Below are 144179 nucleotides of genomic sequence, written 5' to 3' on the forward strand. Positions count from 1 at the left end.
CGAACCACTCTAAAACTTAGTTTGCATTTACTTTTAGCAACTTTCTTTTATAGCAAACTACCTCTCCTCCTTACTGTGCTTTAATTACGTCTACATATGCTTTGATGTAAACATCTTCCGAGATCGACTTTAATCGTACAAAGACTTTACGAAACCGATGTTGTTCATTTGTGCAACTTACATTGCTGCAAATCACCTTAGTCTTCTTTTGCATTTTCACTTAAGGTTTCAAGTTTAAATTTCTTCCGAAACAGATTGAGTTGAAATCATTCTTGTTGAATCGGCTTTAATCGAAATAAGGTTTTTGAATTAGCGAAAGTTTTCTGCTACACTAATTCACCCCCTCTCTTAGTACGCTCTTGATCCTAACAATGATAAGCCTTTAGAAGATCTATATTGAGCATATAATAAAGAATCTTTAAATAGGAAAGAGAGAATGTTTTTTCAATCACTTGGAGAGTTATTTTTGTTAGGATCAAGAGCACTAAGAGGGGGGGGGTGAATTAGTGCAGTGGAAAACTTTCGATGATTAAAACTGCGCTCGTACGATAAGAGTGATTTCGGTAAAAAAAATCGATTCGTAAATCACTTTAACTTGTGATCAAGCAAGATGCAATTAAAGCAAGTCTATGAAGGTCGTTTGCAGTTGTGATGGAAATCAAAATGTAAGCGCAAACTGAAATATGATGTTCGTACGATAAAACTGATTTACGTCTAAACACCGATTCAGAAAATACTGAACTTTAAAACACAATCGTAAATGCGCAGAAGGCAGTAAGCTATTGAGGAGGTTTGCAGTAAAGATAATATGCTCAAAGTAAATGCAAACCAGAGAGCACCGCAATTTTAGAGTGGTTCGGTCAATCTTGACCTACATCCACTTCTGGCTTCCTCTATCGACGAGGTCACCGACGTCCACTAGAGGCCTTCCTTCAATAGGCGAAGGCCAACCACCCCTTTTTACAGTTTCACTCCTTTTGATGGGCTTAGGAGACAACCTTTACAGAATTTTCTTTCCTCTCTTGACAGATCAAAACTTGGAAGAAAAGAGGAAGGAGAACTTTTAACTCATACAACACTTTTGAGCTCTAAAAATCATAGAGTAAGATCAGGATTTCGGTGGTTTTGTTGTTACACTATCATTGCTAAAAGGGTGGGGTATTTATAGGCCCCAACCCAGTTTGAATTCCGAGCTCAAAACTATCGATTTCCGGAATTTCGGGGTCTGGCGGTTGCACCGCTTGACTGGGGCGGTTGCACCGCCTGGCAGAGCTCGAAGACTGAGCCTTTAGGCGGTGCCACCTCCTATCAGGGGCGGTTGCACCTCATGCCAGAGCTCGGAGATCGAGCTCAAGCGGTGCCACCGCCTGACTAGGGCGGTTGCACCGCCTAGCCAGAGCTCGGAGACCAAGCTCAGGCGGTTGCACCTTTGTCAGAGGCGGTTGCACTGCCTAACCAGAGCTCGGAGACTGAGCCCTGGGCGGTGCCACCTCTGGCCAAGTAATCTGGGTCCGAATGGGCTGATCCATTCGGCCCAATTTGGGTCTGTCAAGGGCCCAATTGCCCCAAGATTAAGTTAATGGGATCACCTCCCATTTCTAACTTAATCATCGTGCTAACTACAAATTTCTTGAGGCATTTACTGTAACTTGCTCCGGTGCGTCAATCGCTTCTTCCTGCGAGCTTCCGACGAACTTCCGGCGAACATCCGACGAACCTTCGGCGATGCTCCGGCGAACTTCCGGCAAGCTCCTGGACTTGCGATGATTCACTTGGCGAGTTCCGACGAGCTTCTTTGGCAAGCTCCTGGACTTCTCGGATTTGTTCTCTTAGAACCTCCGACGACCGTCCGGACCTCCGTCGAACTCTCGAACCCCCAACGTGATCATAGTCTTGACTCTAGCGCAACTCCTACTATATGTCTTACTTTCATCATAGTTAATCCTGTACATTTATCTCAACATATAGAATAGATAACAAATGACAATTGACGTCATCATCAAAATCTGAGATTCAATAATATCCCCCTTTTTTATGATGACAATCAATTGATAACGAAGTTAACCTTAACTCCCCCTTTCTATGTGCCATAATTGAGATAAGTCATTCTTGAATTCAAAGCCTTTGAATTCAAGAGACATATTGATAAGTTAAAATCATTTAACCTTATCAATACTCCCATCATGATTCCCATCATGATGTATCTCTCTGAAAATGATGTATGATGTCAAGACTCGACATTCATTTTTAAATTTCAAATGTGAATGATGGTAATGATAGTAATTCATCATATGGTAAGATATCAACATGTAAAATTTCGAAGTAAGATTTTGAGATCTTAACATGATGCACATATTTCAAGTATTTTAGCAATCATAGCATTTAATCACATGGTAAGATATCAATACGTAGGACTACGATGCAAGTTCTTGATATCTTAACATGATACAAACATTGCATATTGCTAATATGGCAATCATATTTATCATTAATTCATATATTTTCGATGATGCAAGCATGGAATAATCATAGCATCAATTTATATATCTATTTTTTTCAACATAATATGGCATTTATAGCATCAATTCATATATTTCTCCCCCTTTGTCATCAACAAAAAGGAGAATGATATAAACAACTTTTAAATATACGTGTGATTCCATAAGTAGGTTCATGTCATTTATCTACATAGAGTGATAGGATACAAACATCTCAAGAAAAACATGAAGTGAAAACTTCTTCCTTTTTATTTGTTATTATCCTTTTGCATGGAGGAAAGCCAATTGTGTAGTTCAAATCGATAGGATATTAAGGCATGCTTTACAAGGATTAGGATATTTATGTGAATCAAATCCTTGCACATAAAAATATCTTCCTTTTATAAGAAGGAATCATCAAATCTATTTATCAAGGAGAATATTTTTCACATGATAAGTTTAAAAGATATGCATTTGCTAGATGATTCTATTTGTCAAAAATCAATGATGTGAATCAAACTATAAGTGACATATATTTATTAAGTCCGAAAGAAAATAATGTATTCATGAAATACGATTGGAACTAAAAATTTAATTTAACACTTTCATGCAATCGGACAAGACTATACAATCATGAAGACATGCTCATTGTTATGAAATTTTTTGTATTAATTTCCAGCATGTTATTTTAGGCATGTAATGACAATTAAGTGATTTGATCATTCAATCAATAAAGTCCGAATAAAAAATTTAACAAGTTTATGCATTCGGACACATCAATATTCCTAATTCTCTTCTTATGAAATCAAATTGTTCTTCACTTAGAGGTTTTGTAAAAATATCAGCTAGTTGATGCTTAGTATCTATGAACTCTATGATTACATCATGATTAGTAACATGATCTCGTATAAAGTGATGTCTAGTATCAATATGTTTTGTTCTTGAGTGTTGAATGGGATTCTTTGTTAAACATATTGCACTCGTGTTATCACATTTAATGGGAATGTTTTTAAGATAGACTTTATAATCTTCTAAGGTGTTTTTCATCCATACAACTTGTGCACAGCATGCACTAGCTGCAATATACTCAGCTTCAGTTGTTGATAGTGTAACCGAGTTTTATTTCTTAGATGACCAGGAAATGAGAGAATGTCCCAAAAATTGACATGTTCATGATGTGCTTTTTCTATCTAATTTATACCCAGCAAAATCTGCATAAGCATATGCAATTAACTCAAAATTCTCGAATTTTGGATACCATAATCCTAGATTTATGGTACCTTTAAGATATCTAAGTATTCTTTTAACCGCTTTAAAATGAGATATCTTAGGGTTCGATTGAAACCTAGCACAAAGTCCTACACTGAACATGATATCTGGTCTAGTTGCAGTGAGGTAAAGTAAACTTCCTATCATACCCCTATAAGTTTTTTTATTGAAGCTTTCTCCACTCTCATCAACTTCTAACTTAGTGGAGGTGCTCATAGGGATGTTAATAGCTTTTGAGCTATCTATATTAAATCTTTTCAGTATCTAAAGCATATTTAGTTTGACTAATAAAGATGTCATTGCTTAGTTGCTTAATTTGTAAGCCTAAAAAAAAGGTTAATTCTCTCATCAAACTCATTTCAAATTTGAGACTCATGGTTCTAGTAAAAGATTCACAAAGAGATTCATTCGTAGAACCGAAGATAATATCATCAACATAAATCTGAACAATGAGAAAATTATTTTCAAAATTCTTGATAAACAATATAGTATCGACCTTGCCTTTTGTGAAATTATTTTTAATAAGAAAAGTACTTAGTCTATCATACCAAGCCCTTGGGGCTTGTTTTAAACCATAGAGAGCTTTGGTTAATTTAAATACATGATTATGAAGGCTATTATTTTCAAATCTGGGAGGTTGTTCAACATAAACTTCCTCAGAAATAAAGCCATTAAGAAAAGTGCTTTTCACATCCATTTGAAACAACTTAAAATTATTATTACTAGTATAGGCAATGAGCATCCTTATGGCTTCTAATTTAGCCATAGGAGCGAAGGTTTCTTCATAATTGATACCTTCTTCTTGGTTGAAACCTTTGGCCACTAATCTAGTCTTGTTTATAACCATGATACCATATTCATCTTGCTTGTTTCTAAAGACTCATTTAGTACCAATAACTAAATGGTCATTTGGCCTAGGAACAAGCTTCCACACCTCATTTCTCTCATAATGATTTAACTCGTCTTACATTGCAATAATCCATGAATCATCTTTCATGGCTTCGTTAATATATTTAGGTTCAATTTGGGAGAGAAAAGCGGCGTTGGCACAAAAATTTTTAAGAGATGAACGTGTTTGAACCCCCTTAGATGTGTCTCCTAGGATTAGCTCCTTAGGATAAGCATCTACATACTTCCAATCCTTGGGTAAGGATGTTTCGAAAGTGGGTGCATTCAAGTTGCTAGTTGGAGAAGGGGTTTCATTTAAATTCAAAGAATCAAAATTAACATCATCATCAAAGTCATTTTTCTTGATTTCGAAAATCTCATTGAAAATAACATGAATGGATTCTTCTATAATTAAAGTACTTTTATTGAAGATATGAAAAGCTTTAGAAACCAAAGAATAACCAAGAAAAATTCCTTCATCGGATTTAGCATCAAATTTTTCTAAGGCATCTTTTTCATTCAAGATAAAACACTTACACCCAAAAACTTTAAAATATGAAACATTGGGTTTTTTCTTGTTCCACAACTCATAGGGAGTTTTGGTGAGTAAGGGTCTTACTAAAACTCTATTCAAAATATAGCATGTAGTGTTTATGGCTTCGGCCCAAAAATATTTGGGTAGGCTATGTTCATTCAACATGGTTCTTGCCATTTCTTGTAAATTTCTATTCTTTCTTTCTACTACTCCATTTTGTTGAGGATTTCTTGGAGTAGAGAAGTTGTGGTTGTATCCATTAGATTCACAAAATTCTTGGAAATCACGGTTTTGAAATTCACCACCGTGATCACTTCGAATTGAAGAAATCATAAAACCCTTTTCATTTTGAACAAGTTTACAAAACTTGATGAAATTTCTAAAGCATTCATTTTTGTGTTTCAAGAAATAAGTCCATGTGTATCTACTATAGTCATCTACAATGACGAAGGCGTATTTGCTACCTCCTAGGCTTGATGTAGAGATTGGTCCGAACAAGTCCATATGGATCAATTGTAAGGGCCTAGATGTGCTTATTTGATTCTTAGATTTGAAACTACTCACAATTTGTTTTCCTAATTGACATGCATCACACACATTGTCTTTGATGAACTTGATGTGAGGAATTTCTCGTTCAAGTTCTTTGAATGATATTTGAGTGATTAGTTTCATGCTAGCATGACCTAATCTCCTATGCCAAAGCCAAGCATTCTCATTCAAAACTGAGAAACATACTTCATTGCAAAGATCATTGATGTTAATAGTGTATATGTTATTTTGTTTTAATGCAATCATAGATGTGTTTTTGTGTGGTTTTTCAATATTGCAAGCATTAGATTCGAATTTGACGATATATCCTTTATCACATAATTGACTAATACTCAAGAGGTTATGTTTTAAACCATCAACTAATAAAACATCTTCAAAAAAGAAGTTGGATTTGTTACCTATGGTTCCTTTGCCAATGATTTTACCCTTGTTGTTGTCTCTAAAGGTGACATAGTCTTCGTCTATGCTAGTGAGCTTAGAGAATTGAGATGGATCTTCGGTCATATGCCTTGAGCATCCACTATCAAGGTATCATCTCTTGCTCCTAGCTTGTGATGGTACATGTCTCTATAAGAAAGGATAATTTTTAGGTACCCATTTACTTTTGGGTGCCTCAAAAACTGATCTACACCGTTTATCATGCTGCATAGAGTTTATCATGGTTCTCTTAGAAACCCAAATTAATTTGATAGGACTAATTTTCTTGAATGGACAATATTGCGTTTTGTGTCCATGTTTGCAACAAAAGTTGCATTTGCTTTGGTGTCGAACATGTAGGATGGGGCCTTTTATGAAGGTGGTTGGATTTTGGTGAGGATTTCTCACAAATCTGATTTCACTTCTTTTGGAAACGTGACCCTTGTTTGTAAGGATCATGTTCAAAGACTTGCTACCAACCTCGAATTTCTTCAAGGTGTCCTTAAGTAGCAAGTTTTCCTTTTAGATAGTTTCTAGATCATGACATTTTATACAAGAACCTAAACTATCATGATATTCAGTTTTTAACTTATCAAAATTACAAGTAAGACTATCATGCTCCTTTTTTAGTAATTAGTATTTTCTACTAATAATCTTGCATTCATCAAATAAGTCATGGAAGGCATTTAATAACTCATCAAATGATAAATCTATATCAATTAAATTTGTTACCTCCTCTCCGATAGCTATTAAGGCATAATGAGCAACTTGCTCGGTGTTGGACTCCTCTTCTTCGGACGCGCTCGAGTCATCCCATGTTGCTTTGAGCACCTTCTTCTTTGATGTTCTCTTCTTGGCTTGGGGACAATCACTTTTGTAGTGTCCCGGCTTTTTGCACTCGTAGCAAATAACTTGGTCCTTTTGGGGTTCAAGTTTATTTTTTATGTCATTTTTAAACTTGTTTCTCTTAATGAATTTTTTGAATTTCCTTGTTAGAAGTGCTAAGTCATCGTCACAGTCCTCATCACTTGAGTTTTCTCTCAAGTGATCATCTAAAGTTCTAAGTGTCATATCCTTCCTGTTCTTTGGAAGGATGTCTTCTTGCTCTTCATGAGCCTTGCATGTCATTTCATAGGTCATTAATGACCCGATTAGTTCTTCAAGAGGGAAGTTGTTTAAATCTTTAGCCTATTGAATAGCAGTGACTTTAGGGTTCCAACTCTTAGGAAGGGATCTTAGAATCTTATTTACTAGCTCAAAATCCGAAAAACTTTTGCTGAGTCCTTTTAGACCATTGACGATATCCGTGAAATGGGTGTACATGTCGCCAATAGTCTCGCTCGGTTTCATTCGGAAAAGTTTGAAAGAGTGTATCAAAAGGTTGTTTTTTGACTCTTTCACTCTACTTGTGCCTTCGTGAGTCACTTCGAGTATATGCCAAATATCAAACGCGGTTTCATAAACCGAAACACGATTAAACTCATTTTTATCAAGTGCACAAAATAAGGCATTCATAGCCTTTGCATTAAGAGCGAAAGTCTTCTTCTCCAATTCATTCCAATCGATCATTGGAAGAGAAGACTTCGAAAATCCATTTTCGACAAGATTCTAAAGTTCAAAATCCATTAAAATAAGGAAGATTCTCATTCGGGTCTTCCAATAGGTGTAGTCCGTCCCATTGAACATAGGTGGACGTGTAATATAATGACCCCCTTAGTTTCCAGCGTATGCCATCTCTCTTGGGTTTTAATCCGTTTGAGAGTTAACCCCGCTCTTATACCAATTGTTAGGATCAAGAGCACTAAGAGGGGGGGGTGAATTAGTGCAGTAGAAAACTTTCGATGATTAAAACTGCGTTCGTACGATAAGAGCAATTTCGGTAAAAAAAAATCGATTAGTAAATCACTTTAACTTATGATCAAGAAAGATGCAGTTAAAGCAAGTCTATGAAGGTCGTTTGCAGTTGTAATGGAAATCAAAATGTAAGCGCAAACTGAAATAAGATGTTCGTACGATAAAACTGATTTACGTCTAAACACCGATTCGGAAAATATTGAACTTTGAAATACAATCGTAAATGTGCAGAAGGCAGTAAGCTATTGAGGAGGTTTATAGTAAAGATAATATGCTCAAAGTAAATGCAAACCAGAGAGCACCACAATTTTAGAGTGGTTCGGTCAATCTTGACCTACATCCACTTCTGGCTTCCTCCACCGATGAGGTCACCGATGTCGACTAGAGGCCTTCCTTTAATAGGCGAAGGCCAATCACCCTTTTTACAATTTCACTCCTTTTGACGGGCTTAGGAGACAACCCTTACAGAATTTTCTTTCCTCTCTTGACAGATCAAAACTTGGAAGAAAAGAGGAAGGAGAACTTTTAACTCATACAATACTTTTGAGCTCTAAAAATCACAGAGTAAGATCAAGATTTCGGTGGTTTTTTTGTTACACTATCATTGCTAAAAGGGTGGGGTATTTATAGGCCCCAACCTAGTTTGAATTCCAAGCTCAAAACTATCAATTCCGGAAATTTCGGGGTCTGGCGGTTGCACCGCCTGGCAGAGCCCGAAGACTGAGCCTCTAGGCGGTGCCACCTCCTGTCAGGGGCGGTTGCATCTCTTGCCAGAGCTCGGAGACCGAGCTCAAGCGATGCCACTGCCTGACTAGGGCGGTTGCACCGCCCAGCCAGAGCTCGGAGATCGAGCTCAAGTGGTGCCACCGTCGACCCAGGCGGTGCCACCTCTAGCCAAGTAATCTGGGTCCGAATGGGCTGATCCATTCGGCCCAATTTGGGTCTGTCAAGGGCCCAATTGCACCAAGATTAAGTTAATGGGATCACCTCCCATTTCTAACTTAATCATCGTGCTAACTACGAATTTCTTAAAGCATTTACTGCAACTTGCTCCGGTGCGTCAATCGCTTCTTCCTGCGAGCTTCCGATGAACTTCCGGCGAACATCCGATGAACCTTCGGTGATGCTCCGGCGGACTTCCGGCAAGCTCCTAGACTTGCGATGATCCACTTGGCGAGTTCCGACGAGCTTCTTTGGCAAGCTCTTGGACTTCTCGGATTTGTTCTCACAGAACCTCCGACGACCGTCCGGACTTCCGTTAAACTCTCGAACCCCCAACGTGATCATAGTCTTGACTCCGGCGCAACTCCTGCTGTATGTCTTACTTTCATCGTAGTTAATCCTGTACACTTATCTCAACATATGGATTAGATAACAAATGACAATTGACGTCATCATCAAAATCCGAGATTCAAAAATTTTTGAAGTAAAAAAAGAAGAAGAATCAAAAAGAGAAAAAGTTGATTATAATTTACTCTCAAATACCTATTTATTGATTTTTTATAAAAGACAGCCTTTGTAAATAACTATCAAAATAACTACAAAAGAAACTACCTTTTCAAATATCTAATAACTACAAAAGAAACTTTCCTTTTTCTTAATATTTAAATAATTTATAATAAATTTTCGAGTGATGTGGTGTATGATTATAAACTATTTAGATTTTATGAATGTGAATGATGCTTGAATATTTTTCAATATCCTCAAATAATTTTTTGGATCTTGGGTTTGGATTGTGGATGAATTATAATATTCTTGAGTTAAGATAAGGTCACATCTCTTGAATATACCAATTTGAGGGGTGTGATAAAGGTGGTATCAAAGGTGGTATTAGAGCATAAGTCAATTCCAAAGGGAGGTTAATTGATAAAGGGGCACCTCAAAAATCATAAAAATAATCGATGTATGAAGACTATCTCAAAAAGTACAAAAGTGAACAATATGCGAATATCATCTCGAAAAGTGCAAAAGTGATTTAGGTGCAAAGACTATCTTGGAAAATACAAAAGTGATCGATTTACAAAAAACTTGACCTATGTTAAAAGAAACCTACCACAACGGAAAGTATAAGGTAAAATATGCTCGAGACGCACGAGTTGAAAAACCTGACCCATGTCAGAAAAAACTTACTACAGTGGGAGGTGTAAGATAAAATATGCTTGAGGTGTACGAGTCGAAAAAACTTGACTTGTGTCAAAAGAAACACACTACGATGTAAGACATAAGACAAAATATATTTGAGACACGAGTCGAAAAAACTTGACCCGTGTCAAAAGAAATTCGTCATAGCGGGAGGCACAAGACAAAATATATTTGATGTGCATGAGTTAAAAAAACTCGATCTATGCTAAAAGAATCTCATCATGGTGGAAGGTATAAGACAAAATATATTTGAGGTGTGGAGGTCAGGAAATCTAACCCACACCTCCACTGAGGCACAAAGACCAAGAAGCCCAACCTCAATATTCGCCCAAGCGCAAAGGTCGGGAAGCCTGATCCCCACCTTTGCTCAAGACGCGAGGGTTGGGAAGTCCAACCCCATCTCCTTTCAAGGTGTGGGGGTTGGTAAGCCCAACCCTTACCTTCACTCAAGGCATGAGGGTTGGGAAGTCCCACCCTCACCTCCACTCGAGGCATGGAGGTTAAGAAGCCCGACCCCCATCTCTGCTCAAGACGTAGAGGTCGAAAAACTCGACCCCATCATGCCAATATACATCACTTAATGATACAAGGATCAGGTTGGCAATGGATCTCCACCAGTAATGCTGGAGGAGGGGATCTTAGGCAAATATGTTGAAAAAACTCGTTCCGAATGATGCGAGGTGCACAATGGACTAAATGTGTCAAATAAACTAAATATGTTACCAGGTTGATAATGGATCAAAGAGGTATGAGCTCAACATGCTGGATGAATCAGACATTGTACTTCAAATCCCTTTAATAAGAGCCATGAAGCACTTAAGGGGGGGGGGGGGGACAAATGATAGAGAGTATATTGTTAGCTAATCGTCATTCGATACGCAACTACCACATGGTGTCCAAGATGGAAAGGGAAGACAAGATCACCCTCCACCCGTTTGGCTATGTGGGTAGGGGGTCATGGCAAGGGTCCATAGCAAACAATCTATGAGAAGAGGCCAATGAGAGATTGTTGGAGGTGGTAAATGCTACCTCACTATAGAATATTTCATGAAATATTCTACCTCTTTGTGATCAGATATAAAAGCTCATCTCCAATATAATAAAATAGAGGGCTTACCATTTTTAGTAATCGTGTCGATACTTATAGACTTCGGATTACTTACTTGGGCATCAGAGGGATTGAGTCGGAAAATCTTTCTCGACCTTGGTATTTGTGTAGATAACACATCGAAAGCTCGGTATTTTCATTTCGGAGATATTTCAAATAATTCTATGCATATGGGTTTGAACTATAATCAAGATAATAATAATTTATTCTCTCATCATTATTTAATAATAAAAAATATATATGGATAGTGCTCAATATACGGTCAAAGTAAGTGAGAGCGCTTTAGGTCCAATAGTTAAGTGGTATGACTGGTCAGGGTGTTGGCGAATAAATGGGGAAGTAGGTGGTTCGGTGCGAACGTGATAAGCAAGGCCGTTATGGATGGGAGAGCGCGGACGACGATACGGTGTGATGGTGTATTATTCCACCGATCAGGGAACCAACGGTGGAAGGAATTCGCGGCCATGGGTGTTTGGAGAATTGGAAAACGAGAAAGCAGCACGACTTCTCGCGGTCAGCCCTGACCGCAACGGCCAACCACTCCATAGTAGGAATGCGCACCTTTTGAATGGACGATCTACTCGCTATTGACTTTTGACTACGACTTTGACCACGACTCGCCATTTCACACATAATTTTAAATCGAACCCAAAAACATAACTTACTCGTTGTGCGTCTACCATCCTAGTGGGTACCCACTCATTTTGTCGGCCGATAAGGTAGGAGGGAAGTTCTCATCGTGTCGATGTACTCCCACGAACCAACCGAACTTAAATCGCCAGTGTAATTAATGGAGGATGGAGCGAAAGAAGGTAGGCAATAAAGAGTACCCCACTCCCCCATAACCAAGTGACGAAAATATGATCGAGAAAGAGGTTTGATTAACGTTTAACGGTCAGTCAAGCCACCTACTACTTTTCTGTGTTGAGAGTCCATCTTTCCCATGTGAGGCACGATTGAGGATACATAGATAGTAACGCTTTATATGCGATCCAGTTTGACTAACTTGAGAGATCGATTGCTGTTGCAGTCTAGGAGCAGTGCCATCCACAGAAAGGAGAACCACAACGACGTTGACGACGACTCCGGCTTATGATATTTAGGTAAGCGGTCATTTTTTTCAAAAAAATTAATAATAAAGATGATATTTAAACTCAGGTCCTTGTAATAAACTGTCAAAAGCTTTCTAGTTAAGATAACTGAATGATCACCTCATTATTGTTTAAAATGTGCGGAGGTGTTGACGCAATATTCATTGTTTCATAAGACACAATCTAACACGTCCCTCTTAAACACCCACCCCTAATTATATTTCTAGGTTAAATTTTCTCTTTCAATTTGCTGGCAACGTTTTTCAAACGCCACCGTTTATGAAAAAAGAAAACATGGGGGGATTGAACCTAATTTTTATGAGAGATCTATCATCATCATAAACTACTTCTTAACTTTGTAGATGAATTTTATTTTTCTAATGAATCGGACTGTATTTTTGGACCTTATTTATTCAGTATTTTGAAACTTTTGTCCCCCATATGTTTAGAGAGTATCGTAGTGTATAAAAAGGGTTACTTTGGAACCTAAAACGGCGGCAATTGCTCCACTCTATCGTCCTGCCATTTTTTTTTTTTTTAATCATCCTAGCATGTTGCTTAAGGAAATTTTACGAGTAATATTGCGCTATCCTCCTCTTTGCATGCGCCTTGACGTTTGGAAGTGATTCTGGAGGTTACTACCGTGATCGAAACCCCAAGGAATCAACGAGAAACATAATGGAAGCATCACTGCTAGATAGCGTGTCTGTTCTGTGCATTGCCCGATATGACGACGATCAGCTTCCTTTGGCGTATGCATTTTCCTGATCAGTCAGTAAGTATTATTATTATGTATATCATTAATGAAACATGTAAAACAAAAGAGGAGACTAACCTAAACTCCTTGTTATTCTCTTAATGTTTAATCTCTCCCACCATTTTGCCTTGAATAACAATCTATTACGTATCTGTCTTAATACATTTTGGAATGTTTTGTTAGAATATGTGGCCCTTTTATAATTGAATAAGATATATAATGGTTCCGTTGCGATATTTTAGCCAATATAGACTAAGTCCACTACGGAACGGAGATATTATGGGAGGAAATCTTCTGAGATCTCATCGTAGACTCTCTGCTCTCGCCTATAAAAGGACAGGATCTCTAGGGGTTGACGGTGTATAGACGCATCTCTCCGTTGAGAAATTCAGTTATTCTCCTCGACTCTCTCCCCAAAACCCTCTCCCCAAATCCATCAATCTGTGTGATCCTGTGAAAGGATAGGAAGAGAGGAGAAAGGGTCTACTCTTCGCACTCCCTGCAGATTCCGCAGCGCGATCGGATTAAAGACGGAGCCTACAGCAATCTTGGATCACGGTGCTGAGCAGATCAAACAAGATCTCTGAACGGATGGCATCAAAAGGTACGCATCGTATAATTAGATCTATGTATTGATTTCAATCCTGGCATATAGGTTAATTCCGCATTATTGACTTAGCATAATTACATATTTTTATGCTTACATGTTTATCTCTATTTTCAACACAAACATCTACTTAGGACCTCACTAGAAGAGAAAAAAAATTGGGAAAAATTCTATCTACTACTCAGACTCTCCACATAAAACCAACTCAACTTCAATTCAAAAGACTATTCTAACAGGATTAAGATGTTACCTCTTGTGTTTTAAAAGATAAGTGTTAGAAATTTTTGATACCAAAATGTGTTTCTAAATTATTATAATAGAAATATAAGAAAACTAATACGGAAACGAAATAGTGTACCTCCAACCATTGTTGTCAATAATTTCATTAATGATTTATTCTTGAACTTTGGCACTTCTCGGCTCAGAACTCTTGCTTTAAATGATGTAGGAAATCCTTTAGACTTCAAAGAGATGTTGAGCCCACAAATCAAAATCCTCATTTATATAGATGTTCTCCTATCAAGAACATTTATTATTACTAACTAATAACGTTCAAGAATTAATTCAAATTTATAATGTTTGGACCATAATAAAAATTTTTAATGATATTAAATAAAATATTTAATAATAATGACTTCATTTATAATGAATAAAAAATAAAAATATTTAAACCATAATAAATGAAGTTATTCATGATAATGAATTATGAATCTTAATGAAAACGGTTATATTCTTCCACTTGGTCCATATGTTTAGCTTAATAATTTGAATTAACCTTTATTGAATAATTTTTTTAAGAAACAAATACATGAATCATAGCGATAAGTCCTCTAAGAGCAAGTATTATCATCCATGTATCACGATGTATTTAATTTCTTAATCTTAATGAATAAATCTTATGTTTATTCTTGGTCCAATAATAATATATTTTCTCAAAATAATATGCACATTAATGAGAAAATATCATAATATAAATAAGAGTTTCAATATCATTATAAAGTGGAACCAAGTCTCATTTTCTCTACATGATCTTTGAATTTCAAATGTGGCATGACTTTAGTCAAAGTATCAATAATTATGAATTTAGTGCTAATATGCTTAATGACCACTTTCTTTTCTTTTACATGTTCTTTTATGGCTAAATACTTAATATCGATATGTTTATTTTGACTTCCATTTTTATTGTTTTTAGCCATAAAGATGACATCTCACTGAAATTTCTTAATAGCCTAGAAATAGAATCCATGATTCTAAGCCCAAAAATGAAACTCTTAAGCCATACACCATATGAAGTAGCATCAAAACAGGAGACAAACTCAGTTTCTATGGTAGAAGTAGCAGTCAAGGTCTGCTTAGAGCTTCTCCAAGAAATAGCTCCACCAACCATCATAAAAATATATCCTGATGTTGATTTATAAGAATCAACACAACCGACGAAGTCTGAATCTGAGTAACCAATCACATCTAGATTGTATGTATGTTTATACATAAGCATTTAATCTTTGGTTCCTTGTAGATACCTTATCACTTTCTTTGTAGCTCTCCAATGGTCTATACTTGGATTACTCTAATATCGACTTAGCATCCCCACAATAAATGCAATATCAGGTCTAGTACAAACCTGAACATACATAATGCTTCTTACGACAGAAGCATATGGGATGTTTTTCATTAATTCCCTCTCAAGGTTGTTCTTTGGGCATTGGTTCAAATTGAACCTATCACCTTTCACAATGGGAGCAACACTTGGTGAACAATCCTTCATCCGAAATCTTTCTAAAATTTTATCGATATAAGTTTCGTGTGATAGACATAAAATGTCTCGAGGTCTATCTCTATGGATCTTAATACCAATGACATAAGATGCTTCACCCATATCGTTCATGTCAAAATTTTTAGAAAGAAATTATTTCATCTCATGCAGCAAACCCTTATCATTAGTTGCAAGCAAAATATCATCTATATATAAAATAAGAAAACATATTTTACTCCGACTGACCGCCTAGTATATGCATTAATCCATGGGATTTTCAACAAATCTGAATAAAGAAATCACTTTATAGAATTTAAAATACCATTGGCGGGAGGCTTGTTTTAAACCGTATATAGACTTCTTAAGCTTATAAACCAAGTGTTCACCAATACTAGAGGAGAAACCTTTAGGTTGTTTCAAATAAACTTTTTCCTCTAGATCTCCATTAAGAAATGTCATTTTTCACATCCATTTGTTGTAACTCAAGATCAAAATTAGCAACCAATACCAAAATAATACGAAGATAATCTTTTTTAGATATAGGAGAAAACGTCTCCGTATAATCGATTCTCTTTTTGAGTAAATCTCTTTGTAACAAGTCTTGCCTTGTATCTCTCAATGTTGCCTAAAGAATCTTTCCTAGTTTTAAAGACCATTTGCAGTCAATAGCCTTTGCTTTATTAAGCAACTCTACAAGATACCAAATTCTGTTGCTCTTCATAGAATTCATCTCTTCTTTCATGACATCGTGTCATAAATTTGATTTTTTGTAACTCATGGCTTTGAAAAAGTTTTAGGATCATTTTTTGCTCTAATATTATAGTTAGATTCTTATAGATATACAACATAATCATAAGAATTGCTGATCTTTTATTTCTAGTAGATCTTCTTAATATTGTACTAATGTTTCCCTAATGAACTTGTGATTCAACTAGTTGTTCAAGAGCTTGTTGTAATTCCTAAACTGCTTAATCTATTAGAATACTGTCAACAACTTATGAAATTTTAATAATTGGTTGTTCAGCACCCGTTTGTATTTAATGAGTGCTATGAAGTATAACCAATCTACCATTTGATATAGAAGATTGAGATTATATATGATCATGTGCAGAAACTATATTCCTGAACTGATCGATCCCATTGATAATGTTATCCTCAAGAAATTTAGCATTTCTTGATTCTATAATCCTAGTTGCGTGAGATGGACAATAAAACCTATAACCCTTGGACTTTTCGGCATATGCAATGAAATACCTGTTAGGATCGAGAGCACTAAGAGGGGGGGGGGGGTGAATTAGTGCAGCGGAAATCTTACAATAATTTAAAAACCAAAAGCTGCGTTCGTTCAAAAACTATTATGATGCAAAACTAAAATTCTCAGTTTGTATCTAAGTGCAGTTTGCGTCTAAGCGCAGATTGCGTTTAAGCGCAGTTTTGCGTCTAAGCGTAGTTTTGCGTCTAAGCGCAGTTTTGCGTCTAAACTCAGATTTACGTCTAAATGCAGATTTACGTCTAAACGCAGATTTACGTCTAAACGCAGATTTACGTCTAAACGCAGATTTACGTCTAAACGCAGTTTTACGTCTAAACGCAGATTTACGTCTAAACGCAGTTTTACGTCTAAACGCAGTTTTACGTCTAAACGCAGATTTACGTCTAAACGCAGTTTTACGTCTAGACGCAGATTTACGTCTAAACTTTGAAACTCGTTTGTATACTCGCAGAAGGCAGTATGCAGTTGAAATCAAGACGTAAACGTGAACTGAAATCTGATGATTGAGCGAGGAAAGCCAATTTACGTCTGAATGCAGTTTTACGTCTAAATGTTGAAACTCGTTCGTAAAATCGTAGAGGACAGATTGCAGTTATTAATAGGATTAAAATGTAAGCGTAAACTGCAAAGAAACTCGTTCGTAAAAGCACGGAAAACAGTTCTGCAGAATCAAACGTAAACGTAAACTGTAATGTATGAAAATACGAATTTACGTCTGAATGCAGATTTGGAAGAACAGCACTTAGAACTTGTTCGTGAAAGCGCAGAGAGCAGTAGTGATGAGGGAGGTTTGCAGTAATGATAAAGTGCTCGAAAATAAACGCAAACCAGAGATTTAGAGTGGTTCGGTCAGCCTTGACCTACTCCACTTTTGGCTTCCTCCACCGATGAGGTTGCCGACGTCAACTAGGTGCCTTCCTTCAATGGGCGAAGGCCAAACTTCCCTCTTACAGTTTCTCTCCTTTTGACAGGCTTAGGAGACAACCTTTACAGACCTTTCTCTCCTCACTTTACAATTGAAAACTTGAAGAACAGAAGGAGGAGACTTAAAGGCTTTACAACACTTTTGAGCTCTTAGAATCACAGAAAAGATCAAGATTTCGGTGTAGGTCTGTATCTTTTCAGTGCTGAATGGGTGGGGTATTTATAGGCCCCAACCCAATTCAAAATTCGAGCTCAAAACGATCAAATCGATCAAATCCCAGAATTCTGGGATCAGGCGGTTGCACCTCTCGACTGGAGAGGTGGCACCGCCTGGCAGAGCTCGAAGACTGAGCTCTGCCGATTGCTTCTCTCTGCCAGAGCTCGAAGACTGAGCTCGATGGTTGCATCACCTGGCAGAGCTCGAAGACTGAGCTTGGTGATTGCATCACCTGGCAGAGCTCGAAACTGAGCTCGGTGGTTGCATCACCTGGCAGAGCTCCAAACTGAGCTCAGGCTGATGCACCTCTCTGCCAGAGCTCGAAGACTGAGCTCGGTGATTGCATCACCTGGCAGAGCTCGAGACTGAGCTCAGGCTGATGCACCTCTCTGCCAGAGCTCGAAGACTGAGCTCGGTGATTGCATCACCTGGCAGAGCTCGAGACTGAGCTCAGGCTGATGCACCTCTCTGCCAGAGCTCGAAGACTGAGCTCGGTGGTTGCATCGCCTGGCAGAGCTCGAAACTTGAGCTCTGGCGGTGCTACCTCTTGGCAGAGGAGGTTGCACCGCCCAGTCTAGCTCGAAGACTGAGCTCTGGGCGGTTGCACCTCTCGGCTGGGGCGGTTGCACCTCCCAGCCTCGCAGCCCTAGCGGTTGCACCTCTTGGCTAGGGCGGTTGCACCTCCCAACCCCACAGCCCAGGCGGTTGCACCTCCTGGCTGGGGCGGTTGCACCTCCTGGTGCAATCAGGGTCCGAATGGTTCACTCCATTCGGCCCACTTTGAATCTTTTCAGGGGCCCAATTGCCCCAAGATTAAGCTAATGGGATCACCTCCCATTTTCATGCTTAATCATCATGCTAACTACGATTAACTCTAAGACAACTTCTGCAGCTTTGCTCCGATGCATCAATCGCTTCTTCCGGCGAGTTTCCTGCCAACTTCCGTCGATCAACCGATAACCCTCGGTGATCCTTCTGCGGACATCCGGCATACTCCTGGACTTTGCGACGATCCACTTGGCGAGTTCCGACGAGCTTCGCTTGGCAAGCTTCTGGACTTCTCGGATCTGTTCTCGCTGAACCTCCGACGACCGTCCGAACTTCCGTCGAACTCTCGAACTCCCAACGTGATCATGATCTTGACTCCGGCGCAACACCTGCTGCTTGTCTTACTCTCATCGTAGTTAATCCTGCACACTTATCTCAACACATAGATTAGATAACAAATGACAATTGACTTCATCATCAAAATCCGAGATTCAACAATACCCACTAATAGTCCTCGGGTCTATTTTCTTCTCTTGTGGATTATATATCCTGACCTCATATAGACATCCCCAAATGCACATATGTCGCAAACTTGGTTTCCAACTTTTCCAAAATTCAAATGGTGTCTTTTGGATAGTCTTGGTTGGAACTCAGTTTAATATATACACAGCCGTCTTTAGTGCTTCAGTCCACAAGAACTTAGGAAAATTGGAGTTGCTAAGCATACTCTGCATCATGTCTAATAATGTTTGATTTCTTCTTTCTGTAACACCATTCTGGTTTGGAGAACCAGGCATGGTGTATTGGGCAACAATCCCATAATCTTGAAGAAACTTAGCAAAAGGATCATGTGCTTGTCCATTTTTAGTATATTTACCATAATATTCTCCACCTCTATCTGATCTCATAATTTTAATTTGCTTACTACATTGGTTCTTAACTTCAGTCTTAAAGAATTTGAAGACATCCAATGCTTCACTTTTGTTATGAAACAAATAGATATACATATATCGTGAGTAATCATCTATAAATGAGATGAAATATTTCTGACCATGTGTGTCCATATTTGGACAACATATATCAGTATGAATGATCTCTAATATATCTGAACTCCTATTAGCACCCTTTTTGGACTTATTGGTTTGCTTTCCCTTAATACAGTCCATACAAGTCTTAAAATTAGTAAAATCAAGAATACTAAGTACCCCATCATTAACTAATCTATTTATTCTCTCTATGGAGATATACCCTAATCTCCGATGCTATAACATAGAGGAGTCCTCATTAATATTACATATTTTAGTGCCAGCGTAAATATGCATTGAACTTTGAGAGTCATCATTTTGTAAGAAAATACGATAAAGGCATCAAACAAAATACCTTTCCCAACACAATCAGATTTATATAATAAATGAAATAATATGTCTTAAAAATTAAAGGAATATCCAACTAGTATGAGTTTGGAAACAGAAATTAAGTTTCATAGGAAACTTGGTACATTAAAGGTCCTTTCAAATTTGAAAATAAAACCACTACTTAAAGTTAAAATGCATGTTCCAATTGCCTCCATACGTGAGCCCATCTTATTTCTTGATAAGATACTTTGCTCACTTCCTACTAGCTTCATTAGGTTTTGCATACCCTGCAAAGAGTTTGCAATATGGATTGTTGATCCAGAGTCAATCCACTATGTGTTAATATTAACATTAACTATATTAGATTCATAACTCACAAACGAGGTTGGTTTACCTTTTTTTTCAAGCCATTATTGGAATTTCGTGCATTCCTTCTTTATGCATCCCTTCTTTTTACAAAAAAAACACTTTGTTTCTTCTCTTGATATCAGCTTGGGGTGATATTTTATCTTTTCCTTACTGATGAGTATTCTGATTGGCTTGATTTTTATCAGTTTTGTTCTTCTTGTGAGTGGTTACTACCAATGCACTCTCACTTAGTTCCATCACTAGCCTCTCTTTTTCTTGAACACACATGGTCATTAATTCATTGATTGACCATTTATCCTTATGTGTATTGTATGAAATCTTAAAATGCCCTTATTGATGTGGAAGGGTGTTCAGACTATAGTGCACTAAGAAAGATTCTGACTTATTAACCTCGAGTTTCTTAAGTTGAGCTACAATATCTCGCATTTGCATTATATGCTCACGCATACCCTTTATGTTGATGAGTCTAAGGGATGAAAATTTCATTATTATGGTACTTGCTAGTGCCTTTTCTGAAGTGACGAATTGCTCATCGATAGCTTGTAGTAAGTCTCGGACTTTTTTATGCTGGTTAACAGAACCACCTATGCCAATAGTTATCTTAGTTTTGATAAACATCATGTAGAGCCGATTGGATCGCTCTCATCGCTCATATAATGCGATCTCAGTTGGAGTGTTGGTATTAGTGATTATAGGTGGTTCGTTTTTCCTAATAGCATAATCAATATCCATCCACCCTAAATGGAGGAGAACTCTCTCCTTCTATATTTTATAGTTATCACCCCTAAGTTCGAGAATGTCATATTGAATATCAGAGAAATTAGCAGTTTGAGAAACTACATAAAATCAAATATGTTTATGTCAAAATTTGAAGCTTAATAATTTAAATTGTATGTTTTACCAATATGAAACATGCTAAAAATATGAATCTCAGGACATAAAAATTACTTGTGGGCTAAATTTTTAATTCAAATAGATTCAAATGATCTTTATGATAAAACTATCAAATTATATTATAATTCATAATCCCTGTGGGTAAATTATGAAAATATTTGATATTTTATCCTGATTAATTATATTAAATATAATAAAAGATCCTATAGGATAATAATTATTATATTAAATATAATCAGTCACAATATGATATCTATATATGATCTTTCTTTTAACTTTATATATAATTTTAATTAATTAAGAATGATGTGACTAATCCCTAATTAATTAATATTATTAAATCATTAGACATTTTGAACATATAAAATTGACTAATAAGCATGAATTAATATAACTAAATATCATACATGAGTATTTTACTAACTAAAAATATTGAAAATGTTATATCCTCATAATTTTCAATATGACATATATCAAGAAGTTTCAAAAAGAAACTAAAATAAAGCTATATTCATGGTATAAAAATAAAAACTTATTCATATAAAGGCAGAGGTTATAGAGCTCTGATACCAAATGTTAGAAATTTTTTATACCAAAATATATTTCTAAATCATTATAATAGAAACACAAGAAAACTAATGCAGAAATGAAAGCAATGATTTCTTCTTGAATTTTAATACTTTTCGACTTAGAACTTTCGCTTTAGATGGTGTAGGAAATCCTTTATACTTCAAAGAGAAGTTGAGCCCAAAGACCAAAATTTTCGTTTATATAGTTGTTCTCCCATTAAGAATTAATTCAAATTTGTAACGTTTGGAATAATAAAGAATTTTGATGATATTAAATAAAATATTTAATAATAATGATTTTATTTATAATGAATAAAAAATTAAAATATTTAAACCATAATAAATAAAAAATTTATGATAATGAATTATGAATGACCGGTTACAATGAAACCTTGGAATATCCACGGCATACGTTTCTTAGATTCGCATATCACACAACTAACTTGTGGTGTTCCTTTATCAATCATATTATCAGCGACCGAATCTTTTAACGAAGACTGATTAAATGTGGTTGGTTATCATGAATATTGAGAATGCGCACCCGCACCTCAATTTCACTACGCATAAGTCACGCTTGTGCCAAATCAAGCTGGTCATTCTTTATCGAGATGTAACATCACCGGTATCAAGAGATAACAGTTTCTTATTGAACTTACCAATATTATGGCGGTCACCTGTAGACTCACAAGTCTTATTTTAGAGTCTCGTAATTTCGTCGATGCCTCTCCATGCTCCTAAACGATTGTAACCAGCTGACCTTGATCTTTCCATTCATCAACGCTTGGTCGCGCTGGGTTCCAAGTCAACCGCGTTCTCCGTCGGTTAACAAGTTTCCCGGGAAATCCCCAGTTCTGCAGACAAAAACGACTGTGACCCGAAGAAGATGAAGTTACTGTGCAGGTGCAGCGCTTTTTCTCCCTTAATAAAAGGAGTTGTTGGGTGTCACATTAACAAAATTTCGTCATACATATATACGATACGTAATGTAAAGATCCGTGTGCCATCGATCATGACATCATATACATATATATATATATATATATATATATATATATTGTTGGTCATCACCCAGAAACTATCATCTTGTCTTATCGCGAGCATACAGTTTTTGGTTCTTACATAAATCAATCAGAAGTCGGGAATTACAGGAGACGGTTTCTCCTTCCAAGTCAAGCGATGTGCATCGCAACAACAATGCTCGGACGAAGAACAAAGCCAGTAAGTCGAGAAGGATATTGACCGGAATGCATTTTTAACTTAGGAGCCGAGAAATCTGACACACCTTCTAAGTAGCTCACGGGAACTTTCCGACAAATAGACACTCTCACAGGGATGTTTAAATTCACAACCACCGGCCGGTATGAATACGCTACCACCAACTGTGGCCCACGCATTTACAATGATTGACTCAACCGCCTAAGTCTCCCTCCGCATCCCGTCCATAAATACCGCTCCCGCTTCCCTTGGAAGGCATCATAATAATACCTTCAGCTCTGTGGCAGGCGCACACCACACACACACACACACTTCTTCGGTGACAGAGAAGCGCCTGCACGTCTCGTCCTCCTTCGATTCATCCATTTCCTCTGCGTCATGGCACCGTCCCTCACCTTCACCGTCCGCAGGCAGAAGCCTGTGCTGGTGACCCCCGCGGGGTCCACGCCCCACGAGTTCAAGCGCCTCTCCGACATCGACGACCAAGACGGGCTGCGCTTCCACATCCCCGTGATCCAATTCTACCGGAACGACCCCTCGATGGGAGGACGAGACCAGGCTAAGGTCATCCGCGAGGCCCTGGCGAGGGCCCTCGTATTCTACTACCCCTTCGCGGGTCGGCTCAGGGAAGCTGCCGGAAGAAAGCTGGTGGTGGAGTGCACCGGCGAGGGGATCTTGTTCATCGAGGCCGACGCAGATGTCCGTCTCGAGCAATTTGGCGATGAGCTGCAGCCACCCTTCCCCTGTTTGGAGGAGCTCGTCTACAACGTCCCAGGATCCGATGGCGTTCTCGACTGCCCCTTGCTGCTGATTCAGGTAATGATTTGCTTGGATAGTTTTGGAACATGTCAGTTTCCATTTTTAGAGAGAGCGAGAGATGACATGGCCTTTTGTCTTATTTATATAATAATCGAAAATATTACGGCGAGTAAGTAAGAAGCACACCAAATATATATGCACACTTACTGATGTCCATGATCGCGGCGAACTCTGGTCCAGGTGACCCGACTGCTATGCGGTGGCTTCATCTTCGCCATCCGCCTCAATCATACGATGTCCGACGCACCCGGGCTGGTCCAGTTCATGAACGCCGTCGCCGAACTCGCACGCGGGGCGGCTGCCCCTTCCGTGCCCCCTCTGTGGGCCCGCGAGATCCTAGAGTCGCGCAGCCCTCCACGTGCCACCTGTAAGCACCGGGAGTACGACGACGTGCCCGACACCAGGGGCACCATCGTCCCGCTCGACGACATGGTTCATCGCTCCTTCTTCTTCGGCAAAAGGGAGGTTGCGGCGCTCAGGAGGCGCGTGCCCCCTCACCTCCGCAACAGCTCCACCTTCGAAATCCTGACCGCATGCCTCTGGAAGTGCCGCACCATCGCCATCTCCCCCGACGCTGACGAGGAGGTCCGCATGATATGCATCGTGAACGCGCGCGGTAAGAGCGACCTGGGACTGCCGGTCGGCTACTACGGGAACGCGTTCGTGTTCCCGGTGGCAGTCTCGAAAGCCGGCAAATTGTGCGCGAACCCATTGGGCTACGCACTTGATTTGGTAAGGAAGGCCAAATCGGACGTGACGGACGAGTACGTACGGTCGGTGGCAGATCTGATGGTGCTGAGGGGGCGTCCGCATTTCACGGTGGTCCGGTCTTACCTCGTGTCCGACGTGACGAAAGCTGGGTTTGGGGACGTGGACTTCGGGTGGGGGAAGGCGGCCTATGGTGGTCCGGCGAAGGGTGGCGTAGGGGCCATCCCTGGAGTGGCAAGCTTCTACATTCCTTTCAGGAACGGCAAGGGGGAGGACGGGATCGTGGTCCCTGTTTGCTTGCCCGGCCCGGCCATGGAGAAGTTCACAATGGAAATGGAGAGCCTGATCGAGGAGCCGGTGGCAGCAGAGCAGCACCACAGCTTGACCCTCATCATGAGCAGAGTCTGAAACGTCTTCCATGAAGTCGATAAATCTCGGTTGGGCTTCGGAGTCATGTGTCGGTCATCTGTCGAGTCGATGATTTATTTACCCAATCCCTACACTCTATCCCTGCCGCTTCTGGTTGCATACACCCACCCCGTCATGGTCTTCCAGTGCTTGGTCCACGACAATGTTATTATCAGATTGTGTAGCTAGCCGTTTAGCAAGTAAAAAAAAGTTGCTGAGTCTACGTTTCACTTGGACTAGTGTTTATTTGTGTGGCCTTATATACCTCGTTGCGGCCATTGCATATAATACAAAACCGTGTGATTGTCATTCAGTAGTCATCATCCGAGGTGCGCCGTGGATCCAATTCCAGGATATAGCCATCATCATCACCATCTTCTTCTTCTTCTTCTTCTTCTTCGTCGGGCGTGTTACTCGAGTTTAGATCATCCGTTCCATTCATCTCTGCCAGGGGTAAAGTGGCCATCTTTCTCGAATCCAAACGAAAGGAACACTCTCTTTTTTTTTTTTTACGAACCAAATCAAAATCCTTGGAAACAAACAAGCACCACAAACGGGGAATCCAGAAAAGGACAAGGATGGGATGGGTACGATCAATAAAGGAAGGAAAAGAAAAAAAAAAAAAAAAACGAAAGCATGTGGTTTCCCGCTCGATCCACTCGATCGATACAAGTGGTACCTTCGGCCAGGGTGGATCGACAAATTCCCTACCTACACCAAGCGACTTAAAAGGCCATCGCGAGTCACCGTGGTTTCCTTCACACACACACACAAAAATCCACATCAAAGAGATAGGGCATATCCAATAATTCTTTTATGAACAGTGCGAAATGCTCCTTTACCTCAATATCACTTGCAACTCTTACTAATATTATCAACAAATAGCATAACTAGTAAGTTAGTCCATCACCGTATAAACATGCGAGGGCTTAAGGTTGACCTTCAATAAATACAATCCTACGGTAACATAAAACTAAGAAAAAAGAAAGTTGACCCTATCACCTAAAAGTATGCCATGGAAACCTACTCCACAATAAATACTCTTATTAGTACGAGATGCCAAATTGAGCCTATTAGCATGAAAAGTCATATCACCTTGCCAACGACACCAAGCCTATCAAACATCACCGATTAGCTGACTAGCATCGCCAAGATCGTTGTGGCAAACACAATTGGTGGCCATTACCCACACGATAGATGAGATCCATTTGTTATTCCACACACGTTTAGTAAGTTCATGCATTATTTCCACTCAGATCTCCCATATTTCTGATCTTATTTCCATGGACTCCCTTCATAAATACTGTAATCGGACAACTCTGTCAAATGTTTCCTTCCCATATACAAACTACCGGCCAACTAGAACCTATGCTTTCATAACCTAAGTTTAGAAGATATTTTGTTGGTTACCCAAATTTTACTCTATCCAGAAAATTGTCTACGAGAGTTCAGGGAGAAAACACGGCCTTCTCCCACTTAGTTACATGGGTCAAATCTTCGAGGATTCAAATCTAAAATCTCTTCAAGACGATAAATGGAACCGATTCTCCCATTCATCCCACTCAGATCCCCTTGTCATTATGCCCCCCATCGTCCTACCAGCACTTCTTTGCTTTGGCGCGTCTATGCCCCTTCATCTTATATCTTCACTTCTTTCACTACCTTTCTCCACTTGTTTCCACGCCTCGTGTCTCTTACTGTTTCCCCTACCACACCCCATCGTCCCTCTTACAACTTTTTGGTGGCTTTGCCAAGTTCCTGATTGAAACCAACCACAGGGATAGTGTGAAGTGAAGTCCACCCTTGCCACCTTCAATTTTGTCCACAAGTGCCACCCTAGTGATGTCTCACCGATGATAATGAAAACAGTCTTCATAATTCGTTCCTTGCAAGTCGCAAGAATTTAGTGAAAGTGGAAACAGATAATGGGAAACTAGATATGTTCCAGTGCAAATATTGTAGCCAAGAAGTCAATACATGTCACCATGCCGCTTTGCATGATGGTGTTTTCCTGTTAGTTAAAAGTGTTTCCTGTGGCCATAATTTTATAACTTTTTTATTTATTATATGCCAAAATTCATAAATTTTTGTATACTGATAGTGTGCTGGTCAAAGCACGCACGACCACTATCATACCAACAATCCGTACGATACATATGTATATACATATGTATATGTATATATGTATGTATTGTCTAAAAGAAGTTAGGAAAATGCAGCTTATATAAAAGTTCTTGGATCATATGAGATTTCTCTAACCGTTCGAAGAAATCTCTCTACTCTGTTGAGGGAAATTCTCTAACCTATTGAGGAAAATTCTTCCTTCTAACCTGTATAAAAAGAAGGGGATATGCCAATAACAATCAACTTCTTCTATAACTTGTTTATCTATTTATTTTCTAACATGGTATCAGAGCAGTTCCTCCTTGGCGACAGCAGTATCGTCGTGTGTTAGCCAAGCGGCCATAGTAACACACTGCCTCAAGCGGAGTCATTAAAGAAGCACCAAGACACGGATTCAGAGCCAGTGCTAACGAGCACCGTCTTGGCTCTGCTCATCCACTCCTTCTCCTTCATCACCGGTCTTGCTTTTCTTCGCCGGCCTTGCTCCCTCTCCTATTTGCTGCCTACAGCAGACACTCTCCGTCGCTGCCACGCAAGGAGGAAAACATTCTCTCACTGCCTCCTCAATAGCGGCGAACGGCGAACAGCGGTGTCTTCCTCGCTTCCCGGCTAGTAGTAGTCGCAACTACTACATCTTCCTTCCTCTACCGCAGTAGCTTTCGCTGCCGCTTCCCTCTACACAACGGCGCCTCCTCAACGGCGGTGTCTTCCTCCTCAATAGCGATGAACGGCAAACGACGGTGTCTTCCTCGCTCAGTCTTCCTTGCTTAACGACGGTTGCCGTGTCTTCCTCCTTCGCTGTCGCAACCGCTTCCCGGCCAGCAGTAGCCACAACCGCTGCATCTTCCTTCCTCTACCGCAGCAGCTATCGCTGCCACTTTCATCTATACACCTAATCGCTGCAGATTTCTCTCACTACAGTTTCCTTGAGTACCGTTGCAGATTTTCGCGGCCATTTCCCGATGAATCGCAATCTTGAGTATCGCTGCAGTTTTCGCGGCCATCTTCCGGCGAACTGTAGCCTCTACAATCTACTGCAGCAAGCAGCAATCCACAACAGCTGCCGACAGCTTTGGTCACTGTTGTAGATTGCCCAATCTGCTGCAGCAAGCAACAATCTATAGTAGCGGCCCCTGCATTGCTTCTAAAAAAAGAAAAAAAAATGTCTTCGTTCACTTCTTCTGATGTTTCAGTTCTTGTAGGGACTCTCACTTCTTGTTCTTCTACAGGACTTATCTCCATCAATCCTGCCATGCTGATCCCCTTTAAGTTATCAAAGGGTGGCAACTATGCGTCTTGGTGAGCTCAATTTTCTAATCTTTTATTTGGATACGACTTGTTAGGTTACATTGATGGCTCCTCCAATTGTCCTTCGGCCATGCTCAACATCCCCGGAGATCCCAATCCAGTACCCAATCCAGCTCACAAACTGTGGCTACATCAAGATTGTCTCATCCTCCAAGCTATTCAAGCGTTAGTTGCTGGATCCGTTGCTCTCTTGATATCTTCATGTGTGATAGCTGCCGATGCATGGTCTAAACTGCAAACCACCCTAGCAAATCATTCGCGTACTCGCAAGCTCAGTCTTCTATCCAAGCTTATGGTGACAAAACAAGAGGGAAGCTTATGGGATCTCCGGGGATGTTGAGCATGGCCGAAGGACAACTAAAGGAGCCATTAATGTAACCTAACAAGTCGTATCCAAATAAAAGATTAGAAAATTGAGCTCGCTAGGATGCATAGTTACCACCCTTTGATAACTTAAAGGGGATCAGCGTGGCAGCATTGATGGAGATAAGCCCTGTAGAAGAACAAGAAGTGGGAGTCCCTACAGGAACTGAAACATCAGAAGAAGTGAACGAAGATATATATATATATATTTTTAGAAGAAGTAATGCAGCGAACTTTATGTGATACTCAGGTCACACAAGGTGGAGAATGAGGGAGGGAGGGGTCGTTGCTATAGATTGCTGCTTGCTGCAGTAGATTGGGCAATCTACAACAGTGCCCAAAGCTGCCGGCAGCTGCTGTAGATTGCTGCTTACTGCAATAGATTGTAGAGGCTGCAGTTCACCGGAAGATGGCCGCGAAAACTGTAATGATACTCAAGACTGCGGTTCGCCAGGAAATAGCCGTGAAAATCTACAACGATACTCAAGGAAACTGCAATGAGAGAAATCTGTAACAATTAGGTGTATAGAGGAAAGCGGCAGCAAAAGCTGTTGCGGTAGAGGAAGGAAGATGCAGCTGCTGGCCGGGAAGCGAGGAAGACACCGCCGTTCGCCGTTCGCCGTTCGTCGCTATTGAGGAGGAAGACACCGCCGTTGAGGAGGCACCGTTGTGTAGAGGGAAGCGGCAGCGAAAGCCATCATCCGTCTTGGCATCCTGCCCTACCGAGCTATCAAAGACGGGTCGTTTGCCAACTGTGTGACAAAGTCGGCCACTCCGCTAAAGTTTACCGGTCTTGTCCCCGCCTCCCCGCTCCGTCACACTGGCCTCAGGCAAATCTCCGCTAACAATATGATCATACATGCTCTAATGTATAGCTTGTTTTCTTTCGGTCTATGCTAAACAAGAACTTCATCAAGACTCTTAAGTTGTCTATTATTTGGAAAACTTCAAGGTTTTGACCCATCCACGCTAGGTTATAACATCTATGAAGTTTCTTTACCTAGTTCTTGTTCAAGGACATATTAATGTTTAGCATAAACATGGATATATATCTATTTTTATAATGACAGCACAGAGAATGCATATCTAGGACACCTTAAAGGATGATGTTCTAACTGGAACAATATGTTAGTAAGGAGGCTGTAGAAATTGATGCATATATATGAACCGTAAATAGATGTTTATTTTTGGGGATTTCGACTCAGAAGTGCTTGTGTCATAAAGGTTTCTGCATAAAGGCTCGACCAGAAAGTTCCCAGCAGCCTGTTGCAGGCATATGTCCTTGAAAATATCTCGAGTTCAATTTTAGCTCAAAATAGAAGACTTTCCTAATCGATGTCAGCTAGGAAGGGTTCTTCTGCATATATCATTACAAGATACCGTGAAGATGAAAATTATGCAAAACCATTCCAGCAGGCATGAACCAACAACCTTAGCAACTTCCCGTAGGAGACCAAGTACAAAAAGTGCACTCTGATTTGTGAAGCTTCTTTTTCTAGCTAACCAAAGTACAACGAATGAGCAAGTTTCAATTAAATTTTGTGTTGTTCAGAGTCTTCATGGGAGGGTAATTGCAGATCACAGCATCTCATTCTTCGGGGACGACAGAACAATTTTTGCAAATATTAACACCACACCATCAAGAAAAGTAAAAGCAATGATGTTAATAGGTGCTAGGACAGTAGCTAATAGGTGCAGTAGCCTAAGTAACTAACGCACGGCCCGAGCTATTAGTCATAGGTGCCCTGTAAACCAATCACGTAAGTGATGACACATGTATCATGATACGTAGTCTTTTTACTTATTATTATTATGATATTTTCTCACTTTATGTTACTTGATTCATAAATATATTGTGATGTTCATGAATTCGAGAGTCGGATTGTGATGAGATCACGATAATAAGATCGATTCACCTTTAAACATAGACCCTAAATAATCCTGGTCATAGGTTACTCGAGAGGGATATCGAGATAACCGGACAGACTTGTGTGCTGTATATTCGTCTATATGATGGAGGCAGCTAGTCTCATAGCTGCTCGTGTGGGGACACTAGGGCTACAATGCAGGTGCTTATTGGAGAATGAGTTTACTGATTTATCCGCTCACAGAATGCTGGATGGTTGATGATACATCATTGTCAGACAACGATTCCGTCATCTCAGTGGTGTACCTGGTCCTTAGACTTGAGACACCAAAGATGTCTTGTATAAGTACCCTACTCTTTGATATTGGACTTATAGGTTTAGAAGTTTAAGATTTAGTACAGCCGATCATCGGGAGTGGCAATCAATCTTACGATGGCTATTGAGTGTCGATAAAAGATTATCCGCTCTCGGTATCATGAGAGGAATATCTCATGTGTTCTTGCTCAAACAAATCTTTGGCCAAGATCATTTGGATTAAGAGAGAAAGAGTTCTCTGCGAGAATCCAATTAGAGTGAGACTTGAAGAGAAAACGTATGGGCCTGACAGCACCATACCCAATATACGGTCTATAGGATATTAGATGGATGAGAGACTATAGATACATGGTAACTAAGGACAGATATATCCAAATGATTGGATTCCCCTGTATCGTTTGAGAACTATGGTGTAATGGCCTAGTACGTCTGTAGTCGATGAGTCGAGTGAATTATTATGAAGATAATAATTCATTGAGCTAAAAGGAGTTTTGATAGGTATGACTCATGACTAGCTCGATATTGAGCCTAGAGGGTCACACACATATGGTAGTGCTAGTCATAGGTGCCCTGTAAACTAATTATGTGAGTGATAGCACGTGTGGCTTAACACGTAGCCTTTTTTCTTATTATATTATTTGGCATTTTATCATTTTATATTGCATGTTGTATGAATATATTGTGATGTCTATTGATTTGTGCAATGGGAATCAGATCGTGATGAAATCACGATAATAAGGCCGATTCGCCTTTAAACATAGATCCTAAATAATCCCGATCATAGGTTACTCGAGAGGGACATCGAGATAACCGGACAGACTGAAGTATTGTATACCCATACATATGATGGAGACAACTGGTCTCATAGCTACTTGTGTGGGGACACTAGGGATACAGTGCAGGTGCTCATTGGAGAATGAGTTCATTGATTGATCCACTCACGGAACGCTGGATGGTTAATGATACCAAATTGTTAAACAACGATTCCGTTGTCCTAGTGGTGTACTTGGTCCTTAGACTTGAGACACCAAGGATATCCTCTATGAGTATTCTATTCTTTGATACCAAACTTAAAGACTTGGAAGTTTCAAATCTAGCACAATCAATCATCGGGAGTGACAGTCAACCATACGAGGACTATTAAGTGTCGATAGAGGATCATTCACTCTCGGTGTCATTAGAGGAATGTCCCATGTATTCTTGCTCAGACAAATCCCTAGCCAGGGTCATTCGGATTGAGAGAGAAAGAGTTCTCCGAAAGAATTCGATTAGAGCGAAACTCGAGTAGAAACTGTTTGGGTTTGACAGCACCATGCCCAGTATATGGTCTATAGGATATTAGATGAATGAGAGACTACAGGTACATGGTAATTTAGGATAGACAAGTCCAATGGATTGGATTCCCTTGTATCATCTAAGGACTGCGACGTAGTGGCCTAGTACGTCCGTAGTCGATGAGTCGAGGGAATTATTATATAGATAATAATTCATTGAGCCAGAAGGAGTTCTAATAGGTAGATATGTATATATATATTTGCATACGATGTAGATATATATTAAATATGTATATGTGTGACATGTCATATTAGGAGACCAAATCAAAGAAACCCCTCTCTCGATAATATTAAGTCGGTAAACGTGAGGCAATTATATTGACCCACATGGCCTTCCATCGTTATGGGTAGGGATTGATTTTCGGTGTAGGTTGAGTTGGTCGAGTCCCTCGAGGCTCACCTATATCGCAAATTCGCTATCTTGCCTACGACATAGAGATGTCATCGGTAACTTGAGGACATTGTATGCTTGGTCGAGTCCCTCAAGGGTATATCATCGAATCAGACTCATCTTGTAACGATGGTGTTGACTTAATCGAACATCATGGTTGGTCGAGTCCCTCGAGACCATGGTGATTCGGAGGCCGAACAGGACGGGAATCACAAGGAGTTGTGATCAGCAAGAGTTGCCTACCTTTCGGGCTTAGTGTGATTGGTTAAGTCCCTCGAGGTTACAATAAGACGCTGATTGGATCCCGATCCTCACTAGAAGTCTGCCGAAGACTTCCGTTTCACGTGCTGAGGGTGTCGCGTGACTTGCCAGTAAAATAGTGGGAGCATATTAAGATAGAAGTCCATATCTTGATAGTTTATTTTTACAAAATCTGCATGTTATTTATTTCTGCTGCATCTTTATTTTCAGAAAATGTCACTTTCAAATCCCTTATGTGGCATACTTGATGTCAACCATCTCACTGGTCCAAATTATACGAATTAGTTCCGCAACTTGAGAATTGTTCTCACGACGGAGAAAATCGCATATGTCCTTGATACAATGATGCCTACGCCCGAGGAAGGGACAAGCGAGGATGAGATCACTCGCTACGTGAAGTATATTGATGACTCCACTCTTGCTTAGTGTTACATGTTGGGCTCCATGACTCCTAAGTTATAGAGATAACATGAAAAGATGGATGCTAGATCCATTCTCCTACATGTCCGCAAACTATTTGAAGAACAAGGAAGGACTCAACGATATGAGATATCCAATAGCCTCTTCCGCGCTAGGATGACTAAGGGGACACGAGTTTAGAACCATGTCCTAAAGATAATTGAGTGGATAGAGAAACTCACAGGTCTAGGAATTGTTCTAGAGGATAACCTGTGTGTGGATCTTGTACTTCAGTCCCTACCATATTCTTTTTCATAGTTCATAATGAATTTTAATATGAACAAGCTTGAGGTGACTTTTCGGAGCTCATCAATATGTTGAGGGAGGCAAAGAGCACTATCAAGAAAGAGAAGACAGTTCTCTACACTGGTGAGACAAGAAAGAAAAGGAAAGCAGAAAAGTCCCTTAAGAAGGGCAAGGGCAAGGGCATACCAGGTAAAGCAAATGTTACTAAGAAAGATACGGTAAAGGACAAAGGTCAGTGCTTCCACTACGGAAAAGATGGGCACTAGAAGAGGAACTACAAAGGTCAGTAGCTTGGAGAAACTTCAGGTATATTCATGATCAGTCTCCATTTGTCACTCTTATGGGTATTGGATATTGGTAGTGCTTATCATATTTACAATTCGTTGCAAGTTTTAGCAAGACCTAGGAGATTAGCGAGAGGCGAGATGGACCTCAAGATGGGTAATGAAACAAAAGTTGTCATAGTAGCTATTAGCAAAGTCGCCCTACATCTGCTTGGTGGAGCTATTATTGCATTGGATGCATGTTATTTTGTTCCTTCTATTATCAAAAATATTATTTCCATTTCATGTTTGATAATTAGTGGATATAGATTAGTTTTTTAGAATAATGGTTGTTCAATACTATTAGATTATGAGATCATCACGAGAGGAACATTGCATAATGGTTTGTTTATGCTAGACACTACTCCATATATCATGAATATGTGCATTTAAGAGGAAACGAGATGAGGTGAATAGTACATACCTATGACATTGTAGGTTAGGTCAATCCATGAGGGAATGATTCAAAAGTTGCTAAATGATAGATATCTAGATCCATTCGACTATGAGTCATATGCAACCTGTGAGCCTTGCCTTCGTGGAAAACTAACCAACTCTCTATTTAATGGAATTAGAGAAAGAGCCACTAAACTACTGTAACTCATACATAGTGATGTAGATGGACCCATGTCAACTCATGTCATTGGTGGTTACTCCTACTTCATTACCTTTATTGATGATTTCTCAAGGTATGAACATTTGTACTTAATGAAGTACAAGTCCGAGGCCTTTGAGAAATTTAGAGAGTATAAGAATGAAGTGGAGAACCAGACTGTAAAGAGTATCAAGACTCTTCGATCAGATCGAAGAGGCGAGTACTTAAGTACCAAGTTTACCCAATTCCTCAAGGACCATGGGATTCTATTCCAATGGACACTCCTTATACACCTCAACTCAATGGTGTATCTAAAAGGAGGAATCGTACGCTGTTAGACATGATACGGTCTATTATGAGTTTCGCTAACCTACCCATTTCATTATGGAGATATGCCCTAGAGACCGCAGCTTACCTTATGAATAGAGTTCCAACTAAGTCGGTAGTGTCTACACCATATGAGATATGGAAAAGGAAGAAACCCCATCTTAAGGTTATTAAGATTTAGGGCTACCCTGCCTACGTTAAAAGACACAACCTCGATAAGTTGGAATCAAGGATGGAGCGGTGCAAGTTTGTGGGATACCCCAAGGAAACTTGTGGGTATTATTTCTAATATCTCGAGGAGTAAAAGGTCTTTGTAGACAAGAGAGCGGTATTCCTTGAGAAGGAACATATTCTTGGCGGAGATAGTGGGAGCATAATAAAGTTGAGCAAGGTTGGAGAACCTAGCTTAAGCACCACTCTACAGCCTGAGTCTGTTCATGTACCTAACACACAAGTTCCGACTTTACGTAGGTCCAACAAAGTATCTCATCCTCTTAAGAGATATGTGGGACATATTGGAAGAGAGGATGTTGAGGATATTGATCCTCAAACCTACGATGAGGCTATTATGAGTATAGACTCTGGGAAATGGCAAGAAGCCATGAATTCTGAGATGGATTCCATATACTTCAACAAGTTTTGAAACCTAGTTGATGCGCCCGAGGGTATTGTACCCATCGGTTGCAAGTGAATCTTTAAGAAAAAAATCGGTGTAGATGAAAATGTAGAGACCTATAAAGCAAGGCTAGTGGCTAAGGGGTATCGTCAAATGCAAGGTATTGACTATGATGAAACCTTCTCATCCATAGCCATGCTAAAATCCATCCGAATTCTATTGGCAATTGCAGCATACTATAATTATGAAATCTAGCAATGGACATGAAAACTCTATTCCTCAATGACAACCTCGAGGAGGAGGTGTATATGATATAGCCCGAGGGATTCGTGTCTAATGACTAACCAAATAAGGTGTGCAGGTTGCTTGGATCTATTTATGGACTGAAGCAAGCTTCCTAGAGTTGAAACATAAGATTTGATGAGGCAATCAGATCTTATGACTTCATAAAGAATGAAGATGAGTCTAGTGTGTGCAGGAAGGTAAGTGGGAGCGCTATCACCTTCTTGGTGTTATATGTGGATGACATCCTGATCATTGGGAATGATGTAGGAATGCTATTCATAGTAAAGGCTTGGTTATCTATACACTTCTCTATGAAGGACTTAGGGGAAGCATCTTATATCTTGGGGATTCAGATCTATAGAGATAGATCCAAGAGGATGCTTGGCTTGTCCTAGTCCAGGTACATAGACACCATTGTCAAAAGGTTTGGCATGAAAAATTCCAAGAGACGTCTCATACCGATGAGACATGGGATATTACTTTCTAGGAGTATGTCCCCAAAGACTCTTGAAGAAAGGGCGAACATAGATAGGATACCTTATGCATTAGCAATAGGGTCTATGATGTATATCATGCTATGTACCAGGCTTGATATAGCGTATGGTTTGAGTGCCACGAGCAAGTATCAGGCGGATTAATGCTTGGAGCACCGGAAAGTAGTAAAGTATATCCTTAAGTACTTGAGAATGACTAAGGATCTTTTACTAATATATGAAGGTAGTAGCCTTAGGGTTGAAGGCTATACAGAGTCAAGTTTTCAGTCTGATGTCGATGATAACAAGTCTAATTCAGGGTATGTGTTCACCTTGAATGGAGGAGCAATGTGTTGGAAGACTACCAAGCAAGACACTACTGTTGACTCGACCATAGAGAAGGAATACATTGCTGCAGTAGAGGCAACAAAAGAGGGAGTTTGGATGAAGAAGTTCATTACAAATCTAGGAGTCATGCTAGGTAGTGAGGAGTCGATTCCCTTATATTACGACAACGACGGGGCGATTGCTCAAGCGAAGGAACCCAGGTCTCATCAGAAATCTAAGCATGTTCTGAGGAGATTCACCTGATCAGAGAGATCGTGACTCGAGGAGATGTAGCAGTGGAAAGAGTTTCATCCAAAGATAGCATTGTAGATCCACTAACAAAGTCATTATCTCATATTGTCTTTGAGCGTCATAGGGGTCTGATAGGAATTAGACACATATGTGATTAGCTTTAAGTCAAGTGGGAGATTGCTAGTCATATGTGCCCTACAAGCCAATCACGTGAGTGATGACACGGGTAACTTGACACAAAGTCATTTCGCTTATTATATTTTGGCATTTATCACTTTATATTGCTTGTTGCATATATATATATATATATATATATATATATATATATATATATATATATATATATATATATATATATATATATATATATATATATATATATATATATATATATATATATATATATATATATATATATATGTATGTATATGTATGTATATATATGTATATATATGTATGTATATATATGTATATATATGTATATATATGTATATGTATATATATATATATATATATGTATATATATATATATATATATGTATATATATATATATGTATATATATGTATGTATGTATATATATATATATATGTATATATATGTATATATATGTATGTATGTATATGTACATGAATGTATGTATATGAACATATATGTACATATATACATATATATATATATATATATATGTATATATGTACATATATACATATATATATATATGTATATATGTACATATATATATAGATATATGTATGTACATATATATATGTACATATATATATAGATATATATATGTACATATATATGTACATATATATATATATGTACATATATATATATATATATGTACATATATATATATATGTACATATATATATATATATATATATGTACATATCTATATATATATGTACATATATATGTACATATATATGTACATATATATGTATCTATATATATATGTACATATATATATATATATATATATGTACATGTACATATATATGTACATGTACATTTATATGTACATATATATGTACATATATATATGTACATATATGTATGTACATGTATGTACATATATGTACATACATGTATGTACATACATGTACATACATGTATGTACATGTATGTACATACATGTACATACATGTATGTACATGTATGTACATACATGTATGTACATGTATGTACATACATGTATGTACATATATATATACATATATATATATATATACATATATATATATATATATATATATACCGATTCGCCTTTAAACACAAGTCCTAAATAATCTCGGTCATAGGTAACTCAGAGTGACATCGAGATAACCGGACAAATTGGTGTGTTATATACCCGTCCATATGATGGATACATTATACCGAAGCCCTATCCAGCCCTATGCCACCCGGGGGGGTTCCAGGGTGCTGAGATGGCTGACATTTCGCGTGTTGTAGCGGGCTACAGAAAACAGCCTGCGTCATGCGAAAACGGAGCCATTTTGAGGCTTTTTGGCCCGGCGCGGTGAGCGATCGCACTGTGCATTGCAACCTATTCGAACATGTATTTTTACAAGCAAAAACACACAAAACCAAGGCAAAACAAACTACCATATCTATGTTCAAGCATGCAAAAGCGACGAATGGTTTATTAAACGAAGTCGTTGCAAGTACGCGACGACCATTCATGACATTCTCCCCCACTTAAACTGTCGACGCCCTCGTCGACGCTTGTTGGTAGTTGTTGATGATTTCTTATTTATGTCATAGTGTCATGGACTTAGCTGGTTTTGCCTAAGTCGTGCAACACCCTTACGTGTCCGTCCACAAAGGTCAGCCTCCCTAAACCCTCCCATGGTCCCTTAGGACCCATAAAAGAGAAAACGGGTTAGAGAAAATGCCTCACTCGAGATCCACAAGCAAACATTCCAGGAAACACTTCATAGACAATGAAAATTACAAATAGACTTTACAAGCTCTAAACAGTTGCACAACAAAGGGTCAAAATGGTCCATTACAGACCGAAAATCTCTCACAAGTGTCCACATGACACAACCTTTATTTACAAGCCTAAAATGACCACCAAACCCAACTAAAATAGGACTATTAAGCCTTCGGTTGTCCCTCTACATGCTAGGCAAAGTATGAACATACCAAAAGACATGGACATGCATAAGCATTACATCAAACATCCTATTTAAAAGTTTGTCCATGACATTCTCCCCCACTTATTCCTTCGACGTCCTCGTCGAAGCCTTTGTCGACACTGCAACTCCTCGCCTTTGTTGAGTCTTCAATCTTCTGTTCTAGCTGCAATGCGCCTCTTGGCTCCCAACTGCTCTCCGCTACTATTTTTGAGTAGTCGAACCTTTGATTCGCCATGCTGCTTCAACTCGCCAATGACTTTGACTCTAGTGTGGGGTTGGCTAAGTTGTTTTGATCCCTGTTGGTTCCTGTGGATCCTCCAGATGAAGGAAAAGACCATCCTTACTATGCGCTAGTCTCTTAAATGCTCATGCTACTTGAACTGGGTGGATGCTTGTTAGAGTTTTAACGAGCATCATCTCGTAAACTTCTGAAGTTTTGGGTCCTTCCTCCACAAAATTTGCCCATTGACTCTTCTTTCACTTAGTTGTCACTTCCGAGTAGGTTCGCATCACTTCCGCTTTCGATTGACATTTCGTTGGAAAATGAAACGGACAATCTACTCTCAGTAGCACTAATCATCGTTGGTGAGGATTTGACAACTATTGTCTTCCATTATCTTCGAAGGGTCTTTGAACATGTGTAGAGCTCCTCTATTGGATAGATAAGAGAATTGGGGTACTCGGTTTCGCCCATTCTCTTAAGAGTTGAGAAGGCAAAGGTTACTTGACTTCGCTCGCCTCCTCGAGGTTGTACTCCATGCATCGAACTAGTTACTAGCCTTCGCCTGCTCTTTGCTCACACTTCAGAAGCACTTGAAGTGTTTGCACTCCTTGCGTTGAGTTAGTTACTATGATTCACCTTCTCAATGCCATCGAACTTCTAGAATGCAGGAAGTTTTCACCCCAACTTGGAGTAATTCTCTCATAGATTTGGTCGCCTCTGGGATTGTATCCTCTTCTCCATCAACCCTGTCACCTACTCCACTACGTAGCAAAGGTACAACACCGCATACTGCCTGCTTCGTTCCTTGGTCGTGCACTCTTGCATGACCCGAAGTCCTTCACTTTCGGCTATCTTGATGAGAAGCTTGTTGATACCGATCTTATGAAGTTCCTTGGCCTCTGCCCTTCAGCCTTGTCTTGGTACTTGGAGTTTGCCTCTACATGCTCCACCTCCTCGGTCCCTTTCACGACCAAGCGCTCTCCCTCCATGAGAACAAGGGATCAATGACTTTCACGGAAGTCCCGCCTCTACGGTACCATGGCGCTGCCATGCCCATGGCCCTACTATCCGTTGCCTCGCATCTGCATCCCTTTTCTTTACGATCAGTAGATATGTCTCTGTGGCACTCCTCCGAGTCCACCTCCATTCTAACTGATGCTTGATTTTATGTAGCTAAGTCCCTCTAGACTCATCGTTGCTTCCTTGCCCCTTTCGACCCTCTGCTTCAACACCTCTATATTCTCCAAGAAGCTCCCTTTTGGTCGATGGAAAGATATATTGCAACTCTCATGCATGGCCTCTACCATCACGTTGTAGGGTTTGCATCGATTTTGTTCTCCTTGGATTCCTTGGTAGCAACGTTCGCTTACTCGACCTTGTCCTCTGACTTGTCGGGCTCCCTTAAGCGAATATGAGCTCTGGAGCAGTCCAACTCTCCAGCTGCTTCGATCATATCTCTATATGATCAAGTCCCTCCCATGGGACTTACTGGTACTTGTATTTGAACTTTTCCCTTAGTAGAACACAGCCCCCATATGCTGATGACCAAGGCTTTCATCCGATGTAAAATTCGATGCACGCACGGAAGACCTGCCTCTGCGGTACCATGGCCTTCACTCCTTAAATCCATAGCCCTTCTTGTCGTCGTGTTGTTCACCGAAGTGGAGCTTCCAGTAGCTCCCGATCATACCTCCATATGATCTAGTCCCTTACGGGACTATGTCGTGTGTATCGCATTGCAACGAACTGTTCCACCACGATCCGATGCACCATGTCGCCTCCTAGTGACATCTCTATTGCATTCTGATCCTTGTGGGATGAACTCGAATTGTGATCCCTTCATGTGTGGCCTTTGCCAATACATCGTAAGGTCTCTTCCACCTTCAATTTTGTTCGCTCCTTTGGCAATCGACCTTCATCCACCCACTCTTAGGTCACACCTAGATGAAGCACCGCTCTAGGACAGTCCGTCGCCTAGTAGCTCCCGAAGTCCCCCGACTTCGTAGCAATTAGTACACCATTGTCTGGATCTTGGGCCTCTGCCCCTACCAGCACAATTTCCGCTGCGCACCGCTTCCTTCATGGCAACTTGAATGGCAACACTATGGCATAATATTCAAGAGTACCTGCCTCCACATCCTCTTGCCCTGTGCTAAGGCCTTCTAAACCCAACTTCGCCTCCGCAACTTGAGTTGCCTTAGTTCCTCCATCAAATGCTTTTTCGAGATAAGGTGCATGTGCCTAGAAGCTCCCTTCGTCTTTGGCACCATGCAAGATGAGTCTACTCCGACAGAATAAAGGACCCATGGAACAACATGATCCTGCTCTTGCCTCTGCAAGAGTTTATGTCCTTGACCTCTGTCCAAGGAAAGCACTATGCCTCCGCTCCATGTTCCATCTTCTATGCTGGCTCCCTTCATGCGGCTTGGGTACTTCGCCAAGTTACACCCAAGTTGCTCCGCTCCTCATTTGCATTGAGTTGATGGTGGCCTTCGCGCCCACCATTCCACGGGTCAGCCCTCCCTTGAGTCTGATCTTCATATCGACTCCAAGTTTGCCTTCATTTGTGTTGCTTTGGGTCGCTTCCCCACTTGATCTCGCAATGCATCCACCAATGCATTCTCTCGAGCGAGATCATGCGATGACTCCTCGCCGCTTGCTCAGTCTATTGAGTTTCGTGGAGTTGTTGTTTGTTGAGGTACTCCTCCTCAACATGTGAGGTCCGTCCACCTGATTCTCCCTCTAGAGAGCCGAGACTTATCCCTCCTGGATAACTATTTCGTTGGAGCAACATCTCTCTTTGTTTCGGAGACCACCATCCCCTTGGACTACTCTGATTTGCTGAACAAACTGTGCATTGTTTTGCCTCCTGCAAACGCATTTGCTAGATTACGATTCCACGTCAATACAGCCCTCGCTGCACCACTCAAGGCCTAGTAATATGCTGAACTCGTTGCACACTTCAGCTTCCTATGGACGTATCCTTCACATGCCGAAAAGAAAGTTTTAATGCTCGATGGCGTCGAGTTTCGATCGCCTTGGGATGGCCGCGAACATTCCATTGTCCGCATACAAGCCCATGCATGAGTACCGAATTCTTTCAGTTAGCAATTTCCCTCAACTCTGTGAGCTTTGCACAACTCATTCCACCTTGCATGGTATCATCCTTTACTAAGCGCCTCGCTTGCCTTGAGCAACATCAAGTATAGTTATCAACGTTGAGCCGTATCTCAAACTCAGTCATCCCAATCTTTAAGCGCTCTGTATTCTTCCAAGCTTACCTGTTCTCGTGGTGCCTCTTACGTGAAGGGTTGGTCATTCCTCTGAATGTCAATCTCAGATGCCCGCTCCTCCGAGCGACTCTTTTTCCCTACATCTCCATGCCCGTTTTCCCCCAAACGGTCGCGCGTGTCACGCCCCTCAAATAATATCGATGATTTTAAAAATTTTATCAAAAACCAATCCAGGATCCAAACTAACATTTGAGGACACTGAAAAATATTCTATCAAATTCATATCTATAAAACCTGTGCAGTTTATAATCGTATATCACATCACTCGATAATTCATATTTATGGCAATCCAAGCCAACTTAGCAAACATGAACAACATTTATAAATCCATAAGCTATATAATTTATACAATCATAACTCCAACCATTTACCACAAGTTCATATTATCATAAACTAGACTTAACATTCCGAAATTCCAAATAAGAGAGATCTTCTAACACTTTTACAAGGTATATCCATTTCGGTTCATCGACAACATTTCATTACATACAAAATATACTTATACAACAATAACATAATAACCAACAAGACTTGCCCATAATTCTGAATAGCTCTCCATTGCCTCAGCCCAATTCAAACATCTCAAAGAGTGACAAGCTGACCTGAAAGATTTTATATAACAACGGAGTGAGCTAAAAATAATTCAGCAAGTGAAGCATATTCAGAACAAAAAGAATGATTTCAAACAAATAAGGTATCATAATGCAAGGCAGAATACAAGAATTTTCAAGATAGCATATCATTAGATACAAAATCATATGTGTCATGTCATTCAAAACCTATTTGGTTCATAACAAATGGAGCATAGAGTAATTGGAGCATATCAATAGCGTATGAAATGTCCCGGAGCGTATCAACGACATATGGAACATTTAAGAGCATAAAAATAGCAAATAAAATATTTCAGAGTATATCAAAGGCGTATGAAATGTTTCGGAGCATATCAATGATAAATGAAATATTTCGGAACTTATTAATGGCGTATGGACCATTTCGGGGCATTTCAAAGAACGAATACGAAACAGAAGCTCAAATGTCGAATTTGACGTTGCATTCATATCATTCTTATCCAAAGCATGTAAATAAACACATAACCAAAGCTCTAGATACCATATCAAACATACAGAAGGTGAAGTGAGACCATAACATAATATGGTACATCCATTTCTGAATGACCACCAAACATAAGTCTCCCACGTCTGGGAGCTCCATCCACCCACGTCTGAGTGAAGTCATAAGGGTCGGCAGAGCATCACAAGCTCTATGCATAACTCCCTTCACCATTTCTGGCAAAGGTTCACAATATCCCACAAACACCAGAGTACAAAGGGACAGTATGAACAATAAATAGCACATATCGGAAGCACGCGCGGAACAACAAAACGTACATGTGCCTTTACGAGTCAATACGAAGTAAACAATAATCTTTCACAATTGTATTCATATTTGAAAGGAAATGAAAGCAAGAGCATTCAAGGATTCCAAGCAATCACATATAACTCAATTCAAATAAGAATGTTAGATGAATTCAATGTCGAAAGAAATGAAATTGGAATATGTACATATCGAAAGCAAATGCGGAATAATGGGATATACATATGCCTATATGAGTCAATACGATATAGCATAAACGTCACACAATAGTTTTCAAGAATTCAAATAATTTTAAGGACAAGAGCATACAAGAATTCAAAGTAGTAATATAAAGCTCAATTGAATAAGAAAGCTAAAGGATATCAATTTCCAAAGAAATGAAACCAGAATATGCGAAATCGACCAAAGCTCGATTTCTAGCAGAATTCAAGAGACACATTGAACAAATGATTCAAACTATTAATCGTGCTCCAATTTACTCAGAAATATATCATTGGAAAGATATTTCAGTCTACTTTCAGATAAAATAAGCTTTATATGAATTGAAATGTCCAACAGAGAGTTACAAATAATTTGATAGACAAGGGTCGGAGAACAAAATCTCTGTTTGGCAGAATTCATAAGGTCAGATTCAACAGATAACTGGGCAGGTGTTGGGACTCCAAATCTTTCAATCCATATATTAAAAGAAAGATCTACGATTCTAGTTTCCAATGAAATCAATTTTGAACAAATCGGAGTTTCCAACAAAGACTTATAGGCAGCTCGGTATCAAAAGGTCAGAATCTCAGAAGTTGCACAGATTCGAATCGTTACGTCTAAACAGGAGATATATCAAATGCAAGGCTAGAACAATTCAAAGTTCCTCATATTCAAAGCAAATATAGAGATAAAATTACAGTAAGGAAAGATCAGGACACTTGAAATAGGAAAGATTAGAAAGCTTGCAATAGGAAGGATCAGAACACTTGCAATAGAAAAGATTAGAAAGCTTGCAATAGAAAGGACCGAAACACTTGCAATAGAAAAGATTAGAAAGCTTGCAATAGAAAGGACCGGAACACTTGCAATAGAAAAGATTATAAAGCTTGCAATAGAAAGGACCGGAACACTTGCCTTTCAAAGATTTTGATCCGAAGATCCAAAGAAGGTGTCAGCCCAAATCCTTCTACTTTTCCTCCGTGTCCTCTCCTTGTTCCGTGTTCTATATATGTCTTCTCTTTTTCCTCCACAACTGCAGCTCATGCATAACATAGAGACATAGTCACCTGCTCTCTCTTACTCTCATTCCTTCGTTTTCTTTTTCAAACGCAGCTATCGCAGCCATCGCTGCTGCCACTACCACAGTCGTAGCCACGACCGCAGCTGCTGTCACAACCGCAGCCCCTTCCACTGTACTACTTCCTTTCTCCCTTCTCTCGTTCCTACTTTTTTTTCTTTCCCAAACACTGCTGCCACAGACGCAGCCGCTACCACCGTAGCTACAACCTCTTCTTCTTTCCCTGCTTTGTTTCCTCTCCTTCTCTTCCAACTGCAGCTGCCTTCCCTTCTCCTCTTCCTCTCTTCTTCCCTTTTCCTTTCTCTTCTTCTTCCTTTCCTTCTCTTCTTTCCTAACTGCACTGCTGCAGTCGCAGCCTCAGCCACTGTCATAGCCTCTTCTTCCTTCCCTGCTCATCTTCCTCTCTTTCTTCTCTTCCAACTGCAGCTGTCATCGCCGCAGCCCCTTCTTCCCCTTCTCTTCTTCCTCTCGTTCCCTTCTTCCTTCCTCTCCCTCTTTCCGTGCCACAGCTGCAGCTGCCACAACCGCAACCGCTGCTACTTCTTTCCCTTCTCCTCTTCCTTCTCCTTCCTTTCTTCTTCTTCTTCTTCTCTTCTTCTCCTTCCTCCCCTTCTTCTCCCCGACGCACAGCACCTCCTCTCCTCTGTTTCCTCCTGCAGAAAACAGAGGTGCCGCCACTTCACCCGCTTCTACTTCTTCTCTTCCTCTTCTTCTTCTTCTCCTTCTTCTCCTTCTCCTCTTCTTCCCTTCTCCTACCCGACACCCCACACCTTCTCACTGCAGCCCATGCCACAGCCATCCTTCTTTTTTTTTTTCTTTTTCTCTTCTTCTTTTTCCTCCTCTTCTTCTTTTCTTCTTCTCCTCTTCTTCCTTTCTCCTCCCCAACGCCCCACAGCTCCTCGCTGCAGCCCTTGCCGCAGGCACCTCCTCTTTTCTTCTTCTTCTACTTCTCTTCTTCTCCTCTTCTTCCCTTCTCCTCCCCGATGCCCCACACATGAACTCCTCTGTTTCCTCCTACACGAAACAGAGGTGCTGCAGCCCTAGCTGTTGTAGCTATCTCTCTTTCCTCTCCCTATTCCCTCTCTTCTTCTTCTTCTTTTCTTCTCTTCTCCCTCTTCTTCCTCTCTTCTTTTCCCTCTTCTTCTTCTTTTCTTCTCTTCTCACTCTACTTCTCTTCTTCTTCTCCCCATGCCCCACCGCTCCTCTCTCTGTTTCTCGAGAAATAGAGAGCGTGGGAGGCGGTGGGATAAAACCGAAATTTTCGGTTTTCTCCTTTTTTTTTTTGTAACTTAACAATTTAGTCCTTGAAATTTCTATATTTACATATAGATCCTCCGATTTATAAATAAATCTTTATTAATAATTTTCAAAAGTGGGTGATATTACAGCACGTGTGCTAACTGCTCTCAACGCAGCCCCGCTAGGTCCCCCACGTTTGCATGCTAAGTGTTTCAATGATTGCTTGTCCCGCTCTGATACCATCTATCATGGACTTAGCTAGTTTTGCATAAGACGTGCATCACCCTTGCGTGTCCGTCCGCAAAGGTTAGCCTCCCCGAAGCCTCTCATGATCCCTTAGGACTCATAAAAGAGAAAACGGGTTAGAGAAAATGCCTCACTCGAGATCCACAAGCAAACATTCCAGGAAACACTTCATAGACAACGCAAATTACAAACAGACTTTACAAGCTCTGAACAGTTGCACAACAAAGGGTCAAAATGGTCCATTACAGATCGAAAATCTCTCACAAGTGTCCACATGACACAACATTTATTTACAAGCCTAAAACAGCCACCAAACCCAACTAAAATAGGACTATTAAGCCTTTGGCTGTCCCTCTACATGCTAGGCAAAGTATGAACGTACCAAAAGACATGGACATGCATAAGCATTACATAAAACATCCTATTTAGAAGTTTGTCCGTGACAATAGGGCGTCTTCGGGTTCCCAACTGGCTTCAGTTCGGGGAAGCTTTCGCCACTTCACCAAGTACTCGGTCTGCTCAGCTCCATTGGGTAACTTTATCTTGCGATCGGCAAGAATGATTTCAACTCGCTTCTCATAGGAGGCTCTAGTGGGGGGTAGTCGAGTTGGAACACTTCGGGAAGCATCTTGCGGATTTGAGTGGTAGGTTTTCAAGTTGCTAGCGTGAAAAACATTGTGAATTTTGAGCCACGCCAACAACTGCAACCTATAGGAGATGTTGTCCACCCTATTGATAATTGGGAATGCCCCTTTATACTTGCGCACCAATCCTCAGTGTACTTTGTTCCTAAAGAATTAGAGTGATGTTGGTTGGAGCTTCACCAACACTAAATCGCCGACTTTAAACTCTTATGGTCGCCTTCCCAAGTCGGCACACTTCTTCATCTTTTTGGCCACCTTCTCTAAGTAAGCCCGCGCAATATCTACATTTTGGTGCCATTATTTGGCAAAGTGATATGCTGATGGACTACTCCCAGTGTATCCGATAGCCAAGGTGTGAGGAGTCAACGGTTGTTGTCCTATAATGATCTCGAAGGGGCTCTTGTTGGACTTAGAGCTCCGCTGCAAGTTGTAGGAGAATTGGGCTATGTCCAACAACTTCACCCAATCTCATTGGTTGGCACTCACGTAGTGCCAAAGATATTGCTCCAAGAGCGAGTTTATCCTTTCGGTTTGGCCATCTATTTAGGGGTGGAGGCTTGTGGAGAAGTATAACTTAGACCCCAATAATTTGAATAGCTCGGTTTAGAATCGTCCTAGGAATCGAGCGTCTCGATCACTGATAATATTGTGCGGGGCTTCCTAATACTTCACCACATTCTTCATCATCAGCTTGATCACCTTCTCTACTAAACAGTGTAGGGGCGTAGTAGTAAAAGTTGTAAACTTTGAAAATCGATCTACCACTATGAGTATCGATCCCAATCCCCCTACTGTCGGCAAGCTTGATATGAAATCCAAGGAAATGCTCTCCCATAGCCTTTTTGGTACGGGCAACGACTCCAAAAGCCCCACCGGCTTTCGCTGTTCCATCTTGTCTTGTTGGCAGGTAAGGCACGTTCGAACATATTCCTCCACATCAATCCTCATCTTCGGCCAGTATAATGCCCTCTCCACGAGAGCCAAGGTTCTATGAATGCCCGGATGTCCCCAGCCCAAAGGGAATCATGATGCTCTCTTAAGAGTTCATGCCTCAAATTGTCTACTTGAGGAATATAAACTATATTCCCTTTTGTGTAAACGACTCCCTCCTGGACCCAAAATCGAAGTGTCTTACCTTTTTTGATGAGCTGCATCAGGGTTACTGCTTGAGGATCACTATACAGTCCATCCCTGATCTTGGAAAGGAAGTTGGAGTACAACTGACTTGCTTGGCCTCTACCCTCCAACTATATGGTGTTCACTCGCTCCACCTTCCGGCTCAATGCATCGGCCACGACATTTGCTTTTTCGGGCTTGTACTCCATTGTCATATCAAACTCAGCTAGGAAGTCTTGCCATCGTGCTTGCTTTGAGGAGAGTTTCTTCTGAGTTTAGAAATAGCTCAAAGCGATGTAGTCTATCCTCAACACAAATCGCGATCCAAGAAGGTAGTGCCGCCAAACTCGTAGATAGTGGACCACCACTATCATCTCCTTCTCGTGCACCGGATACCGTCGCTCTGTCACAGACAAAGTTCTAAACAGGATGTTTGATGTAATACTTATGTATGTCTATATCTTTCTGTTTGTTCATGCTTTACACAACATGTAGAGGAACGGTCGAAGGCTTAACAACCCCATTTTAGTTGGGTTTAGTGGCCTTCTTAGGCTTGTAAATAAATGTTGTCATGTGGACACTTGTGAGAGATATTCGATCTATAGTGGACCATTTTGACCCTTTGTTGTGCAACCGTTCAGAGCTTGTAAAGTTTGTTTGTAATTTGCATTGTCTATGAAGTGTTTCCTGAAATGTTTTCTTGTGGATCTCGAGTGAGGCGCTTTCTCTAATCCTTTTTCTCTTTTGTAGGTCCTAAGGGACCATGGGAGGTTTTGGGGAGGCTGACCTTTGCGGACGGATACACAAGGGTGCCACACGAGTTAGGTAAAACCAGTTAAGTTCGTGACAGATGGTATCAGAGCGGGACAATCACTAATAGAAACACTTGACGTGCAAACGTGGAGGACCTAGCGGGACTGCGTTGTGGGCAATCAGCACGCGTGACCGTTTGGGGAAAAACGGGGATGGAGATGTAGGGAAAAGGAGTCGCTCAGAGGAGCAGGCATCTGAGAGTGGCATTCAGAGGAATGGCCAACCCTTTGTGCAAGAGGCACCATGAGGACAAGCAAGCTGGGAAGAATACGGAGCGCACAAAGGTTAGGATGGCTGAGTTTGAGCTACAGCTCAACGTTGACTACTATACTTGATGGTGCTCAAGGGAAGCGAGGCGCTTGGTAAAGGATGAGACCATGCAAGGTGGAATGGGTTGTTCAACGATTAGAAGAGTTGTGCAAAACTCATGGAGGTGAGGGGAATTAGTAACTCAAAGAATTCGGTACTCATGCAATGGCTCGTATACGGATGATGGAATGTTCGTGGTCATCCCAAGACGACTGAAACTCAGCGTCATGGAGCATTGAAACTTTCTCTTCAGCATGAGAAGGATACGTCCGTAGGAGGCTGAAGTATGCAGCGAGTTCAGCATGTTGCTAGGCCTTGATGGGTGCAGCGAGGGCTGTATTGATGTGGAGTCGCAATCTAGCAAGTGCGTTTGCAGAAGGCAGAATAATGCATAATTTGTTCAGCAAGGCAAAGTAGTCCAAGGGGACGGTGGTCTCCGAAACTTTTAAAGAGAAGAAAGTGGAGAGAGAAGTTGCTCCAACAGGACATATATCCAAGAGGGATAAGTCCCGGCTCTCTAGAGGGAGAATCATGCACAACAGATTGCGCATGTTGAGGAGTAGTACCTAAAAAATAATAACTCCACGAAGCTCAATGGACCGAGCGAGTGGCGAGTAGTCATAGCATGATCTCGCTTGAGAGAATGCATTGGTGGATGCATTGCGAGATCAAGTGGGGGAGCGAGCCAAAGCAACACAAATGAAGGCACATATGGAGTCAATATGGAGATCAGACTCAAGGGAGGGCTGACCCGTGGAATGGTGGGCGCGAGAGCCACCATCAACTCAATGCAAAACGAAGAGCGGAGCAACTTGGGTGTAACTTGGCGAAGTACCCAAGCCATATAAAGTGAGCCGGCATAGAAGATGGAACATGGAGCGGAGGCATAGAGCTTTCCTTGGATAGAGGTTAATGATATGGACTCTTGCAGAGGCAAGAGCAAGATCATGTTGTTCCATGGGTCCTTCATTCTGATAGAGCGGACTCATCTTGCATGGTGCCAAAGATGAAGGGAGTGTTTGAGCACATGCACCTTATCTCAAAGAAGCATTTGATAGAGGATCTAAGGCGACTCAACTTGCGAAGGCGAAGTTGGGTTCAGAAGGCCTTGGCACGGGGCAAGAAGACGCGGAGGCGAGTACTCTTGAAGAATATGTCATAGTGTTGCCATTCAAGTTGCCATGAAGGAAGCGGTGCGCAGTAGAGATTGTGTTAGTAGGGGCAAAGGCCCAGGATCCAGACAATGGTGCACCATTTTCAGCAAAGTCAGTGGACTTCGGGAGCTAATAAGCGACGGACTATCCTAGAGTGGTGCTTCATCTAGGTGTGACCCAAGAGTGGGTGGATGAAGGTCGATTGTCAAAGGAGCGAACAAAATCGAAGGTGGAAGAGACCCTACGATGTATTGGCCGAAGCCACACATAGAGGGATCATAATTTGAGTTCATCCCACAAGGATCAGAATGCAATGAAGATGTCACCGGGAGGCGACATGGGGCAGCGGATCATGGTGGAATAATTCATGGCAATGCGATACACACGATATAGCCCCGTGAGAAACTAGATCATACGGAGGTATGATCGAGAGCTATTGGGAGCTCCACTTCGGTGAACAACACGACGGTAAGAAAGGCTATGGATTCAAGGAGTGAAGACTATGGTACCGTAGAGGCGGGTCTTCTGTGCGTGCATCGAATTTTGCATCGAATGAAAGCCTTGGTCATCAACATATGAGAGTCGTGTACCACCGAGGGAAAAGTTCGAATGCAAATACTAGTGAGTCCCATAGGAGGGACTTGATCATGCAGAGGTATGATCGAAGCAGCTGGAGAGTTGGACTACTCTAGAGCCCATATTCGCTTAAGGGAGCCCAGCAAGTCAGAGGACAAGGTCGAGTAAGCGAACGTTGCTACCAAGGAAGCTAAGGAAAACAGAATCGGTGCAAACCCTACAACGTGATGGCAGAGGCCATGCATGGGAGTTGCAATCTATCTTTCCATCAACCAAAGGGAGCTGCTTGGAGAACACAGAGATGTTGAAGCAAGAGGTCGAAAGGGGCGAGAAAGCGATGACCCTCCTGCATGAGTACTCCTCCAATAGCAAAGTCCAAAGCATTTGTATGGACTTCGAAGGGCTCCCCATAGTTCAACAATTTGAGCACCGATTCTTCCAACACAACAGCCTTCAGATCTAGGAATGCAGCTTCACATTTGTCAAACCACCTCCAAGACTGCTCCTTTAGTAACTCCGTCGGTGGAGTTACATGCTTCGAATACCCCGCTATGAAGCGTTGATAATAGTTGACGAAACCAAGAAAGGATCTCAACTCTAGCACATTCTTTCGAGTTCGTCATTTTGCAATAGCTTGCACCTTTGATTGATCCATCTGAATGGAGCCATCATCGATTCGATGCCCCAAAAACAAGATCTTTGTTTGAGCAAAGTAGCACTTCTCCCTCTTCATGAACAAAGTGTTAAGTGGCAAACATCGAAAAAAAAAAAAAGGTTGACAATAGAAATTAATGAATAATGACAATCTTAATTTGTGGCAACTTTGTGAAGAATAAAATACCTTAAACTATATTATCTTTTGAAGTAGGACCGACGAGATAATGTTTTCAAGTGAATAATTAAAAAAGGCAACTAAAGATCATGCCAAAAACAAGCTAACCTTACAAGTCGACCATCTCCAAAGGCATCCTTGATGATGACAACATCTGCATCCGGTTGTTCCTTAATCTGCTAAAGGTAAAGCAAGTAAGAAAAAGGAAATGCATATGTTCAGGATATACTTTGTAAGGACTATTATAGTGATTTTTACTCTTATAACAATCTTGTCGACGGATGAATGTTTCCACTTAAAAATAAAGAATAAAGCAACAATGTAAAAGACAGCTCAGAATTATGTGAAAGACGTGAATTGTCTAAAGATCAGCTATTTCATCTCTTTAATTAGAAAAGCTTCAACTCTTGCGGTGAAAATGTCCTTTGCCATAGATCTTCTTAGCTAGCATATTGGCACCAAGTGAAAGACTCATTTGCCATATATCGACTTTATCGACTACATGACATTTGATGTGCTATGTTCAGCAGGGAAATCTAATGATACTTTGTTCTAGACATTAAATTACTATTTTTGACATATTCCCTAGGTACTTTCTTTGGTGATGCTTCTTTTCGTTTTAAACAAACTCCAACCTTTGGCCCCAATACGCTCACCTAGCTGATTCTGGATGATGCTTGAATAAAATGCAAAGGATGTCCTGGGAAGACAAGAACAACCATGAAATTATGAATAAGCACTAAATTGATGGCTCCAATTTTATCTGAAAATAAGCTACAAATGCAGGCCTTGATAGTAGCGGGTGAGTAGTAGGCAACGAGTTTCGCTCAGTTGTCGCTTTGACAATATATCAAACACATTAAAGACTAAAACTGCCGAGTAATATCATTCACAATTATTTCATTCTCCTAAATGGCAATCCAACCCAGGATGCTTTCATTTTCTTCTTCTATTTAGACGAATTGTCCTCGTCGCCATACATATATAAAATCAAGCGGGCCCAAACACGAGTAGGAGAGAGGAAAAGTGAGATGCATGGATAATACCTTTTTCTCAATTGCCTGCAGCATTGGAGAGTCGATGGAGCCCGAATCGGGAACCTGGAGGAAGTGGACCTCACCGCACCCATAGCGGAACCCGCTTCTCCTGTCTCCATCTTTTTAAGTAGTGGGGCTGATATTATCAGAGTATAAGATAATGGACTTCATACACCGAATAGCGACGAGGGGCCATTTATGTAAATCGTGGTGGTTCATTTTTAATTTTTAATTTTTTAATTTTTAATGAAGCTTACTAGTCACTGTTTTTTTACTATTGATAACTCTTTTATCATTGATAATTTTTTAAAAGATAATAAAATATTATTTTACTATTTATAACCTCAATATTATAAATTTTATTTTTTTTCTTCTCCATAACCCTTCAACCCTATTGTAACTATAGTCGGAGGTGATGCTATTTGTTGTCTCTCCTCATTATCAATCCCACTCATCTCCCGTCATCCTCTAAGGAGAAAAAAAAAAAAAGAAAAAAGATGAGGCATTTACATTTATTTATAAAATAATAATTTAAAAATATTTTAAAAAATTAAAAATAAAATTATGAATAGTAAAAATGAGATGGTAAATAATAATCTTCATAGGTATATAATCTATAATTTTAACCTCACAAAATATTTTTTTCATATGAGACTGAGGATACTATTAATTTTTTTTATCTTCAAAAGATATTTTTTTAAAGTAAATAAACAACGTGGGATTCGGATCTTACAATGATTTATTAAAAGTATGTCAGATGAGATTTGGAGCTCTCAACATTTGGCTAACGAATCTGGTACATCATAATTAGACCAATGTTTTAACTAGATGAAATTTAGAACCGGTAACTTTTGATAAGTGATTTAGTGTCAAACCAATATTTTAGGTGTAAAATATAGATATTTCAAATCTTAAACGTCACTAATTATTCATATCTTTTAATAGTGAGTTATGCCACATTATTCGATGTTATGTCATCATTTCGAATAATTCCTGTTGCTAGTTATCTGAAGCAGTCACTAAACCAACATAGTTTGATTCTCTGAAATAATGACTTTTTTTTGTCAAAAGGAAAAAACTTAATTAAATAAAATAAAAGCAAGTAAAACTATTCACGTCAGAGCAAACTAAAATATAAAGATAGAGAGGTCAACGCTTCGTCCAAATGCAAAAGGATTTGATGGCTCGAACAAAGGTGACCAACGTTTCGATAGAATCACGACAGTTCCACACTACAAAGATTATTTTATCTCTTTTGCATTCCTCGTTCCTCTACATATCAGGGAACGAGTCAGACATTCCCAACCTTGGTCTTTGGAACGGTTCCGGATGACACATCAGAAACGAAAGATACTTCATCGGACATTTAGATCTTCACTGATCATCCGGATCTTCAATCATCTCCGACCACTTTTCGATGTCTCGGGGCAGATCAAATTGCTCCCATTTCGAGCCTTCAGACGACCAATCTCGAGGTTATCAAAACGTGAAGGATCATCAGGAAAATAAAACGTAGAAATCAGAAACGATTCTGGTTTTTGCAGACATTTTGCACTTTGAAACTCTTCCTCGTTTCTAATTCAAAAATAACATGCAATGATATATATATATATATATATATATACTAAAATTTCACATACATTCTAATTTCAATCTCAATTCTAATTTCAGGAGAAAAATAATCGACATGAAGTCGGTGATTTTGATTCCGAGAGTATGAAATAAACATTTCGATTATTTGCCTTTTTCCTCGCTTTTTGGGGAGTATTATTAGTATATGTTTCTGTCATGCTTTGGTTGCCAGCTTCTATCAGTCAGTAAAACTTGCACTTCATCACCAATTGCAGAAGGACTGTTGATCAACAAAATTTTCATTCTTTCTTTGTGGGAATTCAGATCATGCCTCCCAGGCCAGTTTCTGCTTCGTGCCATCAAAAAGACATAATTGCTGAGAAACATCCTTAATTGGTCGATGTAATTGGTCAAGAGATCAAATAATTTGTTTATGCTACTTCGAATGATGCGGCAAGTGAGGGGTACAATTTCCCTGCGTTTCTGTTTTCATTAGTCATCATTTACGTTTTACTTTTGGTGCTACCAAGTAAGTGGCCACACCACTGACTACCAAACGAGAAATAATATCCATTATCGTTTAACTCTCTCCGATGACAACACTGAGATCTTCCCAATACTGCTACAAATAGGATTTTGAGAGACAGTAAAATGGGGACATATTCTTAGATCTATCTGAATCATAATCTCTCTTTAACCTTAGGAGCTATCTGAAACATTGGGGGCATAATTTAACTTGGGCATAATCTCAGGTCAAAGCATTATTGCCACCTTCGATTTACTGAGACCGTAACGTTCTTGAAGCTTACGCCATTGATGTTTGAAAAGGGATTAGACCAGTTCCATCAACCCATATTCCAAATATGATCCCACCAAAATATAATACCGAAAGAAGCTGATAATAATTAGATTATTATATTTTTACATTACATTCCTTCGGGACACGATGGGGAGAAGGTTTTAGCCCTGCAAAACGCCTCCGTGCTTTTTGGATCTACAGCAGGGTGGGATCGAACGAAAGTGTAATGGCCAGCCTTGACTGCCGAGTCCTAGCGTGCTGTTCTTGTCGTCGAAGCTCCGGCATACGTCCAGAACTCGACTCGTCTGCTTTTACTGATTAACATGCAGTCGTACTAAATTGCTGGAAATAAAAGTATTGAGAGCTGTGTTCTAGTTTTGCCGATACCAAAGTTTCACACTTGTCAACATTATTAAATCACTAAGTTGAATGAGTTACATACAGGAAATGACCTTTGAAAAGAATATGCTCACAAGTTGTAGGTAGCAACGTTCTTTTACTTGCAACAATTAATTAACAAACTTCAGAATAATTTATAAACATATTCTCAATAATTTCTCCCCCGGCAATCCTTTCCTTTACCTTCACCGGAGAAAAGGCAAAAAAACAAAGAAAAAGGGGTGTATAGAAGATGATGCATTAATCAATTTATGGAAGGCAATAGAGGATCTATGCTCAATCCGGGTCCCTCAAAAGACCCAGGTTCAGCATGTCTCACCCTGCCGAAACGTCGAATATGGCGTAGGAGCCTAGCCAAGAATGTATTATGGCATATGGTCGAGCTATCACACACAACCGCGACGTGTTTGCGTGCTCTTGTTATTGCCACATTCATTCGCCTGCTGTCTCCTAGGAATCCAACTGCACCTAATGTGTTAGATCGGACCTGCAGAAGCAAGAGAAGCGGATGTCTATCAACAGTTACATACTTATCAAGAAATCATAATTTATTCCCTAATATGGACCTTGATGCATGAACCAACATGCCACATTTTATTAAATGTCACCGACCAACTTCAGATGACTGTTAATCAAAAGGACACCTATCCAGAATCATAAATTGGCACTATGCGAGTCCACAACAAATACATACTTGTATCTGCTTATACTTGGTTGCAATCTGTGCTAGTGGTACTCGGTGCAAGGGATGACTAAGTTTGCTCTTAGCAGAATTAAGAGCCATAAAATAACCCAGAGGTTAAAGGACAAATAGAGATCTCAATTATGATTGTAGTGTAGGTAACAATCACAATCACAGTGAGGTTCAGAACAAGAAATCATTCTAAGCACCAAAAACAAACAAAATAGTGAAAGAACGTAAAATACTAACACCAGCAAGGAACTGATAGATCCAGTTGCATTATGTGGATTTTTTATGAAAGAAACTAACTACAACCAATGAGCAGACAAAAAGGATGCACTACTACTAGATACCAAGCTCAGGGTTGCATGAAACTAGCATACCATTGAAATAATAACGGCATCAGCCTCTCGTCCTTGGAAACTGTCTATAGTTGCAATCTCAACACCAGAAGCTTCTGCATAGTTATCGAGTCTATCCCTCAGGAGCTGGACCTGAGCAACATAAGGCGATTGAACAGCAATTGTGGATGGCGAAACTCCTGCATGATAAGCACCTTGGATTGTGAGGAGCAAGGCAAATGGTTGCAGTGTCAGCTATACGTAAAAAATATTCAAGGACAACACCTCATATAGCTAGCTATCTTAAATAGCAGACATGCAAATCTTAGATTAAGAAAACACTAATTTTTCAAACACCCATAGACCATCGACATCGTATAGAAGGGTGTATTACATATTACCATGTACCAGGTGGTAGACTAGGGGATTGAATTGTCAACAAGATCGATGTAATTTAAGTCTCTGGTGTTTATGACAAATGAACTAATACTGTCCTGATATATCGACAATATCTTCTGATCTAACTATTCTATCTCTGGAGCTAAACTACAAACAAACTTATAATGTTTTGAGCAGAAACAACAGTTCTTAAACTCCTCCTACTGTTAATCTGCATATAAAAATTATAAGACAACTGAATTTGGCAATATATGCAGGCATAGAGTGGTTAGAAACGATGCAAAACCAAGGATTACTATGTTTGTTGACACGAATCAATGTGGGTTGACACATGCTATTCCAGAAACATACTGAGGAGTTGCATTCATGGTACCAAACAACACTAGTGGCATGTACTGGATGGCACATAGTTGAGCTGATTAGCACAGCATGGCACAGTAAACCATGTATGAGCATGCATGCCCCTCTGCTGATTAATGGCAATCCTTATGTAAACCCATGAATTTTAAAGTGTTCTTATTAACTAGCGGTATCTCTCCAATTAATAAATATAAGCATTCAAGAGTATTTGTTTACTCATCTGTAAAATTATAACAAATACAAAAGCATAGCAACATCCGTGAATCTGATAACACAAGCTCATCAAATAATTATACAACACTTCATAAAAGAATCCCTGCCAAAAATTGAAAAGACAGAATGAACCATTTTGTATGACCATAGGATACAATGGCAAAGATGGAGGGTACATTATTAGAAATTCAAAAGACACAACTGAAGTAAATTTCATACAATAATGTGCCAAAAAAGAAATGTACCAGAATATATAAGATTGAAAATGTGCTGGATAACAATGTCTGCCTCCCCTTCATTGTAAAAGGAACCTGTGCCAGCAGGATCCAAATGCTCCTCACATCCAATATATAAACTTCCGTATGGCATTCGTGTATCAAGTAAAAGAAGTGGACACTGAGTTATCCATGTGGCCTGGAATGAATACAAGGCAATCATCAAACAGTCAAGAATTTTCTTATTTCAGAGAACCAGGAGATCCAAATGGAAAATATATCATTTTCAAAAAAGAAAATACATTTTATTTTGGGATGTCTTCTTTCAAGTGAGTCAGTGTAAAGTACTTCATGCATGACACGATATATATGAAACATGCAAAATATTTAGGAATCAGAAAATAGAAATGACAAAAGAAAATATGATTATTTTCATACAATTTGATGGATCCTGTATGACACACCTTAACAAAGGGAGAATCAACAAGTAGATGAGAGGAGACCAATGGGGAAGATTGCAGCAACCCGTCATACATCTCCTTTGAAGCCCAACTGGCTATGGCATCATGCATTCGATATTGAACTGTCAACTTTGTCGTCAGCATACCTTCATGCATGTTTGATGCACTTTCCATGAGAGATATACCAAGTCCACCTTCCATGGCCTTTCTAGATAAAATTACTGGCGTAAGCTGACACTGATCGCCTGCCAATATGCAACGCTTTCCTTGCAAGATTGGGATCCAACAAGATGGTTCAATTGCTTGCCCTGCCTCATCTATAATCACCAGATCAAAGGCTCCCAATCTTCGGATGAGGGGGTCAGCTGCTCCAGTATTAGTGGCAAGTACAACTTCAGCACTTGAGAGTACTTCTTTAATCGTATCCTTCTCTTTCTTCTTTAAAGTCTTTCCGAGTTGTTTGAGGAGTTGGCGTATACCTGCTGCAAGAGAATCATCATTTAGACAAAGCCTAAGGTCCTTCCTTAAGTCCGATTTCTTTCTCTCAAACTCTTTTTTAAATACTGCAAGCTTATCATCAACAATATGCCCTAAAGATTTTGAAGCCACAGTTGTAGAAATGCGAGCTGGATTTCCAACACGAACTATGTTCAGTCCAACATCAGAGAGTTTTTCAACCATGTTGTCCACAGCTGCATTAGTAGGAGCTGTCACAAGTACACGTTCACCTTGTTGAACTGCAAGGGTAATGAGTTCCTTAAGCAACCCTGTCTTGCCAGTACCAGGAGGCCCTTGGACAACTAAAATGGGTCGTTTTTTGTTCAAGCCCAATGCAATAGCTTTTCGCTGAGATTCATCAAACTTTCCTTTTTCTATTAATCCATCGAGATTTGCTTGACCCCATTCAACTATATTATTCTGCTGTAGCCACATGATATCTTCCTTGTCTCCAAAAAGAGTAGCAACTATGAGAATCGAGGGATTCTTCTTCTGCAAACCATTCTTCTGTAGCAGCATTAGTGCTTCACAATTGCGCTGTCAAAATTACAAGTAGTGACTAAGAGAAATAAAGGAAGCATTTATATAACTGAGATTCACAGTTATAAATAGGTAATTCCATTAAAATAAAAAAAACATATAGATCATGATAGCACAAACAGAAACTACATGGTTGCTGCATGTGATGTAGAGAAGTAGCTGATTGGATATGTAAAGAATTGCAGAATAGTCAATGCATTTCCAATCTAATTCTCGAAAAAATATACAAATTCCACTACAATTAAACACAGCATCTTTTATCCTGACATTAACATCTAAAGAAAACACATCATAATTCTAAAAGTGAATATGATAGAATTGTTGCCACTTGCTTCTACAGGACCATACAGAAAGTTTTTTATTATTATTATTTTGCAGTACCGGAGCTGCCAATGATATATCAGCATAACTTATGTTGATGGCATGGAATTTCACAGGGTTCATGCCTGTTATTTGAGCTCTGAGCCAATCTTATGCTGGCATGACAAAAGAATGGCCATTCTCTCATGATGGCATGGACCCTCATGAAATATCAAGTTGCCATAGACTCAAACTGAATGAAACCCCAATAGTACCTATGGTATCTTTCACAACAATGCTTTGTATAGCATCTACATGTCCAACTATGCAGAAAGTAATCAAATTGTATCTCAAGAACAATGTATAATCCCTTATTGCATCTAAAGAAAATATGTTAACACAACAATAACAAAAAAGCCATAAAGTCTCAACTGTTTGAGATCGATCTTTTGCGATCGAGATATGTAAAGAGTCATATCTTTAGTTAAGTTAAGAGTATTTAAATCTTTATTTATAGTTTCTATTAAGATCTTTTTAAGTTTACCTCTACCTCTCCACATACTACTAAGAATAATCATTTCACCTCTTCTAACTAGCGCATATGTGAGTCTCCTGAGCACATGTTTGTGCCATCTTAAACGATTCTTCCTCATTTTACCCCCATTTATCCTCTATCAAATCGATATTAATTGTTCACGAATGAAAATATTTCTAATAAATGTAAACACAAGGTTAAGATATTTCTAAGTATACAGAACTGTGAAAATGTTGTGTGACTAAAAGTGTAAGATAATACATTTCAGTACCTCGTATGTTAGTGCATCAGCTAATCCTTGTATTCGGTCAATGCGTACATTCTTCCCGAATAGCTTAGAAAAGGTGGGATCACCATGGCGAGATTCTAGAGCAACAATGATGCTACATCCATCTTCACCTAAATTGTTCACAAACCCTTGCATGCAAGAAGTTGCCCCTTCACCCCTACTATTACATGTTCTCACACAAACAGTGTCCCCTGGAGAGAGAGTCGTTGGTGGCAGCCTATGGTTTCCTTCAACTTTAAAAAGGACCAAATGCATGCCTCCTAATCCTGTTAACATCAAGTTATTAAAGTTAAACCTTTGCATGTGGCTAAGAAGGTCAAGTGCTTGGTTGTTTGCCTAACCTGTGTAGATAAAACAAATAAAATTTGAGCTTACCAATAGAAGAACTAATCGCGTTCAAATTGCATAGGGTGTCACATTGCTCTTGCTGGGCCTGCCCGTGACTAACTAGATACTCAGTTGGCTTTGGTGTATCTTGTTTACCATTTGGCATGGGTACAGCATTCAGTTCCTCTTGGGTAAACTCCAATTCTGAATCACGCTCTATGCGAAGAAGTTCAGACATATGCTTGACAAAATCTTCAATTTTAGCTTGCATTGCTTTAGCCTTCTCCAACTCCATCCCCATACCACTATGGATAGGCCTGGACTGGGGCGTCTTCCGAACTGCTGCTCGATGCTGCGCTGCATATAGGATAATGTAAGTTGCCTGGTTAATTACAAGTACAAGGAAAGAAACTAGAAACAAAAGCCATATTAAGAAGTCAAGAGTTCAACAAGCAAGGCATCATAATTCACATATTACAGAGTATGCAAAAGCATCTCATCTTGCCTTTCTTTTGCTGTAGTAGTCAATCTGAAGAAATATGAATCTAGTTGTTTTGTTTAAAGATGTTCAAACCCATTTGTACAGGTGTACCCACTAAAATGGAAAAGCTCCCCGATAGGATAGCTCATCCAGAGAATTCTTTCTAAATAGTTTTGTTGATCTGGATAATTTGGTGTGATTGAAGTAACACGAGGAGTATTTCTACACTTAGTTTTGAGCCAACCACTGGGTTTTCTGGACACAGAAAGCATGATGCAGATCAAGTGTAACAGACAAAATCCTTGGAACCTCAATGCGGTATGGAGTCACCATCAAAATTAAATTGACAAAATTAGTATATGTTTAGATCAATAGATGCACAAACACACACAAGCTGATCAATAATTGGAAAGAATCAGAGAGAACTTTTTTTTTTCCATTTAGCACTAATTTGCAAGCGGCTCATTGTTTTCTTTATAACTTAACATCTAAAATCAGTATATGCAGAAACCTAAGGAAATAGTAATATGTCCAGAGTTAACAAAGTTAATAAGGAGGGTGAGATTTTGTTCGAATTGAAATGTACTGGTCATATACATCAAATGAGATAATTAACGCAGTTCTGCTCTCCTTGAGAATTGTACTTAATCTGCATGGAAGTCTTGATAACTCTGTTAATTCAAGTGGCTTGCAAAATTATTGAACAAGGAGTTAAAATGCCTTAAGACAAAAATTTAAGCCAAAATAAGATCTATTAAGTTATGAGATTATATCTATAAACTGCACAGAAACTCAACATTCAGATCTGCACATCCAAATATTTATGTGGGGTCAGCTTCAGAGTATGAACCCTAAAGGTTAGAGAACACCTGGCAATGTTTGAACCTAAAAGCAGCCTGCATCTATCATTGTCAATTTTTCAGCTCAAACCAACCAGTGCAAGAAAATGGTTGCCAGCATAACTTGAAATATCAGTATCTCTACCATTTAATATTCTCCAACAAAATCAATAAGTTCAAGAGGGAAAAAGTACTCCTACATCACATACTAATCTGCTTCAACATTCAGGCCCAAGCCATCTCAGAAAATAAACCAGGCTCTTGCTTGGGCATACATAAGCATGATACAATTCTATAGTCATAAGCTTTCAAGTTTCCAGTGTTTCACATATTCAAGGCATTTTGTTTTTCAAAAACAATGATCGAATCTTAAAGCTAATAATTTTATAAGAATACAGTAGATGAACCACAGATATAAATTAATGATTATTAGATTTGGCAGAATTTTACTTAAGTATCTAGCAAATAAATATGAAGATGATGCAATAACGAAAAGTTGGAAGTCTGAAAGAACTTTAAATAAGGTATATGGAAGTACAGAACTCATAAAAATACAGATTTTCTATCAGAAAAGTAAGTCTCTCCTGACCTGAGGGAATTAAGCCACAAGAAATTGAATGTGTGCTGCCTATTCACAGAGGTAAATAAAATAATCTGGAACTGAGAGGGGAAAGAATGACTATATGTGATAGCCATGTTGAGTGAGAGGTGGCAAGAATCTATGATTTTTAAGATGACAGCTCCGAGTGACAAAACAATGTGAACTTTGGTCATGTTGTATGAAAATTATAATTAAGAAGTTTAATAATTACCAAAACGGAAATTATCTAAACAGAATCATGGAGATGAATCTGAAAACCCATGTAACAGAGATGATCACAGCAAGTAGCAACAGTTGAAGCTTATGAACTAAGAATGCTTGGAGAAATTTGAAAGACCTTATCTCTGGCTAATTTAATACAATGTTAATTCACCTCCCTAGAAGTAACTAATTAAGAGTCATTTCTTCATCACCTTCTAAAGAAGGAAGTTCATTGTGACGACCAAATTACAGGCTAGGCAATCTTATAAAAGGTAGATGACTCACAAAATCTATGTTTGTCAAAGCTCCATTAGCTTAATTCTTCTTTACTGGTGGTGGCAATGCTTTATTTCTTTCTCCCCATTCCAGAATTTTGTGTCGAAAAGATCAAAGCTGACATGAATATGATAAATTAAGATACTTCAACAATACTAATCCTTAGACTTGGGTATGCACATTGTTCTCTTGTTACAAGGACCACTCTAAATTAGGTTCATTGATCTCTAAATTAGTGTAGTGTGATATGGAAAAAACAAATAAGTCGGTTATGATGTACAAATTTATATTTCCTCGGGTTGAGAATGCACCAACAATCTTATCTGCGCATTATTTATGGTCTCATCCCGATATCATATGAAAAAGGTACAAGTGGGGTTTAGCATGTTAGACCTGAATTCGCAATGTCCTTGAGGAGCTTCCAGGACTCCGTAGCACGCCAATCGCTGAAGATAGCCTGACACTGGAGATCCTGCAATACATCTCGGAGCTCGCGCTGAAAATGGTCAAAAAGGGTTGGGTAGTGGGTGCAGGCCTTGAAACAGAGGGCCTCAAGGCCTTTCGGCATTGGTACGGCATAGAGGTAGGGTTGGGCCTGGATAACGAAGGCAAGACCACCAATGGCTGCCCCTCCAGCACCACCGTCGGCCGGCGTGCCACCGATCGTGGGCAACCCCATGCGGTGCCTGAACTCCGAAAACTCGCCCTGGACCTCTGCGGAGGCGAAGTCGGAGGCCATGGAGCGCATGCCCTGGCTGATCCAGCGAACAACGCACTTGCCCAATTCCCGGCGCCCTAGTGGATCCCCGTTCTGGTAGAGGGTCCGGACGCTGATGGAAGCCTCCTCCAAGGAAGGTACGCACTCTTCACTCGTCCGTTTCACTACGACGACCGGCTTTTGCCGTTGGGGCCGACTTATTTTCTTTTTCCTGATGTTGCTACTTCCGCTTCTCCCACCACTGCTGCGCAAAAGATTCGATGATGGCCGTGGAGATGATTGTAGCCGAGGGCGAGGAAGAGGTGAGCCCGGGGTGGTGCTGCTATTACGAATGAGGAAGCGAATCGGAGAGGAGGAAACGGGACAAAGGGAGGCCTGAAGGAGACGAGAGGACGAACAAGTAAAGGTCCGCTTGAAGAGAATAGACGGTTGAAAGACGATGCTTGCGGTGAGAAACGCCTTGGGAACAGCTGCCGCTGCGGAGACTCCGCAACAGCAGCAGGCGGAGGAAGCGTGGGTGATGGCCTCCATCTCCCTCTTCGTGTCTTCGCTCGGGAGAGGAAGCGACGTGTAGAATGAGAGGAGGGAGAGAGCGAGAGGCAGTCCTACTCGGACAGCAGTACGTCGTAGATCAAATTAATGTACCTTGATTTTTCTCCGCCTGAGGGTACAGGGGATCACATTAGTGTACCTTGATTTTTCCCCCTTTTTTTTTTTTTTTTCCCTTTTCTCTCTCTCTCTCTCTCTCTCTCTCTTGGAAGACCAGTCCTTGTCGAATCGGAGAGTTTGTAATTATTATGTGTGGTGAGGAAGAGGCTACGTGCGTGCGTACGTGCTTCCCACCGTCCCGCAGTGGTGAGCGGCTTCGCTCTTATTGTGGTCCGCGTTCCAGCAACGCTGGTAAAACTGGCAGTGCACAAAATCTGCCATTACCGTTTCTGCACGGGTGGGTTTTATGCACCGAAATGAGCGACGATTTGGCCACGAGTCTCTCTCTCTCTCTCTCTTCCCCTGCCACAATTCTTCTGTGGCCAAAGCTAGCGCAAACGTCTGGCCGCAAATGCCCTGAGACTGCATCTCTCCGTCGATGTCCTCTTCTGCGCGGGCTGCACCCAAATATTAAAAAAGAAATCTACCACTCACGTTTATGCAAATCCTTCCTAAAGTACTTCTGACCCTCTAATAGCTTTTGCAGCTGCACCTAATCCCGTTGCCCTATGACTCCAGTTGAAATTATCGTACCCAGTAAACGTCACCTTTTTATTAATAATCAGCCAACCAGCGTCAGTGAATGGCGCAGCATTTTTCACATGATCCGCGCTACATAATGTGTCTGTGACTCGACGCGCGTACCATATGCTTTTACGTCCTAAAACATAAAAGGTCATTTTATGTGGTTAACTAACAATGGAGATTTTACAAGGACACCGAGTCCCAGATCTCTCACTTGGGTGGATCCAAATGAGCCTTTCTGGTTTTTATTTTTCATTGGTCTCGGCGTAAAATCTGTCGAAAGTATATCCCCTCAGGGTACTGAAATATTCATGAACGGCATGATCACGATATTGATGACGAAAAAGCCGCTTCAAATGAGATGCAGAAAAATGATCCTAGAATGATGCATCAGTACTATAAAGAAACAGGGATTGAACAAAGTCCATGGATATTACACCATGAATGGCAGACGAAATTTCTGTTTGTTACATGCCAACAGTATGTAATTCACAAATATTACCTGCAAGTTTATCAATAGGTTCATGTATATTCCTTGTAAAGATTTAGTTGCTCCAAAACTCAAACTCTGGCAACTGGGAAAAAGATTACAGAATGAAAAGACAAACGCCTCGTGACAGGATCAAACCTCAAATTTCTAAAATGGTTTTTATCTGATCTGGTGAATGTCTCACCAAGGACCTAGGATCAGGGTATTTATTCTTAGGGTCAACGACTGTCTTGTAGAGGAGCTCATAACCATCTGCTAGTGCCCTTGCAACACGGATGGATGCATCAGAACGCAACCTAGGAAGTTGTAATTGTTCAAATTCTGGGAGCAAACCTTCAGTTCCAGTGACCAGACCAAAAAATGTCCTTAAGCTTTCAGATAGCACCAGAGGTGACATCTCAGGTGCCTGTGCTAAGGGTCCAGGCTCACTGTCAACTTCACTGGTAGAGTTCTGAATGTAAGATATCTTGCTCAACAACCCACATCTCGTTAGAATGGCATCTACTTCCATTTGCACAAGGATACTGACATTCGTGTCAATATCAGAGGTTATTTTATCCACATAATTTGCAGCAACCCCCTGGTCTACTAGTGCTTGCTGAATAGCTGACAAGCAGTTGATGAGGTATATTGTGCTTGACATTTCGGCACCCTGCAAGAGAGATTATGACAACATTCAATACTGAGAACATATGTGACATATGAATGGACAATTTTTAAGAAGGTGACTTTGGTGTAATTACAAAGTACAATTATATGTAAACAACATTTAGCAACTCGGTGTCATAAAAAAAGGTCATTGATGAACCAATAAGTAGCCAGAGCATCTAAGGCCTAAAACACTAAATTTTCAACTTAGCTTTTCAGTGAAGGAAATTGGGGTGAGTTTTCTTACTAATGGGAACATTAAGGATTTCTTTTTCTTACCTGTCTTCACCGATGCTCTTGATATTTCTTTATATTTTGCATATAAATGATGCAAATGACCTTAACCACAATTTACATTAACAAAATTGATTGGTTGGTAACATAGTCCTATCAAGTTTAGAAGGCATTAAACGCTGCAACAAGCATAACTAAAACTCATAATCAGCAAAGCAGAAATATAAAGGAGTCAGAATAGCTCTACCAGATACAAAAATTCAGCAATTTATACCTGAAACAGGATTTGCTGAAACACGATCAAGACAACCTAACAGGATAGTCTATATGCAATCAGAATCTTGGTAACAAAAAATGATGATAATCAAGCATGCAACAGTATATAATTTCATTCTGAACTAAACCAAGCATCCTCATTCAACATCTATTCAATGTAGATGTCTCCCATTAAGAGCCACAGTAGCTTGCATAAGAAATTCTATCATGAGAAGTTTTTTTCTCTCAAGGAGCTAAGGGTAATTATGCAAGCTTCCTTTCATTAGATAGTGTATTGCTGTAAAAGGGTTCGGTGGACATGCTAATATTCTAGATTTTTTTCTTCTTTTTTCCTTTTCTTTGGGATAAAGATAGTGATGAAGATGAGATTCGGTCTTACTATCTAGTATCAAGATTTTTATCATATAAATTAGCTGGAAAAAATAGATTAAAACTGTACAGAAATTGGTAAAAATATCAACAATCCCAACTCACATTACAATTTTGATCTTTCATGCAAATAGTACTTTAAAAAGTAGGCTTTTTGGGTTTTTTTTCAATAAAATATCCAATGCTCTGAAGAACAGGAGTTTCAAGAAAATAGAAGAAAAAGGTTTAAAATATAATAATATGCATCATTAACGTAGGCAAATACGGAAATAGTATCAAAAGAACAGAAAAATCAGACTAAAATATAAACAAATCTAATGGGAGATCCACAAACCAACATGATATAGACAATCTCGTGGGGCTGTATGACAGAATATGCTAATTTAACATCTACAACTTTTTTTCTGCTGATTCTATTTAGACAGTGAAATCGGTTGCTAATGCAATAAAGCCAAAATTTAATTTTTCAATAATTGCTATCGTTGAGTGGACCTGCATGTAGGCATAAGATAAAATTCTCTCAGACTTCTACCAATTCTTTAACTGAAAGTTAGGTTGTGAACAAATTTATCATGAAGTATGCTGTAGTAGCAGTTACCTAAACAGAAATCACAAAACTGATGCTATATGATCTTTTCCTTATTCCTGGTGGCTTCTCAATACGTGGTACTGTATTAATTTCAGATTAGCATATGCAATGGTAGAATTTTTAGTCAAAGTTCATAAGATATCAATAGTATTAAGAAACATCATGACCAAATCAGACCATGGTCAAGCAACAGTTACTATTAGACAAAAATACTAGACCAACTATCTAGAGTGCCAGCATGAAACTAAAATATGTGCAAATTGATGCTTGTCCAATCTATATATACATATTAAGAGCAGATTCAATAAATAATATTCTCATTTTCAGGTTATGGCATAAATTGCTGAAACACCATCAAGAATACCATTGAGACAACATGCATATACCTGAGTCAAGGTGGATGTTTTCTTGCTAAGCATTGCATCAAATGTCAAAGAATCTCTGCTGCTAGACCCCAAATCTGAACTTATTCTACTTCTCTTTGAAAGCACGCCTTTAGATTTCAGGGCCTCAGCTGCTTGTTCACACATCTAGGTGAAGTAACAACATAGATTTAGATCCAAAAGCAACCAAATTTAAATAAAAGAAGCTTTTGTTTGGAACCACAGAGCATAAATTCAAACTTCCAAACTGCATTCTCAGGATTTGTTCACATCTAGAATGGAAGGTAAAAAAGGTTAACAAAGTTTTGAATCTGGTATTATAAATCATGGCAGCCACGCTAATGCAATTTAGTCACGATACAAAGTTCTATTTCTCAGAAATCTATTTAATCTCTTAGCTTGATACTATATTGAAAGATAATAGCATAAGCAAAAAATGCATATACGAAGTCATCAGTAAGAAGAAGCAAATTTTATTGTAGTGATAAAGAGACAACTTAAGTAACAAAGTAAATATTTGGAACCTTTTGTTTTTGCTTGAAGGACAAATTTCATGTTGCCATAATTATCACATATCCTGATTAGCTTGTGAACTACTATTGGTACTTCCAAGCAGCATTTGATAATTTGCAAGAAAGTACAGGAAGTGGAAAAAACAGACTGGTGCACCTGAACAATAGGATCAAGTAAAGCAGTAATCACAGGATCAAAATCTGGCTTTTTGACAGAAGCAGGAACCATCATGCTGTTGTCGGTGTCAATAAGATCAAGCAACAAAGAAACTCCTTCTCGCACTGCTGGCGGTGGAGATAAATCAACCGCAACCAGTGGAGGGTACCTTAAAAGTTTCTCTCCACGACCCTTAAGAATGTTGAAGAAAGTTTGCTGAGCAGCATCCTTGAGTAACCAAAGTGTATTGCAAAGAGCTGTCTCTCTTCCAAGCAAGTCTGAAATCTAGTAGAAGAAAGAACTCAAGAAGGAAATAACCATGAGCGTACTTAGTAACCAAAAACTTACAGTGTGACTGTAGAACTCCAATGTGTTACTCAATTTATAGGAAATAATAAGGCTAGGCTGAGACTGCAAAACTTGCTCAACTCTTATTTTGAATGGTCTACATGCCCCTTCAAATATTCTATCCAGAACAAAGGTAATCTCCGGCTCAAATTTTGTATGATCACTTTCAGAACTTTTGGAAAAGTGACGGACAATAGAATCTGTGTCACTATTAGCATCGGTGTCGAGTAAGACAAGTACAAGTTCTCTTTCAGATGCCAAAGCCTTCCCACAGAAAAAATAACAACATTTTAGAAAAATAGGTATTGCTAAAATCTGTTAGTTCCATTATCAAATGCTAGATAAAATGAGAAACATCCATTGAACTCAAATTAAATGGTCAACATTCATGATCAAAAGAAGCATACACAAAGGTTGCTATAAATTATTGACTGTCCACCAATATCCTTCTTTAATATAGTTGAGATTTAGAAGATTCAAACCTGATGAAGCCATCCTAACATGTCACCAACATAACGTAAAGGATCATGTGCATGCACTTCAATAGGTCTTGGCAGCCCTCCGGGTCCTCCTCGTGTAAGGGCACTTATAAATCGTCTGAACAGTGCATGATGCCTCATATTTGCAATCTAGTGGCAGAGGCATTGTAAACATTTAAATAGAATCCAGAAAAAGAAACAATAAGAAGCCAGAGACAAATTCTCACCTCTTCTGCACAGTACTTGAAAAGAACAGGCCTTTCTTTAAGGCAACAAATAGCCGTCTTTAAAAGATCACTAACTTCAGGATTATCATTATCACCCAATTTCTTACACTCAGCTTGAACCCACCTGTATATGTAATAATAATCAGATAAAGATTATTTTCTGTCAGTAGAGGAACACTTATGCATTTGAATTTCATGTGTATCCCTGTCTAAAATTGATCCTTTTGACATCTTTAATTTGTTTCCTTTTCTAACTAAAATTTCATTACCTATGAAAACAATTATTCAGGAAGCCGAACTGAAAATTTTGCAGCTGAGCATTTTGAAAGTGTATGCACAAGGATGCTCACATGCATTCTTTAATCACAGCATCTATACATATAAAAGACATCATTTCCAGCTCATCCATCCTCAAGTCTTATCAGACTTCGGTACGCATGGTAACCAACCAAAATGGTATTTCTGATTATATTTAAGCATGATTTGGAAGCTCTATATGTTTGGCTAAGAATATAACAGAAGGCATATCACCTGCATAGTCTCTCATAGGCTCCTTCTTGGTAAACAGACATCATATCCATTAGCTCCAATCCAGCACGCTGCATAAAACAGATATTCCATAAGTTCTGAGCCCAATAAAAAGAACAGGATATCAGGATTATATTGTCCTTTAAATCAGAGTAATTCATCACTAGAACCCAAAAAGGAAAAAGCAACATTGATTCTTTCTGTTGGTTGAAATCAATAGTAATAGTATTTTAATTCCCATTGTTGGGTTATTTATAATCTGATTCCTTCTTCAAGAGATTTGGTATTCTTAACCACGTAGGTCAATTTTAATTCTAGTTCCTATGATGGTGATGAAAAATTTTCTTAATGAAAACAAAATATCTTTACTTATGTATTAAAAATCAACTCTAAGTATTCCTTTTAATGTCTTATTATACCTATCACTGTAAGTAGATTTATTGCATGTAACACATAATTTGTTATAACAATATAATAATTAATAGTACTTTGGTAAATATTTTAATATAAAATTTAAAATAATGAAAAATAAATAACCATAGCTTAGTTTAGATATTATCTGATATAGAAAATAGGTTATTGGAATTGAAATAAGTACATCTTTATACACTTATATCTAAGTATATTTGATGATACATGTACTTGTTAACTTACATCAACATGCAACGTTTGCAAAACTATACCGTACCACTTGGTAAGAACAGTACATACCGGTTCGCTAGCAGATCGGTACATGAACCGCCCACTACCAGGCGGTATCAGCCCTTTGGCCCTATATTGAGTTAGAATTAGGCTCGCGTGACGAGGGCAGAGTGTTGAATCTCGGATTTTGATAATGAAATCAATTGATAAATGATCTAATCCATATATTGAGATAAGTGTTGCAGGATTAACTACGATAATGGATAAGGCATAAAGCAGATATTGGGCCAGAGTCAAAGATCGGATGATATGTCGAAGATTCAAACGATGTGCCAGAAGCTCACCGAGAGTTCGTCGGGAGTTCGCCGAGAGCTTGTCGGGAGTTCATCAAAAGCTCGTCGAGAGTTCATCGAGAGATCACTGAGAGTTCGTCCAGAGTTCGCCAAGAGTTCGTCGGGAGTTCGCCAAAAGCATGCCGAAAAGTTCACCGGAAGTTTGTCAAGACTTCGTCGGAAGAACGATTGACATACTGGACAAAGATTACTTAGTTAATGCCTTAATTGTTGTAGTTAGAACCAAGATTGAGTTAGGATTGGGAGGTAATCCCATTAACTCAATTAGGGACCAACTGGGCCCAAAACAGGGCTAAGTTGGGCCGGATAGAAGGCCCACTCGGCTACTTGGAGCCTTGCCAGGCGGTGGCATCGCCTAGGGTGGGCGGTGGAACCGCATGAGGCTCAGCCTCCCAGGTGGTCTGGGCGGTGGTACTGCCAACAGTTAATGCTGTTAGGCGATGGTACCGCTAGAGCCCAGTCTCCAAGGCTCTGTCGGGTGGTAGTACCGCCAGACTGGCGGGTGCTACAGCCCAGTGTCAGAATACCTAGAGGTGGTACTGTTGAATCTCGGATTTTGATGATGAAGTCAATTGTCATTTGTTATCTAATCTATGTGTTGAGATAAGTGTGCAGGATTAACTACGATGAGAGTAAGACAAGCAGCAGGTGTTGCGCCGGAGTCAAGATCATGATCACGTTGGGAGTTCGAGAGTTCGACGGAAGTTCGGACGGTCGTCGGAGGTTCAGCGAGAACAGATCCGAGAAGTCCAGAAGCTTGCCAAGCGAAGCTCGTCGGAACTCGCCAAGTGGATCGTCGCAAAGTCCAGGAGTATGCCGGATGTCCACAGAAGGATCACCGAGGGTTTATCGGATGATCGACGGAAGTTGGCCGGAAACTCGCCGGAAGAAGCGATTGGCGCATCGGAGCAAAGCTGCAGAAGTTGTCTTAGAGTTAATCGTAGTTAGCATGATGATTAAGCATGAAAATGGGAGGTGAACCCATTAGCTTAATCTTGGGGCAATTGGGCCCCTGAAAAGATTCAAATTGGGCCGAATGGAGTGAACCATTCGGACCCTGATTGCACCAGGCGGTGCAACCGCCCCAGCCAGGAGGTGCAACCGCCTGGGCTGTGAGGTTGGGCGGTGCAACCGCCCCAGCCTGGAGGTGCAACCGCCTGGGCTGTGAGGTTGGGCGGTGCAACCGCCCCAGCCTGGAGGTGCAACCGCCAGGGGTGCGAGGCTGGGAGGTGCAACCGCCCCAGCCAAGAGGTAGCACCGCCAGAGCTCAAGTTTCGAGCTCTGCCAGGCGATGCAACCACCGAGCTCAGTCTTCGAGCTCTGGCAGAGAGGTGCATCAGCCTGAGCTCAGTCTCGAGCTCTGCCAGGTGATGCATTCACCAAGCTCAGTCTTCGAGCTCTGGCAGAGAGGTGCATCAGCCTGAGCTCAGTTTCGAGCTCTGCCAGGTGATGCAACCACCGAGCTCAGATTTCGAGCTCTGCCAGGTGATGCAACCACCGAGCTCAGTCTTCGAGCTCTGCCAGGTGATGCAACCATCGAGCTCAGTCTTCGAGCTCTGGCAGAGAGGAGCAATCGCCTGAGCTCAGTCTTCGAGCTCTGCCAGGCGGTGCCACCTCTCCAGTCAAGAGGTGCAACCGCCTGATCCCAGAATTCTGGGATTTGATCGATTTGATCGTTTTGAGCTCGAATTTTGAATTGGGTTGGGGCCTATAAATACCCCACCCATTCAGCACTGAAAAGATACAGACCTACACCGAAATCTTGATCTTTTCTGTGATTCTAAGAGCTCAAAAGTGTTGTAAAGCCTTTAAGTCTCCTCCTTCTGTTCTTCAAGTTTTCAATTGTAAAGTGAGGAGAGAAAGGTCTGTAAAGGTTGTCTCCTAAGCCTGTCAAAATGAGAGAAATTGTAAAAGGGCAGTTTGGCCTTCGCCCATTGAAGGAAGGCACCTAGTTGACGTCGGCAACCTCATCGGTGGAGGAAGCCAAAAGTGGAGTAGGTCAAGGCTGACCGAACCACTCTAAATCTCTGGTTTGCGTTTATTTTCGAGCACTTTATCATTACTGCAAACCTCCCTCATCACTACTGCTCTCTGCGCTTTCACGAACAAGTTCTAAGTGCTGTTCTTCCAAATCTGCATTCAGACGTAAATCGGCTTTCCTCGCTCAATCATCAGATTTCAGTTCACGTTTACGTCTTGATTTCAACTGCATACTGCCTTCTGCGAGTATACAAACGAGTTTCAAAGTTTAGACGTAAATCTGCGTCTAGACGTAAAACTGCGTTTAGACGTAAATCTGCGTTTAGACGTAAAACTGCGTTTAGACGTAAATCTGCGTTTAGACGTAAAACTGCGTTTAGACGTAAATCTGCGTTTAGACGTAAATCTGCGTTTAGACGTAAATCTGAGTTTAGACGCAAAACTGCGCTTAAACGCAAAACTGCGCTTAGACGCAAAACTGCGCTTAAACGCAATCTGCGCTTAGACGCAAACTGCACTTAGATACAAACTGAGAATTTGCTTTTGCATCATAATAGTTTTTGAACGAACGCAGCTTTTGGTTTTTAAATTATTGTAAGATTTCCGCTGCACTAATTCACCCCCCCCCTCTTAGTGCTCTCGATCCTAACAATTGGTATCAGAGCAAGGTTAACTCTCTAAAGGATTAAAACCCAAGAGAGATGGCATACGCCGGAAACCAAGAGGGGCATTCGATTACACGTCCACCCATGTTCAGTGGAACGGACTACACTTACTGGAAGACCCGAATGAGGATCTTTCTGATTTCTATGGATTTTGAACTGTGGAACCTTGTTGAAAACGGATTTTCAAAGTCTTCTCTTCCAATGATCGATTGGAATGAGTTGGAAAAGAAGGCTTTCGCTCTTAATGCAAAGGCTATGAATGCCTTATTTTGCGCACTTGATAAAAACGAGTTTAATCGTGTTTCAACTTGCGAAACTGCTTTTGATATTTGGCACACACTTGAAGTGACCCACGAGGGCACAAGTAGAGTGAAAGAGTCAAAAATCAATCTGTTGCTGCATTCTTTTGAACTTTTCCGAATGAAACCGAGTGAAACCATTGGCGACATGTTTACCCGTTTCACGGATGTCGTCAACGGTCTAAAAGGACTCGGAAAGAGCTTTTCGGATTTTGAGCTTGTTAATAAGATACTAAGATCCCTTCCTAAGAGTTGGGATCCTAAAGTCACCGCTATTCAAGAGGCAAAAGATCTGCGAAATTTCCCTCTTGAAGAACTAATCGGGTCATTAATGACCTACGAAATGACCTGCAAAGCTCATGAAGAGCAAGAAGACATCCTTCCAAAGAACAGGAAGGATATGGCACTTAAAACTTCTGAATGCCACTTGAGAGAAAACTCAAGTGATGAGGATTGTGACGATGACTTGGCACTTTTGACAAGAAAGTTTAAGAAATTCTTCAAAAGAAACAAGTTTAAAAACGATGTGAAAAATAAACTTGAACCCAAGAAGGACCAAGTAATCTGCTACGAATGTAAAAAGCCGGGACACTACAAGAGTGATTGTCCCCAAGTCAAGAAAAGAACAACAAAGAAGAAGGCGCTCCAAGCAACATGGGATGATTCGAGCGCATCTGAGGAAGAAGAGTCCAACACCGAGCAAGTTGCTCATTACGCCTTTATGGCCATCGAAGAGGAGGTAACGGATTTATTAGATGCTGATTTATCTTTCGATGAATTATTAAATGCCTTCCATGATTTATTTGATGAATGCAAAGTTATAAATAGAAAATACAAGTTGCTAAAAAAGGTACATGATAATCTTACTTGTGAGTTTGATAAGTTAAAAGTCGAACATCATGATAGTTTAAATTCATGTATCAAATGTCATGATTTAGAAACTATACAAAAAGAAAACTTGCTACTTAAGGACACCTTGAAGAAATTCGAGGTTGGTAGCAAGTCATTAAACATGATCCTTACAAACAAGGGTCATGCTCCCAAAAGAAGTGGGATTGGATTTGTGAGGAGTCCTCACCGAAATCCAACTACCTTTGTAAAAGGCCCCATCTTACATGTTCAACACCAAACCAAGTGCAACTTTTGTTGCAAATCTGGACACAAGACACATTGTTGTCCATTCAAGAAAATAAGTCCAAACAAATTAATTTGGGTTCCTAAAGGAACCATGATAAACTCTATGCAACATGATAGAAAATGTAGATCTATTTATGAGGCACCCAAAAGCAAATGGGTACCTAAACATCATCCTTTCTTGTAGAAAACTAAACAATCGCAAGCTAGGAGCAAGAAATGGTACCTTGATAGTGGATGCTCAAGGCATATGACCGGAGATCCATCTCAATTCTCTAAGCTCTCTAGCATAGACGAAGGATATGTCACCTTCGGAGACAACAACAAGGGTAAAATCATTGGCAAAGGAACCATAGGTAACAAATCCAACCTCTCTATTGAAGATGTTTTACTAGTTGATGGTTTAAAACATAACCTCTTGAGCATTAGTCAATTATGTGATAAAGGATATATTATAAGATTTGAATCTAATGCCTGCATCATTGAAAAACCACACAAAAATATATCTATGATTGCATTAAAACAAAACAACGTATACACTATTGACATCAATGACTTATGTGATGAAATGTGCTTTGCCGTTATGAATGAGGATGCTTGGCTATGGCATAGAAGATTAGGTCATGCTAGCATGAAACTAATCAATCAAGTATCATCTAGAGAACTTGTAAGAGGAATTCCTCATATCAAGTTCATCAAAGATAATGTATGTGATGCTTGCCAATTAGGTAAGCAAATTAGGGGTAGTTTCAAAGCTAAGAATCAAATAAGCACCTCTAGGCCCTTACAATTGATCCATATGGACTTGTTCGGACCAATCTCTACATCGAGTCTAGGAGGTAGCAAATACGCCTTTGTCATTATTGATGACTACAGCAGATATACATGGACCTACTTCTTAAAACAAAAAAATGAATGCTTTAGACATTTTACCAAGTTTTGTAAACTTGTTCAAAATGAGAAGGAATCTATGATTTCGTCAATTAGAAGTGATCACGGTGGAGAATTTCAAAACCATGACTTCCAAGAATTCTGTGAACTCAACGGATACAACCATAACTTCTCTACTCCAAGAAATCCTCAACAAAATGGGGTAGTAGAAAGAAAAAATCGAAATTTACAAGAAATGGCAAGAACCATGTTGAATGAACATAGCCTACCCAAATATTTTTGGGCCGAAGCTGTAAACACTGCATGCTATATTTTAAATAGAGTCCTAGTAAGACCCTTACTCACCAAAACTCCTTATGAGTTATGGAATAACAAAAAACCCAATGTCTCATATTTTAAAGTCTTTGGGTGTAAGTGTTTTATCTTGAATGAAAAGGATAACTTAGGAAAATTCGATGCTAAATCTGATGAAGGAATCTTTCTTGGTTATTCTTCGGTTTCTAAAGCTTTTCGCATCTTCAATAAAAGAACCTTAATTATTGAAGAATCCATCCATGTTGTTTTCAATGAGATTTCAGAAATTAAGAAAAATGATCTTGATGATGATGTTAATTTTGATTCCTTGAATTTAAACGAAACCCCGTCTCCAACTAGCAACTTGGTTGCATCCACTTCCAAAACATCCTTACCCAAGGATTGGAAGTATATAGATGCTCATCCTAAGGAGCTAATCCTAGGAGACACATCAAAGGGGGTTCAAACACGATCTTCTTTTAAAAACTTTTGTGCCAACGCCGCTTTTCTCTCCCAAATTGAACCCAAATGTGTTGATGAAGCCATGAAAGATGATTCATGGATTATCGCAATGCAAGATGAATTAAATCAATTTGAGAGAAATGAGGTGTGGACGCTTGTTCCTAGGCCAAATGACCATTTAGTAATTGGTACTAAATGGGTCTTTAGAAACAAGCAAGATGAAAATGGTATCGTGGTTAGAAACAAGGCTAGATTAGTGGCCAAAGGTTTCAACCAAGAAGAAGGTATCGATTACGAAGAAACCTTCGCACCTGTGGCTCGATTGGAAGCCATAAGGATGCTCCTTGCCTACGCTAGTTGCAATAATTTTAAATTATTTCAAATGGATGTTAAAAGCGCTTTTCTAAATGGTTTCATTTCCGAAGAAGTTTATGTTGAACAACCTCCTGGATTTGAAAATAATGGCTACCCTAATCATGTGTTTAGATTAACTAAAGCTCTCTATGGTTTAAAACAAGCCCCAAGGGCTTGGTATGAGAGACTTAGCTCTTTTCTCATTGAAAATAATTTCATAAAAGGCAAGGTTGATACTACATTGTTTATCAAGAATTTTGAAAATGATTTTCTCATTGTTCAGATTTATGTTGATGATATTATCTTTGGTTCTACAAATGAATCTCTTTGTGAATCCTTTGCGAAAACTATGAGTCATGAATTCGAAATGAGTCTAATGGGAGAGTTAACATTCTTCTTAGGCCTACAAATCAAACAACTAAGCAATGACATCTTTATTAGTCAAACCAAATATGCTGTGAGTTTGCTAAAGAAGTTCAAAATGAATAATTCAAAAGCCATTGACACTCCTATGAGCACCTCCACTAAGTTAGAAATTGATGAGAATGGAGAAAGCTTCGATCAAAAAACCTATAGGGGTATGATAGGAAGTTTACTTTACCTCACTGCCACCAGACCAGACATCATGTTCAGTGTAGGACTTTGTGCTAGATTTCAATCAGACCCTAAGATATCTCATCTCAAAGCAGTCAAAAGAATACTCAGATATCTTAATGGAACTACCAATCTAGGATTATGGTACCCAAAATCAGAAAATTTTGAATTAACAGCCTATGCTGATGCGGACTTCGCTGGCTGTAAACTAGACAGAAAAAGCACATCAGGATCATGTCAATTTTTAGGACATGCCCTTGTATCCTGGTCATCTAAGAAACAAAACTCGGTTGCCCTATCAACAACCGAAGCTGAATACATTGCAGCAAGTGCATGCTGTGCACAAGTTGTATGGATGAAAAACACTTTAGAAGATTACAAAGTGAATCTTAAAGATATTCCCATTAAATGTGATAACACGAGTGCAATATGCTTAACTAAAAATCCTATACAACACTCAAGAACAAAACACATTGATATTAGACATCACTTTATACGAGATCATGTCACTAATCATGATGTAACCATAGAGTTTATTGATACCAAACATCAACTAGCTGATATCTTCACAAAACCCCTATGTGAAGAACAATTTGATTACATAAGAAGAGAATTAGGAATGTTGATGTGTCCGAATACTTAAACTAGTTAAAATTATTTTTCGGATGTTATTACTATTACATGCCTTGACAACGCCTGATCAAATAACATGTTGCAAATTATGTGACAAATATTTTTAACCAAATGCATGTAAGAAGTTCATTTTTCGGGTTGTATGCTAAAAATGGAATGTTCCCGTACACTCTTATGAAAACTCTTTGGAAAATGACTTTCCTCCGTCAAGCAAAAACAATAAAGAGATATATGTGTCATGACTTCCTTTATATGCTTGATAATGCTATTATGCTTTTTGTTGATGACAAAGGGGGAGAAACATATGAATTGATAAAACACTATGTCATAGCTGAACTGCCATAATCATATCTATGTCATAGTTGCAAATACTTGAGTGATGCTATAAACAATGTTATGCCATCCTTGCATCACCAAGAGATATGTGAACATGTGCTATAGTTTGCATCATATCTATATCATAGTTGCAAATACTTGAGTGATGCTATAAACAATGTTATGCCATCCTTGCATCACCAAGAGATATGTGAACATGTGCTATAGTTTGCATCATATCTTGATTTGATATTGTGAAGAAAATGCAAACTTGCTAGAAAATCTCAAATGTGTGCATCATGTAAAAAGTCCTTCGTAGCTTTATATGATTACATGATGAATGGTTACAAACACTATCATACAAACTTGATGATGTATGTCATGCCTTGACATCATTCTTGAAGAGATACATCATGATGGGCATCATGATGGGAGCATTGATAAGTTTAACTGATCTAACTTATCAATACGTCACTTGAATTCTTAGGTCTTGAATTCAAGGTTGACTTATCTCAACTATGGCATATAGATAGAGGGAGTTAAGGACAACTCCTTTATCAATTGATTGTCATCATCAAAAAGGGGGAGATTGTTGAATCTCGGATTTTGATGATGAAGTCAATTGTCATTTGTTATCTAATCTATGTGTTGAGATAAGTGTGCAGGATTAACTACGATGAGAGTAAGACAAGCAGCAGGTGTTGCGCCGGAGTCAAGATCATGATCACGTTGGGAGTTCGAGAGTTCGACGGAAGTTCGGACGGTCGTCGGAGGTTCAGCGAGAACAGATCCGAGAAGTCCAGAAGCTTGCCAAGCGAAGCTCGTCGGAACTCGCCAAGTGGATCGTCGCAAAGTCCAGGAGTATGCCGGATGTCCGCAGAAGGATCACCGAGGGTTTATCGGATGATCGACGGAAGTTGGCCGGAAACTCGCCGGAAGAAGCGATTGGCGCATCGGAGCAAAGCTGCAGAAGTTGTCTTAGAGTTAATCGTAGTTAGCATGATGATTAAGCATGAAAATGGGAGGTGAACCCATTAGCTTAATCTTGGGGCAATTGGGCCCCTGAAAAGATTCAAATTGGGCCGAATGGAGTGAACCATTCGGACCCTGATTGCACCAGGCGGTGCAACCGCCCCAGCCAGGAGGTGCAACCGCCTGGGCTGTGAGGTTGGGCGGTGCAACCGCCCCAGCCTGGAGGTGCAACCGCCAGGGCTGTGAGGTTGGGCGGTGCAACCGCCCCAGCCAGGAGGTGCAACCGCCAGGGGTGCGAGGCTGGGAGGTGCAACCGCCCCAGCCAAGAGGTAGCACCGCCAGAGCTCAAGTTTCGAGCTCTGCCAGGCGATGCAACCACCGAGCTCAGTCTTCGAGCTCTGGCAGAGAGGTGCATCAGCCTGAGCTCAGTCTCGAGCTCTGCCAGGTGATGCATTCACCAAGCTCAGTCTTCGAGCTCTGGCAGAGAGGTGCATCAGCCTGAGCTCAGTTTCGAGCTCTGCCAGGTGATGCAACCACCGAGCTCAGATTTCGAGCTCTGCCAGGTGATGCAACCACCGAGCTCAGTCTTCGAGCTCTGCCAGGTGATGCAACCATCGAGCTCAGTCTTCGAGCTCTGGCAGAGAGGAGCAATCGCCTGAGCTCAGTCTTCGAGCTCTGCCAGGCGGTGCCACCTCTCCAGTCAAGAGGTGCAACCGCCTGATCCCAGAATTCTGGGATTTGATCGATTTGATCGTTTTGAGCTCGAATTTTGAATTGGGTTGGGGCCTATAAATACCCCACCCATTCAGCACTGAAAAGATACAGACCTACACCGAAATCTTGATCTTTTCTGTGATTCTAAGAGCTTAAAAGTGTTGTAAAGCCTTTAAGTCTCCTCCTTCTGTTCTTCAAGTTTTCAATTGTAAAGTGAGGAGAGAAAGGTCTGTAAAGGTTGTCTCCTAAGCCTGTCAAAATGAGAGAAATTGTAAAAGGGCAGTTTGGCCTTCGCCCATTGAAGGAAGGCACCTAGTTGACGTCGGCAACCTCATCGGTGGAGGAAGCCAAAAGTGGAGTAGGTCAAGGCTGACCGAACCACTCTAAATCTCTGGTTTGCGTTTATTTTCGAGCACTTTATCATTACTGCAAACCTCCCTCATCACTACTGCTCTCTGCGCTTTCACGAACAAGTTCTAAGTGCTGTTCTTCCAAATCTGCATTCAGACGTAAATCGGCTTTCCTCGCTCAATCATCAGATTTCAGTTCACGTTTACGTCTTGATTTCAACTGCATACTGCCTTCTGCGAGTATACAAACGAGTTTCAAAGTTTAGACGTAAATCTGCGTCTAGACGTAAAACTGCGTTTAGACGTAAATCTGCGTTTAGACGTAAAACTGCGTTTAGACGTAAAACTGCGTTTAGACGTAAATCTGCGTTTAGACGTAAAACTGCGTTTAGACGTAAATCTGCGTTTAGACGTAAATCTGAGTTTAGACGCAAAACTGCGCTTAAACGCAAAACTGCGCTTAGACGCAAAACTGCGCTTAAACGCAATCTGCGCTTAGACGCAAACTGCACTTAGATACAAACTGAGAATTTGCTTTTGCATCATAATAGTTTTTGAACGAACGCAGCTTTTGGTTTTTAAATTATTGTAAGATTTCCGCTGCACTAATTCACCCCCCCCCCTCTTAGTGCTCTCGATCCTAACAATTGGTATCAGAGCAAGGTTAACTCTCTAAAGGATTAAAACCCAAGAGAGATGGCATACGCCGGAAACCAAGAGGGGCATTCGATTACACGTCCACCCATGTTCAGTGGAACGGACTACACTTACTGGAAGACCCGAATGAGGATCTTTCTGATTTCTATGGATTTTGAACTGTGGAACCTTGTTGAAAACGGATTTTCAAAGTCTTCTCTTCCAATGATCGATTGGAATGAGTTGGAAAAGAAGGCTTTCGCTCTTAATGCAAAGGCTATGAATGCCTTATTTTGCGCACTTGATAAAAACGAGTTTAATCGTGTTTCAACTTGCGAAACTGCTTTTGATATTTGGCACACACTTGAAGTGACCCACGAGGGCACAAGTAGAGTGAAAGAGTCAAAAATCAATCTGTTGCTGCATTCTTTTGAACTTTTCCGAATGAAACCGAGTGAAACCATTGGCGACATGTTTACCCGTTTCACGGATGTCGTCAACGGTCTAAAAGGACTCGGAAAGAGCTTTTCGGATTTTGAGCTTGTTAATAAGATACTAAGATCCCTTCCTAAGAGTTGGGATCCTAAAGTCACCGCTATTCAAGAGGCAAAAGATCTGCGAAATTTCCCTCTTGAAGAACTAATCGGGTCATTAATGACCTACGAAATGACCTGCAAAGCTCATGAAGAGCAAGAAGACATCCTTCCAAAGAACAGGAAGGATATGGCACTTAAAACTTCTGAATGCCACTTGAGAGAAAACTCAAGTGATGAGGATTGTGACGATGACTTGGCACTTTTGACAAGAAAGTTTAAGAAATTCTTCAAAAGAAACAAGTTTAAAAACGATGTGAAAAATAAACTTGAACCCAAGAAGGACCAAGTAATCTGCTACGAATGTAAAAAGCCGGGACACTACAAGAGTGATTGTCCCCAAGTCAAGAAAAGAACAACAAAGAAGAAGGCGCTCCAAGCAACATGGGATGATTCGAGCGCATCTGAGGAAGAAGAGTCCAACACCGAGCAAGTTGCTCATTACGCCTTTATGGCCATCGAAGAGGAGGTAACGGATTTATTAGATGCTGATTTATCTTTCGATGAATTATTAAATGCCTTCCATGATTTATTTGATGAATGCAAAGTTATAAATAGAAAATACAAGTTGCTAAAAAAGGTACATGATAATCTTACTTGTGAGTTTGATAAGTTAAAAGTCGAACATCATGATAGTTTAAATTCATGTATCAAATGTCATGATTTAGAAACTATACAAAAAGAAAACTTGCTACTTAAGGACACCTTGAAGAAATTCGAGGTTGGTAGCAAGTCATTAAACATGATCCTTACAAACAAGGGTCATGCTCCCAAAAGAAGTGGGATTGGATTTGTGAGGAGTCCTCACCGAAATCCAACTACCTTTGTAAAAGGCCCCATCTTACATGTTCAACACCAAACCAAGTGCAACTTTTGTTGCAAATCTGGACACAAGACACATTGTTGTCCATTCAAGAAAATAAGTCCAAACAAATTAATTTGGGTTCCTAAAGGAACCATGATAAACTCTATGCAACATGATAGAAAATGTAGATCTATTTATGAGGCACCCAAAAGCAAATGGGTACCTAAACATCATCCTTTCTTGTAGAAAACTAAACAATCGCAAGCTAGGAGCAAGAAATGGTACCTTGATAGTGGATGCTCAAGGCATATGACCGGAGATCCATCTCAATTCTCTAAGCTCTCTAGCATAGACGAAGGATATGTCACCTTCGGAGACAACAACAAGGGTAAAATCATTGGCAAAGGAACCATAGGTAACAAATCCAACCTCTCTATTGAAGATGTTTTACTAGTTGATGGTTTAAAACATAACCTCTTGAGCATTAGTCAATTATGTGATAAAGGATATATTATAAGATTTGAATCTAATGCCTGCATCATTGAAAAACCACACAAAAATATATCTATGATTGCATTAAAACAAAACAACGTATACACTATTGACATCAATGACTTATGTGATGAAATGTGCTTTGCCGTTATGAATGAGGATGCTTGGCTATGGCATAGAAGATTAGGTCATGCTAGCATGAAACTAATCAATCAAGTATCATCTAGAGAACTTGTAAGAGGAATTCCTCATATCAAGTTCATCAAAGATAATGTATGTGATGCTTGCCAATTAGGTAAGCAAATTAGGGGTAGTTTCAAAGCTAAGAATCAAATAAGCACCTCTAGGCCCTTACAATTGATCCATATGGACTTGTTCGGACCAATCTCTACATCGAGTCTAGGAGGTAGCAAATACGCCTTTGTCATTATTGATGACTACAGCAGATATACATGGACCTACTTCTTAAAACAAAAAAATGAATGCTTTAGACATTTTACCAAGTTTTGTAAACTTGTTCAAAATGAGAAGGAATCTATGATTTCGTCAATTAGAAGTGATCACGGTGGAGAATTTCAAAACCATGACTTCCAAGAATTCTGTGAACTCAACGGATACAACCATAACTTCTCTACTCCAAGAAATCCTCAACAAAATGGGGTAGTAGAAAGAAAAAATCGAAATTTACAAGAAATGGCAAGAACCATGTTGAATGAACATAGCCTACCCAAATATTTTTGGGCCGAAGCTGTAAACACTGCATGCTATATTTTAAATAGAGTCCTAGTAAGACCCTTACTCACCAAAACTCCTTATGAGTTATGGAATAACAAAAAACCCAATGTCTCATATTTTAAAGTCTTTGGGTGTAAGTGTTTTATCTTGAATGAAAAGGATAACTTAGGAAAATTCGATGCTAAATCTGATGAAGGAATCTTTCTTGGTTATTCTTCGGTTTCTAAAGCTTTTCGCATCTTCAATAAAAGAACCTTAATTATTGAAGAATCCATCCATGTTGTTTTCAATGAGATTTCAGAAATTAAGAAAAATGATCTTGATGATGATGTTAATTTTGATTCCTTGAATTTAAACGAAACCCCGTCTCCAACTAGCAACTTGGTTGCATCCACTTCCAAAACATCCTTACCCAAGGATTGGAAGTATATAGATGCTCATCCTAAGGAGCTAATCCTAGGAGACACATCAAAGGGGGTTCAAACACGATCTTCTTTTAAAAACTTTTGTGCCAACGCCGCTTTTCTCTCCCAAATTGAACCCAAATGTGTTGATGAAGCCATGAAAGATGATTCATGGATTATCGCAATGCAAGATGAATTAAATCAATTTGAGAGAAATGAGGTGTGGACGCTTGTTCCTAGGCCAAATGACCATTTAGTAATTGGTACTAAATGGGTCTTTAGAAACAAGCAAGATGAAAATGGTATCGTGGTTAGAAACAAGGCTAGATTAGTGGCCAAAGGTTTCAACCAAGAAGAAGGTATCGATTACGAAGAAACCTTCGCACCTGTGGCTCGATTGGAAGCCATAAGGATGCTCCTTGCCTACGCTAGTTGCAATAATTTTAAGTTATTTCAAATGGATGTTAAAAGCGCTTTTCTAAATGGTTTCATTTCTGAAGAAGTTTATGTTGAACAACCTCCTGGATTTGAAAATAATGGCTACCCTAATCATGTGTTTAGATTAACTAAAGCTCTCTATGGTTTAAAACAAGCCCCAAGGGCTTGGTATGAGAGACTTAGCTCTTTTCTCATTGAAAATAATTTCATAAAAGGCAAGGTTGATACTACATTGTTTATCAAGAATTTTGAAAATGATTTTCTCATTGTTCAGATTTATGTTGATGATATTATCTTTGGTTCTACAAATGAATCTCTTTGTGAATCCTTTGCGAAAACTATGAGTCATGAATTCGAAATGAGTCTAATGGGAGAGTTAACATTCTTCTTAGGCCTACAAATCAAACAACTAAGCAATGGCATCTTTATTAGTCAAACCAAATATGCTGTGAGTTTGCTAAAGAAGTTCAAAATGAATAATTCAAAAGCCATTGACACTCCTATGAGCACCTCCACTAAGTTAGAAATTGATGAGAATGGAGAAAGCTTCGATCAAAAAACCTATAGGGGTATGATAGGAAGTTTACTTTACCTCACTGCCACCAGACCAGACATCATGTTCAGTGTAGGACTTTGTGCTAGATTTCAATCAGACCCTAAGATATCTCATCTCAAAGCAGTCAAAAGAATACTCAGATATCTTAATGGAACTACCAATCTAGGATTATGGTACCCAAAATCAGAAAATTTTGAATTAACAGCCTATGCTGATGCGGACTTCGCTGGCTGTAAACTAGACAGAAAAAGCACATCAGGATCATGTCAATTTTTAGGACATGCCCTTGTATCCTGGTCATCTAAGAAACAAAACTCGGTTGCCCTATCAACAACCGAAGCTGAATACATTGCAGCAAGTGCATGCTGTGCACAAGTTGTATGGATGAAAAACACTTTAGAAGATTACAAAGTGAATCTTAAAGATATTCCCATTAAATGTGATAACACGAGTGCAATATGCTTAACTAAAAATCCTATACAACACTCAAGAACAAAACACATTGATATTAGACATCACTTTATACGAGATCATGTCACTAATCATGATGTAACCATAGAGTTTATTGATACCAAACATCAACTAGCTGATATCTTCACAAAACCCCTATGTGAAGAACAATTTGATTACATAAGAAGAGAATTAGGAATGTTGATGTGTCCGAATACTTAAACTAGTTAAAATTATTTTTCGGATGTTATTACTATTACATGCCTTGACAACGCCTGATCAAATAACATGTTGCAAATTATGTGACAAATATTTTTAACCAAATGCATGTAAGAAGTTCATTTTTCGGGTTGTATGCTAAAAATGGAATGTTCCCGTACACTCTTATGAAAACTCTTTGGAAAATGACTTTCCTCCGTCAAGCAAAAACAATAAAGAGATATATGTGTCATGACTTCCTTTATATGCTTGATAATGCTATTATGCTTTTTGTTGATGACAAAGGGGGAGAAACATATGAATTGATAAAACACTATGTCATAGCTGAACTGCCATAATCATATCTATGTCATAGTTGCAAATACTTGAGTGATGCTATAAACAATGTTATGCCATCCTTGCATCACCAAGAGATATGTGAACATGTGCTATAGTTTGCATCATATCTATGTCATAGTTGCAAATACTTGAGTGATGCTATAAACAATGTTATGCCATCCTTGCATCACCAAGAGATATGTGAACATGTGCTATAGTTTGCATCATATCTTGATTTGATATTGTGAAGAAAATGCAAACTTGCTAGAAAATCTCAAATGTGTGCATCATGTAAAAAGTCCTTCGTAGCTTTATATGATTACATGATGAATGGTTACAAACACTATCATACAAACTTGATGATGTATGTCATGCCTTGACATCATTCTTGAAGAGATACATCATGATGGGCATCATGATGGGAGCATTGATAAGTTTAACTGATCTAACTTATCAATACGTCACTTGAATTCTTAGGTCTTGAATTCAAGGTTGACTTATCTCAACTATGGCATATAGATAAGGGGAGTTAAGGACAACTCCTTTATCAATTGATTGTCATCATCAAAAAGGGGGAGATTGTTGAATCTCGGATTTTGATGATGAAGTCAATTGTCATTTGTTATCTAATCTATGTGTTGAGATAAGTGTGCAGGATTAACTACGATGAGAGTAAGACAAGCAGCAGGTGTTGCGCCGGAGTCAAGATCATGATCACGTTGGGAGTTCGAGAGTTCGACGGAAGTTCGGACGGTCGTCGGAGGTTCAGCGAGAACAGATCCGAGAAGTCCAGAAGCTTGCCAAGCGAAGCTCGTCGGAACTCGCCAAGTGGATCGTCGCAAAGTCCAGGAGTATGCCGGATGTCCGCAGAAGGATCACCGAGGGTTTATCGGATGATCGACGGAAGTTGGCCGGAAACTCGCCGGAAGAAGCGATTGACGCATCGGAGCAAAGCTGCAGAAGTTGTCTTAGAGTTAATCGTAGTTAGCATGATGATTAAGCATGAAAATGGGAGGTGAACCCATTAGCTTAATCTTGGGGCAATTGGGCCCCTGAAAGATTCAAATTGGGCCGAATGGAGTGAACCATTCGGACCCTGATTGCACCAGGCGGTGCAACCGCCCCAGCCAGGAGGTGCAACCGCCTGGGCTGTGAGGTTGGGCGGTGCAACCGCCCCAGCCTGGAGGTGCAACCGCCAGGGCTGTGAGGTTGGGCGGTGCAACCGCCCCAGCCAGGAGGTGCAACCGCCAGGGGTGCGAGGCTGGGAGGTGCAACCGCCCCAGCCAAGAGGTAGCACCGCCAGAGCTCAAGTTTCGAGCTCTGCCAGGCGATGCAACCACCGAGCTCAGTCTTCGAGCTCTGGCAGAGAGGTGCATCAGCCTGAGCTCAGTCTCGAGCTCTGCCAGGTGATGCATTCACCAAGCTCAGTCTTCGAGCTCTGGCAGAGAGGTGCATCAGCCTGAGCTCAGTTTCGAGCTCTGCCAGGTGATGCAACCACCGAGCTCAGATTTCGAGCTCTGCCAGGTGATGCAACCACCGAGCTCAGTCTTCGAGCTCTGCCAGGTGATGCAACCATCGAGCTCAGTCTTCGAGCTCTGGCAGAGAGGAGCAATCGCCTGAGCTCAGTCTTCGAGCTCTGCCAGGCGGTGCCACCTCTCCAGTCAAGAGGTGCAACCGCCTGATCCCAGAATTCTGGGATTTGATCGATTTGATCGTTTTGAGCTCGAATTTTGAATTGGGTTGGGGATTATAAATACCCCACCCATTCAGCACTGAAAAGATACAGACCTACACCGAAATCTTGATCTTTTCTGTGATTCTAAGAGCTCAAAAGTGTTGTAAAGCCTTTAAGTCTCCTCCTTCTGTTCTTCAAGTTTTCAATTGTAAAGTGAGGAGAGAAAGGTCTGTAAAGGTTGTCTCCTAAGCCTGTCAAAAGGAGAGAAATTGTAAAAGGGCAGTTTGGCCTTCGCCCATTGAAGGAAGGCACCTAGTTGACGTCGGCAACCTCATCGGTGGAGGAAGCCAAAAGTGGAGTAGGTCAAGGCTGACCGAACCACTCTAAATCTCTGGTTTGCGTTTATTTTCGAGCACTTTATCATTACTGCAAACCTCCCTCATCACTACTGCTCTCTGCGCTTTCACGAACAAGTTCTAAGTGATGTTCTTCCAAATCTGCATTCAGACGTAAATCGGCTTTCCTCGCTCAATCATCAGATTTCAGTTCACGTTTACGTCTTGATTTCAACTGCATACTGCCTTCTGCGAGTATACAAACGAGTTTCAAAGTTTAGACGTAAATCTGCGTCTAGACGTAAAACTGCGTTTAGACGTAAATCTGCGTTTAGACGTAAAACTGCGTTTAGACGTAAATCTGCGTTTAGACGTAAATCTGCGTTTAGACGTAAAACTGCGTTTAGACGTAAATCTGCGTTTAGACGTAAATCTGAGTTTAGACGCAAAACTGCGCTTAGACGCAAAACTGCGCTTAAACGCAATCTGCGCTTAGACGCAAACTGCACTTAGATACAAACTGAGAATTTGCTTTTGCATCATAATAGTTTTTGAACGAACGCAGCTTTTGGTTTTTAAATTATTGTAAGATTTCCGCTGCACTAATTCACCCCCCCCCCTCTTAGTGCTCTCGATCCTAACAGGTACCGCCAGTACCCCCCGAAAATCTGAGATGAGACATTTTTTTGCTCCGATTTTAAAGCCGGGGCCTATAAATACCCCACTCCTTTCTGCATGAAAGAGTAACTAAAAGAACAGAAAAGTGTGAAAAAATATTTAAGTGTTGGGGTGTAAAAGTGTTGTAAAAGTGCTATGGGTCCTCCTCTTTCTTTAGCTTTGTAATCATTAGAGAAGAGGTGTAAGGCTTGTAAGGGTTGTCTCCTAAACCCGTGAAAAGGAGAAGAGCTTTGTAAAAAGGTGGTTGGTCTTCGCCTATTGAAGAAAGACCATTAGTGGACGCCGATGACCTCGACAAAGGAGGAATCGAAAGTGGACGTAGGTCACAATGACAGAACCACTATAAATCCGGTGTATTCTATCCTTACTGCTTTCTTTCATTACTTATCTGCACTCTACGCTTTACATTTACTCTAAGTCATTACTTTCATTACTTTCCGATATGGGCTTTGATGAAACGATTTTGTCAAACGAAACTTTCCAAATCAACGTAATTTTTATCTCTAGCACTAGCCAGAAGATCAAGGTGAGTGGACCATGGAAAATAGTTGTATTAGCCAAAGTTTATAATATTGCTTGGTAAGGTTTGGTACAGACGATATTACGGGTGCTGGTTTTTAGTCTTTTTTTTTTAACTCTCTATAAACGGGAGGATTGCGTTAGGTCAATACCGATCCCAAGCTTGGATAAAAAATGTGGAGGGTTGCGTTAGGTCACCGAAAACTAGTTTAAAACTATTTTAGATCTCATGGACATGAATTTTAACCCATTTTAGTATAGAACTAGATCGTCACTCAGAAGTGACGCGAGACATTTTCATGACTTATGTGTCCTGAATTACAAATGATGGGCTAGGAGGTCGCCCGAAAGCGACCGAACAAATTGGCGCTCGGATGTGGTACCAAGTAGGCAAGAGTTCTCTATAGTTTTCAACCAATGAGAGTAAAGAAGTTAGTCCAAGATCAGAGGGTTAGGTTAGCAACTTGAAATATAAGAACACTTTCAGGGATGGAATTAGAATCGGTACACTATGATAAAAAAAAGAATAAATATTATTTACTTACAAGAGAGTCAGTAGGTAAGGGAAAAACCTAGAGAGATTAATAGTACTGGATTTAAGATTTGGTATACTAAAAAAGTTCAGCACAGAAGTGATGTAAGAATTGTTGTTCATAAGGATTTGAAAAATAATATTGTAGATGTAAAAAGATTTATAGATAGAATTATAGTTCTAAAATTTGTAAAATGACAAGATGTTATGAATATCATTAGTGCTTATGCCCCTCAAGTCGAATTTGATGATCAAACAAGAAGAGAATTTTGGGAAAGCTTAGATGATATCATTCAAGGAATACCTATAACTGAAAAGCTTATAATTGAAAGAGATTTGAATAGTTATGTAGGGAAAATATATAGTGAATATAAAGGGGTGCACGAGGGCTTTAGTTATGGGGAGAGAAATGAAGATGGTATGATTTTGGATTTTGCAACTTCACATAATCTTATAATTATAAATACTCACTTTAAGAATAGAGATGAACATTTGATTACTTATAAGAGTGGTCATAACTATAATCATATAAACTTTTTTCTCACTAGAAAGGTAGATAAAGTTATTTATAAGAATTATAAAAATTATACTTAGCGAAATTTTGATGAATCAACATAGGTTGATGGTATTAGATATTTAGTATAGAAAACGAAAGAAGAAAATAATAAAAAAATTTACTAAGACTAGATGATAAAATTTTAAAGATGATAATATAAAGACTTTTAATAATAGGATGGAAAGGGAGGCAAATTGGAACTTAGATGAAGATAATATTAATATTATTTAGACTATGATGACTAATATAATTAGGAGCTTAACAAAGAAGATTCTTGGTGAAATTAAAGGTAAAGGTGTAATCTTAAGAGAGAGTTGATAATGATGCGAGAAAGTTCAAAAAGTAATTTTTACTAAAAGATAATGTCTTAAAGATTGATAAAATTATAAAAATGAGAAACAATTTAAAATATATAAAGAATCTAAAAAAGAGAGTAAAAAGTGGTTAGTATGACAAAATATAAAGCATATGATAATTTTTATAATAAATCAGGTACTAAAATGAAGCAGATATATATTGAATTGCTAAAGCTAGTAAAAGAAAGTGTAAGAATTTAAATAATATTAGATGCATTAAAGACGAAGATCAAAGAATACTTATTAATGATAATGAGATTAAGAAAAGATAGAAAAATTATTTTTATAAATTATTTAATGAATATTCGACATAAGTCTTATATTTAATGATAAATAATAATTATAGATTTGTTCATAAAATTAGAGCTAGTGAAATAAAAGATGCATTGAAAAATATAAATATAGTTAAAGAGTGAGACATGATGGTATTCCAATTGAGATATGAAAAAGTTTATGGGATAATAGAGTAGTTTGGTTAACCAACTTATATAACAAAATCATGAGATTCAAAAAGATGCCTAATGAAGAAAAGAAAAAATTTTCAGTACCAGCTTATAAGCATAAGGGTAACAAATAAAATTGTTCAAATTATAAAAGAATTAAGATCATGAACCATATTATGAAACTTTGGAAAAAAGTTATCAGAAATAGGACAAGGCCTGAAACAAATATCTTTGAAAATTAATTTGATTTTATGCTTGGAAGATTAATTTTAGTAGCTATTTATTTATTAAGATAATTAATGAAAATTATATGAAGAAAAAGAAAGATTTGTACATGATTTTTATTGACTTCAAGAAAGCCTATGAAAGGGTTCCTAGAGATTTATTATGATAGGTTTTAGAAAAGGAAGATGTATTCACTAATTTTATTGATGTTATTAAAGATATATATGATAATGTAACTACTAATGTTAGAACCATAAGGGGGCATATCTAGTAAGTTTCTTATTAGCATAGGATTACATCAAGGAACCGTATTAAGTCCTTACCTTTTTACATTGAGAATGGATGAACTTACTAATCACTTACATGATAGACCTCCTTGGTATATGTTATTTGCTGATGATATTTTCTTAGTTGATGAGAATTTAAGTGAAATTAATTATAAACTTAAGCTATGGAGGTAATCATTAGAAACTAAAAGTTTTAGATTAAGTAAAACAAAAACTAAATATATGAGATGTAATTTTAGTAATTCTAGAAATAAATAGAATATAGTTAAGTTGGATAGACAAAAAGCCCACTTTAAATAAGATATTTAGATATCTTGGATCAATTATTCAACAAGATGGATAGATCAATAAAGATATTATTCACAAAGTAAAAACAAGATAGTTAAAATGATGAGGGACGTCGAACGTCTTGTGATCATCAGATACTTTTGAGATTAAAAGGAAGATTTTATAAGCCGGTTGTGAGACCAATAATGTTTTATAGATCCAAATGTTGGGATATTAAGAAACTATATATACAAAAAGTTCATTTAGCTTTGGCCTATAATGGTCTTTGAATAACATAATGATGGTTTGCAAGGATATGGATGATAGTCAACAATGATAGTGGTGGGAGGCAATAGAAGTTGGTGGACACCAACTAAGCAATGACTATGATCAACATCCTCAAAATTCATTGGCGAGTACCAACAACAACCATTCAACTGATTAAAATGCTGGTTTGATATATAATGATGGTGGTTAGCTAGTAATAATTCATTCTTTGGCAATGACAACAAATAAATTACAACTTCAAATATAATTTGAGGTATTTCTAATATACAACTTAAAATATATGATCAAGATAAATATAATACTAAATGAAAAGGATATAATTCAGAAAATCCAAATTAAAATAAGAAGATAGGTTTTAAATTAAAACAAACATAGATAATTAGCAAATCATCATCTATTTCACAAATATATAAAAGAATATGTTGATATAAACAATATAAGTATAGTCTAACAAAATATGTTGTAATGTTGAAATCAAGAATAAATATTAAATATAAAAAATAAGATAAAGCAGCTAAATTAATGTAAGCATACACTACAAAGCCATCAAGATATATACAACAACAACAACTCCATAAGCCATAAAGATATATACATATAAAAATTTTAGTAAATTGATATTAAGAATAAATATTAAATATGTTGAATCTCGAATTTTAATGATGAAATCAATTAATAAAGTTATGATCTAATGAGTGTTTGAGTGACACAGGACTAACTTCGATCATGGAAAGACAAATCGATTGAAGTAGGAGAATCAGACTTTAGGTCGGAGAGCATCATGTCAGAGATTGGACGTCGGACAAGAGGATTGATCGACGTGCCGAAAGATGGACTTTATGCTATGAGTTCGAGCATCGAGCCAGAATGATCGAGCATTACGCCAAGAAGGTCGGATGTTGCGGGAGGTCAACATGTCGATGAATTGAGCAATACACCGAAGGAGAGGACGATGCGCCGAAGGTTCGGATGAAGTGTCGAATGAACCAATGACATGCTGGACAATATAGGATTCATGTTTGTAAATGTTTGTGTCTTGATTGAAGTAGTTTAAGTTTTAATTGAGTTAGTTTTGGGTATAACTATGACAACTTAATTAGGGGCTTATTGGACCTGAATCAAGGCTGAATTAGACATATTGGAAGGCCAATTTAGTGACATGAAGTTGGGCCAGGCGGTGGAACCGCCTGTGAGCTGGAAAGTACGAAATATACTTTTCCAAAAAACTCGATGATGGTATCGTCAAGGTCAGCGGTGGTACCGCCCAAACTGACAGTGGTACCGCGAGTGCTCAGGGTGGCAGGTAGTGGTACCACCGATACCTCGAAAACCCGAAGATTTGAATTTTTGGCTCCATTTTTTAAGCCAATTGGGGCCTATCAATACCACACTCATTCTAGCTTGATGCAATAAGAAAGAGGGAAGAATTCTTGAGGATAAAAGTATTATAAACTCTTTTAAAGTGTTGAGTCTCTTCCTCCTAAAGTTTAGAAGTTTTTCTAAGGGAAGAGTGAGGTCTTGTTATAAAAGAGAGGTATAAAGATTCTCTCCTAAGCCAGTGAAAAGGAGAATGGGTTGTAACAAGGATAATTGATCTTCGCCCGTTGAAAAAAAGATTAGTAGTAGAAGCCAATAGCCTCGATTGAAGAGGAATCGAGAGTGGACGTAGGTTGGGACGATCGAACCACTATAAATCTGGTTTGCATTCTTGTTTATGCTTTTTCTTGTAATTACTAATTGATTTAGTTGCTCACTACTTTTACTCATATTCCAAGTTAAACATATTTCCGATACAAGTTTCATCGAACGAAAGTTTTCAAATCATAACTTTTTCGAAAGCACTAATTTACCCCCCCTTCCTCCTCCTCTCAGTGCCTTTACGATCCTAATAGTTTGTATTAAAGTTTGATTCTCTCAGTTAGTTTAATACTCAAGAGAAATTAAATGGCTTTTTTCAACAATCAAGAGGGTCACTTTATCACTCGTCCTCCTATGTTCAATGAGACGAACTACATGTATTGGAAAACACAAATGCGGATTTTCTTGCTTTCTATGGATTTTGATCTATGAAACGTTGTAGAGTTTGATTTTCAAAAACCCTTTAAACTAATAAATGAATAGAATGATTTTGAAAAAAAAAATATTTTCGTTAAATGCTAAAGCTATGAACGCTTTATTTTATGATTTAGACAAAAATGAGTTTAATCGTGTTTCTATATGTGAAACTGCACATGATATTTGGCACATACTTGGAATTACTCATGAAGGCACAAATAAAGTAAAAGAATATAAGATTAATCTTTTAGTACATAGTTTTAAATTATTTAAAATGAAGACAGGCGAAACCATTGGTGACATGTACACCCGTTTTACGGATGTTATCAATGGTTTAAAAGCTCTTGGTAAATGTTTTACTAATTTTGAACTTATCAATAAAATTCTAAGATCCATTCTAAAAAGTTGAGATCCAAAGGTAATTGCAATTTAAGAAACAAAGGACTTGAATAACTTTCCTCTTGAACAACTCATAGGAACATTAATGACTTATGAAATGACTTGCAAGGCACATGACGAACATGAGAACAACCTTCCAAATAACATGAAGGATATTACACTTAGAACCAAAGAAGACTACTCGAGCGAAAGCTCAAGTGATGATTATGACATAGAACTTTTTACAAGAAAATTTAAAAAGTTCATAAAAAAAGAACAAGACTAATTCTACAAAATGAGAATATAAAAATGAACTTAAAAAGGATACAATAATTTGCTATAAATACAAAAGGCCAAAGCACTTCAAAACTAAGTGTCCACAACTAAAAAAGAAGCTACTAGCACAAAAGAAAAAGAAAGCACTCAAGACGACTTGGGACAAATCAAGTGCATCAGAAGACAAAGAACAAACCAATGAAGATGAAGAGCAAACCAATGAAAACGAAGTGGCGAACTATGCATTTATGACTTTCGACGACGAGGTATGTGCCTCACCTAAAATGTCTTTACCTTACAATAAATTACTTGATGCATTTCATTATTTGTATGACGAACTTAAATTAGTTGGTAAGAAATATAAATTACTAAAAAAGGATCATGTATGTCTCTGTAATGAATTTAATAAATTAAAAAATGAGTATGATAAATGCTTGTCAATACCTTGTACTAAATGTGAAGAGTTAAGAGTCATTCAAAAAGGAAAATACATTATTACAACAAACATTAGAAAAATTTAAAATTGATAACAAACCATTAAACATGATTCTTGCTAATAAAGATCTATGTAGAAAGGAAGGAATCGACTTTGTAAGTAACATTCAACAAAAGCCAACTACATTTGTTAAATGACTCACATTACATGTTCCCCCTAAAGTTATATGTAATTTTTGTGGTAGATGTGGACATTATGCTTATAAACGTTCATTTAAAAAATATAGCTCTCATAAATTAGTTTAGGTTCCTAAAGGAATTATAAATGACTTAATGTCAATAGTTAAGATAGGTAGATCTAATCATGAGGGACTCAAAGTTAAATTGATACCTAGAACAAACCTATCTTTCTTGTAGATATGTCTACAATCAAAAGCTAGGAGCAAAAAATAATATCTTGATAGTAGATGCTCAAGGTCTATGACCGGAGATCTAACACACTTCACAAAGCTCTCTAGTCGAAACAACAATAATAAAGGAAAGATCATTGGAATTAAAATTTTTGGTAACAAATCAAATCTTTTGATTAAAGATGTTTTATTAGTTAATGTGTTATACTATTGATCTTGATGATTGTCATGACGAAACTTGTTTTTCAATTTTAAACGATGATGCATGGCTTTGGCATAGAAGATTAGAGCATGCTAGTATAAAATCAATCATATAAATTGAAACTAAAAGATAAATGCATTTTTGTTGAAAATTTCTCTATCTCTAAAGCTTATCGTGTTTTCAATAAGAGATTAATAAATCTATTTATGTTTTTTTTATAAATCTCTTAAACTAAGAAAATGATTTTGATAATGATTTTAAATTTTATAATTTGATTTCTTCTCTCAAAAACAACTTTGATACATCTACTTCTAAAGAATCCTTACGCAAGAAATTGAAGTATGTAAATGCACATCCTAAGGAGCTAATTATTGGAGATACATCAAAAGATGTTCAAACTCGTTCTTCATTGAAAAATATTTATTCAAATATATGAATCGAGAACTTTTACTATTTATTCTCGGATGATTCTTTTCGTTTCTTAATGAGAATATTTATCCAAACAAATCATGATCTTTCTCTTGATTTATCGATATTTATAACTTGAGATTTATTCTATATAAATCAAGATCTTTTATTGTTTATTCTCCTATAATTCTTTTTACTGTTTATTAAAGAGAATATTTATACAAATGAATCATGATTTTTCTCTTGATTTCTCGGAATTCATGACTTAAGATTTCTTTTGTATGAATCAAGATCGTTTACTATTTGATCTCATAAGATTTCTTTTTACTAAAGAAGAGATTCATCAAAATGAATCATGATCTTTCGATATTCATATATTGAGATTTATATACTCTTTTATTTATGACTTGTATGCCCCAACATCAAATTGATCTTTCATGTGATGATTGGAACATTGATGTAAATTGTTACACCATTGTATCCTTCCCTTTTTTTTCTGACAATGACAAAGGGGGAGAGAGAATTACTAGCTTACACATCTTCAAAAAGAAACAAAAATTGCTAGCTTGTACATTTCAAAAAGAAGCAAAAACTTGCAGACTTGCACTCTCCTTTTTATTGATGACAAAGGGAGAGAAGTTATAATGACTTGAAATTTTAATGTTTTGGAATCATGCATGTTATGATGTACCTTGATGATTTGAAATTATGCATGCAATACTCATGATTTTATGATGATGATGTATGCAATGATATGCATACGAAGTAATGATTATTTTAATATGATGTGTTACATATGATAAATATGATTCATGATAAAAATTGTTTCGACTTGAATTCAAAGATATTATGATTAGGAGGTTATCATTTTCTGAATTCGAGTTTATTTCGATGTGTCATATAGATAGGGGGAGTTTAGTTAAAACTCTGTCATCAATTGGATGTCAGCATCAAAAAGGGAGAGATTGTTGAATCTCGAATTTTGATGATGAAATCAATTGATGAAGTTAAGATCTAATGAGCGTTTAAGTGACGCAGGACTAACTTCGATTATAGAAAGGCAAATCGATTGAAGCAGGAGAATCAGACGTTGGGCTGAAGGATTGGTCGACGTGCCGGAAGATGGACTTCGTGCTATGAGTTCGGGCATTGGGCTAGAAGAATCGGGCATTGCGCTAAGAAGATCGGATGTTACGGGAGGTCAACATGCCGATGGATCAAGCAATATACCGAAGGAGAGGACGATACGCCAAAGGTTCGGATGAAGCACCGGATGAACCAATGACACGTCAGATAACACAGGATTCATGTTTGTAATCATTTGTATCTTGATCGAAGTAGTTTAGGTTTTAATTAAGTTAGTTTTAGGTGTAACCATGCCAACTTAATTAGGGACCTATTGGGCATGAATCAGGGCCGAATTGGACCTATTGCAATGCCAATTTAGTGACCTGAAGTTGAGCCAGGCGGTGGCACCGCATGTGAGTTGAAATCTATGAAATGTACTTTTCCGAAAAACCCGACGGTGGTACCGCTAGGGTCAGCGATGGTACCACCTAGTGTTAGGTGGTGGTACCGCCAAGACACAGTCTCCTAGACTGTGTCAAGCAGTGGTACCGCTCAAACTGGCGATGGTACTACCAATGCACAAGGTCGCAGGCGGTGGTACCGTCGGTACCTCGAAAACTCAAAAATTTAAATTTTTGGCTCTATTTTTAAAACCAATTAGGGCCTATAAATACCCCACTCATTCTTGTTTAATCCAACAAGAAAGGGGAAAGAATTCTTGAGGATAAAATTGTTGTAAACTCTCAGTGTTGAGTCGCTTCCTCCTAGAGTTTAGAAGTCTTTCTAAGGGAGAAGTAAGGTCTTCTTGTAAAAGAAAGGTGTAAAGGTTCTCTCCTAAGCCTATGAAAAGAATAAAGAGTCATAATAAGGGTAGTTAATCTTCGCCCGTTGAAAAGAAGATCGGTAGTGGAAGCCGATGACCTCGAGTGAAGAGGAATTGAAAATGGGTCTAGGTTGGTACAACCGAACCACTATAAATCTGGTTTGCAGTTTTGTTTATGCTTTTTCTTGCAATTACTAACTGATTTAATTGCTCACTACTTTTACTTACATTCCAAGTTAAACGTATTTCTGATACGGGTTTAACCGAACGAAAGTTTTCAAATCGTAACTTTTTCGAAAGCACTAATTCACCCCCCGCTTTAGTGCCTTTTAATCCTAACAAAATACAAAAGTAGCAGATTAAGGAACTAAATTATAACAACCAGTTAGATAAAATAAAACTACAGTAACAAAATAGATTGCAACAAACATACACATAATGAAACTACAATAATTCATTAAAAATTATTAATTATATTAGTTACATAATTATGTAAAAGCATTAACATATGATATTCTAATTAACATAACATCATCCTAATATATTAATAAAATAAAAATTCTGGTGATGGATATTCAATTGTGATGTTTACAATTAGCAATGCTGATGGTGTATACTGAAAGGTGAGTCTAGCTGTTGAGAACAAGCAACTAAGCAATGTCAGTGGAGACTTGAAACACCAAAAAGAATTTCAGTTTGCATATTCATTACACTTAAAACTCATCATTTTCAAGAATAAAAACTAAAAACACCTCATTGAATTTTTAGATTTCTTACTGTCATGAAGCACACAAAGCTATTGTTGGAGAACATAAACAAACAGGCTTTGCCTCAAGGATAAAAGTTAGATTGCATTCAGTTCCAACGAACATGAGACAATTTATAAGTATACAGCTACATGATGGTCTATACATTAATAAATAGGGTAATAGCTGATGTAAGAAGTTATATTAGATGATATAGTCAACCTTCACGCCCTTTCAACAAATTTTGTCAGCTTTTTTTAATTCTTATCACACACAAAAACACACAGACAACTAAAGCAACAAATACTAAGTCTCTCCGGAGAGCAGCAGATCTCTGTAAAGTGACTAATGCAGAAATATGGTATTCATAGTTGACTCCAGAGAAACAAAAATGTGATCCTACCTGGTGATGTGTTCTTAGCAGTATCTTGCAGTTGGCATGAATTTCTTGAACATGCACAAGTGCCTTGAAGAAATTCTCACCAAGTTCTTCTTCCCTTAAAGCATTAATCTGCAGTTATGAGGCTCGTGTCAACATGGATAACCATTCAATAAGGTCAGTTATTGGATGTCTATAACTTCAGATAGGGTATAGCATGTTATGGCTTCTATAAGTACCTCATCATTAGAAAGCTGGTAATCACGAAGGAAGCATGACACGATTTCTTGTCTTTGAGTAGTTAGCTCAAGTTCCTGTTTTAGCCTCTCTGTGGTACTAATGATATCCCCTGTACTTTCGCTGCAGCCGCTCAATGCTTTTGCAATCCTGCATGAATAAAGTCTTGGCAATATGACCCCATAGGCATAATATTCGAAATGGAAAAAAAAGCAGACCTGATAAGACGAAAAGGCACATAATACTTGCACTGACAAGAAAAGCAGCAGATAGTTCAGAAACATGCTTTCGTCAGCAAAAATTTACAATTGCCTCAACTTGTGGAATGAAGAGAAATTATTTCTCAAATTGGTAGGACTTGAGACCATTATTTTCCCATCTTTATCTTGTTTCCTATGGCATCTTGGTTGCATTAAATTTTTTTTTCCTAAGAATCAGGTATGCAGCTTTCTACCTTAAAATTCATGTATGTAACATAGGCTAATCCATTACAAAGAATCAGATACGCAGCTTTCTACCATGAAACTCATGTATGTGACTTAATTCATTAATCTACTATTGCACTATGCACTGTGTTCCTTAAAAATTTCTTGTTCAACAGCAATAAATCTATTAGAAGAAGCTAACTAGAACTCTTCAGCACTGAAGCATGGTCATCACTTTTATGTAAACAACATGTTTTCACCACTAGAAAGAACAATTAAACAACATTAGGCCCCTTATTACACGAAAAAGGAAGACTAGAATAAAACAGCAAAAAAATATAAATGATAGATAAAGTTCTTACCACTTCTAAAAATAATGCTCTGTGTATGTGTGTGAGAGAGAGATAAGAATGAGCCTTGAGCTCCAAAATAGCAAAGAGCCAAGAGATGGAGAATAATTAGAAGAGGACGAGTTTACGCAAAACCAAGATTTAAAATTTCGGTTTTGGACCGAATTGCATAATTACCCAATCCACATCCCATTTTCTGGTAGGGCAGGTAAACACTGATCGATATAGCCTAGTTCAATCAGGTTTTTAATCCATAGGAAAGAGTACAATAATTTTGGTTTTTCTCCTCAATTTCTTTTTTACTTTTCTCTTCCAATCAAGCAAGGGCATCAACCAATATATACTGCCTATACATGTGTACCAAACCAATTTGAGTTGTAACTGATATGATGCTTGCACCCTAGAAGGAAATCCTTAGTCCCAAGGTTAATCCCAATCAAAATCCTGATCCTACAAGCCTTGATTGGATGCCCATATTCCATAAGATCATAAGGCCTTTTTCTTTTTCTTTACATGTTCAAAAGCAAATGCCTAGTTTCTTTCCAAGGAAACTGCCTACAACAAACAGCCAAGTAAAAGTTGTAGTCCACATGCAAGGCTCCCATTATTATAGGTTACAAGAAGGGTTAAATGAACAGCACATTGCCCCTAGTCAAATTGGCTACTTCCATGATTCAACTCCATGACACATGTTATAATCAAGCAACCTAACTATCATGCCTAATAGCCAACCTTGAATGGACCACAAAAGCAACTGTACAAAATCTAAGATGCTCTAGCCAGAAAACTAGGGAGAAATAATATACAAGTCTTGCACCTCAATAGGAAAGCTTAAGATATAGAACAGGTAAGGGGACAAAAAAAAAAAGAGTCTCCTATAGAGAAATATGAGAGCAAAATAGTCTTGGATAGAGGAGATAAGCAATCATGGTTTAGAGGCATGAATGTAGACAGATGAACAAGATGGATTATAGATACTGTAACTAGACCAAACTACAAAAATGATTCTTCTGGGGATATTCCTCAGTTATAGCTATGCTTCTTTAGATATATAATTGAATAAAAAAGAAATTCTTCGATTGATGATTTGAGTTCCATCTAGCAAAGACATTCTATCTTCAAGTGCAAAAAGCTGCAGGCACAACCTAAATGAATGCATGTCTCAACAACAAACAAAATAGGTCTTCTAAAATGATCAGGTGCTTATAGGACTTCTGACACCTACTGACATGTCCACGAAGATCCCATTCCACCATTTATAGTTCATCCTTCACCTTGTTGAGCCTAGTAAAGAAATTAACACATAGAACCATTAAGCAGGAAGCCTGAGAATTGCATTTGTCAAACGTGTAATCTTCTTAGCCAGGTTGGATATCATTCCTTCATTCAAGATGGAGGAGGACCAGTTTCTCGGTGTAATAATTGTGAGAAATCAATTTACACTTGATTATGAGGACTATGTGGTAGAGCATCCAGACAATGTTGGTGTTAGTGTCCATGTCAACCAGGAAAAAATTGCTAGCAGTGGACAGGTAGTGATCTGTTCAGAGAAAATATGGAAGGGGGAGGATGTGGATCTTGTCACTTGACACCGCATATGATCATTAGGACCATATTAAGCGGGGCCATACATCTTGTACAAATCGCATGGTAAAAGACTTTGATGTATGCTATCTCATGCGATTGCCTAATTGACGAAAGATTAGCAGGATTTAACAATTAATGGTACTAGATCTTTGTTTTTTTATATTTTCTTTCCTTTCCCAATATTGACAGAATACTTACTGGTCGCAACATTCGGCCAAGGCATTGACCTCCTCCTCGACTGTATCCAGCGCCTAAGCAATATGCAGCAGGAGGAGATCGGACACATAAACAATCATCAGTGACGGCGATCATGATATGTATATATAGATAAAAAATAAAAGCAAAGAGTAGCCAGAGATAGATGCCTGCTGGGCGGCGAGGGATGCATCGAGGAAGTGATGATTGATGGCGAGGGCACGCTGCTCGATTGAGGACTTGAGGTTGCGGCGGGCCTGCGGAGTATTGTCGGCGTAGAAGGTGGAGAGGGTCGCGAGAGAGGATAGCAGATCGGGGCTGTCCGTCCGCGTCTCCAACACCTTCTTCAGCTTCCGAGACAGCCCTGGCGCCAGCGCCGTCACTGCCATCCCACCCAACTGATGAAGCCCTTCTCCTCTCCTCCTTGATTGATTGATCGGTTGATCAGTTCGTTAAATTCCTATTTTCCGTTCCCTACTTGACAGTGGGAAGGACCAGCGAAAAAGGAGGGTTCCCAGTAGTTTCGCGTGGGTCGGAATGAGGGGATCTGATCGCCGGATCATCTCCTCCATCCGCCCGATATATACATTTTTTTCTCCTTAACTTCCTAAATTGCCCTCGATTTTTTCACCGTCTATTTCCGTTCTATATCCGCCGCTTCGGTTACGAAACTGTGACAGATCTCGAACCGCTCGACCAAGGTGCCGGCGCACTCGGGAGAGTGGTGCGGTGTCTACCGATTGTTAAATCGCCGACGGTAGACCAAGAACAACGACACCGGAAGGGTGTTCTTATTCTTGGAGAGTTATCGACGCGCTCGAGAGAGGAGTGCGGTCTGTCTCCCGATTGTTGTATCGCTGATGGCAGGTAACATCGGCGAGGTTTACGACGATGATACACCAAGTTCAACGAGACTGTCATGGTGCTCTTATTCTTGGAGCCAATTCAGTCGGCAGTCAACTCGTCTCGGTTTCTTCCGTCCCCTTCCCTCACCTGCACACCGTCAGTTTACCTTCAGCTTCATGGCCATTTTCCCGTCCGTCCAAATTTCCGACTCCTGAAAAATCGTCCTATTTATTTCGTAATAATATGACTTTTTAATAATACACTTCAATTTTCTTTTCGAGATTTCCCTACTAAAACATCTCTTTTTTATTTTTCCCAAACGTACATTTTAATTAGTACGCACATTATATGTTTTGTTCACGTTATAGCGGTTTAACATCTTACTAGCATCACAATAAAAAAATATAAAACCTCATCAAATTAATTTTCATTTTAAAATTTTATTATCATAATGATCTATAAATAATGATAATAAAAAAAAGATACAATATAATGTTACCTCTAAATCTGGACTTGAATCTTGGGTTGTGAATGAGCTTAGCTTGGCAGATCTCTCACCGTAATGCGAGTGCTTATTTATGAAAGATAGATTGTTTGTATGGCTGCTGCTACCAAAAGCACATTAAGTCACAGCTCGCCTTCTTCGAGACTTACTCTACCCACATCTCTATGTGCCTGCAGCTCAGAAAGGCTTCAAATCGATCGTAAGAATTAAAATAATGAATTATGAACATGATATTTTTGTATATGTTAAGAGGAAGAATTTTTCTCATAGAGATTTTCTTATACAGTGGGAGAAATCTTAACTATTATTAGGTCTAGATGATGCTCTTGTTAAGAATACCAATCTTAAACTAATACGATAAAAATAGTTTACTGATAAGAAGCTTTGTGAGTAAGTCTACTGGTTGATCAGTCATATATATATATATATAATACTTAATTGATAAACACGTAATTGATGTTTGACAATTTGATTTTATACGAAGTGAAAGTTGATGGTAATATATTTTATACGTAAGTGGAACACTGAATTGATATATAGGTAAGTAGCTCCGATATTATCATAATATATTGTAGGAGTAGAGATTGAGTTGATGTCAAGTTCCTTGAGTAGATTCGTGACCCAATTGAGTTCTACAACAACGGTGGCAATGACATGGTATTCAGCTTCAGTTATAAATCGTGCAACTGTTTTCTGTTTCTTAGAACTCCAACTAATTGAATTAGCTCCAAGGAAGACAATGTACCCCGACGTGGATGTTCAATCATCAAAGTTTTCAGCCTAATCAACATCGACAAAAGCATGAAGATGAAATGGGAAGTGTTTGCAGAAAAAGATATCATGATTGAGGGTCCCGTAAAGATATCGTAAGATCCATTTGTTGAATCTTGAATTTTGATGATAAAACTAATTGATAGTATTTATGATTTGATCTGTGTTTTAAGTGACGTATGAAGCTTCGATCGATCGAAGAAAGATAATTAAAAGCAAGAAGAATCATGTTGGGTCGGAGTAGAACATGTTAGAAGAATAGACATCGAGCCGAAGGATCGATTGACATATCGGCAGAAGGCTTTGGGCTATGAGTTTGGGCATCGGGCCAAGAAGAGTAGAAATTACGCCAAGGATATCGGAGTTGCGGAGGTCAATTAGCCGATTGGGCAATAGGCTACAAGAGAGGACGATGCGCCAAAGATTCGAATGAAGTGTCGATGAACCAATGATATGCCGGACAATATTTGATTAGCTTTATAATAATTATCTAGATCGAAGTAGGTTTTAAGTGTGCAAGATTAACTATGATAGTGATCAAGGCATAAAGTAAAATGAAGTCCCGGAGTCGAGAACGAGATTTCGTTGGGAGTTCAAGAGTTCGTTAGAAGTTTGGACGCTCATCGGAAGTTCTATCGGAATTGATTGAGAAGTCTAGGAACTTGCCAAAGAAGCTCATCGGAACTCACCAAGAAGATCATTGTGAAGTCCAGGAGCTTGCCGAGAGTCCACTGGAACATTACCGAGAGATCGTTGGAAGTTCATCGGAAGATTGCTAGAAGCTCACCGGAAGAAACCTAGACTAACCGGACTTAATTTACTTAGTGTATGCCTTAAAATTCATAGTTAGCACATACTTGGATTGAAATTGGGTCAACTCAATTAAGGGTCAATTGGACCTAAGTTTGGGCTGTGTTAGGCCAAGTGAAAGACCCAAACAGTAACCCAACAAGTGGAACCATCGTGGTACAGTCTCTGAGACTATGTCAGGTGGTGGTACCGCCCAAACACAATCTCTGAGAGACTATCAAGCGGTGGTACCACCCAATAACAGGGTGTCAAGTGGTGGTACCATTAGACTAGGCAGTGATACTGCCTAGTGTTAGTGCTGCAGGCGGTGGTACTGCCCAACACAAGTGGTGGTACCGCTAGGACCCGGAAAACCCAGGATGATACACTTTTAGGCTCCAAATTTGAATTCACTTAAAGCCTATAAATACCTCTATTATCCCTGGTTAACACACATACAACTGAGAGCAAAAAGAAAAGAAAACGCTATTATAATTTTGTGTGAACTCCTCTCAAACTCTAAGTGTTAGTCTTGTTTAAGAGAGGAGTGAAGGGGGTTGTAAAGATTCTCTCCTGAACCTGTCAAAAGGAGAATCGAGTTGTAAAAGAGTTGTTGATCTTCGCCTATTAAAGGAAGATTATTGGTGAATGCCGGTGGCCTCGACAGAAGAGGAATCGATGGAGTGGATGTAGGTCACAATGACCAAACCACTATAAAACAGTTTGCATTTCGTTTTGAATAATTTACCTTTACTATAAACTGCTTTACCTTCTTATTGCTTTCATTATGCTCTCATACGCTTTCAAGTTAATATCTTTACGAAACGGTTTTCGTCAGAATCGGGTTTAATCGAACCGAAGATTTTTAAAACCGGTAATTTTTCTGCTGCACTAATTCACCCCCCCTCTTAGTACCGACTCATTCCTAACACCATTTAACTGTAGACCAATGCATAGTAGATGATCTATACATGAATTATGATAATTTATTAATCATAAATGAAATATCTGGGTGGGTGAGAACTAAGTACTGTAAGGAGCCAAGTACTTGACGATATTGAGTATGGTCCGTAGTAGGGCTTCCATCACATAATTTGAGTGATTTACCAGTAGACAGAGGAGTTGTAATCGCTTTTGTCATACATGTTCGTCTTTGATAATAAATCTTGAATATACTTTCTTTATGATAGGAAGAGTCCCGAAAATGTATATATTGCTTCCAATCATAAAAAGTAGCTCAAGGTTCTTAGATCTTTGAGGAAGAATCGATCTGTCAAATGCTTGAGAAATACCTTGATCTTCATAGTATTATTGCCCGTGGCAATGATATCGTCAAACATATATCAGGAGATATATTGTATTACCATTTTATTATTGAAGAAATAACGAGGTATCATACTTGGAGTTGATGAAGCCAGTTAATATAAAAAACGAGTCAAGTTTGGTGTACCAAACTCTTGGGGGTTGACGAAGTCCATAAATAGTTTTTTGTAGTTTATAAACATACCTTAGATACTAAAGATGGATGAAATTAGAAGGTTATTGAATGAAGACATCTTTAGTTAAAATTCATTATAAAAAGATATTATTAATATCGAATTATCGTAAATACCGACCTTTTGATATAGTCAAACTTAAGATAAATTATATTATTATGAGTTTAATAATGAGACTAAATATTGATGAAACCCTTTGATCATTAGATGCGTTTTATATGGATGACCCGTTTACAGTAGCTGATTTAGCAACAGTAGCATAAGTGGCTTACTTGGCTTTTCAGACTGAAAGAATAAGGACTTCATTTTTAGAGTGGAATCGTAAAGAAACAAATATAACCGGTTCAACAGTGCAGAACAAGCGAAAGAAAAGTTAGGCAGGTTTCAAACCATAAGCATAAGAAAGAGGAGAACCAGCACGTCGGACTATGAGACCACGTATAGCACTTCTTGAAATCAGGCAAGGGAATAAGTAAGCGATGACTTGGACCACTACACTCCAACCTGCGAGAAGCGGTGACGACTTGGGCAACCCTCAGCCACAAAAACTGGACTTGAAGTGAAGAATGTCATTGAAAATTATCGCAACACCTCTTATTCTATTATTACCCTATTTGTATACAACACATTGTACCCTTAATTTATCATAGAGCTTCTAACGTGAGTTCTTTCTACTATCTTTCTCAAAGGGCCGAGAGGACTCTTTCTTTCCCTATGCGATGTAGCTTCTCGAGGCATAAGTGACTGGGGTGCTAATGAATTGGTGTTTTGAGTGGTGGTATAAAAAAGCCCATTGCCTTGTTGTTATGTAGTTTTTCTTTTTGCGTGTTCGAGCTAAGCTGATTGGAGCTTGGTTGAGATATTTCCTAAAGCGTGTTCAAGGAAATGACGTGAATGTAACCCTACGGAGCGATAAGGAGCTGACGAGATAAAGGGGACTCTACGTCTTTTGGTAGTGGGGGTGGACAAGATTGAGTTGTGGTTGGGGGACTATAGTAAGGTACGGGGCTTGAAAAAGGGGGGAAATTCACTAAGTCTAAGCCAGGCACAAGCAATGACATTGCCTTACTTTCTGTCAATCAAGGAAGTGCATCGAAGTGGCTTCCTCGAAATAAGTATGAGCATCACGCCTTCAGTTAGTAGCGATCCATCTTTTAGTAGAAACCCTGTTCATCTAATTAAGAGAAAGTAATGAGATACTATCTTCGGTAAATTCAATGCTATAATAAGGTTTCTCACAGGCGCCTTAACTAAAGAATAGGGATGGTGGTCGAGGAGGTGCCTTAACTAAAGAATAAGGAGGGTGTGGTCAAGGAGACGTGAAAAGGTAAGAGCAAGCCTTGCCAATGTCCAGGATCAGTGGTTTTTGCCTGACTTTGGGTGCTGTAGAGGTACGTGCCGGTGCAGGTTCGGGTATAGTTTTAAGGCTGATCAAGAGTCAATGGAACAAGTCCAGTTTTAGTCATCAGCTAACGTATGAGCTCCTAACGCGAGTGTCAGCTACTGTGAGAGAGTTTGCCAGCGAAGTAGAAAGAAATGCTACTTAGTGAGAGAATAAGCCTTAGCTTAGCACAACGGAACAATATATCATAGGAAGCAATGAACGAGCAAGGGTGTTAGTTCCGTAGCCAGGAGTGAGTTCACTACATTACATCATATGTGAGAGAGATCCAATTCTTTAGAGTACCATAAGCAACAAACAACTTATTGGATTGGAGTTCGAGCTGGGAACTAGCACTTCTCAGGACAGGAGCAGCGCTTACAAAAGAATTGCAATTGGAAGGCTTTCAAAACAACCGGATTTATTTCTTATTCTTATATTGTGAGTTAATTTCAATGATGTTGCAGGTGTTGCAAGAGAAGTATAAAGTGGCGTATCTTGTCCTGGTCCTACAGCTCCCCTACTATAATTGCCGCTAATAACCTCAACTGGGATTACACCACTAGAATTAGAACTTATATGAAAGGCGAAATCCATAGTTTCTTCAGCTAACGGAGTTGAGAACAAGTAACGAACATTGCTTGTAGAGTTGCTTGTTCCGTAGATTCATAGTACGGGAAGGGAAGAATTTAGTACTGACTTTGAAGCGCGGTGTGGTCCAAATACTATGGTCTTATCTGGGATGGGTAGTGCTTGTGCTGCGATAAAAAGAGGTCTCATGTTGAAGTAGAGTTTGGAAATGAAAGTTTAGTTCTTGTTTAAGGAGCAGAATTAGAAGAAGAAGAGGTTGGTGTTACTAGTGACTCAGTTGAGGGTGCTAGTCTTGAAGCAGAAGTTTCACTAGGGGATTGTGTTGAAGTAGATAGAAAAGTTAGCTTACCAGAAACAAGAGAAGGAGAAGAATCATCTAGTACTGGGACTGGCATGGAAGCTAATGCGATTAGAGTTTTATAACGATGATCATCCTATACAGAAGCTGAATCGAATGCCTACTGCATGGTTAAGTTTCAAGGAAGAGTATAAAGTCAATCAACGTAGGCAGGAAGGACATTCAAAAATAGGAGAGTAAGGAGCTGTCTATTAGGAACGAGTCGGCACTAAAAAGGGGGGGTGAATTAGTTACGTCGGTTTAAAAATCTTCGTTTGATTAAAAAACGTTTCGGAGAGATGTTAACTTTGAAATCATATTCGTAAGCGTAATGGAAGTAAAGTAAGTAAGTAGTTTGTAGTAAAGGTAAATAACAAGAATAGAAATACAAACCAAATTTTTATAGTGGTTCGGTCGTCGTGACCTACATCCACTCCGCCGATTCCTCTTCCATCGAGGACACCGATATCCACTAATGATCTTCCTTTAATAGGTGAAGATCAACCTCCTTCTTACAACTCTATTCTCCTTTTGCAGGCTTAGGAGAGAACCTTTACACCCCCTTTTTACAAAGCTTCCCTCACACTCTCCCTTAGAATGGTCTTTAAACTTTAGGAGGAGGGACTTTATACTTTACAATGATTTTCAACTCTAGAAACATAGAGTTTTTGTTCACTTTTCTTCCTTCTCCATGCAGAAATAGCTAGGGTATTTATAGACCCCAAATGATTTCAAAAATAGAGCCAAAATTTAAATCCCCCAAAATTTCAAGGTACGGGCGGTATCACCGTCTACACTGGGTGGTACCACTGCCTGCAGTCTGACACTGGACGGTACCACCACCTAGTTTGGCTATAACACTGCCTAGAAGACTATGTCTAGGTGGTATCACCGCCTAGACTAGCGGTACCACCGCCTGACACAATCTCAAAGATTGTGCCACAATAGTTTCACTTGTTTGGTCACTGTTTAGACCTTTCTCTTGGCTCAACATAATCCAAACTTAGGCCCAACTATCCCCTAATTGGGTTGGTCTAATTCTAATCCAAATTATATACTAGCTATAAATTTTAAGATAATTACTAAGCTAAACAAAGTTCGTAAGTCTAGGTTTCTTTCGACGAGCTTCCGACGATCTTCCGGCGAACTTCCGACGTTCTCTCGAACTCCCAACGAAATCACGTTCTTGACTCCGGGATTTCATTTTGCTTTATGCCTTGCTATTATAGTTAATCCTGCATACATAAAACACACTTCAATCTAGACAATTATTATTAAGCATGAATCATGTTGTCCGACATGTCATTGGTCCATTGACGCTTCATCCGATTCTTCGACGTATCGTCCTCTCTTGTGGCCTATTGCCCAATCGGCCAGTTGACCTCTGCAACTCCGATATCCTTAGCGCAATATCCACTCTTCTTGGCTCGATGCTCGAAACCATGGCCCGAAGCCTTCTGTCGGTACGTCAACTGATCCTCCGACGCGATGTCCAATCTTCTGACGTGTTTTTCTCCGGCCCAACATGATTCTTTCTGCTTTAATTGTCTCTCCTTGATCAAAGCTTCTTGCATCACTTAAAACACAGATTAAATCATAAATACTATCAATTTGTTTCATCATCAAAATTTGAGATTCAACAATTTTTCCCTTTTTGATGATGACAACTAATTGATGATGGAGTTAACCTTAACTCCCCATATCAATATGCCATATTGATAGAACTCTTGGATTCAAAAATCCAAGCAACATGTTATCATAAACTTATGTATAACATCATACTTCTCCCTCCTTTGTCATCAACAAAAATGAGAAGTTCAACTATCAAGTGTTTATGACATATTACAGTTCAAATCATTGCATTATAAATATAATCTTCAGTTTTATCATCATGCAAGCTAGCAAAAATTTGAGTTTTGCAAGTTTATAAATTTTGTTATATGTGTAAGTTTAGCATGTTTTGCTTCTTGAGATAGACAACATAGCACTATTGCTTCCCTTGAAATTGCAAGCTAGCAAGTCTTGGAGATGTTCAAGATATCAAGTTCTAAATTATGCAAGCTAGCAAAATTTTATATTATTTTAAAAAATGTAAGCTAGCAATATTTGAGATATTCAAGAAAGCAACCTTTGCTTCTTGAAATATGCAAGTTAGCAATCTTTCCTTCTCCTTTGAAGTATGCAAGCTAGCAAACTTTATCTCCCCCTTTATCATTGTCAAAAACAAAGGAAAAATACAATGTTGTAGTTTTTTTCCTTTCACAATAATTTTCAAAGTATGACAAAGATAAAGTATCAATCTTATTTCAATATATTTGTGCATCATTATGGTTTCAATTTACAACGTGCATAATTTTAAAACTTTGCATATCATCCTTACTCTATACATGATACTAAAAATAAATCAATCATCATATCATACATGATACTAACATTGGTGTTCAAAACCTTCATCATTACTCCAATGCATGATAATAAAGCATTCATGATACCAAACATTAAATCAACATTTTTAAGCATTTATCACTTCATGATTGTTGGTATCAAACAGTCATCATTAAATCAACATTTTGATCATTTATTTTCTCTTTAGCAATTGTCAAAAAGAAACATAGGAGAAAAAAATGATATAATATCTTGATTGATGCATAAGAAATCTCTAGTTATAAATCTAAAAAAATCAAGATAAAGCTCATTCAAATTCAAATCTTCAAATTAAAATTATTTTCAAGAGATTCATAAAAAGGACATAGATAGATTCATTAATCTCTCATTTTTAGAAAAATAGTAAGAAGAAACATAGGAGTTCAAAAACAAGATCTTGATTCATAGAGAAATCTCATGTGTCAAATATAGAGAAATCAAGATGATGATTCATATAAAAAATATCACAAGTTATAATCAAGAGAAAATTCATCATTTATTTTCAAATCATTTAACTTGTTAAATCAACAAAGTCACTTTTAAGAGACTCATAAAAATGATACAAATAGATTCATCAAAATCAATAAGATAGAGAAAAAGATATTTTCAAAAAAATATTTTCCTTGTTTTAGTTATTTCAATTTAAGTGATTGATTTCATATAAGCATGCTCAAGTTTTTCATATGAAAACCATATATCATGGTTTAAAATTGAAAGAGTAAATCTCATCAATAAAATCATCAAGATCAATAAACCATAATTTACCCAAAAATCATCATTACTTCAAATCATAATGCATAATTCAAATATAAAATTATCAAGAATGATACTTACATTATTTCATATAAGCATGCATTTTTCTTTTATGCTATATCAAAAAAATATATCATTTTTAAAACAAAAAAAGTAACTTTCATTACGGTATAAACCGATAAGCCATAAATCATAAAAATCATCATGCATAATTTCGAAATATAAACTTATTAAGCATGATTATTATGCATCATTACTTTGGGCATGATATCATTAATCATAGAGCATCTTTAATCAAAATCGAGAAACAATATGGAAATCAACATGATACACATTAATGCTTCTTAAAAACATACATAGGATTATCATTAGATTTAAATCTAATATTTTATTTCTTTATCATAAAACATGTAATTTTCATTATCATTTTCAAAATTACTAGCATGATCCTAATTTTTTTAGCATTTTTATTACGTTATTAAACATATAATTTTTTAAGAAAAAAAAATAAATTAAATTAAAAATAACTCATGAAAAGCATCATGTAATTTCGAAATAAACTAAGGGGATTTTAATTACCTCGTTGTCAAAAGCAGTTAAGGCGTAGTTTGCCATCTTGCCTTTGTTGATTTTCTCTTCATCTTCGGATGAGCTCAATTTGTCCTAAAGTGGTTCCCTCTTCTTGCGTTCATAGCAAGTAGTTACGTTCTTTTTATTCTTTAATTTTTGTTTCATGAACTTTTTTAAATTTCATAGTGAGGAGTTCAAGTTCAACATCACTACGAAATTGATATTCTTAGTCCAAAATCCTTAGTCCAAAATCATTTCTGTTCTTTGGAAGGTTGTTCTCAAGTTCGTTTCATAGGTCATTAAATTCTTAGTCCACACGTGTCATAAAATTCATTTCATAGGTCATTAAAGACCCAATTAGTTCTTTGATTGGAAAATAATTTAAATATTTTGATTCTTGTATTGCCATTACTTTCGAATCCCAATTTTTAGAAAGTAATTGTAAAACTTTATTAATAATTTTAAAATTCAAAAGACATTTGCCAAGTGCTTTTAAACCATTGACGACATCCGTCAAATAGGTGTATATGTCAACAATGGTTTCGCTCGGCTTTATTCGAAATAGTTCACAATTATGCATTAAAAGATTGACTTTAGAATCTTTAACTCTAGTAGTACCTTTGTGTGTGATTTCAAGAGTGTGCCGAATATCGAAAGTCGTTTCGCATATAGAAACACGATTAAATTCGTTTTTGCCTAAGGTGCAAAATAAAGCATTCATAGCTCTAGCATTTAAAGAAAAAATCTTTTTCTCCAAATCATTCCATTCGTTCATTGGTTTAGAAGATTTTTGAAAGCCATTTTTAACAATACTCCATAAATTTAAATCCAAAGAAAGCAAGAAAACTCTCATTCGAGTTTTCCAATATGTGTAGTCCGTCCCATTAAACATGGGATGACGAATGAGAGAGTGACCCTCTCAAAAGTTGAAAAGAGCCATTTCTCTTTGGGTGTTAAGCCAAATAAGAAAAATATGACTCTGATACCAACTATTAAGAACAAATCGGCACTAAGAGAGGGGGGGGGGGGGGGGGGGGGGGTGAGTGTGTGAATTAGTGCAGCGGAAAGATTATGTCGGTTTAAAAATCTTCGTTTGATTAAAATCGATTTCGACGAAAACCATTTCAGAGAGATGTTAACTTTGAAATTGTATTCATAAGCATAATGGAAGTAAAGCAAGTAAGTAGTTTACAGTGAAGGTAAATAGCAAGAATAGAAATATAAACCAAATTTTTATAGTGGTTCGGTCGCTGTGACCTACATCCACTCCGCCGATTTCTCTTCCGTCGAGGACACCGGCATCCACTAACGATCTTCCTTTAATAGGCGGAGATTAACCTCCTTCTTACAACTCTATTCTCCTTTTGCAGGCTCAGGAGAGAACCTTTATACCCCTTTTTATAAAGCTTCCCTCACACTTTCCCTTAGAATGGTCTCTAAACTTTAAGAGGAGGGACTCTATACTTTACAAGGGTTTTCAACTCTAGAAAATAGAGTTTTTGTTCACTTTTCTTCCTTCTCTATGTAGGAATAGCTAGGGTATTTATAAACCCTAAATGGCTTAAAAAATGGAGCCAAATTTTAAATTCCTCGAAATTTTAGGGTACGGGCGGTACCACCGCCTGCATTGGGCGGTACCACTGCCTGCAGTCTGACGCTAGGTGGTACCACCACCCAATCTGGCAATACCACCGACTAGAAGACTATGTCTAGGCGGTATCACTACTCAGACTGGCGGTACAATCGCCTGACACAGTCTCGGAGATTGTGCCATGACGGTTTCACTTGTTTGGTCATTATTTGAGCCTTTCTCTTGGCCCAACATAGCCGAAACTTGGGCTCAACGATCCCCTAATTGGGGTGACCCAATTCTAATCCTAATTGTATGCTAACTATGAATTTTAAAATATTTACTAAGCTAAATAAAGTCTATAAGTCTAGGTTTCTTCCGACGAGCTTCTAGCGATCTTCCGGCAAACTTTCAACGATCTCTCGAACTCCCAACGAAATCACATTCTTAACTCTGGGACTTCATTTTGTTTTATGCCTTGCTATCATAGTTAATTATATACATATAAAATATACTTTGATCTAGACAATTATTACTAAGCATGGATCATGTTGTCTGACATGTCATTGGTCCATCGACGCTTCGTCCGATTCTTCGGTGCATCGTCCTCTCTTGTAGCCTATTGCCCAATCGGCCAATTGACCTTTGTAACTCCGATATCCTTGGCACAATATCTGCTCTTTTTGGCCCGATGCCTGAAACCATGGCCCGAAGCCTTCTGTCGATATGTCAATCGATCCTCCGGCGTGACGTCCAATCTTCTGATGTGTTTTTCTTCATCCCAACATGATTCTTTCTGCTTTAATTTTCTCTCCCTAATCGAAGCTTCCTGTGTCACTTAAAATGCAGATTAAATCATAAATACTATCAATTGGTTTCATCATCAAAATTCGAGATTCAACACTATCTTGTTACATCTTTCTATTATAGGGGAGAGCACTCAATTGAATGAAGAACTTTATGTCAACACCCATGGTTAGGATCAGAAGATGGGGAATTAGTCCTTTCGAAATAAAGTTTTGATTTGAAAGTTTGATAAAAAAATACATATCGAAAATGCATTTAACTTAGAAAGTGAGTAAGGATAGTGAGTAACTAAATTAGTTAGCAATAGAAAGGAAAAGCATAAAGAAAAATACAAATAATATTTATTATGGTTCTGTCGTCCCGACCCACGTCCACTCCTGATTCCTCTTCCCTCGAGGCCATCGGCTTTCATTACCAATCTTCTTTTCAGTGAGCGAAGATTGACTACCCCTGTTACAATTCTTTCTCCTTTTCATAGGCTTATAAGAGACCCTTCATACCTCTCTTTTATAGCAAAATCTCATACCTCCCTTAGAACATCTTTTAAACTCAAGAAGGAAGAGATTCAATACTTTTCGAGAGAGTTTAAATACTTAAATCCTTAAGAATTCTTACTTATTTCTTACTTCATCAAGCATGTATGAGTGGGGTACTTATAGACCTTGAATGACTTCAAAAATAGAGCAAAAAATTTAAATTCATGGATTTTCATATTATTGGTGGCACTACCACCTGCACTGGGCAGTATAACTATTAGAATCAAGTCGATACTAAGAGGGGGAGTGAAGTAGTCCTTACGACAAAAACATCAGTTTTGAAAAATTATGTTCAATGAAACCCGTATCAGAATTGATATCGAAAGTGTGTTCACTTGAAGTAAATGTAATAAGCAATTAAAAATAGAGAACAATAGTAATGAAGAGCAAAAAGAGAGTGCACACCAAATTTATAGTAGTTCAGTCGTCGTGACTTACATCCACTCCCGATTCCTCTTCCGTTGAGGCCACTAGCATCTACTAACAGTCTTCCTTCAATGGACGAAGACCAACCACCTTCTTATAACACTTTTTCCTTTTCATGGGTTTAGGAGACAACCCTTACAAGCCTCACACCTCTCTTGAATGATCACAAAACTAGAAAGTAAGAAGGGTGACACTTAGCAATTTTATAACCCAAGATCTCAAGAGTTTTGTGTTGAATCTCGTATTTGATGATAAAACCAATTGATAAGTGTTAATGATTTGATCTGCATTTTGAGTGACGCAAGATGCTTCGATCAGGGAGAGACAATTAAAGCAGGAAGAATCATGTTGGGCTGGAGGAAAACATATCAGAAGATTGGACGTCGAGCCGGAGGATCGGTTGACGTATTGACAGAAGGCTTTAGGCCATGGATTTGGGTATCGGGCCAAGAAGAGTAGATATTGCGCTAAGGATATCGGAGTTGTGGAATCAACTAGTTGATTGGGCAATAGGCCACAAGAGAGGATGATGCACCGAAGAATCAGACAAAGCGTCGATGGACCAATGACACGCCAAACAATATGATTCAAGCTTAGTAATAATTGTCTAGATCGAAGTGTGTTTTACATGTGCAAGATTAACTATGATAGTAAGGAATGAATCAAAATGAAGTTCCAAAATCAAGGACGCGATTTCGTTGGGAGTTCGAGAGTTCGTCGGAAGTCCGGATGTTCATCGGAAGTTCTGTCGGAACCAGCAGAGAAGTCTCGGAGCTTGCCAGAGAAGCTCGTCAGAACTCGCCAAGAAGATCGTCGTGAAGTCCAGGAGCTTGCCGGGAGTCCGTTGGAACATTGCCGAGAGATCGTTGGAAGTTCGCCGGAAGATCGCTAGAAGCTCGCTGGAAGAAACCAAGACTTATGGACTTGTTTAGCTTAAGTATGTCTTAGATTTCATAGTTAGCACGTAATTGGGTTTGGAATTGGCCCAACCCAATTATGGGCTAGTTGGGCTTATGTAAGAATTGTATTGGGCCTAATGAAAAAGTCCAAATAGTGCCCCAATAGGTGACACCATCGTGGCATAGTATCCGAGACTGTGTCAGACAATGGTACCGTCGGTCTGGGCAGTGGTACCACCTAAACATAGCCTCCGAGAGGCTGCAGGTGGTGGTACCACCAGTCTAGGTAGTGGTACCGCCTAGTGTCAAGCAGTGGTACCGCCAGACCGGGCGGTGGTATTGCCTAGTGCAGTGTTAGTGTCAGACTGACACTGGTGATGGTACCGCCCAACACAAGCGGTGGTACTGTCCGAACCCAGGAAACCCGGGATGAGATATTTTTAGGCTCCAAGTTTGAATCAACTTGAAGCCTATAAATGCCCCTCTCATCCCTAATTAACATACATAAGCATATAGTATTTAAAAGCGAGAAAACGCTATTGCAATCACTAGAGAAATCTTCTCCTATAGTCTAAGTTTAGAATTCTGTTTAGGATGAGTGTGTGCTTGTAAAGGTTGTCTCCTAAACTTGTGAAAAGGAGAAGAGGGGTGTAAAAGGTGGTTGGTCTTCGCCTATTGAAGGAAGACTGATAGTGGATGCCGGTAGCCTTGACGGAAGAGGAATTGACGAAGTGGATGTAGGTCACGATGACCGAACCACTCTAAAATCTGTTTTATATTTCGTCTTGAGCAATTTACATTATTGTAAACTATTTTACTTGCTTATTGCCTTCAATACGCTCTTACTTTGCTTTCAAAGTTAAGCATTTTCGAGTTTGGTTTTATCGTATGAAAGGATTTTCCGAAATCGACGTTATTTTACTACTGCACTAATTCACCCCCCCCTCCCCTAGTGCCGACCCCTGTTCCTAACAATTGGTATCAGAGCTTCTTTTTCTCATTTGGTTTAACACCCAAAGAGAAATGACTCTTTTCGGCTTTCAAGAGGGTCACTATCTTATTCGTCCTCCCTTTTTCAATGGGACGAACTACACATATTGGAAAACTCGAATGAGAGTTTTCTTGATATCATTGAATCTTGATTTATGGTACATAGTCGAATTTGGTTTTCAAAGGTCTTCTCTTCCAATGAACCATTGGAATGATTTGGAGAAGAAGACTTTTTCTCTAAATGCAAAGGCTATGAATGTCTTGTTTTACGCCTTAGATAAAACTGAGTTTAATCGGGTTTCTATGTGCGAAACGACTTTTGACATATGACGCACTCATGAAGGCACTAGCAAAGTTAAAAATTCGAAAATCAACATTTTAATGCATGTACACCCGTTTTATGGATGTCGTCAATGGTTTAAAAGCTCTTGGTAAAAGTTTTTCAAATCTTGAACTTGTGAATAAAGTTTTATGCTCACTCCCTAAAACTTGGGATTTGAAAAAAACTGCTATACAAGAATAAAAAAATTTGAATACTTTTTTAATCGAAGAACTCATCGGGTCTTTAATGACCTATGAAATGACATGCAATACACGTGAAGAACTCAAGAACAACCTTCCAAAGAACATAAAAGATTTCAAACTAAGAACAATCAAAGACCACTCGAGCATAAGCTCAAGTGATGGTGAACATGAACTCCTTACTATGAAATTTAAAAAGTTCATGAAACAAAAGTTAAAGAACCAAAGTAAAAAGAATGCAACTACTTGCTATGAACGCAAGAAGAAGGAAGCTCTTTGGGATGAATCAAGCTCATCCCAAGATGAGGAAGAAAATCAACAAAGGCGAGGTGACAAACTACGCCTTAACTGCTTTCGACGACGAGGTAATCAAAATTCCCTTAATTTATTTCGAAATTACATAATGTTTTTCATGATGTATTTTTTATTTAGTTTAGAAAAATTATTTTTCTTAAAAATTACATGTTTAATAATGTAATGAAAATAAAAAAATTGGAATCATGCTTGTCATGCTAGTAATTTTAAAAATAATCATGAAAATTACATGTGTTATGATAAAGGAACAAAATGTTAGACTTAAATCATGCTAGATGTTTTAATAATAATGTGTATCTTAATGATTTCCATATTATTTTTGATTGAAAACACTTTATGAAATCATGCTTGATGAAATAATGTAATGATGTATAATGATAGTGCTTAATGAATTTATCTTTTGAAACTATGCATGATGAGTTGAAATAATAATGGTTTGAATGCATGAATCGAAATCCTTTATGTGTTCTCCCATGACTTTATTTGTATAGGAAAATCTTTCTCTATATCATTGATCTTGAATTCTTGGAATCAAAACTTGATAATTTCTTTATATCAATCAAGATCCCTAACTTTTATTCTCGAATGACTACTTATATTATAAATGATTGAGTATCTTGTATGACATGATGATGTAATGAAAATATTAAATGTTTTAATTCCATGATTGATGATTTTATGCATGGGATTTTAAAGTTATACATGATAATTTATGATTTATTGATCTTGATGGTTTTTATGATGAAATTTATTTTTTGATCCTAAATGATCGATGCATATTTTTATTTGGCATAAAAAGATAAAGACATACTTGTATGAAACCAACAACTTAAAATGAAACATCTCTTATCTTATGGATTTTGATGAATCTATGTGTATCATTTTTATGAATCTCTCAAAAATGACTTTGTTGATTTAACAAGTTGAATGATTTGAAGATAAATGATGATTTTTCTCTTGATTATAACTTGTGATATTTTTTATATATGAATCATCATCTTAATTTCTCGATATTTGATACATGAGATTTCTATATGAATCAAGATCTTATTATTTGATCTCCTATGTTTCTTTTTGCTATTTATAAAAAGAAGAGATTTCATGAAACAAATCATATCTTGTAGTATTCATGATTTGATATCTTTCATTTTTGATAATTGAAATAATGATTGGAATATTAATAATGATTTGGAATCATGCATATAATGATGATTTTATATTTTGAAAATAAACATGATGATTTGGTATTATGCATGCTATACTTCAACTTATGATAATGATGCATGCAATGATGAAATATTCATGATGAAAAATTGTTGACATTCATAACTTGATTTTTCATCTTTGTTATTTATCCTTTGTCATGATTTGAAGATTGAAGTAAAAGGAAATGAATTACACTATTGTATTGTTCTTCCCTTCTTTTTGACAATGACAAAGGGTGAGAAAGAATTTCTAGTGTGCACCTCTCAAAAGAAAAGAAAGAACTTACTATCTTGAACATCACTAAGTTTGCTAGCTTGTATATTTTAAGAAGATGAAAAAATATGCTATCTTGCACATCGCAAAGAAAAATAAATTTGTTAACTTGCATATCGTAAAAATTGCTTGTATGATGTAAAACTTGCTAGAATTGCTAGCTTGTAATCTAAAGAGAAGCAAAGAGTTGCTATCTCAAAAGAAACAAAAGTGCTATCTTGCCTATCTCAAGAAGCAAAAATGCTAAACTTACATATCTAGCAAAATTTACAAACTTGCAAAATTCAAAATTTTTGCTAGCTTGCATGATGATAAAACTTGATGTTTATTATGCAACGATTTGAACTTGTATCACAAACTTCTTTTTGTTGATGACCAAGGGGGAGAAGTATGTTGATGTTATGCATGATTTTAATCATGACATGTTTGCTTGGATTTTTGAATCCAAGAGTTTTTTATCAATATGACATATTGATAGGGGGAGTTAAGGTTAACTCCGTTATCAATTGGTTGACATCATAAAAAAAAGGGAAAGATTGTTGAATCACGTATTTTAATGATAAAACAAATTAATAAGTATTAATAATTTGATCTATGTTTTGAGTGACATAGGATGCTTCGATTAGGGAGAGACAATTAAAGTAGGAAGAATCATATTGGGCCGGAGGAAAACATGTCAGAAGATTGGACTTCGAGCCGGAGGATCGGTTGATATATCGACAGAAGGCTTCGGGCCATAGATTCGAGCATCGGACCAAGAAGAGCGGATATTGCGCCAAGGATATCGGAGTTATGGAGTTAACTAGCCGATTGGGCAATAGGCCGTAAGAGAGGACGATGCGCCGAAGAATCGGACGAAGCGTCGATGGACCAATGACATGCCGGACAACATGATTCAAGATTAGTAATAATTGTCTAGATTAAAGTGTGTTTCACATGTGCAGGATTAACTACGATAGCAAGACATAAAGCAAAATGAAGTCCCGGAGTCAAGGACGTGATTTCGTTGGGAGTTTGAGAGTTCGTCGAAAGTCCGAATGTTCATCGGAAGTTCTATCGGAATCGACCAAGAAGTCTCAGAGCTTGCCAGAGAAGCTCTTCGAAACTTACCAAGAAGATCATTGTGAAGTCCAGGAGCTTGTCGGGAGTCTGCTGGAACATTGCCAAGAGATCGTCGGAAGTTCGCCGGAAGAAACCAAGACTTACGGACTTGTTTAGCTTAAGTATGTCTTAGATTTCATAGTTAGCACGTAATTGGGTTTGGAATTGGGCCAACCAAATTATAGGCCAATTAGGCCTATGTAAGAACTATGTTGGGCCTAATGAAAAGGCCCAAACAGTACCCCAAGAGGTGACACTATTATGGCACAGTCTCCAAGACTATGTCAAGCAGTGGTACCGCCTAGACACAGCCTCTGAGAGGCTGCAAGCTATGGTACTACCCAGTGTCAAGCAGTGGTACCGCCAGACTAGGCGGTGGTACCACCCAATATAGTGTTAGTGTTAGACTGATACTGATGGTGATACCGCCCAACACAGGCGGTGGTACCTCCTGGACCTAGGAAATCCGGGATGAGATATTTTTAGGTTCCAAGTTTGAATCAACTAGAAGCCTATAAATACCCCTCTCATTCTTAGTTAACATTCATAAGCACAGAGTATTTAAAAGTGAGAAAACACTATTGCAATCACTAGAGAAATCCCCTCCTATAGTCTAAGTTTAGAATTCTATTTAGGAGGAGTGTGTGCTTGTAAAGGTTGTCTCCTAAACCTGTGGAAAGGAGAAGAGGGGTGTAAAAGGTGGTTGGTCTTCGCCTGTTAAAGGAAGACCGATAGTGGATGTCGGTGGCCTCGATGGAAGAGGAATCAACGAAGTGAATGTAGGTCACGGCGACTGAACCACTCTAAAATCTGGTTTGCATTTTGTCTTGAGCAAACCATTTTACTTGCTTACTACCTTCAATACGCTATTACTTCGCTTTCAAAGTTAAGCATTTCCGAGTTCAATTTTATCATACGAAAGGAATTTTAAAAGCTGACGTTATTTTACCGCTGCACTAAGTAATTCACCCTCCCTCTTAGTGCTAACCCCTGTTCCTAATATTTTGTTCACACTTTCATTGCTCTTTCATGCAGGAATGAGTGGGGTATTTATAGGCCCCAATGTTAGGATCAATACGACACTAAGAGAGGGGGGTGAATTAGTATAGTGATAAAAATTACGTTGATTTGGAAAGTTTCGTTCGACAAAATCGTTTCATCAAAGCCCTTATAGGAAAGTAATGAAAGTAATGACATAGAGTAAATGTAAAGTATAGAGTGCAACTAAGTAATGAAAGAAAATAGTAAGGAAAGAACACATTGAATTTATAGTGGTTCGGTCGTTGTGACCTACGTCCACTTTCGATTCCTCCTTCGTCGAGGTCACCGGCATCCACTAATGATCTTTATTCAATAGGCAAAGACCAACCATCTTCTTATAAAGCTTTCTCCTTTTCACGGGTTTAGGAGACAACCCTTACAAGCCACATACCTCTTCTCTAATGATTACACAGTTGAACAAAAAGGACTCTTAGCACTTTTACAATACTTTTACACCCCAACACTTAAAGATTTTTTTACACTTTTCTGCTCTTTTTGTTACCCTTTGATGCAGAAAGGAGTGGGGTATTTATAGAGCCCAAATATTTTAGAATTGGAGCTAAAAAGTATCTCTTCCTGGATTTTCAAGGTACTGGCGGTACCACTGCCGACGAACTCTCGATGAACTACCAAAAAGTATCTCTTTTGGCGAACTCCCAACGAACTCTTGGCAAGCTCCCAATGAACTCTCAGCGAACTCCCGATGAACTCTTGGTGAGCTCCCGATGAACTCTTAGTGAACTCCCAACGAACTCTCAACGAGCTTCCAACGAACTCTCGGTGAGCTTCCGACGAACTCTCGGCGAGCTTCCGGCACATCGTCCGAATCTTCATCATAATGTCCGATCTTTGACTCCGGCCCAACATCTTCTTTATGCCTTATTCATTATCGTAGTTAAACCTACAATACTTATCTCAGCATATGGATTAGATTAATAATTTATCAATTGATTTTATCATCAAAATATATGATTCAACAATCTCTCCCTTTTTGATGATGACAGAGTTAACCTTAACTCCCCCTATCTATATATCATATTGAGATAAGCAAATTTAAATTCAAAAGGAATTATAACCTTTGAATTCAAGTGAAATAATTTCGATCACAAGGATCGAATGCAATATATCAAATCAAAATTTCATATGTTTGTGCATCATTATAGTTTCAAATTAAAACATGCACAATTTTAAAACCTTACATTTCATCCTCACTTCATGCATGATACCAAAAATAAATCAACATCACTTTGGACATATCATACATGATACTAAAGCATTTATGATACATAATTTTGGGCATAACATATATGATGCGACGACATTAAAATTTTAAGCATTTATCACTTCATGCATTAAATTAACATTTTGATCATGATACCAATCATCATTTCATGATACTAAACATTCATCATTTCTCATGCTTAAATCAACATTTTGATACCAATAATTATTTCTCCCCCTTTGTCATCAACAAAAAGGAGAATCATTCAACAATGCAAGTATTTAAAAATTATTCAAGTAAGTTTTACACCAATTTATCCGAGCTAACAAAAATGAGAAGTTAAGCAAAAACTTTGCATGATAACTACTTTTGCTTTTTGAAATGGGCAAGCTAGAATTTTTTGCTTTAGATGTGCAAGAGATTTTTAGTTCTTCTTGAGATGTGCAAGTTTCTTTCTTCCTTTATCATAAAAATAAGAAGAAGAGGAAGAAGAGTAAAGGAGGAATTTATTCTCCATAAAAATCAAGAACCAAACTCATGAAAGGATTTGAACCAAGTCAAATCCATAATAAATGAGTTTCATTGAATCAAGCTTCTCTTTTACCACGGAGAAAGGATTCATAAAAAAGGATCAAGATGTCCATACTAAAAAATCAAATCCCTTTTCTTGTAAATAGAAGGAAAAATGATTCATAGGAATTGATAAAAGTGTTAGGATCTAGAGCACTAAGAGGGGGGGGGGGGGTGAATTAGTGCAGCGGAAATCTTACAGCAATTTAAAACCGAAAGGTGCGTTCATTCAATAAAATCTATTATGATGCAAAAGCCGATTCACAGTTTGTATTTAAGCGCAGTTTGCGTCTAAGCGTAGATTGCGTCTAAGAGCAGTTTACGTCTAAACGCAGTTTGCGTCTAAACGCAGTTTTACGTCTAAACTCAGTTTTACGTCTAAACGCAGTTTTACGTCAAAACGCAGTTTTACGTCTAAACGCAGTTTTGCGTCTGAACGTAGTTTTACGTCTGAACGCAGTTTTACGTCTAAACGCAGTTTTGCGTCTGAACGCAGTTTTGCGTCTAAACGTAGTTTTGCGTCTAAACACAGTTTTGCGTCTAAACGCAGTTTTACGTCTAAACGCAGAAACTGAACTTTGAAAATCTTTTTGTGAATGTGCAGAAAGCAGTTCGCAGTTATGAATGGAATCAAAGCGTAAGCGTAAACTGCGATGTAAAGATCGTACGAAAACACCGATTTACGTCTCAATGCAGATTCAGAAAGATATGAACTTAGAGAATCGTTCGTAAAAGCGCAGAGGGCAGTAGCTATGTAGGAGGTTTGCAGTAATGATAAAGTGCTCAAAGATAAATGCAAACCAGAGATTTAGAGTGGTTCGGTCAGTCTTGACCTACTCCACTTTTGGCTTCCTCCACCGATGAGGTTGCCGACGTCAACTAGAGGCCTTCCTTCAATAGGCGAAGGCCAACTGCCCTTTTACAGTTTCTCTCCTTTTGACAGGCTCAGGAGACAACCTTTACAGATCCTTTCTCTCCTCTCTTTACAACTCAAGACTTTGAAGAACAGAAAGAGGAGAACTTTTGGACTTTACACAATTTTAAGCTCTTAGAATCACAGAAAAGATCAGGAATTCGGAGTGGATCTATATCTTTTCTGTGTTGAATGGGTGGGGTATTTATAGGCCCCAACCCAGTTCAATTTTGGAGCTCAAAACGATCAAATCCCGGAATTCCGGGATCAGGCGGTTGCACCTCTTGACTGGAGAGGTGGCACCGCCTGGTAGAGCTCGAAGACTGAGCTCAGGCGATTGCACCTCTCTGCCAGAGCTCGAAGACTGAGCTCGGTGGTTGCACTGCCTGGCAGAGCTCGAAGACTGAGCTCGGTGGTTGCACTGCCTGGCAGAGCTCGAAGTCTGAGCTCGGTGGTTGCATCACCTGGCAGAGCTCGAAACTGAGCTCAGGCTGATGCACCTCTCTGCCAGAGCTCGAAGACTGAGCTCGGTGGTTGCACCGCCTGGCAGAGCTCGAAGACTGAGCTTGGTGGTTGCACCGCCTGGCAGAGCTCGAAGTCTGAGCTCGGTGGTTGCTCCGCCTGGTAGAGCTCGAAACTTGAGCTCTGGCGGTGCTACCTCTTGACAGAGGAGGTTGCACCGCCCAGTCTCACTTGGAGACTGAGCCCTGGGCGGTTGCACCTCTTGGCTGGGGCGGTTGCACCGCCTAGTCTCGCTGGGAGACATAGTATGGGCGGTTGCACCTCTTGGCTGGGGCGGTTGCACCGCCCACAGCACCTTGGGTCCGAATGGGTTGAACCATTCGACCCAATTTGAGTTCTTCAGGGGCCCAATTGCCCCAGGATTAAGCTAATGGGATCACTTCCCATTTCTAACTTAATCAACGTACTAACTACGAATTTAAAGACATTTTCTAAGCTATTACAAAGTCCGCAAGTCAAGACTTCTTCTGGCGAGCTTCCGGCAAACTTCCGGCGGTCTTCCGATGAACTCTCGGAAACCATTCTGCGGACTCCCGGCAAGCTCCTAGACTTCACGATTTGATCTTAGCGAGTTTCAACGAGCTTCGTCGGCAAGCTCCGATCTTTCTCGGCGAGCTCCGCGAACTTCCAACGAACCTTCCGGCGAGCTTCCGAAAAACCCTTCGGCAAGCTCCCAACTCATTCTCGGCTAGTTCCGGTAGCATTCCCGACGAACCTTCGGACTTCCGTCGAACTCTCGAACTCGCAACAAATCCTTCGCGCTTGACTCCGACACTTTGTTTCGCTTTATGTCTTCATTGTTATCATAGTTAATCCTGCACAACAAATCAAAATTTCGATCGAGACAATTAATCCTAAGCAATTAACCAAGTTGTCCGACATGTCATTGGTCCCTCGACGCTTCGTCCGATTCTTCGGCGCATCGTCCTCTTCTGCAGCCTATTGCTCAATCGGCCAGTTGACTCCGCAACTCCGATATCCTTGGCACAATACCCACTCTTCTTGGCCCGATGCCCGAGTCCACGGCCCGAAGCCTTCTGTCGATACGTCGACCGATCCACCGGCCCGACGTCCAATCTTCTGACATGTTCCTTTGGTACAACATGATTTTCCTGCTTTAATTGTCTCATCCTGATCGAAGCATCCTGCGTCACTCAAAACGCAGATTAAATCATAAACATATATCAAGTAGTTTCATCATCAAAATACGAGATTCAACAAAAAGATCAAGTCACTAATCAAAAATCCATGAATCAAGGCTCTTCTTTTACAAATAGAAGGAAGAAGGACTCATGATCATCACATGAAAAATAAGACATCAAGTTGTAAATACCAAAAGTCCATAAGTCGAATCTTTTCTTTAGTAAATATCACGAGAAAGAAAAATGATCTCGATTTAAAAATAAATTTTAAATTATGAAATCGAGAAATTTGAAAAATGTATTAAGGAATTCATGTATTTGGAAGATTTAACATGTCTAATCCTCTTCTAATGAAATCAAATTATTCCTTATTCAAAGGTTTTGTAAAAATATATGCTAATTGATGCTTTGTATCAGTAAATTCTAAAGATATGTCATGATTATTAACATGATATCTAATAAAATGATGCCTAATATCAATATATTTAGTTCTCGAGTATTGAATGAGATTTTTTGTTAAACATATTGCATTAGTGTTATCACATTTTATAAGTATGTTTTTCAAGTGAATTCCATGATCTTCTAAAGTATTCTTCATCTAGATAATTTGTACACAAAATGCACCTATTGCTATATACTCAACTTTGGTTGTAGATAATGCAATAGAGTTTTATTTCTTGGAGGACCAAGAGACAAGTGTCTGACCTAAGAATTGACATGTTCTAAATGTATTTTTTCTATCTATTTGACAACTAGCAAAATCAGCATCGACAAAAGCAAGTAACTCAAAGTTTTTAGAATTTAGATACCATAGTCCTAGATTAGTAGTTCCTTTTAGATATCTAAAAATCCTTTTAACAGCTTTTATGTGAGATTGCTAAGGATTAGACTGAAATCTAGCACATAGTCCAACACTAAATATGATATCGGGTATAGTTGTTGTGAGGTATAATAGACTACCTATCATACTCCTATAAGTCTTTTGATCAAAACATTCTCCATTAGTGTCTACATCTAGTTTTGTAGAAGTACTCATTGGTGTGTTAATAGTCTTAGCATTATCCATATTAAATCATTTTAATAGATCTAAAGTATATTTTGTTTGACTAACAAAAAATCCATCACTAAGTTGTTTGATTTGTAAACCTAAGAAAAAAGTTAATTCCCCCATTAAACTCATTTCGAATACATGGCTCATACTATTGGCAAAATATTTATATAAAGGCTCATTTGAAGATCCAAAAATGATCTCATTAATATAAATTTGAACAATGAGAAAATTATTTTCAAAATATTTGATAAATAATGTAGTATCAACCTTGCATTTCATAAAATTATTTTGAATAAGAAAAGAATTAAGCCTCTTATACTAATCCCTAGGGGCTTGTTTTAATCCATAGAGAGTCATAGTCAACTTAAACACATGATTCAAAAAGTTAGCATTCTCAAATTCGGGAGGTTGTTCAACATAAATTTCTTCAGAAATAAAGCCATTAAGAAAAGTACTTTAAATATCCATTTGAAATAACTTAATATTATTACAACTAGCATAGACAAAGAGAATCATTATGGTTTTAAAGATAGCTACCGGAGCGAAGGTTTTTCCATGATCGATACCTTCTTCTTAGTTGAAACCTTTGGCCACTAAAATATATGTATACATATATATATATATATATAAATATAAATAAATAAATATATATATATATATATATATATATATATATATACATATATATAAATATGTATACATATATATATATGTATACACATATATATAAATATATATATATATATATGTATTTATATATGTATACACATATATATGTCTGTATATGTATATATTTATACATATATACATGATTTCGAGTTGTTTCATATGAAACCTATTGAATCTTGAATTTTGATGATGAGATTAATTGATAGTGTTTATGATTTGATTTACGTTTTGAGTATTGTAAGAAGTTTCGATCAGGAAGAGACAATTAAAACAGGAAGAATCATATTGGGCCGGAGTAGAAATTGTCAGAAGATTGGACGTCGAGCTGGAGGATCGGTTGACGTATCGGCAGAAGGCAACATGACATGGGTTCAGGCATCGAGCCAAGAAGAGCGAAAATTACGCTAAGGAAATCAGAGTTGTAGAGGTCAATTGGCCGTTTAGGCAATAGGCCGCAAGAGAGGACGATGCGTTGAAGAATCGGATGAAGCCTCGATGAACCAATGACATGCCGGACAACATTTGATTCAAGCTTTGTAATAATTGTCTAGGTCGAAGTAGGTTTTAAGTGTGCAAGATTAACTATGATAGCGATCAAGGCATAAAGTAAAATGAAGTCCTAGAGTCAAGAATGAGATTTCGTTGGGAGTTCAAGATTTCGTCGGAAGTTCGGATCTTCATTAGAAGTTATATCGGAATTGACTAAGAAGTCCAGGAGCTTGCCAAAGAAGCCCATTAGAACTCACCAAGAAGATCGTCGTGAAGTCCACGAGCTTGCCGGGAGTCCGTTAGAATGTTACCGAGAGATCGTCAGATGTTCGCCGGAAGATCGTCGGAAGCTCGCTGGAAGAAACTTAGACTTATCAGACTTATTTAGCTTAGTGTATGCCTTAAAATTTCTAGTTAGTACATAAGTGGGTTGGAATTGGGCCAACTCAATTAAGAGCCAATTGGGCCTAAGTTTGAGCTGTGTTGGGCCAAGTGAAAAGGCCCAAACAATGACCCAACAGGTGGAACCATCATTGCATAGTCTCCGAGACTTCGTCAGGCGGTGGTACCGCTAAGACATAGTCTCCAAGAGATTGTCAAGTGGTGGTACCGCCAATTTGGGTAGTGGTACCGCCTAGTAATAGGGTGTCAGGTGATGGTTGTTAGAATCGAGAGCACTAAGAGGGGGGGGGGTGAATTAGTGCAGCGGAAATCTTACAGCAATTTAAAAACGAAAGCTGCGTTCGTCCGATAAAAAACTATTTCGATATAAAAGCAGAATCACAGTGCAGTTTGCGTCTAAGCGCAGTTTTGCGTCTAAGCGCAGTTTGCGTCTAAACACAGTTTGCGTCTAAGCACAGTTTGCGTCTAAGCGCAGTTTGCGTCCAAACTCAGTTTTACGTCATAACGCAGTTTTACGTCCAAACGCAGTTTTACGTCTAAACGCAGTTTTACGTCTAAACGCAGTTTTGCGTCTAAACGCAGTTTTACGTCTAAACGCAGTTTTACGTCTAAACGCAGTTTTACGTCTAAACGCAGTTTTGCGTCTAAACGCAGTTTTACGTCTAAACGTAATTTTACGTCTAAATGTAGTTTTGCGTCTAAAAGCAGTTTTGAACCTTGAAAAGCGTTTTACGTAGAAAGCAATTTGCAGTTATAAATGGAATCCGAATGTAAGCGTAAACTGCAGTGTGAAGATCGTACGAAAACACGATTTACGTTTGAATGCAGATTCTGAAAGATCAGAGCTTAGAAACTCGTTCGTAAAGGCGTAGAGGGCAGTAGCAATGTAGGAGGTTTGCAGTAATGATAAAGTGCTCAAGGTAAAAGCAAACCAGAGATTTAGAGTGGTTCGGTCAGTCTTGACCTACTCCACTTTTGGCTTCCTCCTTCGACGAGGTCACCGACGTCAACTAGCTGCCTTCCTTCAATGGGCGAAGGCTAACTGCCCTTTTACAGTTTCTCTCCTTTTGACAGGCTTAGGAGACAACCTTTACAGATCCTTTCTCTCCTCTCTTTACAACTCAAGACTTGAAGAACAGAAGGAGGAGAACTTTAGGACTTTACACAAATTTGAGCTCTTAGAATCACTGAAATGATCAAGAATTCGGTGTGGATCTATTGTCAATTCAGTGTTGAATGGGTGGGGTATTTATAGGCCCCAACCCAATTCAAATTTGGAGCTCAAAACGATCAAATCCCGGAATTCCGGGATCAGTCGGTTGCACCTCTTGACTGGAGAGGTGGCACCGCCTAGCAGAGCTCGAAGACTGAGCTCAGGCGATTGCACCTCTCTGCCAGAGCTCGAAGACTGAGCTCAGTGGTTGCATCGCCTGGCAGAGCTCGAAGTCTGAGCTCGGTGGTTGCATCACCTGGCAGAGCTCGAAACTGAGCTCAGGCTGATGCACCTCTCTGCCAGAGGTGGTTGCACCTCTCTGCCAGAGCTCGAAGACCGAGCTCAAGCGATGCATCTCCTGTCTAAAGAGGTTGCACCTCTCTGCCAGAGCTCGAAGACCGAGCTCAGGCGATGCATCTCTTGGCAGAGCTCGAAACTTGAGCTCTGGCGGTGCTACCTCTTGACAGAGGAGGTTGCACCGCCCAGTCTCGCTTGGAGACTGAGCCCTGGGCGGTTGCACCTCTTGGCTGGGGCGGTTGCACCGCCCAGTCCCGCTGGAAGACATGGCCTGGGCGGTTGCACCGCCTGGCTGGGGCGGTTGCACCGCCCAGTCCCGCAGCCCAGGCGGTTGCACCTCCTGTCCTAGGCGGTTGCACCGCCTGGTGCAATCAGGGTCCGAATGGTTCGCTCCATTCGGCCCAATTTGAATCTTTTCAGGGGCCCAATTGCCCCAAGATTAAGCTAATGGGATCACCTCCCATTTTCAAGCTTAATCATCATGCTAACTACGATTAACTCTAAGACAACTTCTGCAGCTATGCTCCGATGCGTCAATCGCTTCTTTCGGCGAGTTTCCGGCGAACTTCCGTCGATCATCCGATAAACCCTCGGTGATCCTTCTGCGGACATCCGGCATACTCCTGGACTTTGCGACGATCCACTTGGCGAGTTCCAACGAGCTTCGCTTGGCAAGCTTCTGGACTTCTCGGATCTGTTCTCGCTGAACCTCCGACGACCGTCCGAACTTCCGTCGAACTCTCGAACTCCCAACGTGATCATGATCTTGACTCCGGCGCAACACCTGCTGCTTGTCTTACTCTCATCGTAGTTAATCCTGCACAACAAATCAAAACTTCGATCGAGACAATTAATCCTAAGCAATTAACCAAGTTGTCCGACATGTCATTGGTCTCTCGATGCTTCGTCCGATTCTTCGGCGCATCGTCCTCTCGTGCAGCCTATTGCCCAATCGGCCAGTTGACTCCGCAACTCCGATATCCTTGGCACAATACCCGCTCTTCTTGGTCCGATGCCCGAGTCCACGACCCGAAGCCTTCTGTCGATACGTCGACCGATCCACCGGCCCGACGTCCAATCTTCTGACATGTTCCTTCGGCACAACATGATTTTCCTGCTTTAATTGTCTCATCCTGATCGAAGCATCCTGCGTCACTCAAAACGCAGATTAAATCATAAACATATATCAAGTAGTTTCATCATCAAAATACGAGATTCAACAATCTCCCCCTTTTTGATGATGACAACCACTTGATGACGGAGTTAAACTTAACTCCCGGAGTTTAAACAGACTCCCCCTATCAATATGCCATATTGATAGAACCTTGAATTCAAACTGAATTCAAGTCATTGCAATATTCATCATGAATACTTGCAATACGTCAACATGAACATATGCATAAACTTATGCATCACATGTCATGTCATCAACATACTTTCATCAACATACTTCTCCCCCTTTGTCATCAACAAAAAGGAGAAGTATCACAATCAAGTGTTTGTGTGTGATATTGGTTCAACTCTTTGCATGAAAATCATAATATCAAGTTTTATCATCATGCAATCTTGGAGCTAGAAGATTTAGCAAGTTTTACATCATGCTTAGAACATTCATGCTATCAAGTTTTAGATATGCAAGTTTTATAGCATATAAGATAGCACTTTTGGTAATGTTCAAGATAGCAAGTTCTATATTATGCAAGCTAGCAAATTAGAGATGTTCAAGAAGGCAACTCTTGCTTCTTGAAAATTTTGCTCATTTTGCTAGATGCGCAAGTTAGCATTTTTGCCTCTTGAGATTGGCAAGATAGCATATTTGCTTCTTTTGAGATAGCAACTTTTTGTTTCTCTTTTAGACCAACAAGCTAGCAATTTTTACGATATACAAGTTTCACAACATATAAGCTAGCAAAAATTTCGAAAGCAAATGCAAGATAGCTTTCTTGTGTAAGCTCATGATTCTTGCTTCCTATTGCAATGTGCAAAATGCAAGTTTTGCTTCTTGAGATATTCAAGATAGTGATGTTCAAGAAGACAATTTTTCTTCTTGAAATAAGCAAGTTAGCAATCTTTGCTTCTTAAAATAGGTAAGCTAGCAATCAAGTTTTTGCATCTTCTTGACTTGTACAAGCTAGCTATCTCCCCCTTTGTCATTGTAAAAAAAAGAAAGAGAGAATACAGTTTTGTAGTTCTCTTTTCCTTTTACAACGATTTCAAAATCATGACAAATGATGAATAATCAAGTTATGAATGTCAAGATAATTTTTCATCATGAATATTTTATCATTGCATGCATCATTATCATAAATTGAAGTATTACATGCATGATATCATATCACCATTCATAATTACATTAATATTTCAATATAACAATTTCTTCTCAAAATGTGTAACTTGGCACTCATAGCATTTTAAATCATGATTTACATCATATGCAATACATCACATCATATTTAGAAAGCACAAGTATTGCATGCATAATTGTACATCATAAATGTTTCATATCATGATGGTATCAATTTTGTCAAATTATATCCTACCATGCATGATCAAAACTTCTCCCCATTTTATCATTGAAAACAAGAAGAAAGTAGGGGGTAGAGCATAAAAGTGTTAAATATTTCAATCATTTCAAGGCATTTATATCATAGATCAAGTCATGATTCGTAATTCATCATAAAGCAGATTAGTTTTCAATCATCACATAAGGCATTTAAGGAATTTTTGAAACATAGGAGAATGATTAAATTAAGCATACAATGTTTCAATCCAATTCAAGTCATGAATATCAATGTTTTCATATTGTGAGTATCAATTCATGACTACCACAAGATATTATTTGTGACTTCAATTTTGCAAGATCAAGATTATGATTTAGATAAAACTTATTCAAATTAAATCATTAACTTGAAGTTCATAATCAAGTCATTAAAATTAATTTCGAGATTCATAAAATATCATGAAATCATTAATCTCGATCAAATGGGAAAAGCATTTTTTAAGAGATTCCTTTTCATCTAAGCATGCCTTAGTCTTTATATGCCAAATTAAGATAAGCATGAAAGTTCAAGACATAAGGCAAAGAAATCTTGTATTATGAAATATATGATATCAAGGCTCATGATTCATTCGAAAAGATATAGTACAAAGAGCAACTTGAAACATTCTTATCAAGATCACATTTTAAAATATTCCAAGTTTCAAGATATCAATATGACACTTCATTGAATTGCATTTCATTTGAAGAAACCCTTTTTGATAAATGTAGGGAGCATAATGAACGATCTTGATTTATAAAGAGCTTCATGTTATAATTATCAAGATCATGATTATGATTATTCTCTTTAGCAAAGAATCACAAAAGCACTTTATTTTTGCATAAGAAATCACATTGTGTTATGATTTATAAATTCTTTTTCTGCACACGAATCATAGGAGATATGAATGTGAAACAAATCTTTGCAAGCAAAAACACTATCATTCATATTTCAAGATGGAGTTTATAAGCATGAATCATTTCATCAAATCCATTTTAGAAAAATATTTTTCATAAGTGTATGAGAAAATCTGATTGTTAGGATACCAATTGTTAAGTGAATCCGAAAATGAAATTAACACTTTCATATATTCAAACATGATTTTTGCTATAGATCTTGAAATTAAGTCAAGAAGATCAAACAAGCTCATGATCATGGATAACTTAAAATCACATGCATAAAATTGTTAATAACCATTTCATATTACATCTTTATGCATTACTTTAAATTAAACGTGATTTCATTCAACAATGTTAATCAAACATGATACACATTATTACTTCTTAACCATGATCAAAATCATTTTGTTTGTTTATCATAATATTATTTTTGAAATTATCAGCATGATCATAATTTCTGTATTTTTATTTTTTAAACATGTAATTTTCAAGAAAATTAATTCTAAACTAAAAAAGAAAATATATCATGAAAGCATCAAGTAATTTCAAAATAAACCAAAGGCATTTTAATTACCTCAACATCGTAGGCTGGTAAGGCGTATTTTGTCGCCTCGCTTTTGTTGACTTTCTCGTCTTCAGATGAGCTCGATTCATCCCAATTTTTGTTCTTCTTCTTGCGTTTAAAGCAAGTAGTTCCATTCTTTTTGCTTTTTAATTTTCGTTTCATTTGTAGTTTAAGTTCACCATCACTTGAGCTTATGCTCGAGTGGTCTTCAAATGTTCTATGTCCCAAATCCTTCCTGTTCTTTGGAAGGTGGTTCTCAAGTTCTTCACGTGCATTGCACGTCATTTCATATGTGATCAATGAACCAATTAGTTCTTCAAGTGGAAATTGGTTCAAGTTTTTCGATTCTTGAATAGCAGTTACTTTTGAATCCCAAGTTTTAGAAAGTGAGCGCAAAACTTTGTTAACGAGTTCAAAATCCGAAAAGCTTTTACCAAGTGATTTTAAACCATTGACGACATCCGTAAAACGGGTGTACATGTCAACAACGGTTTCGCTTGGTTTCATATGAAAAAGCTCGAAATCAAGCAGTAAAATATTAACTTTCGAGTCTTTGACTCTACTAGTTCCCTCGTGCGTGATTTCAAGAGTGCGCCAAATATCGAAAGCCGTTTCACACGTAGAAATCCGATTGAACTCATTTTTGTCCAATGCGCAAAATAAGGCATTCATAGCCTTTGCGTTTAAAGAAAAATTCTTCTTCTCCAAATCCGACCATTCGTTCATCGGTTTGGAGGGAAGTTGAAAACCGTTTTCAATGATATTCCATAAATCCAGATTTAGAGAAATTAAGAAAACTCTCATTCGAGTTTTCCAATAAGTGTAGTCCAATCCGTTAAAGAACGGTGGACGAAAGACCGAACAGCCCTCTTGAAAAGTCATTTCTCTCGGGTGTAAATCCGAAATGAGAAATACCCCACTCTGATACCAATTGTTAGGATCGAGAGCACTAAGAGGGGGGGGGGGTGAATTAGTGCAGCGGAAATCTTACAGCAATTTAAAAACGAAAGCTGCGTTCGTCCGATAAAAAACTATTTCGATATAAAAGCAGAATCACAGTGCAGTTTGCGTCTAAACGCAGTTTTGCGTCTAAGCGCAGTTTGCGTCTAAACACAGTTTGCGTCTAAGCACAGTTTGCGTCTAAGCGCAGTTTGCGTCCAAACTCAGTTTTACGTCCAAATGCAGTTTTACGTCTAAACGCAGTTTTACGTCTAAACGCAGTTTTACGTCTAAACGCAGTTTTACGTCTAAACGCAGTTTTACGTCTAAACGCAGTTTTACGTCTAAACGCAGTTTTGCGTCTAAACGCAGTTTTACGTCTAAACGTAATTTTACGTCTAAATGTAGTTTTGCGTCTAAAAGCAGTTTTGAACCTTGAAAAGCGTTTTACGTAGAAAGCAATTTGCAGTTATAAATGGAATCCGAATGTAAGCGTAAACTGCAGTGTGAAGATCGCACGAAAACACGATTTACGTTTGAATGCAGATTCTGAAAGATCAGAGCTTAGAAACTCGTTCGTAAAGGCGCAGAGGGCAGTAGCAATGTAGGAGGTTTGCAGTAATGATAAAGTGGTTCAGATTTAGAGTGGTTCGGTCAGTCTTGACCTACTCCACTTTTGGCTTCCTCCTTCGACGAGGTCACCGACGTCAACTAGCTGCCTTCCTTCAATGGGCGAAGGCTAACTGCCCTTTTACAGTTTCTCTCCTTTTGACAGGCTTAGGAGACAACCTTTACAGATCCTTTCTCTCCTCTCTTTACAACTCAAGACTTGAAGAACAGAAGGAGGAGAACTTTAGGACTTTACACAAATTTGAGCTCTTAGAATCACTGAAAAGATCAAGAATTCGGTGTGGATCTATTGTCAATTCAGTGTTGAATGGGTGGGGTATTTATAGGCCCCAACCCAATTCAAATTTGGAGCTCAAAACGATCAAATCCCGGAATTCCGGGATCAGGCGGTTGCACCTCTTGACTGGAGAGGTGGCACCTCCTGGCAGAGCTCGAAGACTGAGCTCAGGCGATTGCACCTCTCTGCCAGAGCTCGAAGACTGAGCTCAGTGGTTGCATCGCTTGGCAGAGCTCGAAGTCTGAGCTCGGTGGTTGCATCACCTGGCAGAGCTCGAAACTGAGCTCAGGCTGATGCACCTCTCTGCCATAGGTGGTTGCACCTCTCTGCCAGAGCTCGAAGACCGAGCTCAGGCGATGCATCTCTTGGCAGAGCTCGAAACTTGAGCTCTGGCGGTGCTACCTCTTGACAGAGGAGGTTGCACCGCCCAGTCTCGCTTGGAGACTGAGCCCTGGGCGGTTGCACCTTTGGCTGGGGCGGTTGCACCGCCCAGTCCCGCTGGAAGACATGGCCTAGGCGGTTGCACCGCCCAGTCCCGCAGCCCAGGCGGTTGCACCTCCTGTCCTAGGCGGTTGCACCGCCTGGTGCAATCAGGGTCCGAATGGTTCGCTCCATTCGGCCCAATTTGAATCTTTTCAGGGGCCCAATTGCCCCAAGATTAAGCTAATGGGATCACCTCCCATTTTCAAGCTTAATCATCGTGCTAACTACAATTAACTCTAAGACAACTTCTGCAGCTATGCTCCGATGCGTCAATCGCTTCTTCCGGCGAGTTTCCGGCGAACTTCCGTCGATCATCCGATAAACCCTCGGTGATCCTTCTGCGGACATCCGGCATACTCCTGGACTTTGCGACGATCCACTTGGCGAGTTCCGACGAGCTTCGCTTGGCAAGCTTCTGGACTTCTCGGATCTGTTCTCGCTGAACCTCCGACGACCGTCCGAACTTCCGTCGAACTCTCGAACTCCCAACGTGATCATGATCTTGACTCCGGCGCAACACCTGCTGCTTGTCTTTCTCTCATCGTAGTTAATCCTGCACAACAAATCAAAACTTCGATCGAGACAATTAATCCTAAGCAATTAACCAAGTTGTCCGACATGTCATTGGTCTCTCGACGCTTCGTCCGATTCTTCGGCGCATCGTCCTCTCGTGCAGCCTATTGCCCAATCGGCCAGTTGACTCCGCAACTCCGATATCCTTGGCACAATACCCACTCTTCTTGGCCCGATGCCCGAGTCCACGACCCGAAGCCTTCTGTCGATACGTCGACCGATCCACCGGCCCGACGTCCAATCTTCTGACATGTTCCTTCGGCACAACATGATTTTCCTGCTTTAATTGTCTCATCCTGATCGAAGCATCCTGCGTCACTCAAAACGCAGATTAAATCATAAACATATATCAAGTAGTTTTATCATCAAAATACGAGATTCAACAATGGTACCATCAGACTGGGCAGTGGTACCGCCTAGTGTTAGTGCTGCAGGCGGTGGTATCGTCCAGCATAGGCGGTGGTACTGCCAAGACCCGAAAAACCTAGGATAAGAGACTTTTAGACTCCAAGTTTGAATCCACTTGAAGCCTATAAATACTCCTCTCATCCCTGGTTAACACACATAATAATTGAGAGAGAAAAAAAAGAAAAACGCTATTGTAATCTTTTGAGAACTCCTCTAAAAGCTCTAAGTGTTAGTGCAGTTTAAGAGAGGAGTAAGTGGGGGTGTAAAGGTTGTCTCCTAAAATTGTAAAAAGGAGAAGAAGGGTGTAAAAGGATAGCTGATCTTTATCTTTTGAAGGAAGATCGTTAGTGGATGCTAGTAGCCTCGACGGAAGAGGAATCAGTGGAGTGGATGTAGGTCACGACGATTGAACCACTATAAAATGGTTTGCATTTCTGTTTTGCTATTTATCTTTATTACAAACTGCTTTACTTCCTTATTACTTTTGCTACACACCCATCCATATACTTTCAAAGTTAAACTCACTTTGTCGAAATAATTTTATCGAACAAGATTTTTAAAACTGACGTAATTTATTCGCTACACTAATTCACCCCACTCTTTGCGTCGACTTGATCATAACAGTTGGTATCAGAGCTACATTTTTCTCATTTGGTATAACAATCAAGAGAAATAGCTCTTTTTGACTTTCAAGAGGTTTTTTCTATCGTTCATCCTCCCATGTTCAATGGGACATACTAACTTCATTCTGATAGAGTAGACTCATCTTGCATGGTGCCAAAGATGAAGGGAGCTTCTAGGCACATGCACCTTATCTCGGAGAAGTATTTGATGGAGGAACTAAGGTAACTCAACTTACGGACAAGAGGACGCGGAGGCGGGTACTCTTGAAGAATATGCCATAGTGTTGCCATTTAAGTTGCCATGAAGGAAGTGGTGCGCAACGGAGATTGTGCTGGTAGGGGTAGAGGCCCAGGATCCATACAATGGTGCACCATTTTCTGCGAAGTTGGTGGACTTCGGGAGCTACTAAGCGATAGACTGTCTTAGAGCGGTGCTTCATCTAGGTGCGACCCAAGAGCGGTTGGATGAAGGTCGATTGCCAAAGGAGCAAATAAAATCAAAGGTGAAAGAGACCTTGCGATGTATTTACAGAGGCCACACATAGAGAGATCACAATTCGAGTTCATCCCACAAGGATCAGAATGCAATAGAGATGTCACTAGGAGGCGACATGTTGCAGTGGATCATGGTGGAACAGTTCGTGGCAATGCAATACACACGACATTGTCCCGTGAGGGACTGTATTATACAGAGGTATGATTGGGAGCTATTAGAAGCTCCACTTCGGTGAACAACATGATGGCAAGAAGGGCTATGGATTCAAGGAGTGAAGGCCATGGTACCACATAGGTGGGTCTTCCGTGCATGCATCGAATTTTAAATCGGATGAAAGCCTTGGTCATCAGCATATGGGGGCTGTGTTCCACCAAGGAAAAAGTTCGAATGCAAGTGCCAAAGAGTCCCATGGGAGGGAATTGATCATGAAAAGGTATGATCGAAGCAGCTAGAGAGTTGGACTACTCCAGAGCCCATATTCGCTTAAAGGGATCCCGGCAAGTCAGAGGACAAGGTCGAGTAAGCGAACATTGCTACCAAGGAAGCTAAGGAGAACAGAATTGGTGCAAACCCTACAATATGATGGTAGAGGCCATGTATGAGAGTTGTAGTCTGTCTTTTCATCGACCAAAGAGAGCTGCTTGGAGAACACAGAGGTGTTGAAGCAGGGGTCGAAAGGGACGAGAAAGCGATGACGAGTCCAGAGGGACTTAGCTACCTAAAATTAAGCATCAGTTAGAATAGAGGTGGACTTGGAGGAGTTCCATAGAGACATATCTACTGATCGTGAAGAAAAGGGATGCAGATGCGAGGCGACGGATAGTAAGGCCATGGGCATGGCAGCACCATAGTACCGTAGAGGCGGGACTTCCATGAAAGTCATTGATCCCTTACTCTCATGGAGGGAGAGCATTTGGTCATGAAAGGGGCTGAGGAGGTGGAGGATGCAGAGGTAAACTCCAAGTACCGAGACAAGACTAAAGGGAAAAGGCCAAGGAACTTCGTAAGACTGGTGTCAACGAGCTTCTCATCAAGATAACCGAAAGTAAAAGTCTTCGGGTCATGCAAGAGTGCATGACCAAGGAATGAAGCAGGCAGTACGCGGTGTTGTACCTTTGCTACTCAGTGGAATAGGTAGCCGAGTTGATGGAGAAGACGATACAATCCCAGAGGCGACCAAAACTATTAGAGAATTACTCTAAGTTGGGGTGAAAACTTCCTGCATTCCCGAAGTTCGATGGCATTGAGAAGGTGAATCATAGTAGCTAACTCAATGCAAGGAGTGCAAACACTTCGAGTGCTTCAAAAGTGTGAGAAAAGAGTAGGCGAAGGCTAGTAACCAGCTCGATGTATGGAGTACAACCCTTAAGGAGGCGGGCGAAGTCAAGTAACCATTGCCTTCTCAACTCTTAAGAGAATGGGCCAAACCGAGTACCCCAATTCTCTTATCTATCCAATAGAGGAGCTCTACATAGGTTCAAAGACCCTTTGAAGATATTAGAAGACAATAGTTGTCAAATCCTCACCAATGGTGATCAACGCTACTGAGAGTAGATTATCCACTTCATTTCCCAATAGAATACTAATCGAAAGCGGAAGTGATGCTAATCTACTTGGAAGTGACAACTAAGTGAAAGAAGAGTCGATAAGCAAATTTTATGGAGGAAGGACCCAAAACATCAGAAGTTTGCGAGGCGATGATCGTTAAAGCTCCAACAAGCATCCACCCAGTTCAAGTAACATGAGGTATTTAAGAGACTTACATATAATAAGGATGGTCTTTTCCTTCATCTGGAGGATCCATAGGAACCAATAGGGATCAATACAACTCAGCCAACCCCACACTAGAGTTAGAGTCATTGGCGAGTTGAAGCAGCATAGTGGATCAAAGGTTTAACTACTCAAAAACAATAGTAGAGAGCAACAAGGAGTCAAGAGGCACATTGCAACTGGAGTAGAATATTGAAGACTCAGCAAAGGCGAGGAGTTGTAGTGTCAGCAAAGGCTTCGACGAGGGCGTCGAAGGAATAAGTAGGGGAGAATGTCACGGACAAAGTTCTAAACATGATGTTTGATTTAATACTTATGTATGTTTGTGTCTTTCTATTTGTTCATGCTTTGCACAACATATAGAGGAACAGTCGAAGGCTTAATAGCCCCATTTTAGTTAGGTTTGGTGGCTTTCTTAGGCTTGTAAATAAATGTTGTATCATGTGGATACTTGTGTGAGATATTCGGTTTGTAGTGGACCATTTTGACCCTTTGTTGTGCAACCGTTCAGAGCTTGTAAAGTCTGTTTATAATTTGCATTATCTATAAAGTGTTTTCGGGAATGTTTACTTATGGATCCCGAGTGAGGTGCTTTCTCTAACCCATTTTCTCTTTTATAGGTCCTAAGGGACCATGGGAGGTTTCAGGGAGGCTGACCTTTGTGGATGAACGCGCAAGGGTGCCGCACGACTTAGGCAAAACTAGCTAAGTCCATAACACTAGGGCGTATCCCCATAATGAGATGGGTAGGTCGGTAAAGCTCATCATAGACCACACCATGTCTAATAGTATACGATTCATTCTTTCAGATACACCATTGAGTTGAGGTGTATAAGGAGGTGTTTATTGGGATATAACCCCATGGTCTTTGAGGAATTGGGTGAACTTTATACTCAAGTACTCACCTCCTCGACCTGATCGAAGTATCTTAATACTATTTCCAGTCTGGTTCTCCACTTCATTATTATACTATCTGAATTTAAGGCCCCAAACTTGTACTTCATCAAGTACATATGTCCATACCTTGAGAAATCATTAGTAAAAGTAATAAAGTAGGAGTAACCACCTATGACATGAGTTGACATAGGTCTACATATATCACTATATATGAGTTCCAACACCTTAGTGGCTCTCTTTCCAATTCCACTAAATGAAGAGTTGGTTAGTTTTCTACGAAGGCAAGGCTCATAAGTTACATATGACTCATAGTCGAATGGATCTAGATATCCATCCTTTAGTAACATTTGAATCCTTCCCTCATGGATGTGACCTAGTCTATAATGCCACAAGTATGCATTGTTCACCTTATCTCGTTTCCTCTTGGACACACTTACATTCATGATATGTGGAGCAATGTCTAGCATAAACAAACTATTATACAATGTTCCTCTCATGATGATCTCATCATCTAATAATATTGAATAACCATTGTTCTAAAAAATAAACTTATATCCACTAACTATCAAACATGAAATGGAAATAATATTTTTGATAATAGAAGGAACAAAATAGCATGCAACAAATGCAATAATAGCTCCACCAGGTAGATGTAGGGTGACTTTGGCAATAGCTACTTTAGTAATTTTTGCTCCATTGCCCATCTTGAGGTCCATCTCGTCTCTCGCCAATCTCCTAGATAATTCTAGAATATACAATTAATTTCAAATATGATAAGCTCTAGCGGTATCCAATACCCAAGTGTTATCAAAAGAGTATGATAAATGGAGACTAATTATTAATGTATCTGAAACTTCTCCAAGCTTATGTTTCACCCTCTCTATAAGGTACTCTTTGTAGTTCCTCTTCTAATGCCCATCTTTTCTATAGTGGAATCACTGGCTTTTGTCCTTTGCAGGGTCTTTCTTAACAACCTTTGCTTTACCCGGTCTGCCATTGTCCTTACCCTTTTTAAGGGACTTTTTTACCTTTCTTTTCTTTTTGGTTTCACTAGCATAGAGAACTATCTTCTCCTTCTTGACAGTGCTCTCTACCTCCCTCAACATATTGAGGAGCTCAGGGAGAGTCATCTGAATCTTATTCATATTAAAATTCTTTATGAACTATGAAAAGGAATCTAATAGGGACTGAAGCACATAATTCATACGTAGGTTATCCTCTAGGACCATTCCTAGACCTGTGAGTTTCTCTATCCATTCAATCATCTTTAGCACATGGTTTTGAACTAGTGTCCCCTTAGTCATCCTAGTACGGAAGAGGCTCTTGGATATCTCATATCGTCGAGTCCTTCCCTATTCCTCAAATAGTTTACGG

General features: G+C 39.0%; 3 protein-coding genes and 1 long non-coding RNA gene across 4 annotated transcripts; 1 reads left to right on the forward strand and 3 right to left on the reverse strand.

Annotated features, from left to right (window-relative positions):
* The first annotated feature begins 23289 nt into the window (after nucleotides 1–23289).
* Nucleotides 23290–25196, forward strand: LOC103975095 (benzyl alcohol O-benzoyltransferase). Its single transcript, XM_009390007.3, has 2 exons — nucleotides 23290–23847; nucleotides 24031–25196. The coding sequence occupies exons 1-2, from the start codon at nucleotides 23410–23412 to the stop codon at nucleotides 24964–24966; spliced, it is 1374 nt and encodes a 457-aa protein (XP_009388282.2). The 5' UTR covers nucleotides 23290–23409; the 3' UTR covers nucleotides 24967–25196.
* Nucleotides 25197–42797: 17601 nt separating this feature from the next.
* LOC135618429 (uncharacterized) lies at nucleotides 42798–53268 on the reverse strand. Its single transcript, XR_010489006.1, has 3 exons — nucleotides 53127–53268; nucleotides 52189–52256; nucleotides 42798–43100 (listed from the first exon to the last, which is right to left on the reverse strand). It is a non-coding gene; the product is annotated as an uncharacterized LOC135618429 (long non-coding RNA).
* Nucleotides 53269–55964: 2696 nt separating this feature from the next.
* Nucleotides 55965–64794, reverse strand: LOC135619282 (uncharacterized). Its single transcript, XM_065121163.1, has 7 exons — nucleotides 63839–64794; nucleotides 61096–61404; nucleotides 60703–60986; nucleotides 58562–59593; nucleotides 58128–58296; nucleotides 56953–57110; nucleotides 55965–56374 (listed from the first exon to the last, which is right to left on the reverse strand). Exons 1-7 carry the CDS (start codon nucleotides 64692–64694, stop codon nucleotides 56132–56134), a joined length of 3051 nt encoding a protein of 1016 aa, XP_064977235.1. The 5' UTR covers nucleotides 64695–64794; the 3' UTR covers nucleotides 55965–56131.
* Nucleotides 64795–65809: 1015 nt separating this feature from the next.
* Nucleotides 65810–103659, reverse strand: LOC103994560 (conserved oligomeric Golgi complex subunit 6). The gene is made up of 11 exons (XM_009414923.3): nucleotides 103240–103659; nucleotides 103073–103125; nucleotides 100515–100662; nucleotides 100300–100407; nucleotides 70640–70707; nucleotides 70109–70232; nucleotides 69885–70031; nucleotides 69403–69666; nucleotides 69055–69339; nucleotides 68389–68532; nucleotides 65810–66538 (listed from the first exon to the last, which is right to left on the reverse strand). The coding sequence occupies exons 1-11, from the start codon at nucleotides 103456–103458 to the stop codon at nucleotides 66026–66028; spliced, it is 2073 nt and encodes a 690-aa protein (XP_009413198.2). The 5' UTR covers nucleotides 103459–103659; the 3' UTR covers nucleotides 65810–66025.
* Between the last annotated feature and the right edge of the window lie 40520 nt (nucleotides 103660–144179).

Source organism: Musa acuminata, chromosome BXJ2-8 (assembly GCF_036884655.1).
Source record: "Musa acuminata AAA Group cultivar baxijiao chromosome BXJ2-8, Cavendish_Baxijiao_AAA, whole genome shotgun sequence".
In the NCBI taxonomy this organism is placed as follows: Eukaryota; Viridiplantae; Streptophyta; class Magnoliopsida; order Zingiberales; family Musaceae; genus Musa; species Musa acuminata.

What these genes read in the sequence shown, in the direction of transcription:
- LOC103994560 (XM_009414923.3), bottom strand. Translation starts at nt 103,458, where the DNA reads ATGGCAGTGACGGCGCTGGCGCCAGGGCTGTCTCGGAAGCTGAAGAAG. An exon ending in TCAAGTACTGTGCAGAAGAG is followed by an intron (nt 70,032 to 70,108) that starts GTGAGAATTTGT and finishes CTCTGCCACTAG; the next exon opens with ATTGCAAATATGAGGCATCA. An exon ending in TACTTGATCCTATTGTTCAG is followed by an intron (nt 68,533 to 69,054) that starts GTGCACCAGTCT and finishes TACTTCACCTAG; the next exon opens with ATGTGTGAACAAGCAGCTGA.
- LOC135619282 (XM_065121163.1), bottom strand. Translation starts at nt 64,694, where the DNA reads ATGGAGGCCATCACCCACGCTTCCTCCGCCTGCTGCTGTTGCGGAGTC. An exon ending in CTGATGCACTAACATACGAG is followed by an intron (nt 59,594 to 60,702) that starts GTACTGAAATGT and finishes TAATTTTGACAG; the next exon opens with CGCAATTGTGAAGCACTAAT. An exon ending in TTGATTCTCCCTTTGTTAAG is followed by an intron (nt 58,297 to 58,561) that starts GTGTGTCATACA and finishes TATTCATTCCAG; the next exon opens with GCCACATGGATAACTCAGTG.
- LOC103975095 (XM_009390007.3), top strand. Translation starts at nt 23,410, where the DNA reads ATGGCACCGTCCCTCACCTTCACCGTCCGCAGGCAGAAGCCTGTGCTG. An exon ending in GCCCCTTGCTGCTGATTCAG is followed by an intron (nt 23,848 to 24,030) that starts GTAATGATTTGC and finishes ACTCTGGTCCAG; the next exon opens with GTGACCCGACTGCTATGCGG.